Source organism: Aplidium turbinatum, chromosome 2, assembly GCF_918807975.1.
Source record: "Aplidium turbinatum chromosome 2, kaAplTurb1.1, whole genome shotgun sequence".
NCBI classification, from domain to species: domain Eukaryota; kingdom Metazoa; phylum Chordata; class Ascidiacea; order Aplousobranchia; family Polyclinidae; genus Aplidium; species Aplidium turbinatum.
The window spans coordinates 40,401,957-40,537,178 of record NC_137473.1 but is presented as its reverse complement, the minus strand read 5'-3'; the positions used below and the strand labels follow the sequence as shown (position 1 = coordinate 40,537,178).

Genomic DNA, 135,222 nt, shown 5'->3' with positions numbered 1-135,222 from the left:
CCATTGCTTTAATGATGGTGTTCACAAAGAAAACAAAAAAAAATTATCTGAAATTATCAGTAAATTACGATAATTATGTTATTGTTCTTAAACAAACACGACTAATTAGACAAGCTTGATGGATTTCACAGTATGCACATTTTTACTACCAATAACGCTTATGATTACTGATAAATTTTCAAGCATTTTGCGTTTTTGGGAATTTTTTCAATTATTGCTGACTTTGCTGTAAACAGCCCTTTAACTAAGCAGAAAACAAAATACAAAGTTTGGAATTTTTTATGGTATTTTCATTTGATTTAATTATTTTGCCTACTGCACGTAAGCGGCAGTGTAACTCAATTGATAAAAGCATCCAATTGTCATCTGAAGGTATAATTATAAGCACGGCGGTTACCTCAGTGGTTTGATTCTGGATCAAGAGGTTGAAGATTCGATGCCCACTGCCGCTATTGCGATTCTATTTATGCATAACTTACAAAAAGTTTTGTCCCTTTACAGTATATTATGTTCGATTTTTCGGCATGTTGATGAAAACAGTTCGTGCTGCATGGGATGGGGCAGCGCTAATCAAGAAAAAAAAAATTATCGTTATCGGACATTATCGGCGATAATTTATCGTTATCGCTTAACTTTTTTTTGATTTATCGTTTATCGTTATCGCTTTAGGCATTTTTCGTTTATCGATTATCGTTATCGCTTAACTGAAAAATGAGTTATCGCGCCCAACACTGGCGATATTATAACAGCAAAATCATTAAATGATGCAGCACGCTTAACGAACACAATTGAAACGAAGAAAAATAACAAATGTACCGTACACTGCATCTTTGAAGTAAGTAAACCACAACGGTAAGCTGCGAAGTGACCATGACGGTCTTCGAGTCAACCAGCCACCAGTGCCGGTCTTAGGGTATTTCGGGCCCTGTGCGGAAAATGCTTTGCGGGCCCCAATGACAATGACCCAATTCAAAGTAACGTAGCTAGGTAGCTTGAAAGGGGGTTAGTTTGACGGTCGGCGGGCAAAGCCTAGCGGTGCATTCGTCGAATACGACACCTAGCGGCGGAGGGGGTGTGGGGCTTCTCCCAGAAAATTTTGAAAAATTACTTTGAATTTGGGGCATTCTGAGAGCATGTTCAACAAAAATTTGGGTATGAATATTACTGTAACATGGTGCTGTCCGGTGACATAGCAAAAGGATAAGATCATGTTTTCTTTGGCATTTTTCGGAAATAAAGCTATGTCTCTATATATGTTGAGTCTGGATGCAACTTATTTCGTCCGTTTACCTCAAAATATGAAAAAAAACATGAACAAAGGCTTCAAATATTTCAGTAAAATGTGCAAAAAACACTTCTTCAATAATCAAGAGCTATAAAAACGACATCCACTACCTGACTATGTTAATTGTTATTATTGTTTGTAGTATCTGTTTTGTTTTTTTCTGTTCTTTCTTCCTTTTCTTTTTTTGTGTCAATTTGCAACAATATTAACAACGTAATACTTTCTTTTGTATAACTATTTGAATGAGAGAGTGCAGACTCGACGACCTCCTACGCCTTCAGGGCTACGGTCTTTCGCACTCTCTCATTGGATGCACACTGTCAGTTTTTGTTTTATGTATGTTTCTGCGTTTCGCATCCAAACAAAAATAAAATGACCATCCATCCATCCGTCCCCTGAACAATTCGCACCTCGATTTCGTACCCTAACCCTGGTATGAAATAGGTTGAATCTTTAAACATTTCTAACCCTGATGCGATTGCATAGCACGAACAATTGTTGATAAATATAATTTCCAGCACATTCTAGGACGCATCTAGAAAACGTCAATAGCCTACTGTAGCCTATACCTTAGCTTCCATTTAAGCAGAAAAGCTTTGGATTTTGAGGTTGCGTCAACGTTTGATGACATTGAATTAGCATAATAACGATTAATTCTTCGCCAAGAATGGATGAGAGTACCTACTTCTACACTAATCAGCGCAATTTAGTTCAAGTGTTACATCACAATGTCTGGCTTTGATATGCGAGTAATATTGATAAGGCAATTGGTTGGTTACAAAATTAAATTATACAAGTAGGCTAAGTTTTGGTATTACAATAAGAAAGAAAAGGCTCAGGAAAAATTCTATAAGTGAGAATGAATACGATGAACCTACAGTACTTGCTTTTCATCACTTTCGCTCACATGACACGCAAAAATAAATCTAAGGATAAAAGCCTAGTGAAACTTTGCACAGCAGAAGACAGTAACGTTAGTGCAGAAGTTGCTGCCTGCCCAGAGCATTGTGACGCAAGAAGCCACATGACCTTGTTCGGTGTAAGTTAATCATTTATGTTGTGCATTGGGTAGCTACAGGGCGCTTTGACTCTTCAATGGACTGGTCTGATGAAGGCCTTTCAAAGTGAAGAATTATCAACATAAAGTGATTAAGCATGACGATCGAAGTTAAATCTTGTGTGTCCACCGTGAGGCTTAATTTGTCCGCCGAGATAGCTGCTCAGACACGCTGATTTTGTTGACAGCGCGTCACTTCTGGAACGAAGAAGCTTCAAGATCAAGCGGCGCTGGTTCGACTCTCGGGGTGTGCGCTTGAGCAACGCACGTTAAGGACTGCTCTCCATTCAGCGGCATCTAATGGATGGAATAGTTCCCCGGCAACAAGACTTCAACAATCGGAAACTTCACTCTGTCAATCTCGGTGACCGGGCCTGCGTCAGTGATTCAAAGCCTCTACAAGTATGCGAAACTGCCAGGATTAAGCTCTGCAAGAAGCTTTCCCAGTCCGAGGATAAAGATTCAATCAATCAATCAGCGTGTCTGAGCAGCGGACAAAATCAGCGTGTCTGAGCAGCGGACACGGACAGCGGACACGTTTGTCCGCTGTCAACAAAATCAAATTTCGACCTATTTCGTCCCCTAAAGAGATCGAGAGAAATTTTGAAATGTTTGCGGCAACTCCGATCAGCGATTTCGGCTAAAAGTTATTGTTTTTCTCGATCTTTTCAGGGTACGAAATGTTCAGGGGGCGAAATAGGTTGTTCTCTTGTTGCTAATTTTTTTGTTGAATTTTTCCGTTGGAAATGACAAAAATTACTGCATTTTCTGAGTAAGTTGCGGGCCCTCTAATTTGCGGGCCCTGTGCAATCGCACGGTTTGCACACCCCAAAGACCGGCACTGCAGCCACACTCAGCCAAGTCGATGATAAACATTTAATAAACATTACACTAAAATATCTACACTTACAACAAAGAGTCAAGACAGAAACAAACTTGCATCCATGATATGTCAAAATTTCAAGTTCCAATATTAGGTGTTGATAGTCAACGATTAAAAGCTTAAAGAGTATCGGTCCACATTAGTAAATTACACTGCATTCAACTTTAATATTTTGCAATTACTGAATTAGATAGTTTTTGTAAAGTTTTTTAAATGAGTCAAAAGATTTTTTTTTAATGTCTAGTAGGATTGAGTTCCATATTTTTACTCCACTATACTTGATGCTTCGTTGAAGTTTTGTAGTAGGCAGAGGTGGGCACCCGCTACTTTTAAAGTAGCGCGCTACCCGCTACTTGGGCCAAAGTAGCGCGCGCTACCGCTACCCGCTACCAATTTACAAAAGTAGCGCGCTACCCACTACCGCTACTCGGGCCAAAGTAGCGCGCGCTACCGCTACTTTTGTCTAAAATTACACTAGGAAACACTCAAGTCCCTAGTGACGCAAAAATGACCTTGAAAACGAATGTTATCATTCGTTTACGCTGTCATTTTAACGTCGTTATAGAAAACACATTCTAAGGGAAATTTATTGTTACGCATCTTTCAACAACACGAGCATTTCAAAATGAGAGTCACTAAGTCCTGCCCGCTTTGGCTTAAGCATATCTTTTCCATCAGAGAAAAGTCTCTCCACCGCAGCACTGGAAGGAATGGGGGTGCTGTATATTTTAATGAGCAGATGTTTTAACTCGGTATTCGAAAAGCTCAAGGACTTGCTCTTGTCCGAAAAAAAGGCGTCTACAATATTGTTGCTTCCGTCTGTACCGACGCTTCACGGGATGGCACAAACACTCCAAAAAATACATCTTCGGAGTCATGACTGGTGTTGGTGTCACTCTTCTCGGTATCAATCTGGCTTGACGTCTCCCGCAACAGTCGAATTGCATCTGTCTTGACTTTTTCTCGCAGTGCATCAGCATCATCCGTGGAAACGTAGTGCAGAAATTGTAGCCACGACGTCTTGAAGGAGGGATGAAGACATGATGCCATAAAGCATTTTATGTTGTTAAAGCACTTGTTGAATCGTTTCTTCACCTTCAAGGACTTTTCTATTTCAACTCCTCACAGGTCACAAGATCACTGATCTCGGTCAACTTCTTCCGCAAATTGTGATGGTTGGAAGCAAGACTCCGTAATATGCTTTGGACTCGCTCTGGAGAATGTCTAAAGCGTGGCAGATAGGCTTCATCACACGGAGATATTCGCCGAAGAAGTTGACGTCAGCTAGAAAAGACCGAAAATTTGCAACCAAGTCGATTATATAGCTGTTTGAGTGTTTGACCACGCCAGTATTGCAAAAAAACAAGCATTTTTTTCAATTTAAATTAAAAAGTAGCGGGTAGCGGGAGTGCGACTGAAAAAAAGTAGCGCCTCTCCCGCTACTTTGGAATAAAAATAGCGCCGCTACTGCAGCCACTACTCCAACTAAAAAGTAGCGCCGCTAGTAGCGCCGCTACAAAAGTAGCGCGCTACTGCCCACCTCTGGTAGTAGGCAGAGATGGGCAAGATCACCAGTATTGGTGATCTTGAAGATCAAGATCACCAAGAATAGGTGATCTTGAAGATCAAGATCACCAAACTATGTGATCTTGAAGATCAAGATCGTGATCTTGAAGATCAAGATCACTTTTTGTGTACTTGAAAAAAAAAAGAAGTTTTTGATCAATGATGTTGCAAAAAATAATTACTATAAGCAACCTGGGTAAAAGTATATAGTTGGTAGCCTATTGCTAACTTTTACTTTTAACCACTCGATCGCTCGCCTAAGAATTGTAATAAGTTAGTGACTGTTGCTATTAGGCCTATCAATTGTTGACGTAGTTTGCGTAGAATCGCAACGTCACACCCAAGGCCGAGGTTAATTACAGTAGTACTGTAGTGAAAAAGTCGCAAAATTTGCAGTTAATTTTATACTTTTTATTTATATTAAATTAATAAACTTTGAACTGCATCATTTTTTACCAAATTTTTGTCTGGTTCATGTGGGAGTTTTTATTCTTGTTACTAAGTAGTTTTAACTTTTACTGTAGCCTATTATGTCAATGTTTATTGCACCATTTACCCATCTGGCAACCTTGATGCTGTTGTCTGCTATCTAAAAAGTTCAGAGGTTTGCGGTCAGACAAACCGCTGCATACTCAGACCCTAAACAAGTCTTGGTCTGGTTGATTTGTTGCAATAAACCACTTTACATGACCAAAGTCGGCTAGAGTCCAGATTTTTTAACACTGCCATTCTAGACTTTTGAAACATCTAAAATTGGGTCAAAGAAAGCAAACATTTCTTTAAAATTCACACATAGAAATTATGAACAAAGTTAAATCATTTTTTATTATACGTCAACATAAAGTACACGGAAGTTGACTTCTTTATTATGACCAACACAGAAAACTTTTTTAATTTTGAAATGGCAACACTGACCAGATTAGATGGAGCATGGCCACCTAGTAGAATAGGTGGCCGGTCGATTGGTCAAAAGACATTTGGTCGACAGTCAATTGGTCGACAGACATTTGGTCGACAGGACGTTTGGTCGACAGACAATTGGTCGACAGACATTTGGTCTACAGGACATTTGGTCGACAAGACATTTGGTCGACAAGACATTTGGCGACAGACATTTGGTCGACAAGACATTTGGTCGACAGACATTTGGTCGACAAGACATTTGGTCGACAAGACATTTGGTCGTTTGGTCGACCAAACGTCCTGTCGACCAAATGTCTGTCGACCAAATGACTGTCGACCAAATGTCTTTCGACCAATTGACCGGCCGGCTATGTCACATATAAAGGCCTTTTTACAACGGGCCGATAGAAAAGTACTTGAAATTTTGACTAACAAAGAAACTGCTCTTGCTGGCATGGGGTACAACAAAGGAGATATTTTTTAGACTTGTTAGGCGTTTTTAATGCATTTAACTGGTGCCTGACCTTACATTGTATTACCGAACTACATAATGAATGGTGCAAATTAATAATTTGTAAGTGAACAAACACCTCAAAATAAACAATAACAAACAGCACAGACTATTTTTTACAACAGAATAAGTGTAAGGACATGCGAAAATAATGATATATGTGTTATTCAATGAAGTGTGGGGAACTAGAAAGACGATAGTGATCATGGTGACGGAAAAAAGACATCCCATAACTACAACAGAACTACTTTTGCCTTTGCTTAAATGCTACAATGTCATCCTTTCTTTTTGACTCATTTATGATCTTTTGGTAATTATTATAATCACTAGGCATTTACGGATGCCTGGCAAATGCCTGGTGAACAGTCTCTCTCTGTTTTTACTATTATAATCACTATTAACAACAATTCGATGCAAAGTGGTTGCACCAGACCACATGTGTGATTGTGTGTCACATGTAAACTTTACACCGGAGAAAAGACAGTTTTTTAAAACATAGGCTACTGCATAGCTTTTCGACAAGGCAATCCACATTTGCGTACCTTTTCTTCAACAACATCTAAAACAGCAAAAGCACTACAAACAAAATCAGAAACAGGCTGAGAAGGCACATTGAAGCCCCCCTTGACAAAAGCTGAAAGTACAAAGAAGCTTTAGCTGCAGAATCAGCTTTAAGTAAACTTTTGCACATTGCACATTTGGAGCGTTTAACAAGTTTTTTGCTATATAACCGGCTATTGCAAAGCCAACTTCTGCATTATTAGAAGATAATGTTGCGTGAAACATTTCAATGGCAACTTCATCCACATCTTCCTGAAACTTTTCAAAGCTTGAAATGCTTGGATCACTTGCAGCAAGATCCCCTACCAAAATTGAATATCCCTTTTCAACAAATCTTTTTGCACATGCAAATTTCGATCTACTTTAACAGCTTCAGCAACCTTGGGAAAGCCAGACAACTTGTCAGAAATAATGTTGTAAAAAATCAAAAGTTTTCTTCCCGACAGTAGGCTACTGGAAACCATCAGAGCAGTGTGCCTCAGTTATGTCACTGAAATCAGATATTCTGTTTCTCTGCGAAAAGTCTACCAGTTCATCAGGGTGTTTTATACGAATTTTGGGTGCTTTTCGTAGAGGTGCTGCTGGAGTTGGTAACGCTGATGGGCGTTTTGATGCTTCAATTGAGTGAACTGTCGGAACTGGATTTAGATGCCACTTGAGGTTATTTTTTTTTTACCATAACTTATAAACTTCTCTTCAAAATGTTTCATACGCAAAACAGATTTGTTTGAAGGCTCCCAGTTAGATCGGTTAACAAATTTTATTCATTGCGGCAGCAACACTACACTATATCCAAAGGAAAATCAAACTTAGAAGTATTGGCAGCAGAAGTAAGTTAGCCTGATTTGCAACCAAATGCAACGCATTTATATATTAGGCATTTTGTCACTTAATTCCTATAAAATGCAATGAAACAACAAGTCCATCATCTACTTAAACATGTGAACTACAGATCATGACCGATTCATGGTCATCTATAATTGTATAGGCTATCCTATATCATATGCCAAGACTTGCATTACGATTCATACATTGGTCAAAGAGTTACAACATTTTGCTGACAGAAAACGATTGGTTTTTTACAAACATGAAGTTAACCTGCTTTCCTTTCGTCAACTGACTACAAAGTTAAAGTAGGCTACAGTAGCAATTAAAAAGTATGCTGAAGTGAAGATACAACTAGGCCTGTAGCCATTGCATATCAGAAGCTTGATTTGCTCAGTAATCAGCTGCATAATTTCGGTACCGTGCATTACTTTTCTGTGCTATGTTGCTTGAGAATATCACATGAAAACTATCTGCACATATTGTGCGACTAATATTGTTTTCCTTTTCACTCAGATAGCTGCTAGACTTGCCTATGCTGTGACTAACTGCGTATGAGTTTACTTCATGGTTCACTCCCATCAAGCAAAATGTCCAGCTGCGCAATATTTTAGCTCTCAATTTACAAACTTTCCTTAGGGGAAGGGAAGGTAATTTGATACGGAAGGTAATTTGATACACCCCCCCTACAGAAGTGTACAAATAATATTAGTCAAAAATATTGTTATTAGGTGGAAGATCTGTGAAAATAATGCCTACAAAAATTGCACCATGCAGCAAACTCGTGTTTTCATGGCATAAAATTGCAAAAATGTGTTTTTTGAGTATTTTCGTAAAATTTTTAACTCATGATTATTTTCGTCTGGAAAATTAAAGAAAAGTTTCTGAAAGATGAAACCAAACTCATTTGACAGTTCATTGATAAAGCTTCAAGGGCATGTCACGTTTTTTCTGCAATGTGCATGCGAGCATACAAAAATCAGAATTTGATAACTTTTTTTGAAAAAGGTAATTTGATACATGTGGAGAAGGTAAATTGATACAGTATATTAAATTCTTTTTTGTGACTGTAGTAAATGTTGTCATTGATCTAGTTGATTTTAATAAGTTATTCTTTATTAACAAGACCTGCTACTTTGAGAAACAACTATTATATAGGCTTTCGTAGGCCTACACGCTGTCTGCTGTCAAAAAATGAGAAAAGCGCAATGCTCTCCCCTTGAATAAGAACTCTAGCCAATGATCCTTCCCATGTCCATTTCGCTGCAGAAGCTTCGCCGCACACATGGGCCTCAACAGTCGTCCTTGCACCCAAGTACGCCAACCACATATTAAATTTTCATTTATTGCTTTGCTGTCAAAGGGGATTCCTTTATTAGCTTTACTGTATCAAATTACCTTCCGGGTGTATCAATTTACCTTCCATGGAAGGTAAATTGATACATTTGAGTGACGTTTTTAAAATTTCAATTAAAAAAAAAGTAACAAAAATAGAAAAGTGAAAATGTTTTTAAAAAGTGTGTAAGGGATCAGACTTTCATTTCAGCTTAAAATCAATAGTTTGTGTCACGTAATTTTCAGTTAACAGGCAAAAATGTTAAAAGTGTATCAAATTACTTTCCCTTCCCCTACATTGAGTCAACGTCTACAAACCTGCGATTCATGTCTACATACTCTTAAGGCAAAAGTAATGTGTTTTGTGAGCCGAACTGCTACGAAACAGTCGGCCCGGTATTTTAAGGCTTCAAAATGTGACATAGCCGGTCATCTCTACTAGTATGGTCAATTGGTCATGGATGGAGACATTAAATCGTCTTTTGTTGGGCACGTATCATATTAACAGTGGCTTAATGTTAGTAGTTGCCACTAGGCACTAACTACTTTGTACAGTACGAGTTCTAAAAAAAGGCCTTTATCTAGGAAGTAAAATTCAATTTTAAAGTGATCTTGATCTTATTGTTCTTCAAGATCAAGATCACACAAAAAAAGTGATCTTGAAGATCAAGATCACCCCCATCTCTGATTACAGTAGTACTGAAAAAGTCACAAAATTTGTAATTAGTTTTATACGTTTCATTTGTAATAAATAAATAAAAATAAACTTTGAACCGCAACATTTATTATCAAGTTTTTGTCTGGTTCATGTGGAATTTTTATTCGTGTTACCGGTACTAAGTAGTTTTAACTTTCACTGTATTATGTCAATGTTCATTGCATCATTTACCTATCTGGCAACCTTGATACTAAGTTCACAGGTTTGCGGTCAGACAAACCGCTGCATACTCAGATCTTAAACAAGTCTTGGCCTGGTTGATTTGCTACAATAAACCACTTTACATGACCAAAGTCGGCTAGAGTCCAGATTTTTAACACTGCCATTCTAGACTTTTGAAACATCTAAAATTGAGTCAAAGAAAGCAAACATTTCTTTAAAATTCACACATGGAAATTGTGAACAAAGTTAAATCATTTTTTTTATTATACGTCAACATAAAGTACACGGAAGTTGACTTCTTTATTATGACCAACACAGAAAAACAAAAACTTTTTCAATTTTGAAATGGCAACACTGACCAGATTAGATGGAGACTTTTAAATCGTCTTTTGTTGGACACATACAGTGTTGTCAGATTGGGCGATTTATCTGCAATTGGGCTACTTTTAGTTGGGCTTGGCGCCAAAAAATGTTGGTTTGCGACTTGCGCTTTTTTGGGCTACTTTCAGTCTCTGATTTGGCGCGAGACGGCGCTTAAATTTGGCAGAATTTTAAGTTGTTTGACAGTGAATTTTGAGTTGGCAGAACTGAATAATTGGTAGAATCCGACCAGCCTTTGAAAATGTTGGTAAAGTTTCGGTTTATTACAGAAAAAATGACGTTATTTTTTTGATTCGGCATGAGGATTAATTTTACTGCTGACGATTAGCAGCTTTGACTGTTGTTACAGCAATGCTGTATTCATTTTCATCCGGGAGAATGGAAGGGCTGACTGGCGAGTGGCGAAAGCGAAATTGCACTTGTATCGAATATCGGAAATTATAGGGTAGTTATGATCTTGGTTTAGTACCGTACCATAATTTTTGAAGCTTTTATTGGTGTCTAAGTTATAAATTAAAGTGGGAAAAATTGAATGTCAGTGGAGAAACTTACTGAATGTAAACTGGTCTTCCTTGTATGATTAAAAAGGGAAATGGTAGATTCTTGTATTTTTTGTACCAAGGTGTACGAGTTTAGAAATGCTGCAGGGGAGTATAAATTTAGAGAAGTTGCTCAATTGGCACTAACAATGTAGCCTATACCAATCAGCAATGCATTACGGTAGTTGAGCGAGCCTTTTCGAGAGTTTCTGCAATCAAAACCAAACTACGAAATCGTATCGGACTTCAACTTTTGTCAGCGATTGTGAGGATCAGAACTTTGCTGCAACAATTGAAAAAATGCTGTTTGATCCCCGGTCATCAATGCGGAAGCATGACAGCTCTATATATGAAAATGAAGCTTTAGCAGTTGATGATAGAATTTTGTTGGGTGTTGGTTCTTGGTAGTTCATCTGAGTTGACGGGCTTATGCTATGCATTAGCATCTACTATGGAACCATTTGTATCTTGAATTTGAAAATAGGAATTTGTATGAAGTCTGTATAGCATTGGCTCGTCTAAGTTTTTTTCTATTGAACAATGCTTGATTCAATATTGAACATTGTACTTATTGTATGTTGTATTAATGTATGTATTTTGTATCTACACAATCAGCATGATGGACAAAGATGTTGCTTTGTCCATGACTCTTGAGGGCATGCCCAAAAACCCCCCTAGAAAGCCTGCGCCTTCGTTGCTCAACCGTCGACGTCGCGACGGCAAATTGGGCTACTTTTAAGTTGCTTTGGCGCATTTTTGGGCTCTTTTTTTTTAAAAAATCTGGCAACACTGGACACATATCATATTAACAGTGGCTCAATGTTCGTAGTTGCCACTAACTACCGTACTTTGTACAGCACGAGTAAGATCACACAAAAAAAAGTGATCTTAGATCAAGATCAAGATCACCAAATAAAAAGTGATCTTGAAGATTAAGATCACTTGTGATCTTCAAGATCAAGATTACGCCCATCTCTGGTAGTAGCATACAGAGGAACAAAGTAATTATCATTTTTGATTGAACATCTAGTTGAGCGATTATGAACGTTTGATGTTTTTTTGAAGTAATTCGAAAAAGTACAGGGTAAAAAGTTATGGTTATATTTAAACTTTAATTTAGCAATCTCTAGTTTGTAAATGTCTTTTATTTTTAGAACTTTTACCTGGTTGAAGGAGTAGCCTAGTGATGCAAGGGACTGGGGAGTAGTGATGCAAGCCGCGCCGCGTACGCGGCCGCTTTTGACTTTTTCGAAATGACAAAGCCGCGCCGCTTGCCGCGTAAACTTTCAAGAAATTAAACTTTTGCAAACTTTCAACTTTTCAAGAAAATCAGTTATGAAACTTCAAATTTAAATTGGAAACACGCATCAGTTTTTTTTTCTTTCGGAAACTCTGAGCTGGAAAGCCAGGGTTGCCAAGTCTGCGGTTTTCCCGCGGAATTGGGCTAGTTTAATTGAAGAGTTGCGGGAAAAATTGAGCAGTCGCGGGTTGCGGGTTTTTGGGCTTATTTTTGTTTTTTACTGCGGGTATTTGGGCTTGTTTTTGGAGCAATATTAAGCATAAAATAGCAAAAAATCACAACAGTTTTCATTAAAAATCTATAAATTTCGCTTTACAGTGAATGAATCAGAGTGAATTTAAAAAATAAATTTCACTTTACAGTGTGAATTTTAAAGAGTGAATTTTGAAAAGTGAATTTAATCGGAGTGAATTTTAAAGAATAAAAATAAACAAAGAAGTCGAATGCAACAGCAACTTCTGAATAACGTACTACGTATACGGGGTTAAATGGCTCGTTGTGGTGTTTGTTGCAACAAATTTCAACCTACACGAGCCATGTATTGTTTGTTTACCTCGGATATATGCACTGTTGATAACGACTCCCAAACTAACACTAGTGATGTAGAAACTAATGCAGACACTGTTTTTGAACTGCTGATGTGATTTCTAAAGTGTAACAATTCAATCTGTAGGCTAAGTTTGAGTGTAAATCGTTGCATTTATGTGTAGCCTACTTTTACAGTATTTAACAAAGGTTGAAAACTCGAAGGTAGCATCAAACAACATAATATTCCAGAAACTAATCTGTTGAACAATCATTTAGTGGTACAAGCAATAAGGCAGAAGTAAGCAGAATGAAAAAATAGTTTCAATGTTCCATTCATCATTGTTTTTTGTGGGCAACGTTTTTGTTGTTTCTTGATTCAATTAATTTTAAATCCTTATTGTATCTTGCATTATTCATCATTTAGGACAGGCCCGGATTTAGGAGGGGGGCAGAGGGTGCAGGTGCCCGGGCCCCCCGACTTTTGAAGGGCCCCCTACGTTGAAAAAATGTGATTTTGTGTTATTTTTTTCCTTTTAGCCTTTAAAGTTTCTGCAAAATGCTGTGCAGTGCTGGATTAATGCTACTGTAGACGTAGAGGTGGTTTTTCGCACCGCAGGCTTGAAAAAAATTTTTGCAGGGGGGGCCCCCGATCTAAAAGTGCCCCGGGCCCCCCATCATCTAAATCCGGCCCTGATTTAGAACTGTGCCTTGCTGTTTTTAAGTGTTTTTTTTTACAGTATTATATAAGAAATAAAATCTTTGATGATTGATTGTGTTTCGTCAATTTGGACTGATTTTTTGAACGAATTCTTCTAAATTTGGGCTAGTTTGGAATTGCTTTTGGGCTGGAAATTTTGAAAATATCTGGCAACCCTGTGGAAAGCTATGAAGCTATGCAAATGGCTTGCAGTTGGCAGGGCTTTGGGGCTGGCTTGTGAGGGAAACTGCACGAGTGTTTTTGGTTAATAGCCTAGCTGATAAGCTCAATTACCAGGGTATAGGCCCAGCGCAACTACCGCATTAGTTACTGTAACAGTTGGCCCAGTGAGTTCAGGCTATAAGTTTTACTCTTGTGTGTGTAGTTCATTCAGCCACTAACATTAAAATTGCATTATTGCTTACAAAAAGTGTTCAAAAGTCCTGATACTGGATCCAGGAACATTCTATTTCAAAAAGCATGATGTCTTAGAACTTAGATGCATTGCTGATAAGACAATATGATCTGGTTAGCCTCTGAGTCAATTAGTGCACAACTGTACTGGTGGGTTACGGTACCCGTACTAGTTACTATATGCCATGGGTGGTTTTTGCCACAATTGACTTTCTAAAAATTAACGCATTAAAAGATTTTTTGAAAATTTTGTAATTTGCGGTGCAGTGTCAAAGTTCCAGCTAAATTGCGGTGTGCGGATAGATGATTCAGTTGCGGTGCGGTGTGCAGATAAAATTTTTGAGTTTGCTGCATCTCTATTGGGGAGCCTGAGAGCTGAAAGTAAAACTAGAGAATAGAGATGCTATAACCAAGGATGCCAGAGCTTGGTTTTTCCACCTAGATCTGGGTTTTTTTGACCACATCTGGGTTTTAAGTTTTTTTTTCAAATTTAGGTAAATCTAGGTTTTTTGGTTTTTAACTTTGTACAGAGCTTGCACGGTATTAAGGCACTGGGATCCTCGATAAATGGTCCACACTGCAATACAAAAATGATAAGGTAATGTTTTTTTTGCATCAGGTACAGCAGTCAGTGAGGTACAGGATGCTGAAGAAATGATCCAACTTTATGAAAATGTGGATGACTAAAAATACCACCGTCATTCTGGCAGAATAATTTTTCCGCTTTCCGCCTAAAAAAGTTATCCGTGAACAAGTGCGAGGCATAAAATGCGACCACACACACATTCGAAAAATCTTAAATAAAACTATAATCCGCAATACGTGCCACTTAAATTTTACATGCATCGGATTCAGTATTAAATTACCTTTCCAGGGATGTGCACCAATAGGTGCGCATTTGGAAGGAACTCCCAGCGGAACGCTTCAAAGATGGAAGATATATTTACGATAAACATTAAAATAATACGATTTTTGCATAATTGACACCTCTTCAAACATCTTGGAATAAAACTATAATCCGCAATACGTGCCACTTAAATTTTACATGCATCGGATTCAGTATTCAATTACCTTTCCAGGGATGTGCACCAATCCAATAGGTGCGCATTTGGAAGGAACTCCCAGCAGAACGCTTCAAAGATGGAAGATATATTTACGATAAACATTAAAATAAGACGTTTTTTGCATAATTGACACCACTCAAACATCTTGGAATAAAACTATAATTCGCAACATGTGCCACTTAAATTTTACATGCATCGGATTCAGTATTAAATTACCTTTCCAGGGATGTGCACCAATAGGTGCGCATTTGGAAGAAACTCCCAGCAGAACGCTTCAAAGATGGAGGATATATTTATGATAAACATTAAAATAATAAGATTTTTGCATAATAGACACCACTCAAACATCTTGGAATAAAACTATAATCTGCAACACGTGCCACTTAAATTTTACATACATCGGATTCAGTATTAAATTACCTTTCCAAGGATGTGCACCAATAGGTGCGCATTTGGAAGGAACTCCCAGCAGAACGCTTCAAACATGGAGGATATATTTACGATAAACATTAAAATAATACGATTTTTGCATAATTGACACATCTTTAAACATCTTGGAATAAAACTATAATCCGCAATACGTGCCACTTAAATTTTACATGCATCGGATTCAGTATTAAATTACCTTTCCAGAGATGTGCACCAATAGGTGCGCATTTAGAAGGAACTCCCAGCAGAACGCTTCAAAGATGGAAGATATATTTACGATAAACATTAAAATAATACGATTTTTGCATAATTGACATCTCTTCAAACATCTTGGAATAAAACTATAATCCGCAATACGTGCCACTTAAATTTTACATGCATCGGATTCAGTATTAAATTACCTTTCCAGAGATGTGCATCAATAGGTGCGCATTTAGAAGGAACTCCCAGCAGAACGCTTCAAAGATGCTGGAGGATATATTTACGATAAACATTAAAATAAGACGTTTTTTGCATAATTGACACCACTCAAACATCTTGGAATAAAACTATAATCCGCAACATGTGCCACTTAAATTTTACATGCATCGGATTCAGTATTAAATTACCTTTCCAGGGATGTGCACCAATAGGTGCGCATTTGGAAGGAACTCCCAGCAGAACGCTTCAAAGATGGAGGATATATTTACGATAAACAATAAAATAATGAGATTTTTGCATAATTGACACCACTCAAACATCTTGGAATAAAACTATAATCCGCAACACGTGACACTTAAATTTTACATGCATCGGATTCAGTATTAAATTACCTTTCCAGGGATGTGCACCAATAGGTGCGCATTTGGAAGGAACTCCCAGCAGAACGCTTCAAAGATGCTGGAGGATATATTTACGATAAACATTAAAATAATACGATTTTTGCATAATTGACACATCTTCAAACCTCTTGGAATAAAACTATAATCCGCAATACGTGCCACTTAAATTTTACATACATCGGATTCAGTATTAAATAACCTTTCCAGGGATGTGCACCAATAGGTGCGCATTTAGAAGGAACTCCCAGCAGAACGCTTCAAAGATGGAGGATATATTTACGATAAACATTAAAATAATACGATTTTTGCATAATTGACACCACTCAAACATCTTGGAATAAAACTATGATCCGCAACACGTGCCACTTAAATTTTACATGCATCGGATTCAGTATTAAATTACCTTTCCAGGGATGTGCACCAATAGGTGCGCATTTAGAAGGAACTCCCAGCAGAACGCTTAAAAGATGGAGGATATATTTACGATAAACATTAAAATAATACAATTTTTGCATAATAGACACCACTCAAACATCTTGGAATAAAACTATAATTCGCAACACGTGCCACTTAAATTTTACATGCATCGGATTCAGTATTAAATTACCTTTCCAGGGATGTGCACCAATAGGTGCGCATTTGGAAGGAACTCCCAGCAGAACGCTTCAAAGATGGAGGATATATTTACGATAAACATTAAAATAATACGATTTTTGCATAATTGACACTACTCTTCTAACATCTTGGAATAAAACTATAATCCGCAATACGTGCCACTTAAATTTTACATGCATCGGATTCAGTATTAAATTACCTTTCCTGGGATGTGCACCAATAGGTGCGCATTTGGAAGGAACTCCGAGCAGAACGCTTCAAAGATGATGGAGGATATTGTTACGATAAACATTAAAATATTGAGATTTTTGCATAATTGACACCACTCAAACATCTTGGAATATAACTATAATCCGCAATACGTGCCACTTAAATTTTACATGCATCGGATTCAGTATTAAATTACCTTTCCAGAGATGTGCATCAATAGGTGCGCATTTGGAAGGAACTCCCAGCAGAACGCTTCAAAGATGCTGGAAGATATATTTACGATAAACATTAAAATAATGAGATTTTTGCATATTAGACACCACTCAAACATCTTGGAATAAAACCATAATCCGCAATACGTGCCACTTAAATTTTACATGCATCGGATTCAGTATTAAATTACCTTTCCAGGGATGTGCACCAATAGGTGCGCATTTAGAAGGAACTCCCAGCAGAACGCTTCAAAGATGCTGGAGGATATATTTACGATAAACATTAAAATAATAAGATTTTTGCATAATAGACACCACTCAAACATCTTGGAATAAAACTATAATCCGCAACACGTGCCACTTAAATTTTACATGCATCGGATTCAGTATTAAATTACCTTTCCAGGGATGTGCACCAATAGGTGCGCATTTGGAAGGAACTCCCAGCAGAACGCTTCAAAGATGGAGGATATATTTACGATAAACATTAAAATAATACGATTTTTGCATAATTGACATCTCTTCAAACATCTTGGAATAAAACTATAATCCGCAATACGTGCCACTTAAAATTTACATGCATCGGATTCGGTATTAAATTACCTTTCCAGAGATGTGCATCAATAGGTGCGCATTTGGAAGGAACTCCTAGCAGAACGCTTCAAAGATGGAGGATATATTTACGACAAACATTAAAATAATACGATTTTTGCATAATTTACACCTCGTAAATATATCCTCCATCTTTGAAGCGTTCTGCTGGGAGTTCCTTCTAAATGCGCACCTATTGGTGCACATCCCTGGAAAGGTAATTTAATACCGAATCCGATGCATGTAAAATTTAAGTGGCACGTATTGCGGATTATAGTTTTATTCCAAGATGTTTGAGTGGTGTCTATTATGCAAAAATCTCATTATTTTAATGTTTATCGTAAATATATCTTCCATCTTTGAAGCGTTCTGCTGGGAGTTCCTTCCAAATGCGCACCTATTGGTGCACATCTCTGGAAAGGTAATTTAATACCGAATCCGATGCATGTAAAATTTAAGTGGCACGTATTGCGGATTATAGTTTTATTCCAAGATGTTTGAAGAGATGTCAATTATGCAAAAATCTCATTATTTTAGTGTTATCGTAAATATATCCTCCATCTTTGAAGCGTTCTGCTGGGAGTTCCTTCCAAATGCGCACCTATTGGTGCACATCCCTGGAAAGGTAATTTAATACTGAATCCGATGCATGTAAAATTTAAGTGGCACGTGTTGCGGATTATAGTTTTATTCCAAGATGTTTGAGTGGTGTCAATTATGCAAAAAACGTCTTATTTTAATGTTTATCGTAAATTTATCTTCCATCTTTGAAGCGTTCTGCTGGGAGTTCCTTCCAAATGCGCACCTATTGGTGCACATCCCTGGAAAGGTAATTTAATACTGAATCCGATGCATGTAAATTTTAAGTGGCACGTATTTTGGATTATAGTTTTATTCCAAGATGTTTGAAGAGGTGTCAATTATGCAAAAATCGTATTATTTTAATGTTTATCGTAAATATATCTTCCATCTTTGAAGCGTTCTGCTGGGAGTTCCTTCCAAATGCGCACCTATTGATGCACATCCCTGGAAAGGTAATTTAATACTGAATCCGATGCATGTAAAATTTAAGTGGCACGTATTGCGGATTATAGTTTGATTTAAGATTTTTCGAATTTGTGTCTGGTCGCATTTTATGCCTCGCACTTATTCACGGATAACATTTTTAGGCGGAAAGCGAAAAAATATTCTGCCAGAATGACGGTGGTCTAAAAATTGGAGTAGTAGGCCTACAGCTATTTGTGTCACTGAACATTTTTTTTATTGTAAATTTGAGTTATTCTTTTCAACGTTGTTGAAATGAAAAAGGCTAAGCAGGGTTTATTGCTAAGAACCAAGTTAGTTGTACACCAAACTGTAAGCAGGCATGATGATTCTCCTCAGCCGCAGTCTACAACTCACACAGCAAAAAGTTTAGTTCAAAAGTCAAAACTAACCTTAATGGCTAGCCTATAGGCCTACACTCATACATCTAGTCAGTTTTAGAAATTTTGGTTAAACACACACTGAACCTTGCTAGCTAGACGCTTTACCATACAGGCGATTTTGAGCCAAAATCTTTGCTGTGAGCCCATATAGGCCTACCAAGCTCTTGTTTTTGTATATAGGCCTAGTTATATTCCATATTATATATACTAGAAAGTGGCTGTTTTTCCGCACTTAATGCCATGGTTACAATCAGGTGTTGCCAGAGTTAGGATTAAAGTTAGGAAGGGTTAAAGTAAACGTTAAAGTTAGGAATAAGATTAGGGTCTTGATCTTTGCCCAGGACTAAAAAGAAATTCCAAAATACAAGTTTTTATTTTCAACAGCTTTAAACTTTTCTCAAATTAGGGCAGAATTCCTTATCTGACAACACTATTGAGGCTATTATTACACTATATAGTGTAAATATAGCTACAGCCTATATATTAACTACCATATCAACATAAGCATGTATATTGTGTAATTATATATACGTGTTACTATTTGCAGCTTTCTGAGGCTTTTGTGTAATGATTTAAAATGGTGCTAAAAGCACACGCAGGTTTTTTTAACCGCTTTACTACATATTTTCTGGACCTGGGTTTTTTTTGCCTCATCTGGTTTTTTTTTAGCACACAATCTAAGTTTATTGGAAATTTGTCGCTGGCATCCCTGGCTATAACCATCTCTGCCAAAAGTTTCATGTGGACCAAGTTTAGTGGATTTTTAAAGATTTTTTTTGTCACTCAAACAGTGCTTTTATTACCTGGCCAATTGGCGCATTGATAATGTGGTTGTCAAGAATTCATTATCAGATGGGGTGATTTCTGTCAATGCAGGCAGTTTTTTGGACTATAGTTAAGCAAATTATTTACGAAGCAGGACATTAAGGCATGAACAAAACGGCGCAGAAAAAACGGCGCATACAAAACGGCGCCAAAGTCATTGGGAAGCACGAAATAACATTATTGTAAAGAGAAACTACCGTGCAATAATATCTAATTTGTGATAATTAAATGAGTAATTATCCAGCTGGCAAAAGTGCGACCACAGTGCTTAGACGTGAACATTGTTTGTTTTGAAAGGTGCGAAGATCGGAAACAACTGTTTGCTTGAGATGTAGGCAGATTTGGCTACAAGCCGCAACAAATATATTCTTACACAGCTAACAATTCCATTGTTTTTGCATTGATGTTGTTGTACAGAATTAGCGCACGTGACAGTTCAGAGAGATGGGTGTCAAACCAGACAGGTGTCAAACCAGGTGTCAAACCAGACGAGTTTTATTTTTTCTGTTCGATTCAGTTTGGCTAATGGTATAAATACGGACCGGCATATGTCATTTATTGAAAGCTAGACACAAGGGGTTGAGATTCAAGATGTCATTGCAAATCTCGCAATCGCAAAAAAACGTGACAAATTAATTGACAGCGGATTTATGTATGTGTTCGATCGGTTCAGCTCAGACAAGTCTAAAAAATTTTGGCGATGCTACCTCAAAAATTATGAATGCAAGGCGAGGATTCATACAAACGTTCAAAACAATCAGGTTAGTGACAGCACAAGATGTTGATCATAAAAATTTAGTTTATACAGAATGCAAAGTGTGATGCGGGAATATTAATCGCGCCGTATTTTGTCTTGAAAATGATGCGACATAACCTTTAAACTTATTGCAAACAAATTTACGCTGTTTCAAATTGCTCCCCGACCAAATGTGGTCTTTACTTCCCGAATGAACTTGACTTCGAATATAAGGAGCAACGCATTTGAATTAAGAATGTCATTGAATGTTATTGAACTCATTTAATTATCACAAATTAGATATTATTGCACGGTAGTTTCTCTTTACAATAATGTTATTTCGTGCTTCCCAAATGAACTTGCAGTGAGCTACGCGTTTGAATCAAAACTATTATTGATCAACTATAGCGCTTTCAGAGTTAAGTATTTTCAAAAGAAAAAAATTGTTACGTTGACTTTGGCGCCGTTTTGCCTCTGCGCCATTTTGTCTCTGCGCCGTTTTGTTTGCGCCTTAATGTCGTGGACCGAATTATTTATTAGCATCCAGCTTATAGCGATAGTCTTTTGAAGCATAAGATACTGCTAGTGCAGGTCTGCTGAGACCTGTGCTTGTCTGCCTCGATACCGTTAGCTCAGTTGGTTAGACTTCATGACAAAGAAGCTTTAATATCAAGCGGCACTGGTTCGACTCTCGGGATGTGTGCTTGAGCAACACATTCTAAAGGACGGCTCTCCATTCAGCGGCACCTAATGGATGGAATAATTCTCTGGCAACAAGACTTCAACAATCAGAAATTTCACTTTGTCAATCTTCGTAACCGGCCCTGCATCAAAAGCCTCTACATCAGTGGTTCTTAACCAGGGGGGCGCGCCCCCCCAGGGGTCGTGAAGCCTCTCTCAGGGGGGGCGCAAGCTCTACAACAATTTCAATTTTTTTTAATTACTTTAATGTCCTAGGACTTATGCTGTTTGTCATATTTTGTATTTTATTGTATTTATTTGTATTTATCTGCAAAGCATTGAATACTCTCAACCTTTAGCATCAAGGGAAAAACATCATTAAGCATCATGACATCATTCGAACTTTTATAGCTAAACTTGACCTCTGGAAGAGTCGAATTGAACAAGGAAATCCAGCGAGCTTCAGTAAATTGGATTCTGCTCTCAAAGATGGTAACTTTAAGTCTGAATTGAAGAAACAAATAGAAATCCACTTTAATGAATTGAAAGCGGAGTTCATCAAATACTTTCCAGATCTGGATGAGAAGCGTGAAACCTGGAAGTTCATCAGAAACCCGTTTCAATGCGAAGTAGTTGATATTTTCGAAGAAGGACAAGGGGAGTTTCTTGAGATGAAGTTCAACTCCACAGCTAAAAAAGACTTCAAAGAACTGAAACTTGAGACGTTCTCGGCCAATTACTTTCCTGTTTACCCTCTTATCGCAACTCGGGCTCTTCGAATTCTAACAATGTTTGGATCCACATATCTTTGTGAAGCTGCATTTTCTGCTCTCGTTGCTACCAAGACCAAGTACAGAAACAGGCTGAGAGTTGAAGGAGACTTACGTTGTTCACTCTTTGGAGTTAAACCTCGCATTAAAAATCTAGTTGCTAAGAAGCAGTGTCAAGTAGGGTGGGGTGGGGGAAAGTGGGTAGAATTTGCAATGTAATGATCTATAAAAAATTTCTGCTACCAAGATTTTTTCTTTTTTTTTATGGATTATAACATTAAGGCATTCACCTACACAACCAACAAAAAAATATTAAAAAAAATGTTTCACAGAAGTTACAATGACAATTTTTTTTTTCCTTTTTTGTATACCCATTTTACCCCAGTTTGTGGGGTAATGTGGGTGTACCAACTATTTTTCCTTCTAAGTAACCAACATAAACTCATATCCTCCATTTGGCCTTTCAATGTGGTAAAGTGGGTATACAACAATGTATAAAAAAAAAATCAACAAACTGTGACAACACAGAACCATGCTCTTGTTTGATCAAATATGTCTATCAAATTGTATTTTGCGAATTTTTCAAAAATCCTTTTGAAACCAAGGAACAACAACTCCATCTGAATTTATGACTCGTGCATTTAAAATAAACAACCACTGCCAAAGTACAGTACATAGTCCCCAAACCCAAAAATGTTCTTCAAGCGAAGAGAAGCAACAAAATGCAAGCCGGCTTAAATTAAACAGTTTTTTCATTCGGTCTAAAGTAAATCACCAGTCACCACAAGTGAGCATTCAAATTAAATTTTAGTTCTCCCCCTTCTAGTTGGAGTTGGTGGCTGAACAACACCAAAAACATTTTGTCTATTATTTCCACAACTTTGTGCTGTGTAAATGTGAAGAGACCACTGGGAGTTTTTTTCAATCTTCTTATGACGAAGAAAGTTGATCTTAAGCAAGTCCTCCTCAGCAACTTCCTCAACTTCTCCTAAAAAATTTCGATCTTCATAGGTAACTACCACCCAGTCCAGAATCTTCAACTTGGTACTGGTGTGATACCTTCCATTTTTGTTTGTAGTCGTAGTTTATTTCTGTTTTGTTCATTATGTATAATATGCATCACACATCCGTCGTTTTTTTCCCCAAAACCTGACTCATCATTTAAAAAAAGATCTATTCTTGATTATGGAGCACTTTCTTTTGACGGCTTTCCTTTGACCTTTTGGACTTTCTTTTGACCTCTTTTTATTCTTGGCTTGTTTCTGCACCTTTCTGCGAAACTCTTCAGTCTTTAACCTGTGTAAACTTTGAGGCAACCTTAAAACTTCTCCAACTTTAGCCTGCACACTTTGTTTGAGAAAAGTTAGAGATATAAATGCTTCTAAATGCAATAGCTAACTTATCACTCCATCACAAGAGTGCACTCAGAGACAGAGAGTGAAATGTCTTTGTCACTCTGTAACACGATTTATAGTACTAAAATCATGTATACCCCATTTACCCCATATCAAAATTCACTTCTACTCACTTTACCCCAAATTTTTTCACTTCTTGTAAAACAATATAAACAATACTAAAATAAATGATACCAATGGTAAATGGTGGTTTCAGTCATTGACAACAACCTGACATCACAACTTTCACAAAATATTCCAAAAACATTAAAGTTTTAGGAAGTTCAAAATATGCACTTATTTTTACTTTCTCACCACAAGAAAATGTGAACTTAAAAACACCCTGAAGCACCCAAGAATATGCACTGAGATTTCAGTCACACATAGTCTTGGACATGACTTAAATATTTACCAAAACTTTAAAAAATATATTTTCAAAGTATACGGCTATTTAAGTTTTTTTAAATTATACCCACTTTTCCCTAGACCCCACATTACCCCACCCCACCCTATCTCACTGATGGGGTCTGCTACTATTCGGTGAGTCCGATTCGGTGAGTACGATTCGGTGAGAGCCTTTTTCGGTGAGAGCCCTATTCGGTGATTTTTTTGAATTTTTTTTTTAAAATTATCGGGTACCGTAGCCTAATTAAAACCCCAAACCCCCAAAAAAACCCCAAAAAAACCCAAAAACCCAAACCCCCCAAAAAACCCCAAACCCCAAAAAAACCCGAAACCCCCTAACCCCAAAACCGCAACCCCCAAAACCCCCCAACCCCCGAAAACCCCCAACCCCTAACCCCTATCCCCTAACCCTATAACAGCAATGATAATTAGGCTACGGTACGGCGCGCAATAATTTAAAAAAAAACTCACCGAATAGGGCTCTCACCGAAAAAGGCTCTCACCGAATAGGGAACTCACTGAATCGGACTCACCGAATCGGGCCATTCCGCACTGATGTGTACAATAAACAGACAAAAATGCAATTTTTTTGGTATGATACTTATTTAAAATCTAGGGGGGGCGCGAGGCTCATGACCATTATTGAAGGGGAGCTTGATAGAAAAAAGGTTAAGAACCACTGCTCTACATGTATGCAAAACTACCAGGATTAACCTATCAAGCCTTTGTCAGTCCGAGGATAAAGATTCAAAACCAAACCAACCGTATAGTGTGTGTTGCAGTTTACTTTGGTGTTGTAGGCCTATGGTTAGGGTGTTGCATTTTTTTTAAAAATTTTGATTTTAACTTTGGAAATATAAATGGGAGGTGGGAAATGGCCAAAATATGAGGTAGAAAAAAATTTTCAAAAAAATATTAAAGTTTAGGGGTCCCACGCTCATCCCAAAATTTTGGGGGGGGCTTGCGACTAGTGAAATCTGGATATTTTAGTTAAATACGTATTTTTTGGATTAAATAGGGTATGCAACATATTGCTGCAATCAGAATTTTATGAGGAATAAACTGATGTAAAAATAACATTCACTTTCAAACGTTTAAAAAAAAATTCTTTACACATGCCACAATTTTAGGTTATAAAAGCGCAACAACAATGACTTTGAAAGTCGGCTATTCAAAGTTTGTTAGATGAGCAACCAGCAGTCAAGCATTATAGTTAAAAGATCACAGTTATCAATTCCTAAAGCAGTGGTTCCCAACCTGGGGTCCGTGAGAAAGCATTTGGGGGTCCGTGATTACCTTGATGAATTTTGGAGAAAAAAAAACGAAAAACGATCTTTTTAGTTTCATTTCATCATCATCATAATCCATCGTCGGTTTGTTCCCCACTAGTGGGGGTGGCCGATTGTTTCCTCGCAGCAATTGTTTTAATCCCTTTTCTCCATTTCACTCTGTCCCTTGCATCTTCCTCCTTCAGTCCGACTTTTTTAAATTCATCCTTCACTTGTTGTTTCCACGTTCTTCTTGGACGACCGCGTTTCCTCTTCCCATCCACCTTTAGATCTAGTGCCTTTCTAAGAAAACTTCCTTCCTCCCTCCTTATCACATGTCCATACCATCTTACTCCATTTGCCCTTGCGAGTTGGTCTATGGTCTCTCTCATCTCTAGCATATCCAACAATTCTTCAGTCCTTTTTTCCCTTCTCGTTTTCACCCCACACATTGCTCTCACCATTGACCTTTCCGTTCTTCTCAGGATTGCCAGTTCACTCTCTCTCAATATCCATGTCTCGCTACCATATAGCATTGCAAGCCGCACACAGCTCCGATATATTTTCCCTTTCATCCTTAGTGAAAATTTTCTGCCATACAACATTTCCCCACATTCCCTGAACTTTGCCCAGCCCAATCTTGCCCTTGTTGTCACTGCTGCTTCACATCCACCACTTCCATTTATCCGATCACCCAGATAACAGAAGTCTCGTTTTTAGCACTAGTTGCTACGTTCATCTGATGAAATTGAAAGTAAAATTAACAACAAACAAGATGGTTTATTGCTTCACTGACGTTTGTTAATTTTACTTTCAATTTCATCAGATGAACGTAGCAACTAGTGCTAGAAACGATAATTGTCCTGATGAACACCCAAACTTTTCAGTAACAGAAGTCTGTCACTGTTTCGATGCCATGGCAGAACTCATCATCATGGCTTTCCACTTCATTCCTTCCTTTACTGCATTTCCCACAAACAAAACACTTCGCCAATCTTGTTGCAGCTCTCTTGACATTAGCACATCTTGCATGTACCTTGCATGTTCATTTCTCTCATTAAATTTGCTTACATTGAAAAAGTTTTGGCATGCCACTTTGGGTCACCTTAATATTCAAATACCGGTACTGCTGACATTTCTTGAACAATTCATTCATTTTCTGATTTGATCAACTGTTTAACCTGATATTTGCCGCGGGAGTCATAGCCGCAATGCAATATGACACAGTACAGTAGTTGAGAAGCATAATTATTACAATAGTCAATAGTATGTTAATTGAGTTTCAGGCAAAATTAAGGTAGGGGTCCGCAGAATTAATAATTTGTCTAAAGCAGGGTTGAGAAAAACCCGGGTTTTTTTAAAAAAGCCCAACCCGCCCGGGTTTTTTTAAAAAAACCCGGGTTTTTTTGGGTTTTATTGGGTTTTTTAAAAAAGATGCAAAAAAAAGGTAGATTCATGCTTATTTCACCTCAAAACTACTTTTTACGAATGAAGTGCCTTTCACTCACAGTACATGCTTGCATAACTCAATAAAATAATGCACTAGGGCCTGTAGTTGCTTGAATGTTGCATCATCTATTAATTTCAAGATCAAGTTGGATGTTGCATCATCCACTGATTTCTATACCAAGTTGATGCTACCGTGGTAGAAATCACATTATTGCATCATTTGCTTTAGATTTGAAGGCAAGGAGCGTTTATGCCATCATATTTAAAATTTATTTTTATTTATTATTATTTTTATCATATTTATTTTTTATCATTTATATATATATTATATATAGTGATGGATGAGCAATTGAGCGATTACGTGGCCTACATATGGCCATTTAGGCAAATGCTCTGAAACAGCCATGCGTTAGAATCCAGAACTGTAATTGGTAAATAGCCTCCTAAATTGCATTTCACATCATATACAGACTACAGTAGAGTAGTACTTTCACCAGTTTAACTATAAGACCTTTTTGCATTTAAATGAGTTTTAGTGTAGTGTACACAAAGTGACATTACTTGATTTTTGTGTACTGTGTGTACAGTGTACAATATCCACTGCGTTTTCAGTTTATTCTTGGAAATTTACTTCACAATCACATCTAGGGGTGTTCAATTTCGATTTGATTTCGATTAAGGTGATATTCGAAATTCGTTTTCGTATCAGGCATATTCGAAATTATAGCTGTCCTTTCGGCTGAACGCGGTTGAAAGTAACGCGAGTGGCGCGAAATCTGTCTTGTCGCATTTTGCAAGCGAAAAAAGACTTGTGACTATCACTGTGACTATCACGTGACTATCACACGCTCTCGCGGGTCCAACGGCCAGTCCTGCACATGTGCATTGAGAAAAGTTGTGCGCAACGTCGTTGTCTTCCACGCGCGTGCAGCCAACGGGAGGTGTCAGTTCTTCCGATTCCGATAGCCCCGACGTTGAGCCAACACAGGCGATGAGCGAAGACGCCAGACCACTCTGACGGAACTCTTCTCCATGGGCAGGGTCCAGATGGAAGACTCCAACAACAGTGATGATGATGAAATCAGCTCAATCTCAAACGAGATTTTCTATTTTATGAAGCAGAAGCTTGCTTTTAGGCAAGCTGATCCGCTTTCCTGGTGGAAAGCAAACGAAGGCGAGCTACCGCTGCTGAAAAAGCTAGCCGAGAAGGTGTTTGTGACCCCAGCGACCTCGGCTCCAGCGGAGCGACGTTTTCAAAAGCTGGCCTGACCGTCACGAAGCTGAGATCCCGACTGACGGGTGACCATGTTGATCAGCTTGTGTTCTTAAACACCAACATGGGCCTGGAGCTGTAGACGTTATTTTGTGTTCTTTTTTCGCAAATTTTCATGGCGTTTTTTCGTGTTTTCTAGCGAATTTTCATAGCGTTTCTTTTAATAAAATCACATTTTGCAGTGTGGTGAATAGTTGTGATATTCGAAATCGAAATTCGGAAATCGAAAATAAATTGAATTTCGAATTCCGAATATTCAAATAATCGAAATTGAACACCCCTAAATTCACATCCTTAAGTCCTATTGTAAAGTTTGTTTTAAGTGCCTTGTAGTGTTTTTGTTCATTTTTTTAATTTTCTAATAAAAACTGGACAAATATGATGCTCTGGGTTTTTTTATGGGTTTTTTTAAGTGGGTTTTATCAAAAAAACCCACCCGGGTTTTTTTGGGTCGGGTAAAATACCAACAACCCTGGTCTAAAGGGGTCCGTGACAACAAAAAGGTTGGGAACCACTGTCCTAAAGGAAAGTGAATAGCTATGGCACAGTTGAGCCTTAGAAGAATATTCTTCACACAAATTATGTTACTTATTTGCTTTTCGAAAAGTAAAGTGACGACTCCAGAAGCTGTTAAAAACATTGTGACAGCATCGGTTAGCCTAATACAGAAAAACTACTTTCAACCAATCGTCCACTGTATGCATTCTTTGACATTACCAGTCAGTGCTCTCCTTGCCTTTCAGTTGGTTCACCAGGCGACTGGATGTCTTTCAAAGACAATCAAATGGCAACTGAAAGGTTGATAGGAAATTTGACCAGATGCATTCAAAACAGAAAGGTCAAAGACAGCGACGATAATATGACAGATGCTGAGATGAAAGTAACAGACAATAAAGTTAGAGCATAATGTTCTCACTATGACGTCAGAAGCAAGTCATTAATATTGTGAAGACTGGAGACACTTGATAAAATTTGTTTTTAAAACACCTTTCTTAGGACTCGCTTTGCATTGGATCGTGTATTTCGTTTGTTTAATGTAAGCTACAATTTTTACCATGGTTAGTTTTTACTTCATTTGTAATTTTCTAGTGCTAAAAAGTTTGCTTATTTCCAAATGGATTGTGGCCAAAATTCTGGTTAATATGATGTGTTACTTGACCTTTTAATATGGGGCCAAGCAGTCTACCAGTCGTGGGGCCCAGTCCAACAAAAGACTTGTAATAGAACCCTAAAAAGGGTTTCCAGTGTTGAAGTGGTCAGACAATACGTCTGAAGGACATACGTGCGGTCCCTCTGGTTCATATGCATAAATTAATATTAAAAAAAATGTATTGAATGCAAAGTTTTATGTTTTACTAATCGCTCGCTAATTTTCTTCAAATTTTGAGATTAGTCTGATTTTTGCTTTGTTGGTAAGATTAAAATTCAGAAGTTACGGTATTTCAGCGCATCATCAAATTGAAAGTAAGAGTGGTTGCATGTAGGGCTTGTAGGCTAACAATCACTCAAAATTTGTTTTTTATGTCTAAATTGGCCTTTTATTTTATGTTGTTTACGAGGCAGTCCATTATAATACAACAAATCAATGCAACCACTAGGTTGCAGAATAAGATGGTTCAAATATATGTTGTAGCCCAAGTCCATCAAAAATTTACTTTTCAAAATCAGGTCAGTGGATGCCGAGTTGGAGACTTGGGCCGTCACTAGGTGGTGCACTTCATCTGCATAACTAATTTTAATTTTAAACACTATACTCAAGGTAAAAAGTGTCTATTCCACCATTTTTGAGGATGCAGAATCTAAAAATGGCATTGTTTTTGGTTTAAACCAAGTATTTTAGGAGGTATTGGACTTTGGTAAAAATTAGTTGTATTAATGGAATGCCTCTAACCTATTCTGCAAAATAAGAAAAAATCTACTTTTAATCACTCGCCTAAAAATTTTCAAAGTCTTATAAATCTCATTTTTGTTTATTGCAGCTCATTCTACATTCAATTCTGACAAAAATGATATGTAACATGACATATCTATCATTTATAATGTAGATTTCCCAACAATTTAAAAATGTTGCTATTCGCGACCAAACATGAACTTTTCAGGGTAAGCGTGGGACCCCTAAATATCAATATTTTTAAATAAAAATTTTTTTGGTGTGGTTTTGGAAGATTTCCCACCTTACAACCATACTTCCAACATAGGTTGTAAAATTTGCAACACCCTACCTATGGGGGTCCACGTCTATTAGGCGCTGACAGTTAGGCGCTGGTCTAATAGGCGCGCACACTGTGGCGTCTGGATATTTAGGTGCGGAGCACTGTGGCGCCCGGTCATTTAGGTGCTATTCCTAGTAAAGTCTGCAAATTGTATCAGCTTGGCAGGTAGGGGCGTAGGGCAATGCTTTTCACACAAAATATTATATTGAACAGAAAAATATGTTGTTTTGTTAATGCGTGTGCGTTGTTGGTCATGGCTTCAGTGAGTGAAGTTGCTTAAACCGGCAATGCTTTTTCACACAAAATGTTAAATTGAACAGAAAAATATGTCATGGCTTCCGTGAGTGAAGCTGCTTAAACCGCCAATGCTTTTTCACACAAAATATTATATTAAACAGAAAAATATATGGGTGAAGCTGCTTGAACCGGCAATGATTTTCACACAAAATATTATATTATTACCGTAGCCAAAAAGGACAGGCAAAGACTATGGATCTGCCATGATTTACGACGTAGGGATACTTCCGTAGGATTACTTCCAATAATGTTCGGAAGCTTGAATAATTTATTGATAAAGCTTTCACCAACGCAAACCTGGACTAACAACAAATAAAACAATAATAATTCAATAAAACAACAATATATTTTTCTGTTCAATATAACATTTTATGTGAAAAGCATTGCCGGTTTAAGCAGCTTCACTCACGGAAGCCATGATATAATTTTCTGGCAAGCTGCCAAGCTGTTACAATCTACAGACTTTACTAGGAATAGCACCTAAATGACCGGGCGCCACAGTGCTCCGCACCTAAATATCCAGACGCCACAGTGTGCGCGCCTATTAGACCAGCGCCTAATTGTCAGCGCCTAAAAGACTTGCTCCCACCTATGGTACCTAATTAAACTGGGAAATGGTATATAGTTAGACAGCTTTTCATAAGAGCTTACTTTCAAGAAATAGTATTATCTTCCAAAAATTATCATTTTTCAATTATAAGGATAATTCTTAACAGGTGTGGTGTTGGCTGCATGATAAAAGCCCTGGAATGGCGCTTGAAAGGGCGTCAGTTCGACATCGTTCAAAAGCATTTGGCTGTGTCTTTAGACTTTTTAAAAAAATGCTTAAAGGCATATTTGAAAGTAGACACAAAGATTAACTTCCTTGCCTTCCCATCCACTTAATCCAAATCTTTAACTACCGGCACCAGTTGTAAGCCTGGATATGACAAAAAATTCAGACGTGGCTATTTTTTAGATTCTAGTTTTAATTGGACAACATCATCACTTGAGGCTACTGTGTTATGTTAACTACCATACTCCATTTTATGTTCTTCTTCCACTTCTCATTTAATGTGTGTTATCAACCTGTACAGTGCAACTACCTTGTTCTGACATCCATAAGGTTTCATATTATATTAGAAAAGTACTTTACAGAAATTTGTAACCATAGCCTATCGTTTTGTTGATTTAAAATATTGGTTGTTTTGTAAATTTATACAACAGGCTACTGGCCAAATATGTCTGAAGAGAATGATTTTGAAAAGGTTGATTTTCGGTAAGTAACCTTTCATTCACAGCTATATTTTTAGATGTTAAATTTTCATTTTTATCATACTGTAACTGGTGTGGCCAACACGTTCATCACAATCGACTGGTTGGTCACCACTCACCAAGGCTCATTTGGTTGAACACGTATTGATTTTGTGTTGACAAGATTCCTAAAAAGCGAGTTTTTCAAGTGTAAGCAAATAAAATACCTGTCATACATGCCTATTGAGGCTCATTATGATGTAACAAGTTTGAAGTAAAATTTAAAGTAGGCTAAATGTGCCTTGGCAAAGAAGTACCGGTAGTAGTAACTTTATAGTTTGATTGACTGCTTGAGTTAAAAGAAAAGGTTAATTATTTTTATAAGGATTGTTAACGTGCGTTAGTTACAGTTTTACCCTAGCGTACTAATACTACTAAATTAACTGGAACATATATAAATATGCTGCTTAGTGCTGACAATAGTAAATGTTGTGTGATATATGTAAATCCATTTACAGTGAAGGTGTGACAGGAAAAATGTTGCTTAGTGATTTCATCACTGGTCGTTCACCGTTCACCAGAAATGAAGAAATTTTCTAATCGATCCCAATCAATGAGAAGTTGGCCAGTGGCCACCCCTGTAGCATAACATTTATTTTCTGGTGTAACATGACAAATGATTCATTATTGCTTAGCTTTGTGTGCAAAGTAAAGTAATCTCTCTATGTTTCAAATTTGTAAGAAAAAAAGTTTGTCAACATAAATTAATAAAACATTTTTCTGTTGGTTTGTCTGAAATGATGTACTGGCAAGAGTGCAAGACTATTTCAAATCATTATCATATGTAAATAAGTATTGCAAGAAAGTGTAACTGTAGATTAAGCAAGTAGAAAAATGTGTAACTTTTTTGCAAGCAATTATTTTAAACAGTGAAATAGTAGTGTTTAAAAGCAATGTTTATATATGCGAATTTATGCACTGAAGGAAAAAGAAATGGTGAAAATTTAGTCAAAAAACGTGTTTCATGATTGAACAATGGAAACTATTAATACTGCAAATAGGGGAGCAAGTTTTTTAGGCGCAGACAGTTAGGCGCCGGTCAAATAGGCTCGCACATTGTGGCGTCTGGAATTCAGTGCTTCCACTTCTGACAATTGATAAATCCTCTTCAATTTCCTTTTTTGTCCTGAAAAATCCCTTTTTTCTCAGTCGGAAATCCTTCAAAATTTCCTTGATAGGCGATGTTATTTTTGACGTTATTTAAGTTAAAAAAGGTGCCAATAATACAACTTTAAAGTTTTTAATCTCACCTAAGTTACGTTTTAACCTGAAAGAACAGAAAATCAGTAAATTGAAGAAGTGGTACGGTAGGCTATTCAAATTGCTACAAAAAACAACACCTTGCAGGCAGTAGCATGGCTGATTTAGTTGACAAACCCAATCTAATACCATAAATTTGACATATTAATGTCCAGTGGCATTATGGCAGGAAATATAAATAATACACCACACAAGAAGTATCTCAACACATTCACACCTGCTGTAGTATAAACACCACATGATTACATCATAGGAGCACAGTAACACTCAGTTAATACTCTTAACACTCAGACTCAGTTATTAAAAACATTAGCCTACTAATTGTGAGCAGTGAACACTGGCACTGCATATGTAGCCTAAGTGGTGAAAAAAAAAGGCAAAATGAACCAAATTATACTTATTCAGGCTACAGAGGAACAATAGTCATTGGAACAGACTGAATAGGTGATAATCTTGATACAAAATTAAATTTCTAAGACTGACTCTGCATCAGCGTTGCCCTTGCTGTTCATGAAATTTATTACCGACTGGTACTTCAAAAGTATGACCTGAATAAAGGTTGTCATTTTAGTTATTACAAGAAATTGCACATATTTCATAAGTTTATGAATCAGAACATACTGTTGAGTAGGCCTACTATAGGATGGAATCTGAGCATCATTTTATTTCAATGTCATTAGATTTAGTGTCATTATTTCTTTCGAACATTGCCGAGACCCCTACAGTGTTTCTTGCCGAATTAAAGTTAGCTTGATGCTTTTCTGTAGCAGCGTACCGAATTAACCCTGTTTTGGTACAGTACACAAAAGTGCCACATACTTTGCAATATGGTTTGCTGTCTTTATTCAATATCCAGCCTGAAAACCGCTTGTCAGTTTGCCATCCTTTAACAAATTTATTTTTGTATGCAGTTTTGGTTTTATTTGATGCACTAACTTTATCAACTCTACATCTTTTTTCTCTGTCTTCATCAGTAACATATTCACAATCATCTGAAGCTGATGAAAATTCAGGCCTAGGTCTATTCATGCCTATTGTTTATAGCTCAATATGTCGAAGCAACGTTGTTTTACTAGAATAGTAGGCTACACATATTTTACAATAACATGGTTTACTCCCTTTGTTCACTGTCCAGCCAAAAAACTGCTTGTCAGTTAGTCGGTTCTGGGACATTTACCACCCGGAGTCCTGGACATCATTTACCAATTACAGTGCCGGTACCACTCTAATCTTTCCCACCCAGACTCCTAACTTTTCCCTAACACTGAAAATGTACAGGTGGTAAATGTCCAGTAACGAATTACCGTATCCAATATCCATCCATTAATAAATTTATTTTTTGTGTCTAGTTTGGTTTTCCTTGATGTGCTAACTTGTTCAACTCTATAGGCTAGGCTATCTCTTTTTTCTCCTTGTCAGTAACATCTTCACAATCATCTGAGACTGATGAAAAACTTTAAGATACTAGGCCTATTCATGATACTGACTCGGTCTGACTTTGTACACTATACATATCCTACACACAAAGCTAGCTCTAGTATTATCACGCCATAATAGATTAGCATAGGCTATAACTAACTTTTCTAAACCGGAAGGATACCACTAGCCTAAGCTTATCATGCCACTGTACGTCGAAGCTCACTAAACTTTGTCATTGCTATTCAAATTCAACCGTAAATCAACGGACTACCAAATTTTAACTAAAAGAATTAAAACTAACTCACTCACTGAACTTACGTCTAAACTCCAATTCCCAAAATGCCGAGAATAGAAATCAACTGAGAAGCGACGGAAAGGCGAGAATGGGTGAAAGAAGAGAGAATGAGAGGGTTTCCGGATGGCGAGTGGCGACGGAAACCAGCTGATCATCGTTATTCCAGTCGTTTTTAGAACTTTTGAAAGGGAATATGAATAAAATTTTCTTTAAAATTGCTAAAAAGAACAAATCCCTTTTTAAGACAAAATTTCCTTGTAAAATTGTTAAAAATCCCTAAAAAATCCTTCTTTTCTTCAAATCCCTTTTTTATCCTTCGAAGCGTTGAAAAATCCCGATTTCGGGATAAAATCCTTCAAAGTGGAAGCACTGGTCTGGATATTTAGGTGCGGAGCACTGTGGCGCCTGTTCATTTAGGTGTTATTCCTAGTAAAGTCTGCAGATTGTATCAGGTAGGGCAATGCTTTTCACACAAAATGTTATATTGAACAGAAAAACATATTGTATTTTAATGCGCGTGTTCGGCATTTATTTGTTGTTAGTCCAGATTTGCGTTGGCGAAAGCTTTATCAATAAATTATTCAAGTTTCCCAACATGACTGAGTTCACTTTTAGTGAGTCAAATAATAACTACACTAAACATCGGTAAAAATATACCGTAGCCTATATTCAAGCGGGTGGTAGGCTTGAGTGAAGACTCTGAAGAGTAACTTAGTTTTCCGTCAAAACCCCGACTAGGTTTAATAACGTGCAAAGTCGCACCATTATGCTTGCAACTTGTAGCCAGGGTTCATATGCCCTATAGTAGGAATGGGCTATACATGGGTCAAAAATACTTTTTTTGTTATTTTTCACTGGGACAGTTTTTTTCTATTCCATTTAACCTATCTCAAGATAAAATGACAAAGTTTTGATCTTGTATCCAAGAAAAAAGTGTGCAGAGCAAAAATCCAAAATGGTCGCTATTTTCCATGAAAAATCACATTTTTAGCCATACCTTCACTATTTTGGGGTTGTTTTCATTGATTCTGATGTCCAACCCTATGTTTATGGGATCAGGCAATCTGTTAGTGCATATCGAAAAAGTCACTGACAATTGGAGGTTGACTTAATACTAATTTATCGTTTTTTCACCTTTATTGGGTTATTTCTTTAAACAAAGTTTTAATTTCAGGGGCATTGTTTAAAATGTAACATGGTTTTCTCTGAGAAAAGACTGAAGTTCCTGAAACTGTCACATGGACAATCTGTCGCTCCATAGTGTCCTGAATGTCATCAGTACCAGGTGGTCGCTGCCAAGTTTCATCTCCTGTGCCAGCACACGTCAGAAGTTCCACCCCCATTATCGTCGAGGTAAAACCCAACGTACCATCTTTTGTTTTTGCTCCCACATCCTATATGACGGCAAGTGATTGGTTTGGCTGGAACACCAGACCTTCCATATCCTGACCCTCGGCCTCTTTAGCTCCTGTAAGTGATTGCACTATTTCCTCTTCACAAGGGAAGACCACTGCTTCCTCAACTTGGAAATCATCTCCAAGGAGTACAGTGAGATTCTCAATCATCTCCTCGTGGGATACCTTGTTGACCTGGTAAATATCTCTGCGGACATCTGCATCATGTTGGTAGGTGACTCTCTGATATTGGATTTCTTGCCTGAAGAATGTCTTTAGCTCAAGTGACTTTTTTAGAAACAAGAGTGTTTACTTCACGGACAGATGTAAAAGGCCCTCCATGTTTTTACATTTCACAAGGAGTTGGTCAATAAAATCACTGGCTGTCGCTTTTTTTTGTAAATTCTCTTTCAATCTTTGCTTTTTCTTCTCTTTCTGCTTGTTGCTTCAGGTCACCTCCATTAAATCTAGTTGTTTGAGAATAGTAGTGGTTGATCGCTCAACTTCAGTGATTTGTCTTTCTGATAGCATAAGGTCATCTTTGATCCTCTTTGTCTTGAACATTCTGTTAGAGTGTTTGGCCGATTGTGAAGCAAGATAACCAAACTTGGCCAAGTACCTCTCTGCATTCAAGTTGTTTGTCGGCAGGTTTTTTTGTTGGTCTAATACCAGTGTATGGAGAGGAGTTGCTCGAACAGCATTAAGATCAACATCTCAATACTCAAGCTTGCACTGCAGTTCCAGCCTGGATGCACATCTCTCCAAGAAGAAGATGATCAAGATGGCTTTGTGGAGCATTGTCTTCCATTTTCACATGTGTCCAATGTCCATTCTACATGGTAGTCCAGAAGAATGTGTGTCTTTTTTCAGCAAGGTCACTGCAGAGCTGAGGAAGGATGTCAATTACCAAATCCTGGTTTGCTTGTTCTACACGGTTAAGGAAGGGCATTGTCACTCGGCATGTAAAATTTGCAAGTGCTTTGAATCCAGGGGTCTGCTACTATTCGGTGAGTCCGATTCGGTGAGTCCGATTCGGTGAGTCTGATTCGGTGAGTTACTAACTTCTAACCCCTAACCCAATTCCTTAACCCCTAACCCTAAAACGGCAATGATAATTAGGCTATGGTACCCGATAATTTAAAAAAAAAATTGAAAAAATCCCCCGTTAAGGGATCGGACTCACCGAATCGGACTCACCGAATCGGACTAACCGAATCGGACTCACCGAATCGGACTCACCGAAACGGGCCATTCCGGAATCCAGCTATGATGAAATCATTTTCAAGGTAAATTTTACAAGCTTCAACAAGATTATTTAGCGGTGTCTTGGCAAGTAACTGCTTCATGTATGGAATGCAATCATAGACTGCATCTACCTGATATCCAAGTCGGGTAAAACGTCGCTCTTTGTAGAGGCTAAACGACTTATATACTCCAGCTTCCTCTAAAATCACATCAAACTTTTCTGCTGAAGATGCTGTCTTGCGCTTGCCATCACCTTCATGGGCTATGAATTTTAAAAGAACTGCCAGAGCAGTTTCAACCACAGATTTGTTTTGCCAGATGTAGGCCTGCAATGCTGGCTCTCTCTTTACAATGAGTTTACAAAGACCAATTTTGTTTTCAAGAGCAGCCATAGCTGTAAGATTGTCTGTATCAAACCGTTCATATGTATGGGACTTACAAAGAAAATCATATGGCACATGCTTTGATGCAAGTTGTTCTGCAACCCCTATCTCAATCTTGAGATTTTTGCTTGTGGCATCTGTCATGAGGGCATCAATCTGCTCCCATAGACGTACTGCAGTCCAGCGAGGGTCATTGGCAGCTACCTATAGTCTCTTCATCGTCTCAACATAAAAGGGCAACTATTTGGTTTCTATCTTCAAATGCAAAGAAGAGAGAATGTAGAGAGATCATCTTACATTAAGTGTAATCATCATCCCGAAACTTTAAGATCAGAGTAATCATCGTCACGAAAATTTAAGATGAGACAAGGCCAATCACCGTCTATCCTACGTCTCTGTGTAGTGTCAAAGTGTAGAGTTACTTTTGTTGTGGGCTTCTTATTTACAAAGGCATTTGCACCTGCTACTTCCTGACAGAGTGCCTTTTTATGTTTGAATTTGTTAATAGATTTACCTGAAAGCAGGACAATTTCATACAGTTTAAAGTCAGTTGATGATCGAATTAAAAACAACAAAATAAGATTTAAAAAGTGGGTAATTTTGTCAAACTATATCATAACTCTACACATAAAAGATATAGCATACTTATTATTGCTTGAACAGATTGCCTGACCCCACAAACATAGGGTAAGACACCACAACCAGGTAAAAATACCCCAAAATGACCAAGTTATAGCTAAAAACGTAATTTTTCGGGAAAATGGCGGGCATTTTGAATTTTTGCCCTGCACACTTTTTTCTTGGAACTCAGATCATAAATTTTGTCATTTTATGTTGAGATAGGCTAAATAGAACACAAAAAACTGTCCCTAAAGCAAAACAAAAAATTGCCGATTTATAGCCCACTGCTACCTATAGAAATGTTTCATGTAGTAGAGCGTTGTCTCATACGTACTCGCCACATGACCAATCCATCCCGAGTAGAAATAATTGCGAAAGATAACAGATTAAGTAAGGTTCTATCTGGCTGCAACCTGTGTTCAGGATGCATAGCAAATGTCCTGTGGAAATGTGCCTGGGTTTTTTTTTCGGTTATTGACCGATTTTTTAGCAAAATGTCCGAAAAAAATATAATCAATTCTGTCAAAATGTCCGAAAAAATATATAGTCAATTCGGTCAAAATGTCCTCATAGTCTAGTCAGGAAGTACAAATTTTGGTTTGTATTAGCTACCGTACTTGAAAGAAAATATTTTCATCAGAAAAAATGACAGAAATAAATAAAAAATGACAAATTTTCTTCAAGTCATTTCGGACAAATGACTAAAAAGTCTCAGCAAAAAAAAAACCCAGAGATGTGCGAATATCAAGAGTAGTAGAGCGTCGTCTCGCACCTCATTTCCACATGCGCATTAACAAACCAACATATTTGCTGTTCAATATAACATTTTGTGTGAAAAGCATTGCCCTACCTGCCAAGCTGATAAAATCTGCAGATTTTACTAGGAATAGCACCTAATTGAACAGGCGCCACAGTGCTCCGCACCTAAATATCCAGACGCCACAGTGTGCACTGTGCACGCCTATTTGACCGGCGCCTAACTGTCTGCGCCTAAAAGACGTGGACCCACAAATAACAAAGCAAAAAAAGCATATATTCTATTTGAATAAGGACCTTCTGATGATCCTCCTTTTAGGTGAAACAGGCTGTCAAGGTTTAATAGATAGTAATAACTATAGTTGATTTACTTTATGATTGTATTCACTTATTTTGTTGTAATTGTTGTTAAAGGTCAGGGTGCAGCATGGCCAATTTAAATGATCTTGTCAATATTTTTGATGATTATGATCGACATGAATTTGATGACCAAATGGCTATGGAGGTTCATGACATGAAAGAACATGTGTTTTATATTTTAGGTAATTTTATATATACCGTATACATAGACATAAATGTTTTGTGTTTGTTAAATGTTCGTATTTTGTCTGACTAGTTGAACAACAAAACATTAAATTTGATTGGGCATTATGCATTAATCTATCAATAATGAATAATTTAATATTAACCAGAGGAGTTCAAATGAAATGAATTGATTAGATTTTAAATATTGCACTTATTTGATTGTTAAATATACAGGTCATTGATAGTTTTACAAAATCTCATTTTGTGGCTATATTTTCACTTTCAAGTAGAATCATCTAGTTCCATCATCATCAATCATCAATGCAGATCTAGTTCCTACTCTATGCTATATTTAGGATCTTTTTGTTTAGTCATATTTCTAAAATATTGTTTGTTCTTTTTACATCACCAGATGTTGAAGCAATGACTGTGTGAAAAATAAATTAGCTATCTAAAAATAAAATGGAAGGCCTGTTCACTTGGACAGACCACAGTCCACAGATGGGAAGTGTTAGAAAAAGACAATCAGGATTGATTTCTTCAGTTCTTGCCACTTTATTGATCTGGCCTGTTTCTGCTATTGTAGGCATGAATTATGCTTCAAACATCTTCATACAGGCACCAAGTTTTCTGTATAAACTAACTGACGCAAAGTTGCACATATAGGTATCCTGGGAATGGTATCCTCCTCTTTTTTCAAGTATTGTGCAGAAAAAGCAGATCATTGACCATATTTCCAGTGTGTCACAGTCCTTTCTATCTCTTACCAGGAAGGAGACTTGGAAAAGATTAATGACTTAGTTTATTGGGATATCAACGTAAAACAGTCAAATAAATAGTCAAATACTTCTACTTGTAAGATGATAAATGAAAATTCTTAAAGGACTTCAACGAATGGTTCAGCACTTCCAACAAATAATCAAAATAACTGTGAACACTAATAGATTCCAACACCTGTACCTCTTATAATCGTGCTTTATTCACAGCTTCTCATACAACTCTAATCTCGATCACAACTTCTAATAGCACCAACTCATCTCATATTCAATAATTTAACTTCAATCTCCATCAATAATAATCTCAATAATTTATAGCCGGTTTGTTTTGACCAGTAACTTCCTGAAGGTACGATAATGCTATGTCATAAGAACTCAAGGTTCTGGCAAGTTTTACTATCCGTAAACATATTTGTAACATAAGAATGACAACCTACTACCTGACAAATTGCTCGATCTAGTTAGAGAACCTTCTAGTCTTGCATGTATGCCAATTCTTCCGATAATAACATTTCGTAAGAATTATACAATTAAAACAGTACGCTTGGTCAAGACACATAATGTACTGTAGCCTACCGCGTGAGCTATCCCTATTGATTATGACACGTGGTGGCATTATAAATAACAGCCTGTTGCAAGCATTGTCCTTTCTAAGGACAACCAGATTTCACCCTGCAATTGCAGCCAGACTGGGATGGTTTGTTGTTAGCCTGGAAAATTTGAAATTATATACAGGGTGGTCCACAAAAATGTGACACATTTCGTTTGTTCATAATTTCTACAAATCTGAAAATTTTTCAAAATCCTTTTAGCCGGAGATGGGTCATAGCTATAAGTTTTTGCCCTCAAAAGCACTTTTGAAAAAACGAACCGGTTTCTGAGTTATTTCAATATTTGATAATATGTTTGATCCATGCTCCTCGCTGCTGAATCATTGCTGCCACTCTCACATTGAAATTGTCCATTACTCTCCCTAACATGTCCCTTGGAATTCTTCTAATTTATCTTCTAATATTTTCCTTCAGTCTGTCAATGGTATCAGGATTGTCCTGGTAGACTCTATCCTTCAGATATCCCCAGAGGAAGTAGTCAGGAGGGTTAAAATCAGGTGAATATGGTGGTCAGGGGTTGTTGGTCCTCCTTGAAATCAATCGATCCCCAGGAAAGTACTGATGCAGATACTCAAGGGTACGATTGGAGCAATGCGGTGGGGCACCGTCTTGCTGGAATACAGCTGTATTCAAGTCGGTCCCCCTTCTCCTCCTTACTGCTGGAATGAATTGTCGTCTGAGCAATTTGATGTAACGTTCAGTGTTAACAGTTACCTGGCATCCCTCGTCGTCCTCAAAAAAGTAGGGATCAAAAATGCCATTACGTCCTATTGCACACCAAACTGTGACTTTTGTTACACTCAAGGGTGCTTGCACATGTGCATGAGGCTGTGCTTCTGCCCAAAATCTCATATTTTGTTTGTTCACATGGCCACTCAAATGGAAGTGGGCCTCGTCGCTAAAGAGAAGCGCATCCAAAAGACCGGGATTATTCTCAATCCGTTCACTGATTTGCTGACCAAATTCAAATCGTTCATCCTTGTTGGCTTGACTTTGAGTCTGAAGAAGCTGAATTTTGTATGGGAAAAGTTGCAAGTCAGCATGAATAATTCTATTGACAGAAGATCTTGAAATCCCCACTTCCTGAGAAAGTCTTCTGGTGGATTTCCGTGGAGACTTCTCCACACGAGTTCGAACATCGTGAACTTTTTCGGGGGTTCTTGCGGTGGAAGGTGGACCACTATGGTTCTTATTGTTGTTAGTCACACTGTCAGTGTCTCTGAACTTCTCCAACAAGCGTTTGATAGTATTCCAAGACGGTGTTTTCCTTTCAGAAAAGTCATGACGAAAATGTCTCCGGGTCAAGATTACAGATTTTGTCGAAAAGTAATGTTCAATGATTTTTGTCCGCTCAGCCACTGAAAATTGATATCCCGGCTCCATACTGCTACACATAAAACTTACAGCTGTACTCTATAACTAACCTGAAAATCAAGAGGTAGAATTAATTTTTATGGAAATGACAGATAAACAAAATATGTCACATTTTTGTGGACCACCTATGTGTATATACTACAGTAGTGCAGTGCTGTTAAAGGCAAGAGAAAAAAGTTAAAAAATACATTAGTTTATTTCGTTATTTATTATTATATTGGTTATTGGGTTATCTCGTTAGCAGATTTCTTTGGTTTTGGTTAATATGTACCGGTATTAAAAAGAATTTGCAGTGGATGGCACCATATACAAAAATTACTTTTTCAACAAACACTTTAACATTCAAAATATCTCAATTTGGCGGTTAATAAAATTTTAAATATTTAATTGTGGGTTTTCTCAAGAATATCATAATGTATGTACATTTTTTACCAGGTGAAGTGCAAAAACTGGATGAGAGGCTTCCTGCTGCTAATGAATATCTCCTTTTATCGGGTAATGCCAGAGATGGAACTGTTGACATTGATGTAGACAGCCCGAGTGAACTTGCCAGGTGTTGGTGATGTTTTCAATGTGATATTTACAAGTGATAGTATTGGCATGTTAATAATTTAATAAATGTTTTTTATTAGTTTTGAAAAATTGGTCAATTGGTTTAATCAAAGAACAAAAATTAAAGACACTGGTATATACTGTATTTTTTATATATTTTTTGCACTACTGTATATATATTTTTCATATTCAAGGCACAATCCTTTTTTGTTTATGAAGTATGGTCAGTATGTAACTATGTATTGTAATCAGAATTTGAAGATGATGCTCTGATGATCACCTTCAAACCCACTGATGCTTGCATTGCCTAAACACATACGCAATAAAGTGGTTTGATAAGATTACAATTTCATAGCAAGATAGTTTCACTGCGAATTTGCATTCATCACAATAGTTGCTATGCTGGCATTTTCACTAAACATCTAACCTACTCTCAGTCTGTACTATGTATTGCACGGGTCTGCTACTATTCGGTGAGTCCGATTCGGTGAGTCCGATTCGGTGAGAGCCTTTTTCGGTGAGAGCCCTATTCGGTGATTTTTTTGAATTTTTTTTTTAAAATTATCGGGTACCGTAGCCTAATTAAAACCCCTAACCCCAAACCCCCTAATCTCAAACCCAAAATCCAAAACCCCAAAAACCCAAACCCCCCAAAAAACCCCAAAACCCCCAAAAAACCCAAAAAAAACCAAAACCCCCAAAAACCCAAAACCCCCAAAAAAACCCAAAACCCCAAAAACCAAAACCCCCAAAAACCCAAACCCCCAAAAACCCAAACCCCCCAAAAACCCAAAACCCCAAAAACCACAAAACCCGAAAAACCCAAACCCCCCAAAAACCCAAACCCCCCAAAAACCCAAACCCCCAAAAACCCAAAACCCCCAAAAACCTCCCAAACCCCCCAAACCCCTAATCCCTATCCCCTAACCCCTATAACGGCAATAATAATTAGGCTACGGCGCGCAATAATTTAAAAAAAAAAACTCACCGAATAGGGCTCTCACCGAAAAAGGCTCTCACCGAATAGGGAACTCACCGAATCGGACTCACCGAATCGGGCCATTCCGGTATTGCACAACCACCGACTTTGCTGTGATAATAACATTTAGAAGCTTATTCAATTAGCATTTACAATGTGTTTTTTAGAGGAAATGATTACGATTTGGATTACACTTTGTATGTTCCTATCTTGAAATTACACGATAAAAAGCAACCAGTTGTTCTCGATATGAGGCACTCCATAGCATGTCATTCATGGCTCAGCTTAAAGTAAGTTTGTTAGATCTTTCTGGTAAACTTCTTTCGTGTTTTTAACAGTCTTTATCATAAACAAAAAAGTTTGTTGTGTATATATAACTTTAGACGTGTTCATTATCTTTGTCATTTATTGCAAGCTTTGCTTGTAACAATGCTGAACATTGAAAATATTTTGTCTAAATTTTGATGATTGTTTTTGTTTAATATTTTATTTTACACCCTTTTCTGTTTCACTTCGAGCGGAATGGCCCGTTTCGGTGAGTCCAATTTGGTGAGTCTGATTCGGTGAGCCCGATCCCTTAACGGGGAATTTTTCAATTTTTTTTTAAAGTTATTGGGTACCGTAGCCTAATTATCATTGCCGTTTTAGGGTTAGGGGTTTGAGGTGAGGGTTAGAGGTTAGGAACTCACCGAATCGAACTCACCGAATCGGACTCACCGAATAGTAGCAGACCCCACTTCGAGAATCTGCTGATAGATGTGCAGTTTTTAAGTAACTATTTTGCTCATAAACTGTACGTTTTATGCTTTTTAATCTGAAAAGATTTTTTGGTATGAGATTGCAACTAAATTAGCCAATGTTAGGTTTTTTGATGATGAAACTATACCTCGATGGGAATCCTGCTGTTCTGTAATAGAACAAGATGGTGAAACCAGTCATTACCTGTCTCCCCCAAAAGTTTGTGATTGGTTCTACGATGCTATAGAAACGGTAAATATTAAAATCACTGATTAATACCTTTCACGGAGGATTTAGTTCGTCATAAAAATCAAAACATGAAAATAGTGATAAGATGCTTATTTTATACTTTGATGCTTGATGATACTGCGCAGCATCGTACCATACTAAGTCTGCATAGTATTAGAGCTTGTTCAAAGCTGAAACAAACTGTAGTCTGAATCTTTCGATTATATGTCACCTGAAGGTTAGTTACCAGCTTACTGGGCCCCACAGTTATCCCAAGTTTTGTACTGTTCAGTGCTAAAGCTAATAACGAAACATTGGTATGTTAAGCAAGAAAATATTGTGATTTGACTGGAAAAACTTGGCTATAATAGCCAGGATTGAACATTGTCTAGCAATCCGGATGTCACATACAGTAAAACCACCCACCGAGACACCTGAAAGGAAATTTGAAAAACCATCGAGTTAAGCAGTCTTTTAAATTTTCCATCGAAATAAGGGACACTATCATGCTATGCAAATTTTTACTTTACAAGCAAGCACTAGCTGTCTGCACCAGTTAGAACGAGTTTGGAAATTTAGATGTAATCGTAAAATGAATATTGAACACACGCTGTAAAAAACAGACCGTTGCTCAAACTTTATGCTTCAAAATGCCTGATCATGTGGCACTGAATAAAACCGTATTTAATTATATTTTATTTCCCAAAACCGTATGTTTGGAACATCGCCTCTGGAAAGCGGTTAATGATCGTTTAGTTTTTGATTAATAAGCACTTTTATCCTGTTACTGATGACAACAACTGTTTGGATCAGACAAAGCGTAAGAAACTAGGTCAATAACCATAAAAAGACTTGCTGCAAAAAGCAAAATTAAAAATAAGGAAAAAAATGCTGTGTGATTTGACCTCCAATAAAAGCAATCAGTTAGACATGGCAATAATCCCTTTTCTTCACAAGGTACGGTACTGTTTTTATGGCTTCATAGTCTTCCAGGATTTCATCGGAGCTTTTGATTATTGCAATCAATGTTGTTCTTAGTAACCTATGTTTTATATTTTGCCGGTTTTATTCCTTGTGACAATGTGGTGCGTTTGTAGCAAAGTTAAACTCTTAAGCTGTAAAGATTTCCCTGACATTGTCAAAAATCGTAATAGCATCGGTCTTATTTGTTACTGTACAAAAAACGTAAACTGTCATTTGCAAATAAGCTAATTGAAACTTGCAACGCACAGTGTTGAATCGGAAAGGTTGGTAAACTGTGTGAAAACAAAGTGTGAAGAATTACCGCAAATCCATTACCAACTTGAAAATGCAGAAGGACGTTCAATCAGGCGCCAAAATCATTGATTTATATTGTACCGGGTATATAAAATTTCTTCTGTCTGGACCTTAAAAATGGTGTCGAGTTAGACAAAACGTGGAGCTGGTTATGTACAAAACTATAGACGCTCTGCCGAGACCAAGGAAAAGGTTTCAGCAGATTTTACTGTGTAGTTAGAAAGCATATCCCGTGTGCAATGTGTATGTCTACCTGTTTACAAGATTGCAAATACCTTTGCCTAATGCAGCAGTGGAGTTTCAATACAGTATTATGTTTTGTGTTGACAAGAAAATTTGCAGAATTTACGATCATAAAACACGAAAAAGGCATAAAACCTATTTGAATGTGCATGCATTTTACTATCTAGACAAGTTTTGTTTAGTATAATACACATATATACATAACGTAACTTACATTCCTGGTTTCTCACTTGCCGGCGGTGATCTGCACTTGTAAAACTGTGTAAAAGCGTTGCGCAAAAGCGTGTACCCAACTGTCCACGTAAGTTCATTTTCAAGATGGCAAAGCATATTTAACTGTATTTGTCCAAGGTCACTGAAAAGATGAAAGACAATCCACAGCGAGGGAGCCCAAATGCTGTAATGGTCAAACGTAGCGGGATCGTGACCACAGTCGTGCTTGCTAGAGGAGGCACTCGGATCATGTATGACATCGTGCCAGTTGTTTCATTCAGAGGTTGGCCAGCGGTTGCCATGGGATGGCTGTCAGAGAACCATTTCTACGAAGGCACTCCGCTCTCACAAGAAGAAGGTTTGTCAGTGTGATTTTCTTTATTGCTATTCTTACGGACCTTCATTTTGACTAAGATGGATCGTGAAGAATTATTTCAAGCCGCTCAGTTAGCAACATAGGAATCTACATACATACGGTACCCCATAATAAGAACTGGAATGCAAAAATACAATTGTTCAAATATTTGTGTGGCAATATTGTTGATGCAATTTTGGTAGAGAGGTGACTTTCTTCAATCATTGACAGATAAAACCAAGCAACCACACGGCATTTAACAATTAACATCATACATTAGAGTGAACATAAACTATAAACTACGAACGTTTTCGGTCATACTCAAGTTAGCCCTTCTCAAGTAACGAAAATAACTGATTTTACATAGAATAAATATCTGATCTACACAATAAATTGAAAAACGAAATGCACAAGAATGAAACTGCAAAGCAGAGGAGAAAGGCACATCACATGGCGGTTAATGACGCGAGGCAAAAAGTGCATCATACAACGAATTAAGAAAAAACGTTTAGGAGATAGGAAGCGCCTGCGGCAAACAACTGCGTATTGAGGCGAGGATTGTCGAATTTTATGAGCAAATCAAATTCGGTGGAACATTTACGCACAACTCTAAAAGACTCCAAGGATGGTTTGTTGTTTGAACATGTTTGGAAATCGAATATACGTATGGTCGTTAATGGCACTTTTTCAGTTCAAATTAGTTAAATCTAAGTGGTCCCTCACTCTCCTGGCCAAATGCCGCGTGGACAACTGGACATACCAATTACCAATGTATGTACAGTTCGCGTCATGCAAACAAGTGAACTTGTACACGGCATTTGAACACAAGCAGGAGGGAGTTCTAGATTTAAGCTGAAAATAATAACCAACTTTAAATGTTTTATACACCGGAATAATATCAACGTTGAACTTCATTTTAATAAAACTTGACATATTGCCAACAAAACCTTTCGAACTGTTAAAAAGTTTTTTAATTCACGCTCGTCCGCTTGAGAGTGCGCAGAACGTGAATCCAAAACCCCCCCTGAGCACCTTATTGGAAAACCATGTGGTGGGGTAGTTGTTCACATTAAAATAAGAGCGTAAACGATTGACTTTATTATTAAAACTATCAAAATTAGAGCAAATATCTTGTGCTCGCTTGAGCAGGCACTTAATTAATCTAGATTTGTAGGTAGAAGGATATACGCTATACAGCATTAAAATTGAGAAGCAGGTTGGTATTGGTTGGTTTTCGTCAAACCCAAGTGTCAATTTGTTGCTATTAATTTTAATTTCGACATTGAGAAAGGGAATGGTCTTACGTTAGTAATACGTTATATTGACGACATTTTTGCTATGTTTATTGATGATAATTCTTGTATGCAGTTTCTTAGCATTCTTAACTCACAACATCCTAATATAACTTTTACGGTAGAAAAAGCCAACCCGACCATGGTAGAAAAAGCGGTAGAAAAAGCCAACCCCCTCATGGAGGTTTTGGATTCACGTTCTACGCACTCTCAAGCGGACGAGCGTGAATTAAAAAACTTTTTAACAGTTCCCTTCATTGGTAAAGCATCGAAACGTTTGTAGGCAATATGTCAAGTTTTATTAAAATGAAGTTCAACGTTGATATTATTCCGGTGTATAAAACATTTAAAGTTGGTTATTATTTTCAGCTTAAAGGGCGGGGAAACCCAAATTAACTTTGCGAGTTTTTTGTTTCAGCGTGATATCATTGTGTACAACATGCGTTTTAGCAATAAAAAAAATCCAAATTTTGTTGCCCTCGTCTCGCTAGGGCCGCTTTTGTTTGATACCCGTTTACGAGGTCTCGTTGCGCATCAAGCTGTGATTCTGTTCGCTGTGACGTCACAAGGTACATATAGTTGTGGCCAAAACTTTAAGACCAGACTTGATTTATGACGATTTTTGCATTACTTCGAAATACTGCATCAGATATAAGATGATGCATAAAGATGATGCAACTGAAACAATATATGATGCAGTATTTTGAAGTAATGCAAAAATCGTCATAAATCAAGTCTGGTCTTAAAGTTTTGGTCACAACTATATGTACCTTATGACGTCACAGCGAACAGAATCACAGCTTGATGCGCGCGAGACCTCGCAAACGGGTATCAAACAAAAGCGGCCTTAGCGAGACGAGGGAAACAAAATTTGGATTTTTTTTTTTGCTAAAACGCATGTTGTACACAATGACATCACGCTGAAACAAAAAACTCGCAAAAAGTGAATTTGGGTTTCCCCGCCCTTTAAATCCAGGACTCCCTCCTGGTTGTGTTCAAATGTCGTGTACAAGTTCACTTGTTCGCATGACGCGAACTGTACATACATTGGTATGTCCACGCGGCATTTGGCCACGAGAGTGAGGGACCACTTAGATTTAACTAATTTAAACTGAAAAAGTGCCATTATTAGACTACATATTCGATTGCCAAACATGTTCAAACAACAAATCATCCTTGAAGTCTTTTAGAGTTGTGCGTAAATGTTCCACCGAATTTGATACGAAAATCCACGAGGCTTTGCTCATAAAATTCGACAATCCTCGCCTCAATACGCAGTTGTTTGCCGCAGGCGCTTCCGATCTCCTAAACGTTTTTTCTTAATTCGTTGCATGATGCGCTTTTTGCCTCGCGTTTAATTAACCGCCATGTAATGTGCCTTTCTCCTCTGCTTTGCAGTTTCATTCTTGTGCATTTCGTTTTTCAATTTATTGTGTAGATCAGTTATTTATTTTTCATGTAGATGTAAAGTCAGTTATTTTCATTACTTGAGAAGGGCTAACTTGAGTATGGCCGAAAACGTTCATACTTTATGTTCACTCTAATGTATGATGTTAAATGCCGTGTGGTTGCTTGGTTTTATCTGTCTAATATTGTAGATATAAACTATAGACGGTGGACTCTGTTTCGACTAAGTGTGCCCAAATTTAAAAGCGTGGTATTTTTCATTTGTCCTCCGTAAACAGCAACCTCATGTTAAATATTATCAGTTTATCGCAACAAGCTTATGTCACTTCTAAATTAAACTCCATTCAGACAAAATAATGCTCTGAAAAATCTAGATTTTTCTGTTGAGTGCTGTTCACCGTGTGATGAAGTGTATGTTATGGTTTTCTATGAATCAAATTATTATCGAGGTATGTCTTGCGAAAGACTCAAGTAAAATTTAGAGCTGCGCTTTGCGTTAAGTTCTGATTAACAAGTTTAACTTTATATGCGATTTAGTCATCACTGGTTTTCACTTGGTACCGTCAAGTAGCCTGGTGGGAAATAAAGACTTGGAATGGAGGTTATCGTTTGCTAGAAGTGAAGTTCAGTTGAAGAGATACATTCCTGTGCCTTTTATGAAGACGTTCTATGCTTATAAAGCGATCATGAACAGGGCGTTATGTAGATATGTGAAGGTAATTTATATATAAAGTTGTATAGGCTACCAGCTTTATGATAACTTTTGATGTCAGTGATGTTTTATTTAGAATCTAGATTTTATCATTTTTTATGTACTTTTTTTCTTGGCTTCTACCTACGGCCACGGATAAATTTAGGCTGCATAAAATTGCCTGCGTTTTTTTCTTATCAGCTTTTACAGAGTTCAGTTTGTTGTACAGTACCGGTACCACAAACACTTAAGCCAAATAAACATGTACAATAGAGTAAAACCTTTTTGTCCAGAGAACCTAGCCCAGGCAAACTGTCTGCTTGAAGCAGGTGCTTAACAGCCACCAATTTATTAACCACCCACAATTGTATTAACGAAAAGTGAATTTCGCTTTTAAAGTTTTCTCATTCTCAAGTACCGCTGGTTAAAATCATAATCGATAAACTATTAAAAGATACTTCCTTTCCGAAGTTTTATCACTTTTACGTTTGATGATGCTATAAAAGCGAAACGCCTTTTTTTATTAACACATCTGAAGCTGTTGAACTAATGCTGTTTTTGGTAACAGCACACTCATCACTCTCTCTCTGTAGGTATCATGGCTGATACAGCCCTCGATGTACAATGATATTCTAGTTTGATCGATCTCGTGCGTCTTGCACTCATCACTACCAGTGAATTATTTTAATTTGAAGTAAAAACTGAAGTTTTGACTTCCGTGAAAACAGACTACTTAGTTGTTAAACTTTTTTTTTTAAACTCAACCTGCCTTTATCAAATTTTGTTTCTGTTTATCAGGTCATAAAGCCGTACATACTACGCAGCTTATTATTTTGGGCGTGCGATCGTGTCAAGCTCTATTACCTCGCCACCGAAGAAACGATTGCTGAGTGCTTCCTGGGCCTGATCGACGACACTCTGCAATGTTTGTTGAGCAGGTCATGCCCGAATTGCTTCATTCCTCAGTACAATATGATCGGTCACCTTGACGACCAGACCGTGCTTAAGTTGTGCCAAGTAGTGCTGATGGTAAGTCGGAGGGTATGTTGAGGCAAGGTTCGGTCGAAGATATAATCTCAATTCTAACAAGATTTATCTTACAATTCTCATTTTACGCATCGCAGATTTAAAGTAATACCTGATGAGGATACAAGTACCTGTCAAAAACGTTTGGGTTTATTTTGATTATGTTTCTCGACAGTCGAGTGTAGCAAGAACTCAGCGATAGACACATGTTTCGCCCATGAGGCTGGGCTCATCAGTACCGCACCACTAGTTCTTGCCACATAGTTCTCAACCGCTGCTTTTGCTAGTCAATTGAATTCTTATTCTGTTCAATTATTTTAATTATGTTATATTTCTTTGTATAATTAAAATATGTTACACCGTTGAAGTTACTCTGTTTTGTCTGTCCGTGGTTTGACGTATTGTATACCATGATCTTTTGTATGAACAGTTATAATCTTTTGCCACTAGGTACGCAGCGATCCCGCTGAGCACATCCGAAACGCGGTTGATCAAGTACGCGCCGCCAGGGAACATACGAAAAAATATAAAGAAGCTGAAACCAAAAAATTTGTGACGAGGCAGGATCTTGTTAGGTGAGTTATGCTTTTAATATTCCGTGTCGGTTAAAACTGTTTAACGATTTAAATTTTTTTAAAAGTTCCGCACTTTTTTTTGTTTTCATATTAAAACGGCAGTTTCCATTCACGCTTTGTTTATTGCAGTCAAAATGGCAACACTATAAATGACGTCGGCAACGATTCGCGACAAGAGCTTGATTTAGCTGAAAAGGTGCGGCGGCTGGTTGACAGCAACCCTGGAAAGAGCATTTCGGTATTTTTGAATCCCGATGATGCATCCGATCCACACTTTCGGATTGACGGAAAGTTTTTTTGAGTTCTGCTTTTTCTTCTACACTACACTCAGAGAGGGTTGCATAAGACAGTTCTTATCCTTGGTTTTTCGTCTATAAGTTATCCAGAAGGAACAGTCAAAGCGCTAGCTGCAACATACCCCACACAAAGTTAATCTTGTTTGGATGGTAAAGCGCATCTGAAGTTCAATCTCAATGGTACCTGGTTATTTGGTCGACAGGACGTGAGGTCAACTGGACAATTGGTCGACAGGACGTTAGGTCGACAGAACGATTCATTTTAGGGTTAACTAACCCTAACCATGGCCACCTGCAGATGCGGCCTGATTTGTCACATTTTGCAGATTTTGATTATAGCTACTGCTAGTGCTTGACTGACATTTTTTGAGATGTTTTTACTTTTTGCGGTTTTCTAATGACAAAAAACTTTTTTGTTGCCTTGGGGAAGCAGTAGCAAATGAGAAAAAGTAAGTTGAAAAACGCAAAATCAGACTGTTATTGAAAATTAACAGTCTGACTAAAATCTACAAAATCAAATTTTCTTTGTTTTTCAACATGTGAGGATGTTAAAACCTATTGTGTCATCTGGGGAAAAGAATAAAGAAAGCGTAAAAATCTAATTTTTAGAAAAATTTATTTAAACGTTCGCCCAAAGTTAGAAAAACCTGGAAATTTCTGCAAAATGTGACAAATCAGGCCGTATCTTTAGGTGGCCATGCCCTAACCCAAATGTCCTGTTGACCAAACGACCGGCAACGATCTCAAAGTTCTATCAAGTTTTGAAAATTTCTTGGCGCTAGTGATACTCTGTAAGAACTGGAATTGCGTTAACGACGAAAACAGTCAGACAATATATTTTGTTTTCAGAAAAGTTCCACACTTGAAAAAATTAAAAACTAGATCAAATTTAATGTGCTGGTCGTTTAAAAAGCAAGCAAGGTTTTCTTCATGTAGGCTTGTGTGCGATAAAGTGCTTACTTGGTGCTCCTTCATTAGTCCAGAACCTTCCATTTTTTTACACTTTTCATTGATGAATATTGGGATGGGATGAATAAACGAGAGCTTTTTGTTCACCATCAAGGTGTCTTAGTGCATCTACAAAGGCAATCACTTGATCCAATGTAAAAACAACTTTGTAGACCGGGCCAAATAACTTTCCTTCAGCTGAGTGATGTAACATTACATCAGTAAATTCCACTGTTTTTATGAATTTATTCCTTTATGAAGCGGTTATCTCTGTTCTTACTCTGTGGTTTTGAAATAAAGCGAATCTTACCGAAGGGTACCATTGTCAGATTAGTGTCAGTATTTTTTTTTCAATCATTAAATGTCGCTGCTTTTTGGTCTTGTGCCCCCTTTTAGACCAGCTAGTAGGCTATATGCCATGATATAAAGTTATGATGAAAGACTGTCTTTCATCCTATATCCTGCTGAAAACGTAATTTAATTGTCATTTTTTTCTGAGAAACGTTTGCTCGTGCTATATTTTGAAAGTAGGTTGCGCCATGGCTACCTGAAGATACGGCCTGAATTGTCACATTCTCCAGAACTTATCAAATTTTGCCAACTTTCGGTAACTATCCGAATAAAATTTTCTAAAAATAATGTCTTTACTGTCTTCCCCGAGTGACAAAATGGGCTACAAAGACGATTTGATTCACAAAATTGCAGTGAGACTGTTAAACTTCTCGTTAACAGTCTGATTGGAGGTTTTTTTAGCTTACCTTTTCTATTGCTTTCCCAAGGCTACAAAAAGATTTTATAGCCTACCTTTCTGAGTCATTAAAAAGTTAAAAATCTTAGAAAATATCAGTTTCGATAATCTAATTGTGACAAATCGATCTGCAAATTGTGACAAATCAGGCCACACCTCCAAGTAGCCGTGGGCTATTCATCATGTATTGACGTGGTGTGCGGAATGTCAGCGAATAATGTTGCGCATATTGTCATTTTTATATTTCATTGTGCATCAATTAATATTGTTCAGTTGGAACTCATTCTCCAACTTGAGTTCATTGGTCGGTGCAGATTTGTTGGACAAGAAGCCGTTGTTTTCATTTACATTCTTCTGACAGACAAGTTTTTAGAAAATTGCTCTCACGAGCAGAATTTGCCAACGCAATATTTATTTCATCTGTCGCCATAAGACCAACTGCAGTGCCTCAAGAGAACTTTTGTTGCGTCGTGAGAAACTTCTACTTGAGCTTGAACTACTACGATAATTGTTATAATCTTATTTTATGAACTAGGTATGATACAAAACGTTTAGATTGCGAGATATAAATTTTGTCGAAAAACTCAGTAGGGTCCCCCTGAAATGGTTCAGTTTCTTATAAATGCTTGATTTTACCCACCTCAGTCTTAGAATACATCATTTTAGAAGTTGGTTGGTGTGTGAAATAACTTTGGGGGTGCTTTCGTATGGTATGGGCGAACATACTTTTTTTTTTTTTCGAATTTTCATCGGGGACCCTCTGGCATTGTTACAAATAAAAAGTTTTCAAACTTAATTTGAAATCCCTAAGTTTTTCCCATTACATATGGTGTTGGTAATAAAAGTTCACTCCTGACCTCGATTAATTGCTTTCAACGTAACTTACTAATATATACATGGTTTGCTTGGTACTTTGTTTCCTTAGTTTTAGCCAGCAAATTTTACATTGATTCAACGTCTATAGAAGTTAAATCAATATAATGAATGACTGATTACGTTACTTTAGGTGCCATGCGCCTTTATCTAGGTAGTTCCGTTTGATGTATACAGTTCATTTGATATACGGTACCGGTACTGATATATTTTGAAAGTATGTAAGGGAACGTTCAAATATTACGTAACGCTTTTTTTCCGAATTTTTGACCCCTCCCCCATGTAACGCTAACGTAACGCTTTTTTCAATCCCCCCCTATGTAACGCTTTTTCACTACGAATTCAGCACAAAAAACTACCATTCCGTACTCGAAAGCGTTATGTAACGTTTTTCTTGAACCCCCCCGATGTGACGCTAACGTAACGCTTTGCATAACCCCCCCTCCCCCTCGAAGTCGTTACGTAATATTTGAACGTTCCCTAACCTGAAAACGTCGGTTCCTGACTGACCAAAATACTAAGCGTTAGGTTTGAGCCTTTCAGCTATCAATGCAGTAAAAATTATTTTATCTGTTTTTTTGTCGATGGCGCCATACCTAGACAGTAAAATCCATCATTTTTACATTGATTCAACGTCTCATCTGTGAATCAATGTAAAAATGGCGGATTTTGCTGTCTGGGTAATTACTGCTAGGCACGCATGTTATTCAATTTCCATTAAAATATTCAAAGTTATTTCAAGACGTGTAACGTGTTGTTGAGTTGAGGCAGTATTTTCTTAAACAATGACACATCAGCTGTAACATGCTAAGTGCCCCGCAACTTTATAGAATAGGACATAACTGCACAAAGTTTCTCATTGAAATACGTCACAGGTTATTATTTTAGCTTTTTTTACAATTACCTGGTTGCCTAAATTTGAGAGCCAACATCGCCTCGCCATGTTTAAAGCAATCAGGATTCAGATAAAATAACAAAGCAAGGCAGAGGCGAAGACGAAATTCAAGTGATAAAAATCACTTCGGATGTTCAAATGGGGAAAGATCGTTGCATCTTACTACATTTTCAATGAGCATATTAGCAACTACTGATAAAAATACGGCACAGACATTCCAGCACAGTACTGTGTCCAATACATTTTATTACCGTACCGCGTGTACCCAAGCTATTAATATTTCAAATCAAATGTTAAACTTTACAACCTACAACAGTTAAAGTGATTTCTGCAATACTACAAATGTGAGCCATCAATGATTTGTTAAACACACGTTGGAAGTAGAGTCGCGGTTACATATCTTTGTTTCGCACAACCTTTGTAGTATCATCTGTGCAGTGCAGGGGTCGTCTATCTGCATTTCAAGTTTCACATAGACTAAAAAAAAATAAATGAAGTCAAGTCAAGCAAATGGAGTAGCTACAATCAGTGCAGACTTCAGTAACAATTCTTTCAAACTCAATTAAGTTTTTAAGCAATAAAGGTCTTTATTGGACTGTATCTTATTTAACAATACATCAATTTGATTTTTCATAACTGGCTGTCCTTTAGATGTTCTCGCAGAAAGTTTTCTGTGAATGTCACGTCTGTTTTCAAGCTTTTTCTGTTTTATTTTATCTTGTTTTTGTCTTTGTAACTGAAGCTCTTCTTTCTTTTCTTTAATCTTCTGATTTTTATAATAAGCAACCAAGACTTGATTGGTTTCTTTCTGTTTCTTGGTTTTTGTTTGCACCAAAGGTTTCATATTTTGAAGAATTTGTGAAGATACTGTTTTTCCTCCGCTGCCAAATGTTTGTTCTTTTCTTTTCATCTTCTTGTATTGATTGATCACTTTTAGTTTTTCTTTATCAAAGGTAAACTCTTTATCATTTCTTATTTTTCTCTTTTTCATGGTTGAAACTTTTTCTATCACTTAAACAATTAAGAATATGAGTCTTTTAAAATTGCTATGGTTCTTGAACCTAAAGTTATTCAAAAATCACAAACTCATTATAATGTGTGTTTGTTAGTAAAGCTAAGTTCAAAGACAAAGATACAAAATATATAGCCGCCTGAGATGGAAAATTTTGGCTGTAAATTGTTGTATGAGTCGATACTAAAAACTCATCACTTATTTATTTTTGCTCAATAATAGTGACGCAAAAATGGGTGGTTTTACCCCCAAACGAGGCAAGATCCAAGGGATAAAAAATATTGAACTACTGATCAAATGTATTCTATGCCAGCAAATCTTCACTGATAGTACCAGAAAAAGCTAAACTTATCATAATGCATTGCATTTGCTATATTATGAGAATGCTGTTCTGGAACTAGTGCGCATCTTCCACTACGGCTCCTGGTGTGAGATCATCCCATATGAGTATGTACAGTACCATAATTATAAAAATACTGTATCATTGTACATTTCAGTGCTTTTTGAGTCTGTTCACTAGGGTGCATTTGATCTCCCATGATTTTGTCAATTTCAATACTGTCTACTGACAAAATAATAAGAGTGTTCTATTTTATAGGCTAACAAAAACATTTTCCCAAAATTTTGAACAACATCTGCCAGGTCCATATCGGGAGTGTTGAACTAAAGATATCAAGAAATTTAAAAAATTAAAATATTTGACTATTAGGAAAGATAATTCACGTTGTTGATACATTTTCAACTCGACATCATATATATATACCATAGTTATTACTTTCTAGAATGTATTTGTAATATAAAAACTTTTGTTAGACCAGTTATTATCTTTTCACACTCGTAAGGGGTGAATTGGCCATTTTTTAAAAAAACAACAACAAAACTAATCTTTTATTTTACAGTTATGTAAATACTAAAGATTATATTTATAAAGAAAACCCATCTGCAAACAAAAACTCAAACCGATTAGCATACATCCATTGTGTAATAGATACCACTTTTGTACATTTAATCTTTCAAGTACTACTGTTTGACACCTAGTATCTGCTTAGCTTATTACAACTGTCAATGTCGTACATCTGCCATCACTACCTTAAACTGTTCAGTTTCAATAGGCTGCTATTAGATGCTAATATGTTACCAATGCAATACGCCTTTAATTAGCCGAACTACGTATAATATTAATATACAGGGTGTAAACGCCAAGTGTAGACAAACAAAAATTGTCATAAATAAGTCAATGTCGAATAGATTTCATTAAATGAGGGCTAAATAATAAAACAAAGACACACTGATTAATATCCATCGCCATTTATTCAAAATATCCACCTTTGGCATGAATTAAACGTCTGAGTCTATTTGGAACTTGGGCACATGTTGCACGCACAGTTTTAGCATCTATTTCATCCCAGCATTTGAGCAAAGCTCGTTTAAGTGCATCAGTATTTTTGTGGGAGATTACACAGGCCTTCTGCTCCAACAGTGACCAGACACCAAAGTCCATACGGTAGGATTCAAATCTGGCGAAGATGGGGGCCAGAGTTCCTTTGACCAGAATCCCTTGAAATTGTCCTTGCAGAAGCTCTGGACCAACTTCGCCGTATGAGAGGTTGCCCCATCTTGCTGTAGTGTCACCCCGCTGTCTCCTAGACTCCTATCAACCCAGGGGACCACTGAATCCTTCTTTTTATGACAAATTTTGTTTTTATTTATGACAATTTTTGTTTGTCTACACTTGGCGTTTACACCCTGTACTTGTTCACAGAACCTTATAACTCTCTGTTACTTTATTGTGTAAATTTATTTGGCAAGAATACTTCAACAATGAAGCTGTAAGCCTATCACTCTCCAGAAGTTTGGTTGGAAATTCATTTCAAGAAACTCCATCCCGCTCCGATACCGAAGTCACCCGCATGCCATCTAGACCATTTTCATAATTATCATCTTCACTACATTTTTCATCATTCATGATCATCAGTGTAATATCATGCTCAAATAATAAGTTAATTAATCTAAAATCCTGTACCCATCAGTTATCAATTCCTATTCAATATCACACCACTGTCGTTGCTGCGAACACTCCATTTTATTTAAAACGATGCACTGTACATAGTATTTTGTATATGTAATATGTTTAATATGTAATAATATGCCGTATGTTCATTGTTTATTCTTGAATGCTCGTGTTGTTGATTTTTCTTTTTTATATTGGTTGTAAGATTCAGTCGTCCCCGCATGGTTTCATCAACTGGCACACCTCCAGTTGCTTTAGGTATGTGGAGCCAACTGGTTCTTCCAACTAATTCATCTACTTTAAACTGTTAGGTTTGGTGGCCGTGCTTAATTTACTTTCGTGTACGTAACCTTTAAATTTGCATCGCATGCACGTAACACGTTTTAAACTTTTGTAGTTTTGCCACCTTTTCCTTTTGTTGGTTTTGTTCCTGTTCACTATTTGTAACTTTCTCATTGCTGTTGTTTTCCGACAAAGAAAAATAAATTACATTGAATTGAATTGAAAAGACTCAACAATTTTAGGTTAATTTGTGGGTGCTGCTATAGAATCCGCCACCCTGATTAACATGACGTCACAAAACGGACGCAACTATTATTGGGAGGGTGAAAAAAAGGAAGGTAAAAAGCGACGGAATGAAGGTGATAAGGCAAAATGGATTTGGATTTTTTGACAATTTTACTATATTTTTACAATAAAAACATTACACCAACGTCGAGTGTTCGATATAAGGCCCTAGGATGACATAAAATTTATCAATCTGCATCAATTCAACTAAAAATGTTTCTAATTAAAGTTTAACATCAAAAATATGAAACCATTGCCACTATGTGCTGTAGCTTTCTCATACTGCTCGGATTTTAACAATTTTGCCATCGTTGGAAATAGGGACGGTACATTACGGGACGCGCAACTCCGTTGTTCCTTCAACATTAGAAGGGTCAATTGCCAATTTGACATTTTTTTACGCTTTACTGCAGGCTTGCTTTCTACTAAAAACCTTAAATTACTTTAAAACCAACTTAACTCTTCTTATATCACCCATAAAAAGTAAAATATTTTGTAAATTAGAAAAAAACGTAACCCTTCTAGTGTTGCGGATAAGCCAAAAGCAGATGAAGTTTCGCATCCCTATGATCTACAATCCCTAGTTGGAAAGCACGATCATACATCTACCTGAATCAATTGGCTACAAATCCAAAACAAGTACTATTTTTATCTTGTGATCTTGTGAAACTTCACCAACTTGTACCAATTCTCAGCAATTTAATTTTTACAATAAAATTATTATTTTTTTGCAAACGAAAAGAGTATGTCTTGCTTTATGCACCTGAAAAGTGTCAGGTTTATGTCTTATCTACAAAACGAGCAATCGTCGTTCAAACTTAATCGCCTGGAGAAGCTTTTTTCCAATAGACCTACATTGTGAAGGCGAATCGATCATGCAGTGCCGGATTACGGGGGGGGGGCAGACTGGGATGAAGCCCAGGGCCCCCACTTTTGGGGGCCGCCACCTCAAAGAAAAAAATCTATTAATTTTTTTAGTTGCACAGCTGGAGATTGCTGCTTTAATTCGTATCTCAAACAAGCAGGGGCGGCTCGCCCATATGTGCTGCGGTGCTGCAGCACCCCTGCCCCGCCCAATTTTTTTTTAACAAAAAAATTTTTATTTGCTACTTTCATATCCGGAAATGGTAGGGATTTTTTTTGAAAAAAAAATTCAATATTGGAAACACTGCTTGCGCTGTTTTTTTTCTGGGTAACGCCTAGAACATCACATAACTAAGGCGAAAGAGAAAATTGAATTGAGTCCTGTCTTTGTCATGAGTTACCAAGGGGGGTGGGCAGAGATGGGCAAGATCACCAGTATTGGTGATCTTGAAGATCAAGATCACCAAGAATAGGTGATCTTGAAGATCAAGATCAAGATGACCAAACTAAGTGATCTTGAAGATCAAGATCAAGATCGTGATCTTGAAGATCAAGATCACTTTCAAAATCACTTTTTGTGTACTTGAAAAAAAATGAAGTTTTTGGTCAATGATGTTGCAAAAAATAGTTACTAGCCTATACTGTACATAAGCAACCCGGGTAAAGGTATATAGTTGGTATTGCTAACTTTTACTTTTAACTACTCGATCGCTGGCCTAAGAATTGTAATGAGTTAGTGACTGTTGCTATTAGGCCTATCAATTGTTGACGTAGTTTGCGTAGAATCGCAACGTCACCCCAAGGCCGAGGTTAATTACAATAGTAGCCTACTGAAAAAGCAATTAGTTTTATGCTTTTTATTTATAATAAATAAATAATAATAAAGTTTAACTGCATCATTTTTTACCAAATTTTTGTCTGGTTTATGTTGGAGTTTTTATTCGTGTTACTAAGTTGTTTTAACTTTCACTGTGTTATGTCAATGTTTATTGCACCATTTACCCATCTGGCAACCTTGATACTGTTGTCTGCTATCAAAAAAGTTCCAGAGCTTTGCGGTCAAACAAACCGCTCCATACTCAGACCGTAAACAAGTCTTGGTCTGGTTGATTTGCAGCAATAAACCACTTTACATGACCAAAGTCGGCTAGAGTCCAGATTTTTTAACACCGCCATTCTACACTTTTGAAACATCTAAAATTGGGTCAAAGAAAGCAAACATTTCTTTAAAATTCACACATGGAAATTGTGAACAAAGTTAAATCATTTTTTATTATACGTCAACATAAAGTACACGGAAGTTGACTTATTTATTATGACCAACACAGAAAACTTTTTCAATTTTGAAATGGCAACACTGACCAGATTAGATGGAGGTTTTAAATCGTCTTTTGTTCGACACATACCAGATTAGCAGTGGCTTAATGTTAGTAGTCGCCACTAACTACTTTGTACAGTACAAGTTTTAAAAAAATGCCTCTATCTAGGAAGTAAACTTTAATTTTAAAGTGATCTTGATCTTATTGTTCTTCAAGATCAAGATCACACCAAAAAAAGTGATCTTAGATCAAGATCAAGATCACCAAAAAAAGGTGATCTTGAAAATCAAGATCAAGATCACGATCTTGATCTTCAAGATCACTTGTGATCTTCAAGATCAAGATCACGCCCATCTCTGGGGGTGGGGAGGACTTGTATACCTGGGACTGGTATATAAGTCCCCCCACCCCCCTTGGTAACTCATGAAAAAGACAGGACTCAATTCAATTTTCTCTTTCGTCTTAGTTATGTGATGTTCTAGGTTTTTCCTTTTTTTTGGGTAGGCTTTATCAGATGGTCTTATCTACAAAACGAGCAATCGTCGTTCAAACTTAATCGCCTGGAGAAGCTTTTTTCCAATAGACCTACATTGTGAAGGCGAATCGATCATTCAGTGCCGGATTAAGAGAGGGGGGCAGACTGGGCTGAAGTCCAGGGCCCCCACTTTTGGGGGCCCCCACGCTAACGGCAAAAACACGAAAAAAGTTTCAAGCTGCAGAAATGTGGTTTTACCGAAGAATTCTCAAAATTCCATGGACAGCTTTTCGAACCAACAGAGCTCCAACAGATGGGCCAGGAGCAGCAGATAATGAGATCTATAGAAATGCGGCAACTGAAGTTCTTGGGTCACATCATAAGGAAAGGCGAACTTGAAGATTTATCTTTAAGTGGAAAAATACTAGGAAAACGGTCAAGAGGAGCTCAAAGATTTAAATTTTTGCGCAATTTTCAACCACATACCAAGAACCCTACTAAAATTTGGCAAGACGCACGAAATCGATCAAACTGGAACATCATTGTACATCGAGGGCTGTATCGGCCATGATACCTACAGAGAGAGATCAGATGGTCAGCTAGATTTGATGCAGTCAGTGCATTAAACAAAGGATACAGTGAGACGATTTTAGCGCTTGAAGGATTGGCCTCTGAGGATGCTCAATCTCGAGAGAGCAATGTCGAAGGATTTATAAAAAAAAGTTGAAACAACTGGAGACAGCTATTTTGCTTGAAATGTGATGTGCAATTTTGGAAAGGTTTCAAAAAACAAACCTGTCCCTTCAAAAAAGTAGATTGTGTTTGAATAATGCAGTAGGCTACAATTGTTACAAAGTCTCATGAGCTTTGTTAAAAGCGAAAGATCCAACTTTGAAACGTTTGAAGAAAAAGTTAAGAAGAAATGTGGATCCAACACCTACGCAGGTTCTTCAAAACGAATTCAAACCCAACGTTATAGGCATTTTGATAAGCCCTCTACAGAGCCAACGATTTTTCCCCAAGAGATAAATTTAGAGTTGAAGAGTATCTTGCCATAATTGACAAACTATCTGCAGAACTGGATAAGCGTTTGAAAGCATACCGTGACGTCGAAAGTAAATTTGGTTTCATTTTAAAACTGACGGATCTTAGCCCTAGCGAGGCTCATCAAGCTACTGTTGCATTGATGAAGAAATATCCCATGGTTTTCGAAGCCAATTGTCCAACTAAAACAGTTCATTTTGCAGAATTTTTCAAAGTGAAAACTGCTGATGGTGGAAAAGAAGCCTCAGAAAACCCTGATAAACACAAAGTGGAAGACAGTGTTGAGCTCAACATGTTTTTACTTCTAAGGGAAAACAGGTGCGTTGAAACCTTTCCCACTGTCTTCGTTGCTCTGCGAATGTATTTTTGTATGATGGTCTCCAACTGCAGCGGAGAAAGATCTTTTTCAAAATTAAAGACAATCAAAAACGAAGTTCGAAATTCTTCGCAGCAAGAGCGAGTTTCGAATCTTTCGCTTCTAAGCATTGAACACGATATTTTGGATTCATTGAATTTTGAAGAATCGATCAGCGATTTTGCCGCGAGAAAAGCAAGAAAGCGTCTTTTTTAGTTGATGTGAACAATTTTCTAAGGCAGCAAACAAAATGACAAACAATTCACAGTTCATACATAAAGATAAAGTTGCGGCCAAAAACCATAAGCGGAGCCAGGGGGGGGGGGGGGGGGGGCGAAAGGGACCATGGCCCCTCCCCCAAATTTTCCAGGTTTGAATTCCGAAGTTGAGCCCTTTGTTGAAAATGTAATAAAATTTGTAGAAATTTATAACGTTTTTCAAGACATCTGGCTATTAACACTTCCCAGGACTTGTTTTAGACACACAGAAACACACCAATAAATTTTGCAAATCGTAAATCGTGCAAAGTTTACGCGATTTACGTTTCTTTGAACTAATTTGTGTTTCCAGAAAGCGCTATAATCCATTATTTGAGTGTAATTTTTCAAAAATTTTCCGGAGGGCATGCCCTCGGACCCACCTAGAATACGCGTGCCTTCGGTACGCTCCAACCCCCCACCACTTTCATTGCTTCCCTTGCTCAACCCACCAGGATACGCCACTGCACATCAAATAGCGATGGCTTAAATCCAGTTCATGTTGTTGAAGGGAACACGTTGTTGTTCTCTTCAATTCATCAAATATTTGCTCCCCCCCAAAAAAAAATTTCTGGCTACGCCACTGCCAAAAACAAACGTTTAGTTTTTTGTGAAACGATTAAGCTTACTTTGATCGCTCTGTATCTCAACAGTTTTGTGTTTTAAGTAGTCGACACCATTCACACCAAGCACTAAAAGTTTATTGTAATTGCTAAATTTGCTTTTCAACCAGAAAACGAGTCTTTTCCGAAAAAATACTATTGAAAGTTAACCAGGTTTTCCCTCACAATTTTCTTGGGGCAAAATTGTTTGTTTTGAACAGTACAGTATTACACAAAATGAATGTGTTATCGTACAGTACAGTACATCAATAATCGCCTATAAGCAATTTGTATTGAAAGTGTTGCCACTAAAAATTGTGGAGAAAGGATCGAGTTCACTTTGAACAGTGATAGCCTATCTCACAAACGGATACGTTTGTTGATCTGCTCTAAAATGACTGGTTTTGTTTTCAAAAGAACAACTAGAGAACAGTGGCGTACCTAGAGAATAGTGGCGAGAGTTTGCGCTCCTCTAATAAACTCAGCATTAAACGAGTTATGTCATTTTGTTGTTCTAAAAATAATGTTCCTGTTTAACCGCTTTTTTCGATCCCAATCGCAGCAAAAGCACAGTACCAACTACACAATACACACAACTCGGGGTTTGGAAGCGGAGCCCCCAGCTGCTGAGAAATGCTTTTAGCGTCATTGATCGATAACCTTTTTAGCGAAAAATGTCACTTGATAAGGGCCCCCACTTTCAGCTCAGCCCAGAGCCACATAAACCCTTAATCCGGCCCAGCAATCATTCTTCAATATAAGCCACCCCTTGTTTGCTGTGATCGATAAATAGTCCTTCCACTGAAAGTGCTGTAGCTTTCTCATTTCGGGAAAAACCTAGAACATCACACAACTCAGGCGAAAGAGAAATTGAAAAAAGAAAACTAATCGGGAAAAAATGATGGTTTGCGAAAATGAAAGAATTGAAAGTAGTTACTTTTATACTTGTGATGAAAGGAAAAGCGAGATGTTTAATTTTGCATCTAGTTTTCTTTTTTCAATTTTCTCTTTCGCCTTAGTTGTGTGATGTTCTAGGCCAGTGGTCGGCGACCTGCGGCTCCGGAGCCGCATGCGGCTCTTTAGCTCCTCTGAAGCGGCTCCCCCCAGATTTGACATGATTTGGTATAGCCTATGCGTTCGACTGTGATAATGAAAAAAAAAAAAACGGCATCGAAACGTTGTTTACTAGTTGTGCAAGATGATGTAGCAATGAGCCAACTCTGATCGAATGATATTCTGTCAGAAAATAGTAGATTTTTTACAATTTTTGTTATTCAAGTTTTGACTTTATCAGGTCAGTTTACAGCTTTTGGCGTGAACAGCATACCCTTTTTTATCAGTAGCCATGCACAAATAAAAAATAAAAAAGTCTTAGGCAAAAACAAAGATGTTACTCAGCATGTTCGACTCCAGCCACCCGCACTTGCTGTTGTTTCTCTGGGCAAGAAACTTTACGATAATTGCCTCTACCTAGTGATCGATTTCGAGTAATGGGTAGTACCAAATTTAAGTCATAAGTACAGTAGACAATCGGAAACAGACATTGCCGTCGGCTGCAGCGTGGGTCAGGTGTATGTCGGAAGGCGTACACCGATGCATAGCGCTCAAGTCCGCTTTCCCGCAATGCAGGATAAAGATAAACAAACAAACAAACAAACAAAGATGGACAATTGGACATAAACATGAACTTTGCATTCAATGCAAATGATGTTAGCATATCTGCATGCTTAATTGCCTATGTGGGAAAACATCCCAAAATAAATGACTTCAAAAGGCACTGTCAGAACAGCCATAGAGCATTAATTTTGCTGCACATTATCCCATTTTGGAGATTAGGTAAAGTAGGCAGTGTTGGAACTTATGCAAAGATCGGAGCAGAGTAAGGAAGCTTTCTATAAATGGAAAACAGCCCCATGCCACACCAATGCTGCTAGTTTTGTGGTAGCTCAATAGATTGTAAGCGAGGAAAGCCGTACACAGATAGAGATGACGGCATAAAAAAGAATTGTTCGGTAGCAAAGAAACTGTGGTCTGATCTACTTGAAACACATATTTTTGTTTGTTTGTTTGTTTATCTTTATCCTGCATTGCGGGAAAGCGGACTTGAGCGCTATGCATCGGTGTACGCCTTCCGACATACACCTGACCCACGCTGCAGCCGACGGCAATGTCTGTTTCCGGTTGTCTACTCGACTTATGACTTAAATTTGGTACTACCCATTACTCGAAATCGATCACTAGGTAGAGGCAATTATCGTAAAGTTTCTTGCCCAGAGAAACAACAGCAAGTGCGGGTGGCTGGAGTCGAACATGCAGGCTCTCGACTGCGAGCCCAACGCGCTAACCACTCGGCTACGGCTGCCTATTACGTTTTGTGGCTCTCAGCTGGTCATTTCTGCCAAAATATGTAACAGAATCGCTCTTTTGTTAAAAAAAGGTTGCCGACCACTGTTCTAGGCGTTACCCCCATTTCGGGTCGGATTTTAACAATTTTGCCATCGTTGGAAAGCACGATTATATATTTACCCGAATCAATTAAACACAAGTACAAAGTAAATACCGGTAGGCCTACTAGCTTTATCTTGTGATAACTTAAACTTCACCAACTTGTACCGATTCTCAGCAATTTAATTTTTACAATAAAATCATTAATCCTTTGCAAACTAAAAGAGTATGTCTTGCTTTATGCACCCGAAAAGTTTCAGGTTTATATCTTATCTTCGAAACGGGCAATCGTCGTTCAAATGTAGCCCCTCGGCGACACTTTTTTTCCAATGCATTGTAAAGGCGAATCGATCCTTATTCAGTATCAGCCACCCCAGTTTGCTGTGATCGGTAAATAGTCCTTCTTACTCGGTAAATAATCCTTCTTGCTAGTACCACAGTGCTAGTACTTACTTTGTGCTTGTGTTTAATTGATTAGGGTAGATATATAATCGTGCTTTCCAACTATGGCAAAATTGTTAAAATCCGAGCTGAAATGAGAAAGCTACAATTTTTTGAAATTCTGTAACGAAATACAGTGCTTTTTTTTACAACACTTATGCCAATGCATTTTTTTTCAAATAACACTTGGTTTAATTTCATTATCTCCAGTAGTTTAGAAATAACGCGCAGTTTTTAAAGGTTACTCAAAACGTCCCATTGTTGAATCTGGCTCCACCATTGGGACAGGCAATTTCTAGCAATGGGACACAATTTATTATCTGTGTAAATGCATGTTATAAACTTGATATTCACTTTGTTATTGATTATATTTACTGTAGTGCATTTTTAAAGTTTTCTAAATTTTTCTCATCTTCATCATGCAAAATCTTTTTGACACCATAATAATGAGGTTGAAAACTTAGATTGCTTTTAAAGGGCGGGGAAACCCAAATTCACTTTTTGCGAGTTTTTTGTTTCAGCATGATGTCATTGTGTACAACATGCGGTTTAGCAAAAAAAAAATCCAAATTTTGTTTCCCTCGTCTCGCTAAGGCCGCTTTTGTTTGATACCCGTTTGCGAGGTCTCGCGCGCATCAAGCTGTGATTCTGTTCGCTGTGACGTCACAAGGTACATATAGTTGTGGCCAAAACTTTAAGACCAGACTTGATTTATGACGATTTTTGCATTACTTCAAAATACTGCATCATATATTGTTTCAGTTGCATCATCTTTATGCATCATCTTATATCTGATGCAGTATTTTGAAGTAATGCAAAAATCGTCATAAATCAAGTCTGGTCTTAAACTTTTGGCCACAACTATATGTACCTTGTGACGTCACAGAGAACAGAATCACAGCTTGATGCGCAACGAGACCTCGCAAACGGGTATCAAACAAAAGCGGCCCTAGCGAGACGAGGGCAACAAAATTTGGATTTTTTTATTGCTAAAACGCATGTTGTACACAATGACATCACGATGAAACAAAAAACTTGCAAAGTTAATTTGGGTTTCCCCGCCCTTTAAGATCATTATTTGCTTGGGCTCTTTTGTATGCGCCAACCCAGTTTTTCAATGTTTGGCTTGGTATGTCAAATTCTCTTGCTACAGGTCTATTTTTTCGGGTTGTATTGCTTTTTCAACAGCAGTTTTTATAGTTAAAGGATCTGTGTTTCCCTTTTTACGAATAAGTCGAGTTGATTTACAATGTCCCATTGATGGGCAAGACCTGCTGTCCCATTGTAAGATGCCATCCGCAAATGCAAAAAAATCAGCTAATTTCTTAAAGACTACGTCACTGACAACAACGTTTTGTCCTAAGAGCTGCCAGACATATAGTCTATGCCACCATGTTTTTTCAACCTGCTTCGCCAAGTATGTACAAAAATATCTTCAAGACAAGTGACTTGTCTTTTTTTACTTTGGGTATCAAAAAACACACTTTCTTTAACAAACCAGCCACAGCCATGCATGCAAATTGAAGGATCCCACTGTTGGTACAAGCTATAGACTACATGGCGAATTGAAATTCGTCATATACGTTGTGCTCGCTTGATCAACCAAGCGTGGAAGACCAAGTGTCCCATTGTAGAATCGTCCCAATGATGGAGGTTCTCCCCTATAGGCTACAGATTTTCCTATTGCCAAATAACACGACGCACTTTTTATAATTAATAAAACACCTTGACTTTTCGACAAAATATTACGTTTGGGTCTGAAATCGACAAAATATTATGTTTTGGTAATTCAAGGAAGAATACTGTACCTTCTACAAATAAGCAATTTCGATAGGCCAAAATTTCATAAAAATGAAGTCAAAAAAAATTTTTTTAGGTCAAAATAAAAATGGCCCTAATTACGGTATTAGGCCTATATACGTGTTCTTTCTCGACTCTAATTTGAAAGGCAAATAAACAAACATCTCACTTTCTCTCACCTCTAAATTACTGGCAGTATGTTCAATTTTACATTTTGTTTTCCAAATTACCCCCACACTATTTGTTGCAAAAACCAAATTTTCACTAACTGCTAATAAAGTACGACTCTCTTAGTTTATTTTCTTTCAGAACCCAGTCTGGTCGTGAATACTTGGAAAGCCATTCAAAATTCAACAAAAGCTTCTTTTTTAGGGCTCTTGCTTGCACAAAACAATAATTTTTAGCCTACCTTTAACTTTGGTAATAATAAGTTTTGATAAGACTCTTAACACGATACGAAATCAGCTTTACGAAAAAATGTAGCTGACATAATAATAGACTACACAGTGGCGTAGCCAGATAGGATGGCAAATATTTGGCTTTTATTATGGCAAAAAATGGGGGGGGGGCAAATATTTGATAAGTTCAAGGGAACTACATGTGTTTGTTTTAAGACACCGCCTTCTGATATAGGCTAGAAGCCTATGGACACAAAAGCACCCCGATGGGAGCCTCTCCCAGAAATTTTTGAAAGAAATATGTCCGACTTTGTTGGCCAAGAAACGGCTAAATCAATTAACAGTGGTGCAATTCTCGGGGCGTCGGACAATACATTTTAAGACAGCGATTGAACAAAAATATACAAGCAACGACAAAAGCGGAAACTTAGCCTTGACAATTTCGGCCACAGGACAAGCCTGCATGAGGTAAAAGCCTCCAATGCAACTACAAAGCAGGCTATGCTAAAGAAGGCTTTTTTGTGCAATTATAAATGTAGACTACCGTGGAGTTGCGGGGGAGCGTCGCTAGTCCTCACACCCGTTGGTTGACATTGCCTATTTTTTTTCCTTGTGTTCTATCAGAAACAACTTAGGTTTGTGGTACCGAAATAGAGCAAAATCCCGAAAGCGAATTAAGCTGTTTCGTGCCACGGAGTAATTTCACGTTAGCCTACAACAGAAATTTTTCAAGGTGGTGTCGGCATTCACCATGCAGCAGCAAGATTGATCAAATGACTTGGACGTGCTTCACTGCAACCTGTGGTTGTGATTCAATAGTGAGATTTATTCAGCTGTAAGCAATAATTGACACGTTTGGTTGTTGCAAACAAATGGGTTGTGGAGAAACACTGATTATTTTATCACTAACAGTCTACCTATTTCCAATAGGAAATATGGACGGAGAAAATACAATTGTAGTATTAATAGGCTAAAGACTTTAAACAATTTTAACTTTTAGTAGAATTTTTATTCAGTACTGGGCTATCAAATCATTACTAGGTGCGTCGAAAAGTTAGTAGGCTACGGTAGTTTGACATGGAGGTGTATCAAAAACTCAATGCCGCCAGTTACCGTAAGAATTTGTTTGCCCACAATGTTTTTCGAGACTCCGAGAAACAGCAAACCGCAGAGAGAAGCGCTGAGATCCACATTTGATTTTGAAAAAGTTCGACACTTTTTTTGTTCTCGCCAGACGTGGAATCAATGTAAAAAACGACTGATTTGCTGTCTGGGTCTCAAAGCAGTAACCTCAGCGAGATGTACAATTCCAACACTGATGTGATAAATAACGGAATGAGACAAGCCACACAATATTTTCTTTTATTCCCAACCTAATTCTCGGTATCATGTCTGCTTCATATGTAGACGGTGATCACAAAGCGATACACGTTTTTATAAAATGGAGTTCATTTTGCTTCATTTTTGAACATTAATTTTTAGATGATGTCGACAGAAGTGCCGTGATTCCACTTGCTCCTAACATTGTGATGACGTAGTTGATCATCGGAGCATAGTTCTTAAAAAAGAAGAAAGACATCAAGACCAACAAAATTAAGAAGAGCGAGTTGCTGTAAAACACAGAAAATTGCATCGATTCCGCTTCTGCAACTTCGTTCTTTTTCCACAAGATCCTGCAAAGCAAGAGAGTTTTACACTCAAGTATATTCAGTTGTCAGCAGACCAAGGATTTTTGGGAGTACCGGATGCCAAACTACCTTCTCAAGAGTAGGGTGTCAAATAAAAGTTGCCAGGTGTGTTTTTTAGCAAAGAAACGCCTGTAATGACATTCTCAGATATATAGCCTAGCAATGTTTGTTCAATAAATCTATTCCAAAATCCCATAACTTTACTTATCAACTCCTCATTGCAACATTATCTAAAAACGGAAACTGTTCAAAGCAATTAGGCTACAAACTAAAACATAAAAATTTGGCAAATACGCTTCTGCTGCCTAAACCAATCCATTCATCTATGGGTAACACTAGTGTACAAGACAAGTTTATGTTGTAATGTCTCTGCATGTATGGGTTTTTTTTTCAAGTTGGACTTTCTCAAGGGCTAAATGCCTAAGTCAATATTCGACCTAGATTGTTCAATGTTCAAGCATCAATCTTTCCTTTTAACTTACCTATCATCCTTCTCTTTCTTGGATATCTTTTTGTCCGTTTGTGCAAACTTGCTGTAAACTTCAGCAGCAACACCTTCGCCACGCTTCTGCGCAATCCTGAAAAGCAAGAAAATGGAATTTTGTGTAGGCTTAAAGGTGAAGGAATTCTAATATTAACACAAGCCACCGAAAATGCACACAAGAATGCAGGTGAATAGTTTCAAGGCACTGCTGGTCATATGGCGCCAGTTGTCGAGACCCTGAAAGTGTTTCCATGAAAGTAGGTGACTGAGGTTTTAACACTTTTGTAACCCAAACGAATATTACAGTAAGTCACGTTGGTCAACAGCAAATTGTATTCAGAGATGACCGTTACGTTAAGTGTATTGACACTGATTTCAAATATTGCCTTACTTTATTTTTAACACATTACAATTTTACATTTAGAAGACATTTAGGTTTTCTGTTTGGCCCATAAAGGCTTGAGCAATGTGCATTTCACCATTATTTTTTGTTTGTTTCAAAACATTATTACAGTATACATGACAAGTGTCGTGAAACTTTAAAATGATAAATTATAGGATATTTTAAAACAAAGGTAGATTAGTTTATAAATGTTGCTAAGTTTTTAAAATATCTTAGTGGGTAAATTTAAAAAAATTGATGTTCTAAACCAGGCCTCGAAACAACTTTTTTTTCCGGCGGCCAAATGTGTCCGACTGAAGCAAGCTATTCGGCGGCCAATCGCAAGCACATGGCGGCCATCGGAACTTCGACACGCATCAACATACAGTCTTCAAAATTAACACGTTTTTACTTCGGCAGAAGAGTTGCCGAGGCCAAACGACAAAAGTTGAAATTGCATCGGCAATTGCTGTGAACGTTTATTACGAAACAATTGTACCAAAACATGTAAAATGGAAAGCGAAAAATATACTAGAGTAGTCTATCACGACCGCACTTGTTTGATTTGTTGTGATGTAATAATACCAAAAGTAGCGATAAAGCGAGCAGCAAGATGCTCACGTCGCAGGCTGTTACAGTAATTCACGTTAAATAACTCACGGGTGGGGGGAAAGTAAGTTAATTTTGGGTTGATTCAACGTTCGAGTCAGCACAAATCGATTTAATTTTCCCGGCGGGTTATATTGCGTAATGCCCAGTAAGAAATTTACGTTTGTTTTACATTAATTCGACATCTAGCAACGTTGAATTATCATAAAATAACGTTAATTGCTCAACCAGGTACCTGTAACAAATTAATAGCTCCCTGCGAGAAGATTGCCTCGATTTACGTAAACACTAACATAATTTCGGCACAATTGGGATACTGCGAACAACACAGTCTGTTTGATAAAGAACTAGCTGTCAGAATCGGAATCATCAGATGCTGTATCGGAGCACGAGGTTGTCGCGTCATCAGAAACATCAAGAGGCTCATAGCTTAGCTGTAAATCTACAGTCTTTGCAGTTCGCAATGAAGCGTCCACGTTTTGCGACTTTCGGGCTTTGATACCTATCCACACGCCTCTTTCGCAGAGCTCCATCAGGGTGTTGACTGAGGAACAAATCTATTGCTGTGGCGTAACGACTGGGAGGAATGTCTAACCCCAACCTTATAAGCGCTCGTGTGGCCAAGGCATTTTTATTTCCGACGCTAATGCGCCATTTATGCATTTGCCGACGTTAATTTCGAAGACTGAATATATCGCAACAATAAAGTGTGTGTGATGTCACTTGCATCCTGCTTATGTCAGACATCAGCTGCTTGGTCAATCAATAATGTTAACAATTTAAGCATAGACAGGGTGTATTGTGATTTATCGAGTACTTTGACTGCTTTTTAACCCTTTGTGATTATAAGTGGCAAAGTACTTTATTCACAAGGCCGCTTGCGTAAAATTTTCTCGGAACTTCATGGCGGACAAAATGTCGGTTTTTGTAGGTTAATCGCGGCCATGGCCACCTTCAGTTTCGAGGCCTGTTAAAACACACGAGCACAGATACGGATTCATCGCAAAAAAAATGGTAAAAGTTGGTTGACAAGTGCAACCAATCAAGTTTATTTCATTGTAGTCCCATGTCCTACATGAGTTTCAATGTAGTAGCAGAAAAAAAATTATGACACATTCAGAGTCTTGAAAAACTTTTAATTCCCTATTTAGTTTAAGCCAATGATTCAAATACAAATACAAGTTGAACAAAACATTTTACTTGGAAATGTTTTGTTCAACTTGTATTTGAATCGAAAAGGCAAAATACTTGGGAAAAAGTTGCATTTAAAAAATAAAACAGTTGCATCATAAAATTCCTGAAATAACTCAAAATATCTTGTCTATTTTGGAAGCTGTAAACAAAGGTTGCAAAAACTGGCTCTACTGAATATTAACATAATCAATTATCATGAAAGCTTTCAAACAGTACTTTTTCATTTTAACCTTTATTAGTATAGCCTACTTTAATGAAAAAGATTGAGTTTCGCTTTTAGCAGCATGATTGTTGCTTATTTAGCCTGATGTCAGCATCAGGTTAAAACAGATTCTTAGTGTCTACTCTACATAGTGAAGTACTTTACTGAACACTAACATGTGGAAACAAAAATCATCATGCACAATGTAAGGAGATAAACCATAAGCATTAACAAGCTTACTTATGTTTCAGCTGAAATTTGTTGTTCTTGTATGCCAATGATACCAGGTAAGTACTAACCAAAGTACCAACAACAAATAATATCGCATTTTCTGTCAACTCCATCTGATGAATTCGATTGAAAAGCCCTGATTATGAAGCAGAAATTAGAACCAAAGAAAAAGACCATATGGGTCATAGTATAACAACAACCTAACTACTGCAAAACTCTATATTTTGCAATAATCTTTTTGTTTTATCTAACTAAGTGCAACCACAATTGGTTTATTAATAAATAAAAAAAATGTGAAAGCTTTGAAATGATGTATATCATATATATAGTCCTGGGCATGACGTTAAAAACTGCAACCGGTGGGAAAGGCTCCAGTGTGGGAACTCTGGAGTTATGGGGAATATGGAGTTACCCCTTAGTTTTCCATTACTCCCAGGTCTGCTCTGGCCCGTAGCAGTAGCACCTGTCAGGGCCCCAGCTATGGGTCAAATAACACCACTCCGGCTTGTCACCTTATTCAAACCTGGATGTGTGGCAGACTGTGCGGAAGAAGCTCATCACTGGACATAGCTCAACGGACAGGAAGGCACCATCCAGTATCACAGTTGCAGGACGTGCCCACTGCCCAAGAGCATGACGTGACACATAGACGTTATGGTCATCGTTACGACCCATTACGTTCGTTACGTTACGTTCGTTACGACCCATCCTGCTGCATCTCATGCTTCACCCAATCGTCTTGACCATGTCTTGCCATTGGACCCTGAAACCTGAGACAAGAGAGTGAGGTTGGAGTCCCGCGCAGCCCTTCCTCACTTAAAACAAAATCACGCGCAAGTCATGATCCTGGATCAAGAAGCCCTGTGGCGATGGAGGAACGGCGAACCAGATGATGCGGATACACCCAAGCTGTAGCCATGATCCCACACACAGGCGGCTCAGGCCATATGGTCGTTCTCCACTGAATCCGAGCAGCAGTGGAATCCGGCAGCCCCCTGAGCGACCGAGCAGCCCTATCTAGGAATGCTCTGCTCGCCTCTGTAGTCTGAGGACAGGGTTAGAAAAGGTGCCCTAAAAATCGCCTGCTCCATCGTACCCTGGCCAGCCTGCCGCAGCTGGTGGGGATCCCTTCACGCGGTCAAAAAAACAAAAGAAAATTCTATAGTCTCAAAATAGCTTCATGGAATGTCAGAACACTGCTCGATAACCCAAACTCCAACAGACCTGCTCGCAGAACTGCTCTTGTGGCCAGAGAACTAGCCCGCTACAACATCGACATTGCTGCCCTAAGTGAAACTCGCTTTGCTGATTCAGGACATCTGTCTGAAATAGGAGGTGGCTACACCATCTTTTGGAGTGGCCGCAGCATAAACGAACGCCGAGAGTCTGGTGTTGGATTTGCCATCAAGTCTCTTCATGTGAAGAAACTAACTAAGTTACTTAATGAGGTAAACGACCGTCTAATGTCAATGCAGCTTCCTCTGGGCAAAAACAATGCCACTTTGATTAGTGCTTATGCCCCCACCATGACCAACAATACCGATGCAAAGGCAAAATTCTATGAAGAATTAGACTATCTTATTGCTTCCATCCCCAAATCGGAGAAGTTATTCATTCTTGGCGATTTCAATGCCCGTGTTGGTTGTGAACACCAGGTCTGGAATGGCATTATTGGAAAACATGGTATAGGAAAGTGCAATAGCAATGGTCTTCTTCTGCTAAAAACCTGTACCACCCATGGCCTAGCTATCACAAACACTATGTTCCGTCTTCCTACCCGTAACATATCATGGATGCACCCCCGCTCTAAACACTGGCATCTCATTGATTATGTCATAACCAGAGCCAAAGACAAACATGACGTACGTGTGACCAAAGCCATGTGAGGTGCTGACTGCTGGACTGATCACCGCTTAATAGTCTCCAACCTATCGCTTCACATCAAGCCCAAGAGAAGACCTCAAGGCCAAACAGTCACAAAACGGCTCAATATCGACCGGCTGAAGTCCCTTGACACTGTGAAGGAGTTTCAATGTGCCCTGAGAAACAATCTCTCAACCACAACCAGTAGTGATAACAACATTGAAAGTCAATGGACCACTCTACGAGACACAGTACACTCTACCGCATCTGAGGTGCTAGGCCCCGCAGTCAGAAACCATCAAGACTGGTTTGATGAAAACGATGCAGAGATCATGGAAATGCTGGAAGCCAAGCGACTTCTACTTAGAGATCACCAGCGTAACCCCTTGGATGTTTCCAAGAAAACTGCCTTTACCAATATACGCAGCAAGATTCAAGCCAAGTTGCGAAACATGCAAGACTCTTGGCTCAGTGCTAAAGCTGATGAGATCCAAAGCTATGCAGATAGGCACGACACTAAGCGCTTTTACACCGCCTTAAAAACTGTGTATGGTCCGTCCACCTCTAAACTACGCCCTCTCTTTAACATCGATAGATCAACTCTGCTCACTACCAAGAGCCAAATCTTACTAAGGTGGGCCGAACACTTCCATGACGTTCTCAACCGGCCTTCAGAGATAAACGACGAAGCCATTGATCACCTCACTCAGGTAACCAACCACCAATCGTGAACTCGACGCCCTCCCAACAGTTGATGAAGTTCAGAAAGCCATCGACCTCTTACCCTTGGGAAAAGCCCCTGGACCTGACTCTATACCAGCAGAGATCTACAAATCAGGTGGCAAGGGCCTTGTTGACAGTCTTATTGAATTATTCCAGTCAATGTGGATTACAGGTGTAATTCCCCAGGACTTCAAAGATGCATCTATAGTGCACATTTACAAACGCAAGGGAAATCACCAATTGTGCGACAACCATTGAGGAATCTCCCTCCTGTCAATTGCTGGAAAAATTCTCGCTCGTGTCTTACTGAACCGCCTCTTGAACCATCTCGAGCAAGGCCTTCTCCCTGAAAGCCAGTGTGGATTTTGCCAGGGCCGAGGAACTGTAGATATGATCTTTGCGGCCAGACAGCTTCAAGAAAAGTGCATGGAGCAACACCAAGACCTTTACACTGTCTTTGTGGATTTGACAAAAGCTTTTGATACAGTGAGCAGGGAAGGGTTGTGGAAGATCATGCACAAATACGGATGCCCAAGCACATACATCTCCATTGTAAGACAATTTCATGATGGCCTATGTTGCTGATGACAATGAATTCTCTGAAGCCTTCCCAGTTACAAACGGCGTTAAACAGGGCTGTGTCCTGGCACCTACCTTATTTAGCATGATGTTTTCAGCAATGCTGACAGATGCTTTCAGAGATGAAGACCGCAATGGTATTCCAATTCGCTATCGTTGTGACGGAAAACTTTTTAACCTGAGATGCTTCAAAGCAATCACCAAAGTTACCAAAACTGTCATTAAAGAACTTCTGTACGCGGATGACTGTGCCCTGAACGCCTGTTCCAAAAGCGAAATCCAACAACAAATGAATAAGTTCTCCTCTGCTTGCGATAATTTTGGACTAACAATCAGCACTAAGAAAACAGAGGCAATGTATCAACTAGCCCCTGGAAAATCCTATAGCAAACCACTCATCACTGTAAACGACCAGAAACTACATGCATGTCAAAGTTTCAAGTATCTCGGTAGTACTCTTTCTAACACAGCCACCATTGACCTGGAAATCAACAACAGAATCGCCAAAGCATCTATCGCCTTCGGTAGATCGAGGTCTAACGTATGGAAGAGGCGGGGAATCAAGCTGCCCACAAAGCTAAAAGTTTACAAAGCAGTTATTCTGACGACCCTTCTGTATATATGCAATATGCATGTGAGGCCTCGACTCTTTATAGGAGACACGAAAGGCAGGTGAACCACTTCCACCTCTCCTGCCTCCGAAAGCTCCTCAAGATTCGATGGCAGGACAAAGTCCCAGACACCGAAGTTCTCAGTAAAGCAAACATGCCCAGCACTCTTACCCTCGTAAAAAAGGCACAAATAAGATGGGCTGGTCATGTCCACCGGATGCCGAGCCATCGCATTCCTAAACAACTGCTCTACGGAGAACTGACTAACGGCAAACGTCATGTAGGTGGTCAAAGAAAACGCTTTAAGGACACTTTAAGCTTCCATGAAAGAATTCGCCATCGACGTAGATTCGTGGGAAGACTTAGCCGCAGAACGACCAACATGGCGCAGTCTTATTTATAAAGGCGCAGAATAAGCTGAGAAACACCATACACTATCTGCTGTCAGAAAACGAGAACATTGCAAGGCCCGAGCCTCAAACAACCCTGGCCCTAGCCAACCATCCTTCCAATGTCCATCCTGCAGCAGAAGTTTCACCGCACAGATAGGCCTCATCAGCCATCTCCGCACTCATGTAGCCTACACTGACCAAAGTCAACACTAAAAAAAGAAAAAAGAAGCTTTATCTCAGTCTCATTGGCCATCTTCGGAAACGAAGGGTGAACATCATCATTATCATCATATATATACACAATACACATAGATGAGAAAGCTTAATGTGATGAACCTTAGAGTTGAACATAAATAATTTTAACAGTCGTCAGTAGATGTATGTTATGTAAAAAAGTATTTTTAGACCACTCTGCAATGTTCATTCTCAAGAGTGAAAAATCTTATAGCAATGCCAATAATAATGAAACAACCTCCAACCAAACTACAGTTTTTTTTAACTCCAGCACGAAGGTGTGTGTGTGCCTGTGATCAAGTTTACGACCTTGTGTAACAAATCTAATCTTTTGAATCATTGAGGTATTCTGATGATGATGATGTTCGCCCTTCGTTTCCGAAGATGGCCAATGAGACTGAGATCAAGCTTCTTTTTTTAGTGTGGGCTTTGGTCAGTGTAGGCTGCATGAGTGCGGAGTGAGTTTCCGCAAACATTTTAAAATTTCTGGTAACTAATGATCCTAAGAGTTTTTGTTTGTTTGCGGAAACTGCGATCAGCGACTTTTTTTAATTTTTTCTTTCAATCTTTTCAAGGTACGAACTGACGGTACAAATTGTTCATGGTACGAATTAGGTTGCATCCGTCTATTAACAGGCAATGTTTTCAGATTAAAGCATAAATTGAACCTCTGTGAAAGTTTAATATCGAATGTAATTTATTACAATACTTCAAACAAAAATTATCGCTCTCTAACATATATATATAACCTAACGAAACAGAAGGCCTATGCTACAGGGCCGTGCGAACACCATCTTTCCCCTGTCTCCCTCTCCGAAATTCACTGGTGGGCCTCGTTTTTAGTAAAGTTGCCTAAAATGCTTTTCAAACTGTAGGTTGTGAATTTGATTGAAAAACATCAGACTGATTCCACAATCACAAGCACATTTTTCCAGAAAGCAAGAACATAGTATTATTTATTTGTAAATTCAAACAAAAAAGCATACACCACTGAATATAGTCCATGTGTGTATTTGCAACCATTTATTTCAAGGACGTCTGAAAATCGTACTTGTTAACTTAAACAGTTACTCTATTGTTTACTAAAAAATGCTTCAAATACATGAATATTGTTCACTATGGTGTAAATATAGTCACAGCCTAATTAATAAGCTTCAGAGGAAGTTTTCTCAGTCTGAAGAGAACATTCCATCAAACAAGCTAAAAACAAAAACCGGAACTTATTATTGCTGCAAAGAAAAAATGAAAAATAAGTACAGCTGATTCTATTTTATCAAAGGTGTATTGTACCGTAACCTACCGTATGATTGATAACTTACATATTGGAATTGCTGAAATGAACAAGGCATGAATATAGAAAATTACAACAGATTTTCGGGACAAGTCTCTTCCAAAATCTTGCAATAACAACTCTTCTTCCTTGCTAAAACTAGCTGATGCTTTTGCAGGCATAGTGATACTTTGATTTCGCTTGAGATAACTATCAGAAAAATCAAACTGACAATAACCTATTTTTCTGCGCACAGCCTTTCCAAACACTTGGCTAATCACAAACACTAGATTATCAAGTGAAGAAAGTGGTGACGTGTTTGCTATTTCAGAAAAACTCACAAGCGGCAAACATACTAATTTCACACCTACTCAATCAATTGCAGTAACACTGACACTAATACTTCAAAATAAAACAATTAGTTGTCTAAATCATCAATAGTGTTTATAAATGGAATTTATCGTGTAATTTGGTTTCTAGTTTTTCACTTTTTATTAAAAAAAAGCTTAGTTTGTTATTTGTCAAATTTTGAATAAATGTGAAAATGTGTTCTGTTGATGTGTCAAAACAGCGACACCATATGACCATGATATGACTGAATTGATATATACAGTTCCACTATAGACTTTATATCAGGGGTCACCAAATGGCGGCCGCGGGCCGCATGCGGCCCGCCACGGTGTATCGCTGCGGCCCGCGGAAGGTATCAGCGTACAAGTGTAACCAAAACTACTTTTCTTGAGGAGTCAATGAGCATGAAGGTAAAAAATACTTTCCGGGAAGCATATTTTCGCTTTGCATACGATTCCACCGACCGACCATTCAGATTGTAGTTCTAGGTGGGGGTCGCTTAACGTTATTCCAATGCGACGTCCAGCCACACTGTCCCAGTGGTTGATTAAAACGTCTGTTTTCGAATTTCGAAATTGTCTGTGAGCATAGGGTTGCTTATTTTAAGTTTGTAAGTGTCATGTAAACACTAGTGTGCGTTTCACCGTCATTGTGTTTCACGAGCAGTGTTCCCTTTAAGCAAGTTTTTGTTAGCAAAATAGGCCGGTGTGCCAACTCAATTTATAATAAAGTGGCAAAATATTATATATAAATTTAAAGACATTTTCTGGTTGTATCAAGAAAATGAAATATCTTCTGACAGGTGTTGGTTATATTTTCATAAGACAACTTCTGGTTGTATTATGAAAATATTTAGTTTGGTAGCCTACTGCAAAATGTTGTTAATCAACAATTCTTGCCATGCTGATAAGCACCGCAAGTGACAGTTGTCTAATAATCGAGAAATACGGTTTTATAGACTCTCACGAAAAGATGAAAAACCAACTCATTGCTGTTTTAGAGGGAACACCGTTCATGAGTTGCGATAGAAACGTTTTTTTAGGTGATTTCTACAAGCGTTTGTTTCATGGTGCCTAGCTTCTTTCTCCCTGTTATTGGAGCCTATTTTTCGCTGGTATGTTAGCAGCATAGCAGGTCACTGTTGTTGCCTGTATTGCGACGTGTCAAACATTTCTTTGGTTACTGAAACTGTTAATTGCAAGATATCTTTTGCGAAGCGAAGTGACAACATCACTCTTGCTTGGCGATGAATATTCTAATGAAACCGTTCGCCTCGCTACAAGTGCGCAAAACAAGTGGTCTCGTTTATTAGACATTGTTAAAGAAGTCAAAAGTGTTGTTAAAGGAGCTCTGCCAGGCAGTAGCGTTGTTCGACTAATTTTGTTGCTGCGGTATTCTAAGATAAATAGTAACAACATGTAACGCTGAATAACTTACTGGGTACGAAATGCGTTCATTTCTAGCATTAGAGTCAACCTACCTAAAATTTTATTAGTGCGGCCCGCCACAGCTCTCCTTAGTGCCAAAGTGGCCCGCATGCAAAAAAGGTTGGTGACCCCTGCTTTATATCAAAGAAAGACTTTATAAATAATGACCATATATAAGACTTTATAAATAATGAAAGGTCTATAGTATCACAGGTGATATTTTAGTTTAGTTTGTGTTTGCTTTTGGCCATCCAAGTCAAAACAACACATGTCAACTCATGGCTTATGTTCAGAAAAAATGGAAGTGACAAAACGCGTGGAAGCGTGTTTTGAATCCAAAGTAGTAAAAATACAAAAATAGGCAAGACTTTGAAACAACACACTTGATGTACGTGTTTAATACGTTGCTAAATTAAGTATCTTAGTTTATAGATGATATAACGTTGTTCAATGTAAATGTTCGTATTTTATTGAAACAATAACACAAAAAATTACAAGTTCAACAATTTTTCAAGACATTTATCGTATTCAAAACCATAAGACCTTTGGCGACTTCGGGTCTCAATTGCAGGGTCTCAACTTTCTCAGTGGAGGACCGACCATTCGTATAAACAGTTACAGTGTGTAGAGAAGCACGGTCAGATGTCAGTATGAGGTTCATTTGTTAAATCGGCGCTTACACGCGCTCAATGAAATTGGAATGGATTTTAGTGACGTTATCAAATTTTGAAGACTCTTAGCTGGGATATTTTTTTCGTAGTTACATATTCACGAAGTCCCCTCACAGCTTTGCATTCATCTAAGCGCAATCTCTTTGCCACTTCAATGATTTAGTTTTCTCTGTGTGTCATTAGCCTACTGTGTCTTTTTGCCAAGTAGTTGGATCAAGTATTTTGCAGACGTAAATAAATGACAAGTCTGTTGAATTCAACAAGCGATCTTGGATGGAATTTTCTAAGTGATGATAGAAGATGCGGAGATTGATTGGCGGGATATTTCTGCAATTGATACCACGAGTGCTCAGACATAGCCTAGGCTACAAGGCTACTCTGAACAGGGCAAGGGATACTAAAAGTCGTGCTAAGCAGCAGAAAACAGTCAGTACGGTAATAAAAGTGGAACAATACAGGAAAAACATTGTGACGTAATAAGGTTGCTCAATAAAATATCGGAGTGTAAACGTCAGGGTGTGGCGCTAGGCCAGTCAAGCTGCCTTACGGTCAGGGGCGCCGGAACGATTTTTGACTAGGGGGGGACAGGATTATGAAAAAGGGGCACTTTTGTGGCTGAAAGACCAATTTTTTTAAGTTTTAGGATAAGATATAGCGATAATGTTCATCTATCAGCTTATTATCGAGTTATGATACAAGTATCCGGTATACAAAGAACAATGGCACGGAAGGGCACCATGTTATGTTAGAATGATGTAAATTTTTGTGGTGAATATTAACTTATTTTGAGGCAACAATGAAAGATTATAACTAGGTTAAAAGCGAATAGCAGAAATTGTTGTATTGCAAAATGTGCAGAAGCTTACATGACTTCAAAAGGGTGCCATTGCCCCCCTGTTCTCCATCTATAGAAAGGTTGAGGAAAAGGGGGGATTTTGCCCTCTTGTCCCCCGCTTCTGGCGCCCCTGCTCACGGTTGCACAATAACGGCTGCATAGCCAAGTGGTGAGAACACTGGAACGGCAATCGAAAGGGCGCCGGTTCGACACCGCTCAAGAGCATGCGGCTGTGTCTATGGCAGGACACTTAAAGGCATGTCTTAAGGTGGACACGAAGATTGGCTTCCTTGCCTTCCCGACCACTTAATCTAAATCTTCAACCACGGGTGTAAACCTGATGGAAACGACAAACAAATGTGATGAAACGACACACCATGAGAGGTGACTAGTAGAAGCTAATAGCTATATGTCATGTTTTTGAAGCGTTGTTTTACTGAGCAGATTGTTTCGTCACAGATCAACTATCAAAATCAAACATAGCATAGCCTACCGTAGCCTACATAGCCTCATACTGTAGGCTAAATTAAACGTATATAAATCTTAGATCAACAAAAAGTACGGATAAATTCCACTACTTGGTAGTGAAATTGGGAGTAGCTAGGCATTTCGTGTAGTGGGTGTGAAGTAATGCACAGTTAGCTTAGTTACAGGAAACTATAGATAAGCCTTAGTAGCTAGCTAGAGCATGAAAAAAAAAAATGAGCATGAATTGAAAGTGAAGTTGCAAGATCTGAGAAGTTTTGATATGAAGTAGCCTACCGTATAGAATTTTGGCGCAAATTCTACGTTAGAGAATATCTTTCTCACTGGCAATACATCTAACATTGTAGCGACAGCAGGTGGTAAACTGAGGCTATATGGAGCGGAGAGTCGGGGCGACTCTCTCCTGAAAAATTTGAAAAGATGTATTTAATTTAGTGCATTTTGAGCGTATTTTCAGCTCTAATGAAAGGTTTCCAATTCCAAAACAGAAACCTCATAAGGTTACCAGTAAGCAGAGGTGGGCACCCGCTACTTTTAAAGTAGCGCGCTACCCGCTACCGCTACTTGGACCAAAATAGCGCGCGCTACCGCTACCCGCTACCAATTTACAAAAGTAGCGCGCTACCCGCTACCGCTACTCGGACCAAAGTAGCGCGCGCTACCGCTACTTCCTCCGGTACTTTTGTCTAAAATGACACTAGGAAACACTTTTCAAGTCCCTAGTGACCCAAAAATGACTTTGAAAACGAATGTTATCATTCGCTTACACTGTCATTTTAACGTCGTTACGTCTAAGGGAAATTTATTGTTACGCATCTTTTAAAAACACGAGCATTTCAAAATGAGCGTCACTAAGTCCTACCCGCTTTGGCTTAAGCACACCTTTTCCAACAGAGAAGAGTCTTTCCACCGCAGCACTGGAAGGAATGGGGGTGTTGTATTCAATGAACAGATGTTTTCACTCGGTATTTGAAAAGCTCAAGGACTTGCTCCTGTTCGAAAAAAAGGCGTCCACAATTGCTGTTTCCTTCTCCACCGACGTTTCACGGGATGGCGCCAACACACCAAAAAATTCATCCACAGAGTCGTCACTGGTGTTGGTGTCACTCTTCTCGGTATCAACCTGGCTTGATGTCTCCAGCAACAGTCAAATTACATTTTTCGTGAGTTTTTCACGCAGTGCGTCAGCATCATCTGTGGAAACGTAGTGCAGAAATTGTATAGCCACGACGTCTGGAAGGAGGGATGAAGACATGATGCCATAACGCATTTCATGTCGTTGAAGCACTTGTTGAATCGTTTCTTCACCCCTTCAAGGACTTTCACTCTCAACTCCTCACAGGTCACACGATCACTGATCTCGGTCAACTTCTTCGCGCAAATTGTAATGGTTGGAAGCAAAACTCCGTAGCCGTAATACGCCTTGGACTCGCCCTGCGTATTGCCCTAGCCCTGACCCTGATTTCATACCTTGATCGCAGGATCGCAGCTCCACACCAGAAAACGAGATTTCCAAAGGACCAAAACTTTGCAACCAAACCGATTATATAGCTGCTTGAGTGCTTGACCATGCCAGTGTTGCCAAAAAACGAGTATTTTTTCACTTTACATTAAAAAAGTAGCGGGTAGCGGGAGTGCGACTGAAAAAAAGTAGCGCCTCTCCCGCTGCCGCTACTTTGGAAAAAATAGCGCCCGACTGCAGCCGCAGTACTGTTGGAGTACTAGTTGGAGTACTGCAGTACTCCAACTAAAAAGTAGCGCTGCTAGTAGCGCCGCTACAAAAGTAGCGCGCTACTGCCCAGTGCCCACCTCTGCCAGTAGGCTACCCAAAGGCATTCAAAATTGTACCTATGAGGAAATGTAGGCATGTATCGTAATGAATATCCAGTAATAAGCCTACATTTGTTCATCATGTCCGCACAGTTACCGGTACCGGTAGCTCAGTAGTTACGCACCCGGCTCAAGATCATGCGGCGCTGGTTCGACTCGTTGGGTGTGCGCATGAGCAACGCATTTCAGGACTGCTCTCCATTCAGCGGCACCTAGTGAATGAAATAATTCCCCGGCAACAGATTTCCATCATCATTTTCAGCCCGCCCACTGCTGAGGCCATTTCTTACCAATGTAGTCGATCATGTGTTTACCATTTTGTTGTTCCACTTTCCACAAAAACTAGGCAATAGAATGACGCAGTGTTTGTCGAACAAAAAAACTTGATTGAATACCAAAATGCCTAACAGCCCACTTCAACAACGTAGGCTAGTTACAAAAACTTCGGCGATGTGGAGTTTCCTTCTGAATGCAAGCTCCCCCCTCCTAAGAAGTTTTTAAAAAAATTATCACGAATACAAAAGTATACGCTGGATCATAGCCGTAGAAGATGGTCGGAGAGCAAGGGGGGCGGTCGCTTTCCCGCTGAAAGAAATGTGGCGAATTTAGATCTTTTTTCTAGTGCTCAGTCTATTTTTATTTTTTTTTATTTGTATCAGAAAATGTTGTCCATATTTTAATGCCAAAAAAAAAAAAAAAAAAAAAACAAGACGTAAGGAGTCACTTGGATGACATGTGCAACATATCATTGTAGTGCTTAAAATATGTCGTAGGCCTATTTGTTTACTGCAGAGCAGTAGCTCATGGGCTTAACTACCGCAGGCACAGCGCTATAGCCTACACCACCGGGCAAAAGGTCTTGCATTGAGAAATTTTTATTTGAAATATTTCAGTTAACAACTAAAGTAGGTAGCCTAAACTTGTTATTATTTCATTTAGAATCTACCCTTAGGCTATAATTTTTTCGTGTTGCATTTTCGTTCAAGCCTATTACTTGGCCTATGCTTAAGGTCACTCCAGATTTCTAGCCACTTAATGTTTGTGTTTAATTTGGCTTCTTTTGCTCTGATGGAACTAAATGTAAGCTATTGACAGAATCAGGGATGGAGGAACCATTTTAAAAGTAGGTGGGCCCAGAGGCGCAGCAGTCAAAGTCAATCCAACTTGGCGAAGCCCCCCAGACCCCCTTAGCATTGTTGCATTACAAATACTTTATATTCAGTTCAGTTCAGTTGTTTTTATTTCTGACCATCATATCAAAACAATACACGTCAGAATAGCAAAGGTCGAGAAAAGGGTAGAAGCGACAAAACGCGAACGTTAAAACGTGCTTGAGACCGAAGTAAGTTATTGAGTTGAAAGAAATTTGGCACGGTCGCAACACCTTCAGAAAAATTTAAGATATTAAGGGAAAATAAAAAAAGAAAATGTTACAAAAACAGCATATATTTAGGCTATAGCTTTATTAGCCCACATAGCTTTAGCTGATATATTTAAGATTTGTATGGACAGTTGCTATGAAGATCGGCCATGGTGCGTTATCAAGAGTGCTGATGGTCGTAAGGGGAACACGTCTTGATGCGTTTAGCTCATAGCAAAGAAGAGCAAGGCAGGCAAAGAAAACCCCACAAAGAAATCCTACCACGGGCAAAGCCATTTCAAGCGCAACGCACCATAGGCCTTGCACGACTCACAAAATAGATAGGCTATAAATTGACGACATGAAAACAATGACAAAAACAAATAAAACAAACTAGCAAAAACAACATCATCATCTTGCGGAAATTCAATGTTACCCAGGGAAGTTATGTCTTGAAGATATCAAGCGTGCTTTGATAAAAGTTGCGTTGATAAAGCGATAATTTTAGACCCCAGTCAGCTAAACTCGTCACCTCCACACTGATCCAACGTTAGCAAACGTTGAATTAATGCAAAAACGACAGGCATCGCCAGCTGGGATGTAGTAGTGGCATGTCACAGTAATATGATAAATTTGGGTTGCCGTATGTTTTACACGTTAAACCATAACAAAAGTGAAAAAAAAATCCAATTCGGCATGTTAGAAAAATAGATAAACAATCAGACAATAGCTTGACGATCCAGTCCAAGATATTGATATAGCCTACGGTAAAACAACTGGTTGGAGCACATGGCCACCGCTTCACCGAAAGATGGCGATTGGTCGAAGAGGATGGAAAAACTTCTGCAGACTCTGTCGAACTTCTGTGGACTAAAAAACACAGGAACCAGAAGGCCAGTAGAAGTACTTACAACGTTACAATTTTGCTAATAAATTTACACATGGCCTATCATTTCTGGGCAAAAAAAAAGTGTATATATTAGTAAGTTTGGTGCATGTAATCCTTAGATAGGATTATTTCAAGAAAGATTTAGCTTGTTCATTTTTGATTTAAAGCCTTTTACAGTTTTTCATTCATTTCTTATAGTAGGGGGAAGCTTGTTCCAAACTGTTGGCCCCATGTAGGCCTACCGTATTGATTGTTTGCAAGTGTTAATTCTGCAATATATCGGAATATAAGGAGAATTACTTCTTGTTGTCAGGCTACTTGATTGTTTACACATAATTATATCATTGAATGTTGTGGGAAGTAGCTTTTTTGAATATTTAAACATGAAAGTTGCAATCTCTGTATTTTTCATGTGGTTAATTGATTTCAAATTATTGAGTTCCATTACACCTTTTATGCTTTCTCTGCGGTCAATGTAAAATACAATACGAAGAAAGTTATTGCATGTACGTTGCAGCTTTTGCAATGTAGGTTTGTTTTCATGACACCATGTTGAGATACAATATAATATCTGACTCTCAACTAGAGAATGGTAAATGGAGAGAAGTGCTTGTTTGTTTAGGAAAGGCTTAATTTTTTTTGTCACGCAGAGTGTTGATCTTATTTTTTGAAGCAAGATTTCCATATGAGATTTCCATGACAAATGCTCGTTTACAATTATTCCCAGAAACTTTATTGAGGTAACTTGTTCTATGTTGTTTTTTCGAATATTTAAGGGTGGGTTGCATGATAGTGTCTTGCTTCCTTCACTTGAAAATAATATATGTTTGGTTTTGGTGACATTTAGAGACAATCGATTTGTTGATAGCCATTGATCTATGCATACAAGCTCTTGATTTGCTATATCATATACAGTAGAAACGGTTTTATTTTTATATATAATGGTGGTGTCATCTGCAAACATAATTGCAGTTCCGTGTTGAAGGCAGTTAGGAAAGTCATTTACATAAATCAGGAATAGAAGAGGGCCTAAGATAGACCCTTGTGGGACACCCAAAGATATGTTGTTAACATTAGAAGATAGTGTGCCATTGAAAACCACTCTTTGTTTTCTATTACTCAGGTAACTCATGAACCAGTCATAGGCCACGCCTCTTATTCCGAAATGATTTAATTTAGCTAGCAATATTTTATGGTCAATGGTGTCAAATGCTTTAGATAAATCAAGAAAGATTCCTAATGCAAGATGGTTGTCATTGAGTATACTGGTGATACTTTCTATTAGCATTAAAGCAGCATGGCTTGTGGAATGATTTTTTCTGAAACCAAATTGATTGTTATAGAAAAATTTATGTCTAATTAAAAACGAGTATAGCCTATTCTGTTGTACATGATTCTTTCTAATATCTTTGAAAAAACAGGTAGTAGGCTGACTGGTCTGTAGTTGTTTGAATCTTTGCAGCTACCCTTTTTAAAGATAGGTATCACCTTCCCCAATTTAAATGAATTTATGAATTTTCCACTCGATAAAAATAATTAGTTAAATATATGAGTTAAAGCATGCAGTATACTGTTTGGGGTTGACTTTACAACTATGGATGGTATTTCATCGATGCCACTGCTAGTTTTTGCTGGCATAGCATGAATAATATTGTTAATTTCATTCAAAGTAGTTTGATAACTATAAATTGTCTCAGAGCATGGAGAATCAAGATATGTTGAAAATATTGTATTTGATTTGGGAATTTTTTTTGTAAGGGAATGGGCAGCACAGGAAAAGTGATCATTGCAGTGATTTGCAATAGTTAATCTGTCAATGACTGTACTATCATTTATTTTGATGCCATGGTTAGTCTTAGACTGTGATTTACCTAATAGATTGTTGATTGTTTGCCAAGTAGCTTTCATATTAAACTTTTGCTTTTCAAATTTAGATTTATAAAATTCCTTCTTTTTTTGTTGAACTGTATGGAAGTATAAGTTTCTTGCAGAGGTGTAGTTCTTTTTGGAGTGAATAGTTTTATTTACTATGTACTTTTTAAACAAACGCTCTTTTCTTCGTAATAGATGTAGTAGTTCTCTATCAAACCAAAAATTATTCTTTTTTAAAGGTGTTTTTTGTAAAGGAAAATGCTTATTAAATTGACTAGTATATTCTCCTATGAATGACTCATAAGCTTCATCAGCATCAGTTTGATTTAAGCAACACGTGATGTCCATATTTTCCAGAGCATTTGAGAAATTTTGTATGTTTGAGAGATTAAATGATCTGGTATATTGATGACATGTAACTGAGGGTTTTCCAATATTTGTACAATACATAACTGGAAAGTGGTCTGAGATTGCATTAATTAGAATTCCACACCGACTTTCATTACCTGTTTGCACATTGGACCATATTTGATCTAAGACTGTTGCACTGGTGTCAGTTATTCTAGTAAGTTTATTAATTAGTGGGTAAAAAGAATTTGAGAACATCAAGTTTGTAAAATTGCCTACATTGATGTTTTCATAATCCAAAGCTGACGAAAGTGATGATGATAGTAACATTGATATAGTTGTGAATAATGACCAACCAAACTGGAGTACAGAAGTTTCATCTTATTTTTCATCTCTACCGAGTTTTAATGAACCGACTGCACCTGAAGTTTGCCATTCATTTCGCAATTGTGCTCTTCCAGGAGAATTTTTTCAACGTTTTTTTGACATCAATCTTTTGCAGTTTATTACAGATGAAACCAATAAATATGCTCAGCAGAAACAAATAAAAAATTAGACTCAAACTACTGTCGAGGAGATCAAAGCATTTCTGGGAGTTTTAGTTGTTATGGGCATTATTGGCCTGAAACAAATAGACTTGTATTGGTCTTCTGATCCTTTCTATACAACTGGCACAGTGAAAAATGTCATACATTATACATTGAGTTTTCATTCAATAAATTATACATTTAATAAATTGTAATAATTCAATAAATTCAATAAATTATACATTGAGTTTTCATGATTGCCTTTCGTACCAACAAGCGAAAAGTTTCCATTTTTGGGCCCAACTTGGCCAAAAAAAATTGTTAAATTGCTTTATATTGATAAAGCTTTGGTAGAGAGTGTGCTTTGTTGAACCATAGAGAAATAAAACATAGTAGGGGAGATGTGCCACCTATGGGACAAAAATGACATTATTACTGATAAAATGCTTTTTTAATTCAAATTGTAAAATAAAGGAATTGTGTTGTGAAGTTTAGTCATTGTTTCATAACATGAAGTCAAAACAGTAACAAATTTAATATTAGTTTGTTGCTTTTTATCTCATTAAAAAATGTCACTCAAGTGTCCCATAGGTTGGTTGCATAACTGACCAATGGGACAAGAGGGTACGTCCTTTGGCACACTTAGTTAGATATAGCAACGCGGTGTCTGACGTATCGCAATGATAAACAATGTTGTAAAACTTAATGCTTACGAAAAAGTACTTTGCAGCACTACATAAAGAAAGTCACATCACATGTTTATTAGACATTCAAATGCACAAATATTTAGCAAAACAAAAGATGAAATTTGCAGGACAAATTCTGAAAAATTTACCTCCCGGATAGCCTACAACAACTGATCATTGAAGGTATGGTGGAAAGAAAGAGATGCTTGAGAAGTCGGGGAAATAGTGAAAACTGACTGGTTGAGTATAGAATGGGACATGTCCCAAAGGTAATCGATTGTATTGTCCTATAGCTCAACCAACCACCATTTTGTGTTCAACTTGCCAGAAAATCTGTCACAGTTGGACATGTAGTTTTCTGTTGCTATAGTTTTAAAGCTAATCGTATGACTCAAACTTTATTGCCAGGCCCCAGTTGTTATAACCCTGCTTTAGTATAGAAACGATTAACAACAGTCAACCATTCAAATTTACTCTGACAGCTAAAAAAACAATTAACTGATCTCACCACTTGAGTACACAATACACCAGGAAGTAAATCACGCTGTAATGATGTAATGTTAATCTCGATTCCATGATAAAAATCTCAGTTCTTATGTTCACACATATTCAAAAATAATGAACTGTCCCACAAGTGATAGTGTCCCATCGATAGCACATCTCCTCTGACCTTAGCGGGTTTAACATACTTTATTACACACAAAAATATAACATGATTAAAATAAACTCAAACGTTTTCGACACGTAGGCTACTTGTGTTCTCATCAGGAAACAACACATACATTGGTATGTCAACCAGACATTACAAGGGCCAGGGAGCATTTAAACTCAAACCTAACAACTAAAAGTGCAATTAAAGAGCACATCGCCTCTTGTGAAACGTGCACTGACAATGTCTCGTTCGGCCAATTTAAAATCATCTTTCGTTTTATCATTTTTTCCTAGAAAAGTTAATAATACGATCATTGAAAGCAATAAATTCTTGGCAAATTGAGGTGAGATCAACCAGATCGATCAAGTTTTTATGAATGTGTTCAACTGTTCATCCTATGGTTCAAGTGCTCTTGGGTTAATCTGCTTTTTAAGTAATTTTTTACCAGTCTGTGGCGCGAAAAAGACCTTTTTGCAGTAGCATTAAACATAGGGCTTTTTAGGTAAAACTGTATCAGTTTTGATAGATTTATGTAAATGTTTTATCTATTTTAACAGCTTGAGTTCGTTTTCGAGAGAATTAACATCAATATCCCCACCTAGCCTGGTTTAAGTGCCTTCTTTTAGAAACAAAGTTGCTGCATCCTCTACCCTTGCTGGAGCTAAAATTACTTTCTCTATATCACAAAAACCTGCAGGTTATCTTGGTCAAATCTTTCGCTACTTTTTCAAAAATATTTGGCTATCAAAAGTGGGTGGGCCAGGCCCACCCAGAAAATAAAGTAGGTGGGCCAAGACTCACGAAGCCAACGTGGTTCCTCCATCTCTGGACAGAATCAAACAGCGTTTGTATTGTTTGCAATTATTGCTTTCTGACAAAATAAGAATAATCACATCACAAGTATGCAACACACACGTTTTCATTTTGATTTTGACAGTGCATGTGGAAGCATCCAATGCCATACTTTTTGGTTAGGCTACTACTACAACTTTATTAAATTATTATTAGCCTAGCCTACTAACTGTTGTCTAAATGTTTAGTAAACTTTTTATTATCATAAAATTACAAAAAAATTATAGTAGGCTAATACTAATTGGTCACAGCGGTAAACCATAATCTCTTCTTGGGAAAATTTTAACATAAAGTTCCCTAATCCGTTCGTCTGTATATAATGACCGAAGAAACACACACTTGAACTTCTTTTCAAAAAGTGTATTCCTGTAAAATTAGCCCGAGGCTACCGAAAACGAGGGGGTGCAACGCCTACACCACTTAAACTGTCACTACACAACAGATTACTTGGATAAAAGACGGAACTTTTGTCCAGCTAGCAAGCACTAAGCCAACAGTTAAATGTGCGGCCAACTTTCAAACAATCATTTTACGAATGACCAGAATAGATATCAATATCTCAAATTCACGTAGAAAGTAACTGTGACGCAATAAATGAAAGACAATTATGAAGTCATTCCAACAGGTGTTTAAAGCTGATGTAATATTTCCTGTTTAAACAGGCCCAAACAAGTCCAAACAAGTTTGACACAAGTCTATGAACGATGGTGCAATTTTGGCACATTTTCTAGCAACTTCCATGACGTAATATTCAGTAGACTTGAACGGTTTTATATGACGTTTGATTTGTACAGAGATTGGCCGTAACACTAATATAACGGCTGCATGGTTGAGTGGTGAGAACGTTTGCGCGACGTTCGCAAAGGGCGTCGGTTCCACACCGCTCCGGAGTTTGCAGCTATCTCGGCGAAGACATTTAAAGGCATGCTATAATATGGGTAGCAGCTGATTCGACGACTAGGCTGTATAGGTTACCTCTTCGATGCTTCCTGTTGTGTTGCATTTGTGATTGCAAAAGAACGTGATTAAGCTAGCCTATTGGCTATTACTGGACTCTCATGTCAACTTTACTAGGTAGCTTATATGAAACTGGATAGGCTAAACAAACAAATTATTGAAATCCTTTTGCGGTCAGAAAAAATTAAAACATAGCTTCGATTTCAAACCTAAAGTAATTGCCAAACTTCTTCGGAAATCCAGTTTTTATTTGATAAGTTTGGCCAAATACAAAGTGTAACTTATGCCCATACCTCTTCATAAATCGCCTACTGTAGGTTAACCCGTTAGGCCATTGAACCCAAAAAGCGGCCAAAACAAGCTATATGGTAACAATAAAATTTATAAGTTAATTGTAATACTCAGTAGAGAGAACGGGGTAAGTTGAACCGGAGATAAGTTGAACCACCCCTTATTTTGTCTAAATAAATTCGTAAAGAAATTCTTGTGCGTCACCTACTGGTTAAGTCAGTTCAGAACGCTATTTTATTCTAGGAATCATGAAGAAAGCTGCAGTGGTTTGGTAGTGACTGAGCAGTACTGAATTTGTTGAGGTAAAAGTGAAAAATTAAAAAAAGTATTTTCGGTTTCATAAGTTCTAATGTTGAATGTATATTTATATGATATTGTAGCTAATGTATGAGGTGGTACCACTGTAATATTTTGCCTAAAGCTTGTACACCTAGGTTTTATTGTTTCGATGAGAATTTACTTTAAAGTTGCAACACAGGTTTGGGGAAAGTTGAACCATTCAGATAAAGGTAAGTTGAACCATGGTTCAACTTACCTTACCGGCCAAATGTGACATCTGAGCATGGCACCAATGATACAGACCATGAAGAAAGTAGCCTACAACAAAGTTAAAGTGCCCCTGACAGGTTGGATCCAAGTATAGTAACTTTTTAAAGCATTTCCTAGCGCAGAATTACACTTAGCGAACTTTTTAATCTTAACCTCGTAGCTCGATTGGTTAGGGCGTAATTTAATCAAACGACTGCTCCGCAGCGCCACCACAGGCGAAACTCCATATTTCACTGCTCTGGGACGACTTTGGTGGTATTACGTCATCCTAAGTGGACGTCGTTAGCAACGGATGAAACAAACGCTTCCTAGATGTAATTGGTGGATCACAGTTTGGTCGGAGTTGGTACAAGCGGTTGCTTTTTTCGAAGATTTATTGTTTTTTTGCAGTTTAATAAAACTGTACTGGATACGTTTCTACAAAACCTAAAATATACTTGAAATGAAAAATGAAGAAATCGTACGAATCATCATTCATATTTAATTCATCATCACTATTCAAAAATAAATAAAAGTTCTCTCTCTCTCTCATAATGTGCCTTCAGTTGGCCATTGAAATCCTGTGTAACGGCCATCTGGATCTGGAAAATTGTTTCGGATTCGCCAAACAATGCATGACGGCATCACAATCCGATTTTTGCTTCCGAGAGCATCACCTTGTAGCAGTGGCGTAGCCAAGGGGGGGGGGTTTTGGGGGTTACAACCCCCCCCCCTTTGGCACGCGTGTGACGTCACGATATTGAGAATGATGCTTTCAGTCTAAAAAAAATTGCCTAATTTTAAACAAAATTGCATTAAAAGAGCGAGTTTTGCCAATACCAAACATTCAAACATCTCAGCCAGGAATTAGCAACAAGAAAATACAGAGACTTAGCTTTTTTTCCGAAAAATGCCGAAGAAAACATGATCTTATCATTTTGCTATGCTACCGGACAGCACCATTTTACAGGAATATTCGTACCCACATTTTTGTTGAAAATGCTCTCAGAATGCACCAATTTCAAAGTAAATTTTCAAAATTTTCTGGGGGAGGCCCCCCAGACCTCCCGCCGTTGGGTGGTCAAAACCCCCCCCCCCCCTTTCAAAATTCCTGGCTACGCTACTGCCTTGTAGTATACACTCCAACACATGCCTGTAGGCATTTTTACTTGAGTGGTATTAACAAAATCATCTTCAGTGAAGTGAACATATACGACTAGTTTTGTATGGCCCATCCCATTTTCGAACACTTGAAGAAAACTAGTCTTTGACCATTTTCTTCTCAGTACCTTGTTTTGTGGGAAAGTGGGAAAAGAAAGCACACGGTCTTTGTCACTGACAATGTCACATAAACAGCAATTTGTAGGCATTGCCTCAACCATAAATTAAAGGTACTGTTTGTGAGATACTGTTGTCACACTGCAAATGGCTATAGCCAGATTAGGACAAATAAAAAAGTATGAAAATTGTAGCCCTATGAAACTGCAATTTCAATTGAATTGAGATGCTGTTTGATAAAAGTAAACTCAACCTATTTGATCGAAACCTGATAGTAATAATAAGTTCACTTTTTCATTTCGGTAATTCTTAATTTGCACATGCTTTAGTAGACCAACAGAGCCCCACACATTCACGTTTAGCAGTAGCCGTACCATACTTTACCAAGTCATCACAAAGAAAGAATGTATCCTTCCCGCTTACTGTGACGTCATAGCGGTGTTGCCGTTTTTATTTTCGCAATTGAATGAGTGCCAGATTCGCCGATGTCAACGAAAGTTTGCAAGCGTGTAACTTAGTAGCCTGTTGATATTTTTTACGATTTGCTGGTCAGGGAAGTTTGTTAGTGTCATCTTTTTGGTATCTTAGGTAAATTTAGCGAATTTATTTACCTGTCAGAGGCACTTTAAGTGGAGCAGAGAGTCTTATAACTAGCAATGATTTTGATCATTTGACCACAAGCAGCTTTCATAATAATGGAAACTATGTGTCACCCGCACAGATCGTTCCCCTGCCAATTGCAGGCCCAAGAAAACAAACACGAAAAGGTCGTAAAAGATCTAAAACTCGAATTCTTACAGACACGCCAGAAAAAGAAAAATTAGAATCTTTACATGCAGCAAAATTAGCAAAAAAAGCACCAAAGAAAAGATTAATTCCAGACGAAGAAACCGATACTGAAAGCGATAATTCAACTGAACTACAAGCTATCTGTGATGAAAACAGTGATGATGATATGCCTATTGTTGAACCATCAGAAGGAGATTATTGTTCCCGACAATTTTCACCAAATCAAACGTCATATAAAAACCGTTCAAGTCTACTGAATATTACGTCATGGAAATTCCTAAAGCATGTGCCAAAATTGCACCATCGTTCATAAGACCTGTTTGGACCTGTTTGGGCCTGTTTAAACAGGAAATATTACATCAGCTTAAACACCTGTTGGAATGACTTCATAATTGTCTTTCATTTATTGCGTCACAGTTACTTTCTACGTGAATTTGAGATATTGATATCTATTCTGGTCATTCGTAAAATGATTGTTTGAAAGTTGGCCGCACATTTAACTGTTGGCTTAGTGCTTGCTAGCTGGACAAAAGTTCCGTCTTTTATCCAAGTAATCTGTTCTGTAGTGACAGTTTTCAGTGGTGTACGCGTTGCACCCCCTCGTTTTCGGTAGCCGTGGGCTAATTTTTACAGAAATACACTTTTTGAAAAGAAGTTCAAGTGTGTGTTCCTTCGGTCATTATATGCAGACGAAAGGATTAGGGAACTTTAAGTTACAATTTTCCCACGAAGAAATTATGGTTTACCGCTGTGACCATAAAAAATAAAAGACGAAGTTAGTTAGTTGGTAGGCCAAGAAGCACTTAGAAGCAAAGAAATAATAAAAGAAGATCTTATTGGTTGGTAGTCTAAAGAAGCAAAGAAAATTAAAGACATTTCTTCTCGGTAAGCAACTGAAGAACTTTAAGCTAAAAAGTAAAGACATTTCTTCTCAGTTTGGTACAGAAGAAAAATAACTTTGACATTCATTGGCAAGAAAGAAGATTAAAGGCAATCCATCTGTGCTTGAAGATTCAAGTGGAAGAATCCAAGCAAGTTTTGTGGACGTTTGGACTTCACATACTCGTACAGCTACGGTATCGTGCATTTAAATTCTTTTTTGTATTTTTTACGGTCTTGGCAGTTAAGTTTTTTATAACTACTGTAGCCTAATAATTTTGTGTGTTTGTGTAACTTAATTTTTTTAATTGTTAATTTAGCCCCAACATTTAATATGTCTACACTCGGTGGCGACAAGGACTCGACCGCCGTAGACTCGACTGAGTTTAAGCCTGATGATGTTCTTTGCGGTCGGGCAGGCCATTCTGGGGAGGGACCCAATAACGATGAGGCTAAGTCAGTTCGAGAGGCCCGGCATCTTAGACGGGATATTTTGACTCAAATTGGGAAACTTTCTGTGGCCCTAGGTTCTTTGAGTGATAAGCAGGAACTGTTAATTTTTCGATCTAACTTATCTACTTTAGAAAAGGAATTACGGCATTTCCATGCTCTCTTGAGTAAAATTTTTAACTCTGCAATCTTAGCAGAACTTCGTGATAGGGTAGATCCCGAATTTAACTCGTTAAAAAATAACTTCCAACAAAAAGAAAGTGAGTTCTCAGATAGGTTGGATGCTGACATACATCCTGAAGATAGCGCCTCAAATGTAAGCACTAGGATGTCTGAGAGCTCGTCACGGATAGTGGCACAAATTAACTTACAGCTAAGACGAGAGGAGCTCCAGATACAAGCCGAAGCCGAAGCGAGAGCTGCTGAGGCTGCCATGAGAGCTGAGGCCATACGAACTGAAGCTGCCATGAGAGCTGAGGCCATACGAGCTGAGGCTGCCGCGAGAGCTGAGGCTGAAGCGAGAGCTGCTGAGGCCGCCGCGAGAGCTGAGGCCGTACGAACTGAGGCTGCCGCGAAAGCCGAAGCGAGAGCTGCTGAGTTCGCACTCAAAGACGCTCAGTTGAGGGCTGAACAACGTAAGGAAGTGGCATTAGCTGAATATCGATCAGAGGTGGGCTCCCGGCGTAGCTCTAAGAAGGGATCTTCTAGGCATTCCAGAAGTGAACATCAATCACAGTTTAATTTACATAACCTTTTCCAGACGCCTGTTCAATCTGTAAGTGGACCAGTACAATCCACATCTTTTCAAGCTGTTTCAGGAGGTCTCAGGGCCGCGGCTAAGGGTCTTCCGAAGGCTGTAGAGCCAAGGTCTGCAAATTACAACCGAACTCCTCCCCCAGAGCGTACAGGTCACGGGGCCGCCATTAGCAGTAATGCTTTGCCCCCTTCACAGTTTTCAGCGCCGCTAGTTTTTGATCGCCCAGCTACACGTAATTTGGGTGGTTGTGAGAGGCGTATCGTGTCTCCTGATTTTAACGTATGTGAGGATCGTGATCGGGCTGTGCATGTGACTGAGCCCACTCAGCCCATTAAGGGATATAGCTTGTCTTCTCCCGCTAAATCGAGTTCTCAACAGCAGGATTGCTTTTTTGAATACCAAAATAGTAGGACGTTCTTCGATAAGGCGGCCTTGATTGGTTACGATGGTAATAATATGCCATTTGTCTTCTTTAAAAATCGTGTTATGGCCTTGATGGCAGCTTCGCCCTTTAAGGGAACTCGTTTGACTTTGTTGCAAGCAGCTTGTGTTAGAACAGCTGCACAAACGATTGCTAATTTGGTTTCTGACACTCCTGGCTTGTCAGAGGAAGACAGGATAGAAATGTCGTTAGCTCGCTTGTCCCAACGTTTTGGGGTTCGTGGAGGTCTTTTCGCAGAACCAGAAATTAGAAAGTATCGCTATGGTAGCAAATTGACTTCTATCTCTTCCAGTGATTTGAAAGAGTTTAAAGATGAATTGTCGCAGTGTTTGCTTTACGCGAAAGCTTATGGTCAGCGTGATAAATTAGAAGGACGTTTTGTTTTGGATTTGGCTAAGCGACTCCCGTTTGACGCTAAGCAGCGTTATCTTGACTTTTTAGGTGATCAGTATGGTAGCACTGAGGCCCCTACCTTTCAGAGTTTGTTTGATTTTGTAGTACGGGAGGAAACGCGCAAGTCGACTGATTTTAGCATTATGCTAATGGGCGATTCTGGTGAGTCGCAGCATTTTAAAAAGTTTGGCAAAGGAAAATTGCCTTCATGTCCGGTTAGGCAGACGTCGGTAAAGCCCCATGATAATGTGATTTCAGGGAGTTCGCAGTACTCGACTGCTGTTGGCGCACCGCGCGGCGGTGTGGCCAGACATAGTGACATACCGGCGTGTTTTTGTTGTTCGTCACGTGGTCAAGTTGAATATCATTTTTTGTCTAATTGTAAAGAATTTTTGCGCTTGACACCTAAAGATCGGAGAGATGTCATTGTGAAAGCTGGCAAATGCTTGAATTGTTTGCGCCAGCATATGGTTAGAGACTGTAATCATGCAAATAACTGTCGTAAGTGTGGACCTACCAACGATAGGAAACACTATTTTCTTCTGCATGATTTTTATGTGACGTCACGTGATTCTCTGGATTCGGTCGGTAAAGATGATGCTGGTGCCAGAGTTCCTGTGCGTAATGTTAAGATTGGAAATGTTAAAGCAGCCTTTAACCGCGTTACTGCTGCTCGTGTTTTGAATCCAATGACTGGCAAATCGAAGTTGGTGTATTGTCAGCATGATCCTGGTTCGCAGTTGACCTTTGTTTCGAGTGACTTGGTGTGCGAACTTGGTCTTAAACCGTATGATAAAGCGTCGTTTAAAATGGATACTCTGGCTGGTCAGAAACCTACTTGTGCTGAACTTGTTAAACTCAACATTCAGTCGTTAGAGACGAATGAACTGTTTTGTGATATAACTTCGGTGGTTAACCCAGCTTGGGCTGACGATGTTAAGACTTTACCACATAAGCAGGATTTAAGTAGTTTCCGTCATTTTCATGACGTGAATATGTTTCATTTGAATGATTGTAGTACTGTAGATGTACTGATTGGAAACGACAACGCTTATTTGATGTGGGCAAAAGAAGAACGTGTTGGTGAAAATCGCAGTGAACCGCATGCTTTACTCACTCCTCTCGGTTGGTTGGCTTGTGGTGGTAAGTCACCCTTAGTTGAAAGCGTTGCTAAAGTGTGCAGAGTGCAGACGTCTTCAGAGTCGGATGTCATCTCTGGCTTTCAGCGTAAAATTGAGTCTCGTGATATGGAAATAGCAGACCTGAATAAAGTCATTCAGGATTTGACTTTGCAAAATGAAACCTGTGAATTGTCTCGCAATGATATTTTGGCTAGAGAACTTGTCGAGCCGAATGATTGTTTGAAAGTTGGCCGCACATTTAACTGTTGGCTTAGTGCTTGCTAGCTGGACAAAAGTTCCGTCTTTTATTTTTTATGGTCACAGCGGTAAACCATAATTTCTTCGTGGGAAAATTGTAACTTAAAGTTCCCGGATCCTTTCGTCTGCATATAATGACCGAAGAAACACACACTTGAATTTCTTTTCAAACAGTGTATTTCTGTAAAAATTAGCCCACGGCTACCAAAAACGAGGGGGTGCAACGCGTACACCAAGTAATCTGTTGTGTAGTGACAGTTTAAGTGGTGTACGCGTTGCACCCCCTCGTTTTTGGTAGCCGTGGGCTAATTTTTACAGAAATACACTGTTTGAAAAGAAGTTCAAGTGTGTGTTTCTTCGGTCATTATATGCAGACGAAAGGATCCGGGAACTTTAAGTTACAATTTTCCCACGAAGAAATTATGGTTTACCGCTGTGACCAATTATGTGCTGGTGCAGTTTACAGGGAAAAAAATAATTCTTCATTACGTGGGACTTGTCGAGTGGTAGATGATAGCCTACAACTGGAGAATGTGAAGGCAAGTTTTTAAAGAAGGGAAGGAATGATCCAGCAACTGACCAACCAACATTCACATTCAAAGATGGAGATAAATGCTCCTTTCCCAAAAAGGACATTGTCATGACTCTTCCATTTCCTGAAATCAGTGGAACCACAAAGAGGCAAAACAAGTTTGTTTTCCCAGCAGACTTGAATAATTGGATGAATTTGCTTGAGTAGTTGTTGCATTTTATTCTGCTTGATCTTGCAAAAACAATTTTTGTCATACCCTGTAGTAGCCTAATGTGTCTATTTACGTTAAATACTGTATATTGTAGGATAGCTGAAAATGTTGAATGTCAAGCTCCGGTAGCATTTAAATCAGCACATTAATCCATGATAATGGAGAAGTTGTATAATCATCTCGGCAGTGTTAAATCTCAATTTACCTGAAAACATCTCAATGATGGTTTTCAGCTGCAGTATATACAATTAGGCATATATTGATAGTGGTTCAACTAACCCTATTGTCCGGTTCAACTTACCCCATGAGCAGGGTAAGTTGAACCACAAGACTGATCATTTTAGGATTATATTTATGTACATAATAAAAGCTGCTACTGCAAATAATCTACTCGTAAACATGCATGATAGGTGTCACAAACTTGTGTCCAAGTATCAGGTTCTTAGTGCCAGTATTTTACGATCTGTGGCGATAATCGCAATAAACGGTTCAACTTACCCCGTTCTCTCCCTACTCAGTCAAACATTTAATGTTTGTCAGCATCTGGTTGTAGCAAGAATTGACAGCGATAGACACCGTGTTTCTTGTAGCTCCTGCGAGCTTTAACATACGTCATTTGTACGTACTATATAATATGCACAGAAACAAACGTATAAGCCCCATAATTGCATCGGTGCCCCAACTGACGAAGTTAGGCTACAGCCCTGATTGAATGGCAGTCCAGCTCAATAAAACCACGGAAAACGCTTCCTCTGCAGCTGTCATAGTCTACTACGTATCTCAAATATAATTTTTAGCCATTATTTGTATTGTTATTCCAACTTTGTTCAATTTGGCTAAATAAACGAGCTTGGTGAATGGCATAATAAACGAGCTTGGTCTTAAAGTTATGCCCCTTTAACAAAGGCTTAGGCCTACCAGACTACTCCTGGTTGATTCGTATTCGATGCAAGTAGGCTAGCCTATGAGTGATACAATATTTTCACAACTAAAGAAGCAAAAAGGCCACAAACGGAAACTTACTTAGCCTACTTATTGGTAGCAAATAAGACAGTAGCCTAGGCTAAGATTCACATTTATTGTTAAGCTATAGAGACACAGCAACGCAGGAAGAAAGTTCAAGTCTATCAGAATTGCAGACCAACAAAATTTTGCTTTCACACCGACACAGTAGCCTAACACACTACCAGCAGTTCTTTAAAGCCCCATATAGTGCAGTCGTGGAAGGTTTTTTGTGGGAAAATATTTTTATTAAGCTGATACTTTTCTCAGACCTTCCCCATACTATGCAAATGACTCAGAAAAAAATCCCCATCAATCGGATGATGGGAAACCTCCTTTTGGGCTCATTTTCCAAATGACGTCACAATCCCTTTATGAAAATTTTAAGTTTTTCAAAATAGGACATATTATACATCATTTTTTAGCTTTTTTCAAGGGGAATAACTTTTTCTATTAACAAGAACCCTGAAAATGTACAGAAAAAGAGTTATTACCGATTAAGCAAAAGGATAAATTTATGAATTCCAAGCAAATTTGAAATTATTTGTCACTGTTGGACTTATTCTTCTACATTCGTTAACAAGAATTAAACAAAGTAAGCGAAACAAAAATTGAAGCTATCATCATCATCAAAAACGTCAAAGATGTTGCTTTCCTTCTCGTTTTGTCCCGTTTCATCTTCATTGTAAGAGCACTCCTCTTCGGTACCAACATCGACGTTATGCAAAAGTGAAAAAAAAAACTTCATTCTTAAGTTTTTCGTCTAGTCTCTGGAGTATGTCGTTTATACTTATTAAGTTATTATACTTAGATACGAAAAAGATGTAAAACTATCTTTGTATTTGAATCATACTTAGGCTACTATACTATTACATTCAACACCATGACTCCAGATATTGCTGATAATTGTAGAATTCTCTTTTCATCTATGGTTGTAGGCCTACGATCAACTTCTAACCGAGCAGCACACAGTAAAGAGGACAGCAAAAAGCTTCACCGGAATTTGGAAAGATCTTGCGATCGAGTAAGCTCTTATGCGCTCAATTAAGTCGCGTGGAGGATTGACGGAAGGAAAAGTATGCAGAAAGTGTTCGACATCTTTGGGTTTTTGGTGTGAGTCACTCGGCAAGTATTCATGAAGCAATGACGCAACTAAACAAGGCTCAGTTTCTATTCTTCGTCGTATGAGCTGTTCTTTCGGACTATATGTTTGGGCATGATGTCATCAGCCACTCGACAGTTTCGTCATCCAGGGCCTTCAGTCCAAGCGTTCCATGTGGTGGTTGATGGATTGGGCAGTCATGGACGACATGATCTACTGTTTGGTCTGTGGCGCCACACTCGCATCGCGGTGAGGGAGCCAGACCCCATCTGCACATGTCTGAACGAAAGCGACCGACGCCGGTTCGTAGGCGGTTAAGCCGGACCCACGCAAGTCTTGCGAGGGACATTCCCGGAGGGTGGGGATCGACGTCGGGTAGGAAATCACGGAGTCGGGAGGTGTTATTTTGCCACTCCATGTTCCATGTGTAGTTCGTCCAGTGTGCCGCACTTATTCCAAGATCTTCAACGTTGTTCAGAAGCTGTCGTGCGGCGGGCACAAATGGGCGTCTTGATTTCAGTCGCTGCTGTCTTCCAGGTAGGCGCTGGAGTGTACTGTGGAGGAGGTGGTCGGGGTCCAGTGCGCGACGAGCAAGGGAAATCATGGCTCCTTTACGGCGAAGCTCAGCAGGTTGGATGCCTGCAAGGATGGGAAGGCAGTCCGTTGGAGTGGGACGCAGGCATCCAGTCACAGTGCGTAGTGCGTCATTGATGGCGGTGTCAATGTGGCGGGTGTGAGAGCTGCGGCACCACACTGGTGCGCAGTACTCAGCGGTAGAATGGACGAGGGCCAAGGTAGCTGTGCGAAGGGTTTTCGCATCAGCTCCCCAGCCGGAACCCGCCAGCCGCCTCAAAAGTGCAACGCGCGCAGATAGTTTTTTGCGCAGTGACTCCAGGTGTCGTCGGTACGTGAGTGACCTGTCCAGGGTTACGCCGAGGTAGGTAGGTTCGGCGCAGTAGGGGAGGTGTTCGTCGTCGGTGGTAACGTTGATCTCACGTTTTGCTTCCTTGTTGTTTAAATGGAAGGCCGCCGACACTGTCTTTGCCTTGCTGAGCTGTAGCTTCCATTTCTGGAGATATGTTGATATAGTTGACATGTCCTGGCTTAGGTTCCTCTCCATTGACTGCCAATCTCCGGCTGGATGCAGGAGAGCCAGATCGTCTGCATAAGCATACTTCCTGGAGATGGTGTCAGGCAGGTCGTAGATGTAAGTGTTAAAGAGGAGGGGAGCCAGGACAGAGCCCTGTGGGACGCCGTTCCTGAGTCGACGAAGTCTACTTCGTCGGCCGCTACCGGTGGAAAGGGTAGAACTGCGGTTTTGCACAAGTTCCATAATCATATGGACCATGTGCCTGTCAGGAAGGAGACGGAGTAGTTTGCAGGTAAGGCCGCTGTGCCATACAGTGTCGTAGGCAGCCGTGAGATCGACAAACACGGCGCCAGCCTTCTTTTTTGCCGAGAAGCTGTCCTCGATGTCTTGGGTCATCAAAGTGACCTGGTCTACGGTTGATCTTCCGTGGCGAAAGCCGGCTTGTTCCCGAGGGAGCTGAGGGTCTATTATCGGTTCGACACGGGCGTAGATAAGTCTCTCGAGTATCTTGAAGGGGATACAGAGCAGAGAGATGGGGCGGTAGCTCTTCGGATCCCCTGGGGGCTTCTTCGGCTTTGGGACTGCAACCACTAGGGCTCTTCTCCAGATTCTTGGGATGCGCAGGTGACGCAAGCAGCAGGAAAGGAAGTCTTTTAACCAGGACCTCATAGAGGGGGCAGCTTGGAGTATTAGTTCCGGGCATAGGTGGTCAAGGCCCGGGGATTTGCCTGGCTTTAGGTGCTGGAGGGCGGAGGCAAATTCTTCTGGGGTGAACTCACCAGAGATGTTGCCCTCGACAGGTGTTGGGACCTTCCAGAGGTCCGTCATTTCCTTGAGGACGGACTTGTCTAATTCACGGTCTCTCGTTCTGTGCACTCCATTTTTCACAAGTTGTGAGGCGATGGAATTTGCTGAGATGGGGCATTGGCGACGAGAGACACGTGATCTGCCAGTGAGGTTGTTGAGTGTACTCCATGCTGTGCGGCTGGAGTGCGTGAAGTCGATTGAGTCTATGGCTTCTGTCCAGCGCTTCTTCCTCTTTGAATCCAGTCTTGCCAGCAGGGCTGTTGCTGAGTTGGTGGTGGCGGTGCCCTGGGGGGAACGGAGGAAGTCGTGGTAGAGCCTGTCGCACTCCACATCCCAGCAAGGTATGTAGTTTTTCCGTCGACCTCGCGGGATGGAGTCTTTTGCCGCAGATATGATTGCATCACAGAAGTCCTGGTAGGCTTCATCCACTTTGATGGTGTGTGGGGATGGGAGGTACTGCGTAGCTTCGTTTGTGAGGAAGCTGTAGTATTCCCAATCGGCCTTTCTGAAGTTCCATCGCTTGACAGGCTTGCTCGGAATAGGTGTGGCGAGCAAGGGGGCCGTGATTAGCGAGGGTCGGTGTTGAGACCTTGGGAACTTCTCTAGCACACGTCTGTCCGGCTGGCGATCATCGGGGTCATCACTTGCGAAAGCCAGGTCTGGGTTCGTGCCAGTGTTCCAACGACCGGAGTGGAAGCTCGGTGTGCCCTTGGGATCGTATAAGAGGGCGAGGTTGTTGTTGGTTGCCCAAGCGGCCAGACTTTCTCCGTCGTTGTTGATGGAGTTGTAGCCCCAGTCAGTGTGGTGGCAGTTAAAATCGCCAGCGTAGAGGCTGGGGTGGGGGAACACTGGGATGGCTGTTGATGTTATCCGCGAAGGTGGGGGCTTGTAGACATTGACGATGTTGTAGCCTGCTACATCTACACAAAGCCACTCGATCTCCGATTGAGCTTGGGATTGGTCAACCAAGGACCAGCTCAGCCGGTCATGGACAAACGTGGCGAGGCCGTGTTTCCTGCTGCATGTTGCGCCTGCGAGTGTGAAGTTGGTTATTACCAACTTATCCACAGATGTACAGTGAGTCTCCTGGAGGAGGATGATGAGGGCTTGATGCTTGGTGGCCAGGTGCTCGATGATGTTGAGCTTGCTGGCCGTGATGCCCTCGGTGTTCAGCTGCAGTACGGTGGGTCGTCGGTACTTTTCGACAGTGCGAGCACTGCCGTGCCTTGAAAAGGGCATTTCCCTACCCACCCTGCGCTGAACAGTCTCATTAGCTCTTGTTTGACAAGCTTCGTTTCGCATACGTATTTTGTATAATTTCGTATGTTACTGACGGGGGGGACCACGTGAAGGTGCTTGTTTCTATGAAGTAGGCTAACCAGCATGAAGAGTTGGGTGCTTCAAGAAAAAAGAGGGATTACGAATATTGTAAAAGTTTCTGGCCTGGTTAACAACGAAAAACCCATTCTTAGTACCAGATGTAAACCTATCTTCTCCTTCAAACGGTCTAGTGTCCATCGCCGGAAAAGATGACATCAATTGTGAACAAGCGGAGCAAATTGGTCAAAATATCCAAAAAGGTTTAGATGGGGTAGCAATTACTATCGCATCAATCAATTGTTCAAACCATTAGAATCCTTAATGGTGGTCACAGCGGTAAACCATAATTCTTCGTGGGAAAATTGTAACATAAAGTTCCCGGATCCGTTTGTCTGTACGTAATGACCGAAAAATAAACACACCTTCGAAACGTCTATTCAAAGTGTATTCCAGTAAAATTAGCCCGTGGCTATCGAAATGGTGCAACGCCGTACACCTAAAAACTGTCACTACAATACAAATTACTTGGATAAAAGACGGAGAGTTTGTCCAGCTAGCAAGCACCAAATAAACCAGTTAAATGTGCGACCGACTTCCAACAAACAACTTCAAGAATGAATCAGAAAAATTTGTGATAACTCAAAGGCACGCCAGCAGTAGCGCGACGCAACAACATGTCCAAACAGGTTTAAACCGGTCTGACACGAGTCTTACGGACGATGGTGCAATTTTGGCTCATGTTTTAGGAATTTCCATGACGTAATATTCAGTAGACCCGAACGGTTTCTACATGACGTTTGACCAGGCGAACAACCGTCTGTAACAAATGGAAGTAAACAAAACAGAAAGTAGTGCAAGTGGTATTGGTTCGAAAGTCATGTTCAATAGGATGTTTGCTGTTGCTGAAAGCGAGGAAAGCCTTGAGCAATTTTTCGAATTCGAGACAAAACCAGGCTCAAACCCTAACACTTAGGTGTTCTTTACGGGGGCGAGGCACGAAATATCCCTCAACACATAGTCTACTTTCACTTTCCCCGTACTCTCATCATAGTCGCAGACGGCAACTTTAGCTCTACGAACCACAGGCTTCCCTTTCCTAATTTGTGGAACTACCTCGTGCACCCTCCCAAGTTGATACTTCCCACGTTTACCAATGTCCTGGAGAGAACCTACCACTACAAGTTGACCAGGCTCCAAATTCTCGGCCATTTTTAGCCATTTTTTCCGGCCCTGAAGACCTGGCAAGTAAAAATCGATCCATTTACTCCAAAACTGCTGAGAAAGTGACAAATTGAACCGATAATCCCTTCTTAATTGGTCACGATCATGTGGTTGCCCAACAGCACAGTATGGGTCTAAGTATGGAGTCAAAAGTGAGGCAGGGGTGATGACAGTAAAATCCCTAGGGTCGTCACTCAAAGGTACCAAAGGGCGTTCGTTCACGATCCGAACGGCACTGCCTGTGTACGTAAGCAGTTCAATAAAACTGGGCTTACGTATTGAAGAGTCCAAAATGTGAAAAAACGCGATTTTAAATTGTTTAACCATTGCCTCCCAGGCGCCACCTTGCGCCGGAGCATACGGAGGTATAAATTCCCAGTTTATCTCTCTCTGTCTCAGGGCGTTGTGAAATTCAGCTGATTCTATCAACTCGGGTAACTTTATTTGAAAGAAGCATTTAGTCACATCAGCCATGAGACCAAATCTACCAAGCCGAAATCTAGCCAAGACATCTACCAGAGGGTTTAACAAGTCAGGACCCGAAAACATTACATCATTAACACAAGTTCCTCGAAATTCAGACTTGCCATCGTAAACAATGCGCTTTTTTAATTGTGACGTAACAAAGTATGGTAAATACCATTCAAATCCCTTGACATTTCCTGCTTCACCAGTACGCTCAATATAGCCATTTGATTTAAGATCTTTCATGGTGTCAGTAAGGAAATCACGAAGTTCAGGTTGTTTTAAAGCTTTCTTCCTTAAAGCAGCAGCTCTATCTGACGCCAACACAAAATTGTTAGGTAGATCAATATCTTCCTTCAACGGAACAAGTATCTCAAATCGACCATCTTTCAACTCAATATTCGGTTCAACAAGTTCTCTAGCCAACTTATCATTGCGAGACAATTCACAGGTTTCATTTTGCAACGTCAAATCCTGAATGACTTTATTCAGGTCTGCTATTTCCATATCACGAGACTCAATTTTACGCTGAAAGCCAGAGATGACATCCGACTCTGAAGACGTCTGCACTCTGCACACTTTAGCAACGCTTTCATCTAAGGGTGACTTACCACTACAAGCCAACCAACCGAGAGGAGTGAGCAAAGCATGTGGTTCACTACGATTTTCACCAACACGCTCTTTTTTTGCACACATCAAACAAGCGTTGTCGTTGCCAATCAGTACATCTACAGTACTACAATCATTCAAATGAAACATATTCACGTCATGAAAATGACGGAAACCATTTTAATCTTGTTTATGCGGTAAAGTTTTAACATCATCAGCCCAAGCTGGGTTAACCACCGAAGTTATATCACAAAACAGTTCATCTGTCTCTAACGACTGGATGTTGAGTTTGACAAGGTCAGCACAAGTAGGTTTCTGACCAGCCAGGGTATCCATTTTAAACGACGCTTTATCGTACGGTTTAAGATCAAGTTCACACACCAAGTCACTCGAAACAAACGTCAACTGCGAACCAGGATCATGCTGACAATACACCAACTTCGATTTGCCAGTCATTGGATTCAAAACACGAGCAGCAGTAACGCGGTTAAAGGCTGCTTTAACATTTCCAATCTTAACATTACGCACAGGAACTCTGGCACGAGCATCATCTTTCCCAACCGAATCCAGAGAATCACGTGACGTCACATAAAAATCATGCAGAAGAAAATAGTGTTTCCTATCGTTGTTAAGCCCACACTTACGACAGTTATTTGCATGAACGCAATCCCTAACCATATGCTGGCGCAAACAATTTAAGCATTTGCCAGCTTTCACAATGACATCTCTCCGATCTTTAGGTGTCAAGCGCAAAAATTCTTTACAATTAGACAAAAAATGATATTCAACTTGACCACGTGACGAACAACAAATGCATGCCGGTAGGTTTTTACGTCTGGCTTCACCACCGCGCGGTGCGCCAACAACAGTCGAGTACTGCGAACTCCCTGACATCACATCATCATGGGGTTTTACGGACGTCTGCCTAACCGGACATGAAGGCAATTTTCCTTTGCCAAACTTTTTAAATTGCTGCGACTCACCAGAATCGCCCATTAGCATAATGCTAAAATCAGTCGACTTACGCGTTTCCTCCCGTACTACAAAATCGAACAAACTCTGAAAAGTAGGCTCATTAGTGCCACCATACTGATCACCTAAAAAGTCAAGATAACGCTGCTTAGCGTCAAACGGGAGTCGCTTAGACAAATCCAAAACAAAACGTCCTTCCAATTTATCACGCTGACCATAAGCTTGCGCGTAAAGCAAACACTGCGATAATTCATCTTTAAACTCTTTCAGATCACTGGAAGAGGTCGAAGTCAATTTGCTACCATAGCGATACTTTCTAATTTCTGGTTCTGCGAAAAGACCTCCACGAACCCCAAAACGCTGGGACAAGCGAGCTAACGACATTTCTATCCTGTCTTCCTCTGACAAGCCAGGGGTGTCAGAAACCAAATTAGCAATCGTTTGCGCAGCTGTTCTAACACAAGCTGCTTGTAGCAAAGTCAAACAAGTCCCCTTAAAGGGCGAAGCTGCCATTAAGGCCGTAACACGATTTTTAAAGAAGATAAATGGCATATTATTACCATCGTAACCAATCAAGGCCGCCTTATCGAAAAACGTCCTACTATTTTGGTATTCAAAAAAGCAATCCTGCTGTTGAGAACTCGATTTAGCGGGAGAAGACAAGCTATATCCCTTAAGGGGCTGAGTGGGCTCAGTCACATGCACAGCCCGACCACGATCCTCACACACGTTAAAATCAGGAGACGCGATACGCCTCTCACAACCACCCAAATTACGTGTAGCTGGGCGATCAAAACCTAGCGGCGCAGAAAACTGTAAAGGGGGCAAAGCATTACTACTAATGGCGGCCCCGTGACCTGTACGCTCTGGGGGAGGAGTTCGGTTGTAATTCGCAGACCTTGGCTCTACAGCATTCGGAAGACCCTTAGCCGCGGCCCCGAGACCTCCTGAAACAGCTGGAAAACGTGTGGATTGCCCTGGTCCACTCACAGGTTGAACGGGCGTTTGGAAAAGGTTATGTAAATTAAACTGCGATTGATGTTCATTTCTGGAATGCCTAGAAGAGCCCTTCTTAGAGCTACGCCGAGAGCCCACCTCTGATCGATATTCAGCTAAAACTACCTCTTTACGTTGTTCAGCCCTCAACTGAGCGTCTTTGAGTGCGAACTCAGCAGCTCTCGCGGCTGCCTCAGCTCGAATGGCCTCAGCTCTCGCGGCAGCTTTCGCGGCGGCTTCAGCAGCTCTCGCTTCGGCCTCCGCTCTCGCGGCAGCCTCAGCTCGAATGGCCTCAGCTCTCGCGGCAGCCTCAGCAGCTCTCGCTTCGGCCTCAGCTCTCGCGGCAGCCTCAGCTCGAATGGCCTCAGCTTGTATCTGGAGCTCCTCTCGTCTTAGCTGCAGGTTAATTTGTGCCACTATCCGAGACGAAGTCCTAGACATCCCAGTGCTTACATTTGAGGCGCTATCCTCAGGATGTATGTCAGCATCCAACATATCTGAGAACTCACTTTCTTTTTGTTCAAAGTTATTTTTTAACGAGTTAAATTCGGGATCTACCCTATCACGAAGTTCTGCCAAGATTGCAGAGTTAAAGATTTTAGTCAAAAGAGCATGGAAATGCCGTAATTCCTCTTCTAAAGTAGATAACTTAGATCTAAAAATTAACAGTTCCTGCTTATCACTCAAAGAACCTAGGGCTACAGAAAGTTTCCCAATTTGAGTCAAAATATCCCGTCTAAGATGCCGGGCCTCTCGAACTGACTTAGCCTCATCGTTAATGGGTCCCTCCCCAGAATGGCCTGCCCGACCGCAAAGAACATCATCAGGCTTAAACTCAGTCGAGTCTACGGCGGTCGAGTCCTTGTCGCCACCGAGTGTAGACATATTAAATGTTGGGGCTAAATTTAACAATTAAAAAAATTAAGTTACACAAACACACAAAATTATTAGGCTACAGTAGTTATAAAAAACTTAACTGCAAAGACAGTAAAAATACAAAAAAGAATTTAAATGCACGATACCGTAGCTGTACGAGTATGAAGTCCTAAAGTCCACAAAACTTGCTTGGATTCTTCCACTTGAATCTACAAGCACAGATGGATTGTCTTTTAATCTTCTTTCTTGCCAATGATTGTCAAAGTTATTTTTCTTCAGTACCAAACTGAGAAGAAATGTCTTTACTTTTCTTTGCTTCTGTAAGAGTGTAGACTACCAACCAACAAATCTTCTTTTATTATTTCTTGTACTTCTAATCAGTTCTTCTGCACTAGCTGACAACAAACACGTCGTTTATTTTTATGCCTTCAAGTGCTTCTTGGCCCACCAGCTAACAAAAATCGTCGTTTATTTTTCTTGCTTTAATTTCTTCTTGACCTACCAACTGACAAGAACTCGTCTTTTATTTTTCTTGCTTTAATTTCTTCTTGACCTACCAACTGACAAGAACTCGTCTTTTATTTTTTATGTTTTAATTTCTTCTTGACCTACCAACTGACAAGAATTCGTCTTTTATTTTTTTTGCTTTAATTTCTTCTTGACCTACCAACTGACAAGAACTCGTCTTTTATTTTTTATGGTCACAGCGGTAAACCATAATTCTTCGTGGGAAAATTGTAACATAAAGTTCCCGGATCCGTTTGTCTGTACGTAATGACCGAAAAATAAACACACCTTCGAAACGTCTATTCAAAGTGTATTCCAGTAAAATTAGCCCGTGGCTATCGAAATGGTGCAACGCCGTACACCTAAAAACTGTCACTACAATACAAATTACTTGGATAAAAGACGGAGAGTTTGTCCAGCTAGCAAGCACCAAATAAACCAGTTAAATGTGCGACCGACTTCCAACAAACAACTTCAAGAATGAATCAGAAAAATTTGTGATAACTCAAAGGCACGCCAGCAGTAGCGCGACGCAACAACATGTCCAAACAGGTTTAAACCGGTCTGACACGAGTCTTACGGACGATGGTGCAATTTTGGCTCATGTTTTAGGAATTTCCATGACGTAATATTCAGTAGACCCGAACGGTTTCTACATGACGTTTGACCAGGCGAACAACCGTCTGTAACAAATGGAAGTAAACAAAACAGAAAGTAGTGCAAGTGGTATTGGTTCGAAAGTCATGTTCAATAGGATGTTTGCTGTTGCTGAAAGCGAGGAAAGCCTTGAGCAATTTTTCGAATTCGAGTTGACTTCAGAGCCAATGTCGATGTTCAAGGAAGGCATGATGAGAAAGCCTGACAAACCCTCTCTTCGAAAAATTCTTTTGCCTGGTTCTTCGTCGCATGCTTTAGAGGAAATCAACAAGCAACTTCTATTATATCGACGGTGGTGCATTAGGCCTACTACATAAAGTTCGCTGGAAAAAAGGAATGAAGTTTTCGGAAGTTTGAAATTCGTATGTGAAATATATCCAAAAACATTATACCCATGCTGTAGTTGTATTTGATGTCTATCATGACGAAAGTACTAAAAGTCACGAGCACTTGCGCCGAAATTCCGTTCTACAGAGCACGTTTGTGAAAATTGATCCGAGCAATTCACTTCCTTTTACTCAAGATCGCTACCTCAGCTGCATCGAAACCAAGGCTGAATTCATCAAATTTGTTTCTACCCTTCTGAGACAATCCGAAGTTGAAGTTCACAACTGCTGTGATGATTTTACAATAACATCTACATTGAAAATAACTGATCTACACAATGAATATTGAAAAACGAAATGCACAAGAATAAAACTGCAAAGCAGAGGAGAAAGGCACATCGCATGGCGGTTAATTACGCGAGGCAAAATGCTCTGATGATGCTGACGGTTCCATTGTAGCGAAATCCCTTGATTATGCTCTTCTTCGAAAAGGTCCAGTAAATGTCATTGCTGATGATACTGATGTAGTTACTATGTTACTGCATCATTGGAAGACTGACGCTCATGATGATATTTACTTCGACCAAGGAGCGCTTCAACAAAGCCTGGAGAATCAAAGAAGCCAACCCAAGTATTAAAGATATTAAAGAAGATCTTCTTTTCCTCCATGCATGGTCAGGATGCGACACAACGTCATCGATATTTGAAAAAGGGAAAAAAAGTTTGCGAAAATCAGAAACGCTGAAACAGAATTCTGCAATTATCAGCAATGTCTGGAGTTCCCAAAACGAGGTCGGAGAAGCCTCTATAACTGCATTCAAGATCTGGTATTGTGGCAATGAAGATTCAACGCTTACTAAACTCAGGTAGCCTATGTATTTTTACATAGGGATTATATAATAATGTTTACACTTTCAAAATTTTGTCCAATTCTAGATACCCTGTATGTAATATTTATCTTTGTTTACTTTTAGACATGACAATTACATGTATATGGCATGCGAAGGGATAATTGCACCGAAAAGCTACCACCGAGCCAAAGAGCAGCCTGCTTCCATGGGTTACGTCTTTAGAATTTAAATTCAATGTTTGTGAATGGGGATGGAGAAACAATAGCAACAACGAACTTGTCCCAAATGTCCCAATAATGACGGATATGCCTATAGCACCAGAAGCATTGACCAAAGTAATTAGATGCAGATGTAAGAAATCAACGAAAAATCCATGTGGAACGAAAACTTGCACCTGTCGCAATTATGGAATGGCATGTGTTTCTTCGTGTGGTGAATGTCATGGTGTGGAATGTAATAGTATAGTAGCCTAAGCATGCTTGAAATACAAAGATAGTTTCACATCTTTTTCATATCTAAGTAATAATTTGTATGAACGACATATTCCAGAGACTAGACGAAAAACTTAAGAATGAAGACTTTTTTTCACTTCTGCGTAACGTCGATGTTGGTACCGAAGAAAAAGAATTCTCGTACAATGAAGATATGAAACGGGACAAGACGAGGAGGAAAGCAACATCTTTGTCGTTTTTGATGATAGCTTCAATTTACATTTCGCTTACTTTGTTTAATTTTTGTTATACAATATAGAAGAATAAGTCCAACAGTGACGAATAATTTCAAATTTGCCTGAAATTGACAGATTTATCCTTTTGCTTAATCGGTAATAACTCTTTTTCTGTACATTTTCAGGGTTCTTGTTAATAGAAAAAGTTGTTCCCCTTGAAAAAAGCTAAAAAATGATGTATAATATGTCCTATTTTGAAAAACTTAAAATTTTCATAAAGGGATTGTGACGTCATTTGGAAAATGGGTCCAAAAGGGGGGTTCCCATCATCCGATTGATGGGGATTTTTTTCTGAGCCATCTGCATAATATGGGGAAGGTCTGAGAAAAGTATCAGCTTGATAAAAAAAATTTCCCACAAACACCACTTTTTAAGCTCCCACGACTGCACTAATAGTTTATGCGCAGTTAGTCCAGCTACTAGAACCCATTAATAAGTGGCTTGTTGTTGTATCACTTATTGGCTTGTTTTTCTTATAAAAGTAACTTGAATAAAATATAACAGTCAAAAGTTCTTTGTTTTTAACGTTGATTCCACGTTTTCACAAAGATTCCTTTAACTGCTGATTGCTGAACCAATTATTAAGTATGGCTGCTTCATTAGTAGGCTAAGCACCAACTTGATTGTGAATAGGCTTCATTGCATAGAGCTGCAAGAAAAGTCCATTATCTGCGCTGATGTCAAATTCAAAATGAAAGCTTGTGTGTTGCAAACTTGTGATGTGATTGTCAGGGTATGGGATGGAATGGAAGACGTTTTTTCCATCTTCCATCCTGAGATTTTCTTCCATTCCATCTCAATTCCATCTTAGAAATCTTCCATTCCATCTCAAAAATCTCTTCCATCTTCACATTTTGTAATCTCCGCGTGTTCCAGCCAATTGTTCACCAAATCAAACGTCATATAAAACCGTTATGGTCTACTTAACCTACCTGGCATCTTACGTCATGGAAATTGCTAGAAAATGTCCAAATATTGCACCATCGTTCGTAAGACCTGATGAAACATTGCATCATCACCTTTGAACACCTGTTTGAATTGCTTCACAATTCCTTTCATTATTGCGTCACTGGTCACAGCGGTAAACCATAATCTTTTCGTGGGAAAATTGTAACATAAGATTCCCAGATCCGTTCGTCTGTATGTAATGACCGAAAAGAAACACTCTTCAGGAAACGTCTATTCGAGAATTGTATTTCTGTAAAATTAGCCACCTGGCTGTCGAAATTGAGCTGCAACACCGTACACCACTAAAAACTTGTCAATACAACAAACTACTTAGATAAAAGACGAAAATTTTCGTCCAGCTGACAAGCACTAAGCAAACCAGTTAAACATGCGACCAACCTCTTCAAGCAACAATTTTAAAAATGACTAGAATAATTTGCGATATCTCAAACTCACGTAAACAGTAACTGTGACGCAATAATGAAAGACATTGTCACGCAATTCTAACAGGTGTTCAAAGGTGGTGATCCAATGTTTCATGTTTAAACAGGTTTGACACAAGTCTTACGAACGATGGTGCAATTTTGGCTCATTTTTAGGAAAAATTCCATGACGTAATACGCTAAGATTCAGTAGACCTGAACGGTTTTTATATGACGTTTGATTAGGTGAAAAATTGTCTGGAACATAGCGGCCCCTAGTTATGACAGTCTGACATGGCATAACTAAAAAAGAATTGACGACAATTGTGAGCCAATGAATAAAAACACGTGATACACAAATTGTTTGAGTCACTCACGTTTAAGTTAATACGCAAATACAAAGGGCATGCAAAGAATGAACAGCAATACGAATAATACACGACGATACATGAAATTGGTACCATAGGTACACGCTAAAATGACGCTATGTACAATGGTTGCGATAATAACCGACTGTTCTGGGCTCAGACAAGTGTCGGCCACCGCAGACAAAACCAGGCTCAAACCCTAACACTTAGGTGTTCTTTACGGGGGCGAGGCACGAAATATCCCTCAACACGTAGTCTACTTTCACTTTCCCTGTACTCTCATCATAGTTGCAGACGGCAACTTTAGCTCTACGAACCACAGGCTTCCCTTTCCTAATTTGTGGAACTACCTCATGCACCCTCCCAAGTTGATACTTCCCACGTTTACCAATGTCTTGGAGAGAACCCACCACTACAAGTTGACCAGGCTCCAAATTCTCGGCCATTTTTAGCCATTTTTTCAGGCCCTGAAGACCTGACAAGTAAAAATCGATCCATTTACTCCAAAACTGCTGAGAAAGTGACAAATTGAACCGATAATCCCTTCTTAGTTGGTCACGATCATGTGGTTTCCCAACAGCACAGTATGGGTCTAAGTATGGGGTCAAAAGTGAGGCAGGGGTGATGACAGTAAAATCCCTAGGGTCGTCACTCAAAGGTACCAACCCAGGTAGCAATAGTCGGCGTGCAGCTGGCGTCATCAGGGCGGCGAGCGCTCACATTGGCGACATCGAAAATCGTTAGCTGTAGGACAGCGCCTCACTGGCGAATATCGTCATGATTTTTTTTTCTTTAAAGTCATGACGATATTCGCCACTCAGGCGCTGTCCTACAGCTAACGATTTTCGATGTCGCCAATGTGAGCGTTTTCTGCTAGCTTCGCGCCGTCGACTTTCGAGCGAGAGACGCGCTTTCGATTTTCGCTCGCTTTCCGCTGGCAACGCGCCGTCGAGTTTCGTCAGATGGTGTTGGTTTCGTACGAAAGGCCGAGCTTCGCGCTTGATTAGAAAAAATTCGTCATCATACCGTTTAGTTGCGCTTGATTGAAGTCACGTGCCATTTCAAACACGCGGTTGATTTGAGTTGAAAAGCCTGTTTGTCTGATTAATTGTCTTTTGCGCTTGCTCAGTTATTGAGTAGACTGCTGTACAATAAAGCTTACTTTGCACTTAGCTATTTTGCTGTGCCCGGTTACGCCTACAGCATGTAAGAAAGTGTCGAAAGAGGGAACTGTGTCCTAGTTTATTGTGTTTTAACCTTAATTACATGAAGATTTAAGCTACCAATTTTAAGCAAGCTAACTAACGCTCTCTTTTTGATCTGGAAGAAAAGTTAGAAGAAGATGCGGATGTTTTGGCACCTATAGTAAGTCACTGTACTCATTTGTTATACACTTTTATGCCACAAGCTACACGTGTGGTAGGCCATGTCGGAATAGGTAGCCTACATGCAATCCTATTTCCGACATGGCTACACCAGCCTGATGTCATGCAACAACCGATCAGTTAAATTCTAACATGACGTGTTGACAAAATATTTGTTATTGCACCTATAAAGTAACTGTTGTCATATTAGTTACATGTTTGTTTTCGCTTTGCAGGTTGTACTTACAGACTACAGTAAATCATACTCAAAAAAGATTAGAACCTCCCAGACAGCAAAATCCGTCATTTTTACATTGATGTGACGTCTGCGGACATTGAACCAATGTAAAAATGACAGATTTTGCTGTCTGGGCTTTTAATTAGTCAACTGCTCAGTTTCAATTTTTAAAACTTGTTTGTTTTGCTCTAAACGCTTCCACATACATTTTGTGTGCAGAAATAATTTAGTTTGTAAAATAGAATCATGTTTATTAAACTAATTTATGATGATTTTTAAAGAATAACCTAACAATTAATCAATATATAGAACATGTAGTTGTTTGGTTTGAGTTCACGATCTAGACTTCGCTTGTTCCTTTGTTCAGTTTTAATAGTTTTAAACTGACTATTGAGTAACGTGTAGATGTTCATTTAACAGCGATGGAAAATAACAACGGTTGGAGAAAATGATTGTACGGAAACTGTGTGAAGAGTTATGCGACTTTTAATGAATGACGATCTGGCCGCTCAGTTTAATTGGAGTGGAAAAAACGAAAAAACTGCCTTTCTTGATCTGAAAATAAAAAAAGTGTTATTTGGTAAGTTTGTATGTATATAATTGTATATTTAAGTAGTTTTACGAGCTACCGTCAGCAATAAGTGCTGCAATGCTAATTGCCAACACCATGCATACTACAGTACGATGGTGGAAAATGCCAGGCTTCTTTGTTTTAATGAATGGAAGTTAAATATAAATCAAATCAACTGAGGATTGACAAATTAGAAGATTTATCAAGGAATGGAACATTTTTCTGTAATGTAAACGTTAAAATGTGACAACGTCCTGTAATAGATCAGTTTCTACTATTTAGCCATGCCTTCCCAATATCACATGCGTGGTTGTTGTTGCAGGATAAAACACGGGTTTCAGCAGCACCTTATCACAAAAGATGTTTCAATAATGCTGAGTATTATCACTGATGAATTATATTAAACCCCTCCCCCACCGATGTGACGCTAACGTAACGCTTTACATAACCCCCCCCCCCCCCCCGTCGAAGGCGTTACGTAATATTTGAACGTTTCCTAATTACAATTTTTTTTTTTTACTACCCGTCTTGCTACGTCATAGGGGGGTTTATACAGTACATTTCATTGTAGTGAACCCCGCTCATGTCCTCATGCAGGTGAAGGATACTTGCCATCGGTTCGATCCCTAATAATGAGTTAGTAGTGTAATTAAGTTGTTGTTGTGAGCGAAATTGTTTTCACAGAGAGAGCATATTGTATTATTACAGATGTGATTCGAAGGCAAGCCAAGGCGACGGACAAAGTTATCGACTCTGCAGTGAAGCGGTATTTGAAGGCGGCTGGTGACAGAAATGAAAAAAAAAAAAGAACCGGGCAAACAAAACTTCCGGCGCAGATAAAAATTCCGACGATACATGAACGCTATCTGTTTTTTGATTGTTTGTTGACCTTTTAGTGTTCTCTTTTAACATCTTGCTGCGAATTATTATTTTTGCGTGCCTCTTAATTCGGTTTGCTTCCTTCGTACAGTAGTTGTATTTGGGGACAAGCTTATCCCGACAAGCTATTGCCAAACACTGTTGTGCCGTCTATTCACTAACATTAATTCTTGTAATGAAGTCGGGTTTAATGTTATTCTCGTATATGTTCAATGTTGTTAAACAAACGTATTTACGGAGGGGTGTTTTGCCGCCAGTCCTAATCCCTAACATTACCCCGAACCCAAGCTCTTTGGCGTCAAAACGACCTGTTCCCATTTTTTTTTATATTCACCTAATGGATGTCGGAACGCAATAATCACTCATGATTGTTGGTATACTGCATGTATCCTACGTGGATTTACATTTTTTTTCATGCAATGGTATGTTATGAGGGTTTGAATTTTCTGTTATCTGGCTTTGAAGGTTGCCAGCATGACAGCCACAACAGATGTGCAAACGAAAATGCGTTAAGGTCGTCGTTCAGGCGGCCCTTTCCTATAATTGTGGTTAGCGTGCTGGCAACCCTCAAAGCCAGATAGTACAAAAAACTCATTAATTTCAATTTCTCTGCTGGCTACGTATTAATCTTTATTACATCATAGAGTACAGTGGAAGCAATAGTACGGTAGTGTTCTTGATGTTGCTGTGTATTTTCTTCCAGTGCTGTGATTTTGACGTATTGCAATACCTACCATATATGCTTATAGTTATGATACTGTCGTATGTAGTACACAATTGGTTTCTAACCGGGAGTAAATTTTACTTACCCCTACCCTAGGCCTAGGGTAAATCTTGCAAGCAAAAATTTTAATCAAACTCATTATAGTTTAGAAAACCAAGAAAGTTTTTTTAATAGAATTTTTTTCTTAAAAATTATTGCTTTGCGAAAACTGTCAAAATTCACTTAACAGCTCATATTTATAGTCTTTAGCTTTGCTCTCACATGGATTGGACTTGTAAATTGTTTTGTTATTTGTATTACAAATGATCAGAAAAACCGCCATTCATTAATTACGGAAACACATTTTTTAGCATTGTGTTACGAAAATGGACAGTGTATTAAAAATCGTCATTGTTTTCGTTGTTTTACATTTTTGAATTGCGTCTCGCTTTAACCACAAAAAGACAATTAATACACAAAATGCTTCAAAAAGTTTTAGTGTTTTGTTTTGATAATTTCGCAAACAACAGCTGCTGATGGTGGCCGAAAAAAAGGGATTCAGCAGGGCGACATTCGTCAGTCCAGCGACAGCGCGCGCAGCCGCAAAAACGTGCCAGTAAGTTTAGCGAAATTCGTTGGCGTACAGACAGCGCGCCGTTAACTGACTTGAGCGACTTTCGCGATCGAGGCGCTTACGCACAGCCGACTTTATTGTCGAATTTCGCCAGCGTTACGCCGGCTATACGATGAGCAGATCGGTGGCGGCTGGATGGCGATTATCGCTGGCGCGTCGCCAATAACTTCGCTAGCGTGGAGCTGGCTAGACGCCAATCTTTGCTACTTGGGAAAGGGCGTTCGTTCACGATCCGAACAGCACTGCCTGTGTACGTAAGCAGTTCAATAAAATTGGGTTACGTATTGAAGAGTCCAAAATGTGAAAAAAGTACTTAGTCATATCGGCCACGAAACCAAATCTACCAAGCCGAAATCTAGCCAAGACATCTACCAGAGGGTTTAACAAGTCAGGACCCGAAAACATTACATCATTAACACAAGTTCCTCGAAATTCAGACTTGCCATCGTAAACAATGCGCTTTTTTAATTGTGACCTCACAAAGTATGGTAAATACCATTCAAATCCCTTTACATTTTCTGCTTCACCAGCACGCTCAATATAGCCATTAGATTTAAGATCCTTCATGGTGTCAGTAAGGAAATCACAAAGTTCAGGTTGTTTTAAAGCCTTCTTCCTTAAAGCAGCAGCTCTATCTGACGCCAACACAAAATTGTTAGGTAGATCAATATCTTCCTTCAACGGAACAGGTATCTCAAATCGACCATCTTTCAACTCAATATTCGGTTCAACAAGTTCTCTAGCCAAAATGTCATTGCGAGACAATTCACAAGGTTCATTTTGCAACGTCAAATCCTGAATGACTTTGTTCAGGTCTGCTATTTCCATATCACGAGACTCAATTTTACGCTGAAAGCCAGAGATGACATCCGACTCTGAAGACGTCTGCACTCTGCACACATTAGCAACGCTTTCAACTAAGGGTGACTTACCACCACAAGCCAACCAACCGAGGGGAGTGAGTAAAGCATGCGGTTCACTACGATTTTCACCAACACGTTCTTTTTTTGCCCACATCAAATAAGCGTTGTCGTTGCCAATCAGTACATCTACAGTACTACAATCATTCAAATGAAACATATTCACGTCATGAAAATGACGGAAACCACTTAAATCTTGTTTATGCGGTAAAGTTTTAACATCCTCAGCCTAAGCTGGGTTAACCACCGAGGTTATATCACAAAACAGTTCATTCGTCTCTAACGACTGGATGTTGAGTTTAACAAGGTTAGCACAAGTAGGTTTCTGACCAGCCAGAGTATCCATTTTAAACGACGCTTTATCATACGGTTTAACGCCAAGTTCGCAGACCAAATCACTCGAAACAAATGTCAACTGCGAACCAGGATCATGCTGACAATACATCAACTTCGATTTACCAGTTATTGGATTCAAAACACGAGCAGCAGTAACGCGGTTAAAAGCTGCTTTAACATTTCCAATCTTAACATTACGCACAGGAACTCTGGCACCAGCATCATCTTTGCCAATCGAATCCAGAGAATCACGTGACGTCACATAAAAATCATGCAGAAGAAAATAGTGTTTCCTATCGTTGTTAGGGCCACACTTACGACAGTTGTTTGCATGAACGCAATCCCTAACCATATGCTGGCGCAAACAATTTAAGCATTTGCCAGCTTTCACAATGACATCTCTCCGATCTTTAGGTGTCAAGCGCAAAAATTCTTTACAATTAGACAAAAAATGATATTCAACTTGACCATGTGACGAACAACAAATGCATGCCGGTAGGTTTTTACGTCTGGCAACACCACCGCGCGGTGCGCCAACAGCAGTCGAGTACTGCGAACTCTCTGAAATCACATTATGATGGGGTTTTACCGACGTCTGCCTAACCGGACAAGAAGGCAATTTTCCTTTGCCAAACTTTTTAAATTGCTGCGACTCACCAGAATCGCCCATTAGCATAATGCTAAAATCAGTCAACTTGCGCGTTTCCTCCCGTACTACAAATTCAAACAAACTCTGAAAAGTAGGCTCCTCAGTGCCACCATACTGATCACCTAAAAAGTCAAAATAACGCTGCTTAGCGTCAAACGGGAGTCGCTTAGCCAAATCCAAAACAAAACGTCCTTCTAATTTATCACGCTGACCATAAGCTTGCGCGTAAAGCAAACACTGCGACAATTCATCTTTAAACTCTTTCAAATCACTGGAAGAGATTGAATTCAATTTGCTACCATAGCGATACTTTCAAATTTCCTGTTCGGCGAAAAGACCTCCACGAACTCCAAAACGTTGGGACAAGCGAGCTAACGACATTTCTATCCTGTCTTCCTCTGACAAGCCAGGAGTGTCGGAAACCAAATTAGCAATCGTTTGCGCAGCTGTTCTAACACAAGCTGCTTGTAACAAAGTCAAACGAGTCCCCTTAAAGGGAGAAGCTGCCATCAAGGCCGTAATACGATTTTTAAAGAAGACAAATGGCATATTATTACCATCGTAACCAATCAAGGCCGCCTTATCGAAAAACGTCCTACTATTTTGGTATTCAAAAAAGCAATCCTGCTGTTGAGAACTCGATTTAGCGGGAGAAGACAAGCTATATCCCTTAAGGGGCTGAGGGAGCTCAGTCACATGCACAGCCCGATCACGATCCTCACACACGTTAAAATCAGGAGACGCGATACGCCTCTCACAGCCATCCAAATTACGTGTAGCTGGGCGATCAAAAACTAGCGGCGCAGAAAACTGTGAAGGGGGCAAAGCATTACTGCTATCAGCGGCCCCGTGACCTGTACGCTCTGGGGGAAGAGTTCGGCTAAAATTCGCAGGCTTTGGCTTTAGATCCTTCGGAAGATCCTTAGCTGCGGCCCCGAGACCTCCTGAAAAAGTTTGAAAACATGTGGATTGTACTGGTCCACTTACAGATTGAACAGGCGTCTGGAAAAGGTTATGTAAATTAAACTGCGATTGATGTTCATTTCTGGAATGCCTAGAAGAGCCCTTCTTAGAACTACGCCGGGAGCCCAACTCTGATCGATATTCAGCTAAAGCTACCTCTTTACGTTGTTCAGCCCTCAACTGTGCGTCTTTGAGTGCGAACTCAGCAGCTCTCGTTTCGGCTTTCGCGACAGCCTCAGCTCTCGCGGCGGCCTCAGCAGCTCTCGTGGCGGCCTCAGCAGCTCTCGCTTCGGCCTCGGCTTGTATCTGGAGCTCCTCTCGTCTTAACTGCAGGTTAATTTGTGCAACTATCCGTGACGAGCTTTTAGACATCCTAGTGCTTACATTTGAGGCGCTATCCTCAGGATGTTTGTCAGCATCCAACATATCTGAGAACTCACTTACTTTTTGTTCGAAGTTATTTTTTAACGAGTTAAATTCGGGATCTACCCTATCACGAAGTTCTGCCAAGATTGCAGAGTTAAAAATTTTACTCAAAAGAGCATGGAAATGCCGTAATTCCTCTTCTAAAGTAGATAAGTTAGATCTAAAAATTAACAGTTCCTGCTTATCACTCAAAGAACCTAGGGCTACAGAAAGTTCCCCAATTTGAGTTAAAATATCCCTTCTAAGATGCCGGGCCTCTCGAACTGACTTAGCCTCATCGTTATTGGGTCCCTTCCCAGAATGGCCTGCCCGACCGCAAAGAACATCATCAGGCTTAAACTCAGTCGAGTCGACGGCGGTCGAGTCCCTGTCGCCACCGAGTGTAGACATATTAAATGTTGGGGCTAAATTTAACAATTAAAAAATTAAGTTACACAAACACACAAAATATTAAGTTATAAAAATCTTAACTGCTGTTATAGTCGTCATTTTATTTACGTTGAATATATGTAACTCGTGACCAGCGTCACTACATAATCACAGTTCAGCGTTTTCTGGTACAGACGTTGGAATTGATTACTACCGCACTGCGCGTGTAATCAATTGAGCGTTCTGTACCACGTTCCTTAGTTGATTGTTTTGCGTTTCTTTCTTACTATATATTGCGTTGCTTTTATACACTGAATCAGTAAGTAACAAGAGGTAAATGGTTTTCTCACTTGGTTGGCTATCGCTACAATTATTATTGTTTATTTTATATTAAACGTCTGGAAATACAACAACTGCAAAGACCTTAAAAATACAAAAAAAATTTAAATGCACAATACCGTAATTGTACGGGTAATTGAAGTCCTAAAGTTCCACAAAACTTGCTTGGATTCGTTCACTTGAATCTTCAAGCACAGGTGGATTGTCTTTAATCTTCTTTCTTGCCAATGAATGTCAAAGTTGTTTTCCTTCAGAACCAACAAAGAAACGCCTTTAATTTTTAGCTTGAAGTTCATCAGTACCAACTGAAAAGAAATGTCTTTAATTTTCTTTTGCTTCTGCACCAAACACTAGACAGAGTAACGTCTTTTATTTTTTATGGTCACAGCGGTAAACCATAATCTCTTCGTGGGAAAATTGTAACATAAGATTCCCAGATCCGTTCGTCTATGTAATGACCGAAAAGAAACACTCTTCAGGAAACGTCTATTCGAGAATTGTATTTCTGTAAAATTAGCCACCTGGCTGTCGAAATTGGGATGCAACACCGTACACCACTAAAAACTTGTCAATACAACAAACTACTTAGATAAAAGACGGAAATTTTCGTCCAGCTGACAAGCACTAAGCAAACCAGTTAAACATGCGACCAACCTCTTCAAGCAACAATTTTAAAAATGACTAGAATAATTTGCGATATCTCAAACTCACGTAAACATTAACTGTGACGCAATAATGAAAGACATTGTCACGCAATTCTATCAGGTGTTCAAAGGTGGTGATCCAATGTTTCATGTTTAAACAGGTTTGACACAAGTCTTACGAACGATGGTGCAATTTTGGCTCATTTTTAGGAAAAATTCCATGACGTAATACGCTAAGATTCAGTAGACCTGAACGGTTTTTATATGACGTTTGATTAGGTGAACAATTGTCTGGAACAGTCACATAACTGCGTACGTGAGTTTGAGATATTGAAATGTATTCTGACCATTCGTAAAATTGTTACTTGGAAGTTGGTCGCAAATTTAACTGTTTTCTTAGTGCTTGCTAGCTGGACGAAAGTTCCGTTTTTATCTAAGTAGTTTGTTGTAGTGACAAGTTTTTAGTGGTGTATTGCGTTGCACCCCATTTTCGATAGCCGCGGGCTAATTTTACAGAAATACACTTTTTGAATAGACGTTTCAAAGGAGTGTTTCTTTTTCGGTCATTACATAGACGAACGGATCCTGAAATCTTATGTTACAATTTTCCCACGAAGAGATTATGATTTACCGCTGTGACCACCGCGTTGAATATGCCACAAATAAATCTAAAAACCATAAGCTAAATTTAAGCTAAAAATTTAACAGCACTATTTTCCTAAGGATTAGCTTACGTACCGTTCGAATTATTTCAGCAAGCAACGTAGGCCTAATATTTTGCATGTCTTGATAAAGCATTAGAAAGTTAATGATGGAATTGAGATGGAAGGATGAAAGATTGTCTTCCATCCCATCATCAAGATCTTCCATTCCTTTCCATCCTTGACATTTTCCATCCCCAAATCTGTCTTCCATTCCATTCCATCTTCCATTCCATTCCATCCCATCCCATTCCCTAGCAGTGATGTGCGCGCATACAAAAAGTGTTGACGCCGTCCGCGTTAACGCAAACGTTCGAAAAACCATACGCCGTATGCGTCAACACAACTTGTAAAAAAACTTGGCGGCGTCAGCGCATACACTAGCGTAAACTAATTTTGTTTGCTAGGTGCCAAACATTCACACGGTATAAACCACTCGAAACAAACAAGTTTTATTTTGAATTTCCACAAAAAAACACAAGTATCTGAAAGTGTTCATCTGACATTTTGCTGCGTTTTGGTTCCAATAAGTCTTTGCCAATTGAAAACATTCTTTCAACTGCAGCGCTAGAAGGTATTGGTGTGTTGTAGCGAAAAAAATACATTAAAAAGTATGCGTTGACGCTATGCGCTAAAAAACCACGAAAACTTTACGGCGTAACCTCAAGCGCAAACTATCCAAAAAAATGTGGCCGCAAGCGTTAGCGTAAACAAAATGTCTACGCCGCATACTTGCGGCGTATACGTACATCTCTGTTCCCTAATCCCTAGTGACTGTTCCTATTTCAACAAAAAGTAATAATTTCAAAAAATACAAATGTTGTTTGATTTGGTATCAAGATATTAGTTCCATAGGTGCAAAAGAAGCCAAACCAAATACTGTAGCCTACAAGCATTTAGTGGCTATAAAACTGGAGTAATCCTAAGCATAGGCCAAGGTAGGCCAAAAACATTAAGTAATAAACGGAAATGCTGCACGAAAATATTATAGGCCTAAGTGTTGATTCCGAAATAATAACAAGTTCAGGCTACCGACTTTAGTTGTTAACTGAAATATTTGAAAATAAAATTTCTCCATGCGAGGTCCTTTTGTTCAGTGGGCCCGTGCAGTAGGGTATAGCAATGTGCCGGCGGCAATTAAGCCCATGGGCTAAGGCCCTGCAGTAATTTCAAATTTTTCTGAAAACTAGATAACTTAATTGTAATACTCAGTCAATAAAGTAGGCTACTTTTAGTACAAAATGTACGACTAAAAAGAGCGATTGATCAAAATAACAATCAAAACGTTCAAAAACTGTGCTTCACTACTATGATTTCAGTTCATGGAGTGGTTTGTTTTCCACGTCACGCGTCATTGGGAGGCTGTAAGGAAGGTCTCTTGGTGTAATGTTGCAATATCAATCAAAATCATAAAAAAACATACTTTTTTATTTGAAATGCGGAAAAAACGTAGGATTTTCACTACAATTGTCACATTAAGAACAGGGAAACAGCTGACTTGATGAGTGATGACTGATCTAGTCTTTCACTGCTTCCTGTCTGTTGTGGTATCTAGATTGCTATGGTGCTATTTATTCATATTGTGTATAATTGTACCGTGTTATTTTCGTAACAGACGAAATAAAAGTTTTCTCTCTCTTTCTCTGTTATTCAGAGGTGGGCAGTAGTGTGCTATTTTTTTGTTAGCGGTAGTGACGCTAAATTCTTGTTAGAGTAGTAGCTGCAGTAGTAAACTACTTTTTTCTCAATGTGGCGGAGAGAAACTTTAGTTGTACTTCCTCCACCCGCTACTTTTCAATTTGAAGTGGAAAAATGTATCATTTTAAAAAAAAATTGTTTGGCCCCTTGGCCCTTTGTTTTCAATATTTGGCTCTTTTTGGAAGCAGTTGGCACCAGGCCCGCAACCAGCAAATATTTTCGGGGGTGGGCATTTAATTTTTATCAAAGAACAAACATTAAAATGATGTATTGTGACATTTTTATGTTAATGTCCACGCCCATTGACAGAGTGTGTGGCACTACCATGTTACGGTTCAGTGGTCATAACTTATGTCAATCACGATTTTGTTTAGTACAGCATTAAAGGAAACTAGCCTTTGTATCCTTTTCTCATTTAGCTATGACTACCCAAGGAAGAAAATTACGATAATACAGTAATGTGTTCAGTCGATTACAAATAAAATACAACATCTGTAGGCTAAGAACTGCATTGGCACGACTGGAGTCATAAATTAATCAATAACATATATTTACATCAACATAAACAAACAGATACATATGAATAAACTCAACACGGTAATTACAAATTGCAATCCTGAAACATTTTGTTGGCTCAACAAGTTTTTATGTTTGTAAGCCCACAGAAGTTGACTTTGCAAATGCAAAATGACATTTTAATTTAGAGCATAATGTCTAACTTTCTACTTGATTTGGCAAGTTCGTTTAACCCTTTGCTTTTCAACGTTTTTTTGGAAGTTAACTGCTCAAGGGGGGGCCGTTTTTGGATCAAATTCAATCAGCTGTTACGTGTTATCCGCTGATGCTTCTTCAACAGAAGTTGCACTGGTGTGAAAGCAAATCATTTGTCTATAAGTTTGAAAAGTCATTATTTTAAAATTTTATATGTTAAACTTGATATTTCAATTTTTGCAAAGGTACCCAAAAACGACAATTTTGATTTAACTTGCCGCTATTTAATTACCGTGCTAATCCGATTTCATGCAAACTTCTAAATAACAAAGAGCTCGATCGAACGCACGAAGTGTGTGTGCGGTGTGCCGAATCATTGCATTGATTAGAATTTACGACTTGCGACCAAATCTTATTGTAAGCTACTCACTGATTCTAAAATAGTTACAATCAGAGTAACATTGTTACACGAATTTGAAAAAAAATCAAAACTGCGTTTGTTGTCTTACATTTTTATCCTAAACTAATGCATTCCGAAACTCATGGCTAGCTTCTAGTTTTATGGAACCAAATTTTTCATAAGTAACAGCTTAGCCTGCTTGAATAGCTGTTTACATCTTCGTTTGTGTATTTTAGGTCTACAATTGAGTTTGTAGTATGAATATTTTTAGTAGAGAGAAGACAATTGAACATGTTGTTGAAATTATCTGAAATTTCTAAGTTCAAATTAGGTGCTTTTGAAATTGTGGATTTGTGTCAAGTCGCATCACCAATATCATGCAGGCCACATCATAAGTCATTTCGCTTACGGGTGTTTATAAACATGACTCATAAATTACATCAACAAAAAATACAGCATTTACATCAACAAAGCTAAGTTCGAAGCTCACTTTTTATTGAAGATTGTGTCAATCAATTTGAAAATACATTTTTAGTCCGCCAGCGTCGAAATAATGCAACAGCGAATTGAGGAACATGCGTAAACAAAGGAAATGTGAAATTACCCACAGTCAGCAAATCTACATAAATTTAACGTTTACAAATGTTGAATCAATGTAAAAGGACTGGATTGCTGACTGGGTCCTTATTGTTTGAAGCACTAAAAATACGCGTAAAAGCGACAACATCAGCAAGGCAGTGATTATGTTTCTGGCCAAAAAAAAAAAAATAACTTTTGACTTCAAAGATAAAAATGATTATAATGAAGCTTCAAAGTTTGTCGTAAAAAATTTTACAGAGATACAATAAACATAATCATTTTGTGCCAGATTGTGAGAAAATTTCCTAGATTCTTTCCAACCATTTGCAGGATTGCAAATTATTTTCCATAACTTTATATTACTAAAAAATGGCTTCTTTGTTGAAACGACCGGCTACAATTCTATAAAAAATTCTTAGGCCTACTACATTGAAGTAATGAAATTTTTTTTGTGATTTTGCTGATGACGTTTTACAATATCCGAGAAGTAAAAAATAATAATGATGAATGATTTTACAAAACCGTGGTTTGCAAGTGCTTCACAAAAAATTGTTGGGGGAAAATTTACTATTAGACGTAAAACGTTTGTAAAAGAAAATTGTCGATTTACGTATTTATAATGTTTATTGCGCTGTTATCGAATTATAAACTGCCTGTAGGCTATTGTCTACCTTTGCAGTTGCCGGCCAGCTTAGAGCAGCATGCAAACTAAGCGTTTATGGTATTTGCATCGTGTTATGATTCTCGAAAATTTCCCACAAGGTCTTTATTTTTATCGTGATATTTTCTGCCTCTTCTGTCCTAAACTTGAAGTTATTGTGCAGCACAATCCACATCGGTTTTTAGACTCAGTCTTCATTGAAAATCTTTTGTGTGGTGCATCATTTCAAGTAGTGTCTTCCCCTAAACTGTTACACAAATTGCCCAGAACCAGGTTGATTATTATGTATCTTACAGCAGTTGAGAGCCCGTTTATTGTATGTGTGGAATTATTACTGTAGATGTCTGACTAAATTCATGCCAAAGTCGAGCAAATTCTGCTTTCGGGATCCTTGCCGTTATTTACGGTATTTTTTGTTGATAAGTTTAGGCAGCATTTTTCCAAGATAAATGAAGACATCGGTATTGTTCGTCACTTAGATTTAGTTTTCTCAGCATTGTTTATTCATTCTTTGATCCACTAGTTTCTCCCACTTTTGGTATAATTGGATCGTTTATAAATGGCGGGTCTTCACAATAGCCGGCCTCTTATACATTGGCGCAACGTATTCAGATGTTGAATCAATGATGAAGAAAGCTGATTTGTTGTTTGTCTTATGTGACGCCTAACTTTATGCCTCGTCTACAGTACAAAATATTTTGTAATGTACGTTGTGTACATTGTACATTTTGTTTGTAGGCCTACATTACAAAATATTTTGTAATGTAGATGAGGCATTATCATCTTTATTTTGCGCTTTTTGGAACAAAACACAGTGCACTGTGAAACAAAAATACAGGACATAACAACAAGTAGGCGACATAAAGCATTGAAGGGACGCCATCGAGTTAGCTGATATGTGTAAATGGAGCCTATCTCATACTTTTGAGTGTATCTCACAATTACTGTTTGCAAAAACGCCATTTCTCCGGCTTCTCCCAAAAGCATTTGCAGTGATACATTTCCTCAATTGCAAGTTTTGTCAATGAGAGCATTTCCATAGAACGTTTATTTCGAAACCAGGTTTTCGTGTCTTTATCCAAGAGAAGATTTCTTATTGTAACGTTTTTTATTCGTCAATGAATATTATCTGCTTGAAACAACTGTTTTGAATAGTTTGTGGCCTCCATAGCCTACTATTTTGATCGTGGATTGCTATTCTTCTTTGTAGAGCTGATAACGCAAAAAACGTTTGCTATTATTGTTTCTAATTAACAGCTTTGCGATCACTGGCTTTTCTTTGTAGCATAAGAAATAACGCGCTTTGTATTATTGAGGTCAAACCAAACAAAAGAAAGCAAGAGGATGCTTCTCTCTGCTCGCGCATATCGATGCACGAAGCAATTATGAGCTTATGGCTTGTCATCGCAATGTAATCCATTTCACGCTTTGCTGGAAGTGAGCTAGAAATAGCAAAAATTCACCAAAATCTTGAATTTACAAGAAAACTACACAACTTTTAGCATCAAATTTAATATCATCAGATCCGCCTGGCAATTTTAGGAAAAGTCAAGAAAAACCAAGTGCATGGCGTTACTGTGCTTCAAATAATTAAAGGAAATATGAGGGGGGGGCCAAATCTGGCCTCCCTTTGAGGAGCAAAGTGACAAGTTTTTATGTTTGTAAGCCCACAGAAGTTGACTTTGCAAATGCAAAATGACATTTTAATTTAGAGCATAATGTCTAACTTTCTACTTGATTTGGCAAGTTCGTTTAACACCAATTCCGCGCTTGGAATTTGAGTACGATGGATTTGCATGAGAGCTAGTCCAGAAAGCCTGTCCTGCCCCATAGTGCTTCTAAGGTAACTTTTCAAGCGTCGTAGACAGCTAAATGTTCTTTCTGCAGAAGCAGTTGTGACTGGAAGTGTAGCCAAAATTATCAAGAGTTTGTAAATGTTTGGATAAAACTCTTTTTGGGATTCTATTGCTGACACCGCATTAATCGCACTTGCTGGCCTTTCACTTTCAAGAATTCGTTCCCACTTAGTTTTCCACCTGGCAACTTCATCTATCATGGCTTCGCAGTCAATGTCTCCTTTGTAAAATTGTACTGTATTGTCAATGTCACTATACCTTGTTGAAGCGACATTTCTAGGCACAATGAGTTGAATTTGGGCAGCTGTTTTAAAATGCTCATGAAATCTTCCTTGCAATTCTTGTAGAAGGCCATCTACATGCGGTATGTATACAGATTGACAATAGAAATCTTCCGGATTATTTGTCTCGTAGTTTGCTCTCATTGATTGGCGACCAGCTTTCCTAAGTATTGTTATTGCATCTAGAGACTATCTGAGTTATCGATTTTTCGACTGAGTTATCAATTTTTCTTCGTTTTGGAAAAAAACTCAATATAGAATTCTGTTTATTTGCCATGCCGCTTGTTACTGTAACAGTTTAACTTCAAAATGCGCTTCAGCCTTCGATCTGCTCAATCATAGAGCAAGGCAATTTTTTGTGAAATTGTGATACAAATGTTTCTATGTGACGTATTTACAAATGCCTAAGCCCAACTGAGTAGCTTATTTACCACGCTATCGCAGCTGCTTTTGATCTCGAATTATTTAGTTGTTCTTAAATGCTTTTTATGGTGATAATGGATGCTGACATTATGTATAAGCTACGCTAACGAAACAGATAATGAAGATGCCAGCCTAATTTATCGAACAAATTCGTTAGCATGGCTTCCAACCAGCGTAGCCTACTTTCGGTTTCGATAGTCTACACTCTACAGTATGGCTGTACGCAGGGCCGGATTTAGACCATGAGAGGCCCTAGGCTATTCCATTTGTGAGGCCCCTCCCTATTTTTGAGCTCAGAATTTCTCTCTAAACAACATCACATGTCATTGCTTAATGTTAAAAATATGAGTGCATTAAACTCTTCGTTCTTTTCATTTTCCACATTCATGAGTACAAATTTTTAATTAAAAGAATAAAAATTTAGTTAAGGCAGTTTTGCTTTTAATTTCTTTGATCAAACAACCGTTATTGTACAGTTTATTTACGAGGACATAAGAAATAGTTACAGCCATCAAATAGAGTAAGACTAGGCTACCAATTTTTTTTTCTAGCTTTCGTCAAAGCAAAATCATGCAAAAGTTCATCAAAATTTATCTGTTTAAGTTTGTCACTCTTATTGCTCAGTGCGGACAACCTTTCTTGAGACATTGTCGATCTCAGTTTATTTTTTATGCTTTTGAGCCTTGAGAAAGATCTCTCTCCTGAGCAGTTAGTGACCATTAAGCTTAGAAACAGTCTTAATATTGCTTCCACATTAGGAAAGGCAGTGTTAATTTTTTCCTTGCACATAACTTCATAAAGGTCTCCATGAGACAAGGAAATTATAGATTGCTCTTGGTTTTGTGTTTGTCTCACGTACAAATGAAAATGTAGAAGTTCATCAGTAAGTTTCGGGTCAACATCTTCTAGATAGGGGAACTTGGGAAGGTCGGGTTAGTTGAGCCACTTTTTGCATTTTTTTTTTTATGAGTTGCTTTTATTTCTTCATTCACAGTGCTCTACCTTCTAGGTATATTAAACAATATTTGTAGGAAATACAAGCCTTATCGAACGACGACAACCGGGTCCACAGGTGTTTAAAAACTAGTAGTCAAATGGCTCAACTAACACCACAGACTGGGGTTAGTTGAGCCTCATTTATTATTTTTGAAAACACAAATTTAACCACGTTTCTTTTCCAAGCCTTAGTTTATATTTAAAGTGATAATATCAATGTATGAAAACAGGTTAACAATATTATTGTTCCAAGAGTCGCTCGTAACTCAACGTATACATCAAATAATTAAGGTATTGCTACGGCATCCAAATAACACCATTTCATTAAAGCTTTTCAATAATCCAAATAATTTTAACGTGTGCTAGTTTGCACTAAAGGTCCTTCTTTAACAGAGACCACAAATAATGTCTCCTTCTCTTCAAATTAACACGTACTTTAAAGGGTAGACGTTAATATCTTAAAATTGATTCAAATATTTTTTCACTATATTTAGATGCTTTAAGTATCTGCTTTACGTGGATCCCTTGTGGACTTTACGCCCATTTAAGGTTAAAAAGTGTCGCAAACCCCCTCTTTTTTAATTTCATTAAAGCTTGACCGAGTTTATGTGCCTTTGTTGAGTTTTATGTAGTTCAAAGAGATTTATTGGACCGTAAACAGACTTATCCAACGGCTGCAATCTATGTAAGGTGTGTGGAGGTATCGTAAGCATTATAACGCCCTTTTTACACTGGCTCAACTATAACACCGAAAGCAGTGGCTCAACTAACACCTTAACTATACCGCCATGAAAATGTTAAAATTACAGCAAAACTTCATGGCACACTATGCCGGTTTTTATTCAGTAAGTAGCTTGTTTGGTAAGCTACCAAACAAATTAAATGAAACTGTCTCAGTAACTAAGTATAAAAAAATATTATTGGACATACATCTATTTTAAAAATCTACTTTCCGAGGTCAAAACACAACTTTTTAACTTCAGCACCACATATAATATCAATCGTCCACTCAAACCAGACGGGAGACCACGCATTGTGAAACTTTAAGATCACGTGATGATAAAATGTGGTTACCACACCACATTTAAGAATTAAAAGGGGTGGATCAACTAACCCAGTGGCTCAACTAACCCGACCTTCCCCTACGCTTCCTTTAAAAGTTCTACGCCTCGTACTATTTCTACCTTAGTTGCTTTCAGATTAGCAAGAAAGAGGAACATTTCTGCAATGTCACTATACACATTAGCTATTCTTCTT

At 38.8% G+C, this 135,222-nt stretch overlaps 2 protein-coding genes across 2 annotated transcripts; one reads left to right on the top strand and one right to left on the bottom strand.

The window, feature by feature from the left end:
- Nucleotides 1-31,426: 31,426 nt before the first annotated feature.
- On the top strand, nucleotides 31,427-55,563 carry LOC145764679 (nucleotidyltransferase MB21D2-like). The gene is made up of 10 exons (XM_082576327.1): nucleotides 31,427-31,603; nucleotides 39,426-39,553; nucleotides 42,733-42,850; nucleotides 43,996-44,118; nucleotides 44,692-44,818; nucleotides 46,667-46,886; nucleotides 50,120-50,298; nucleotides 51,072-51,302; nucleotides 51,750-51,874; nucleotides 52,004-55,563. The coding sequence occupies exons 1-10, from the start codon at nucleotides 31,566-31,568 to the stop codon at nucleotides 52,173-52,175; spliced, it is 1,461 nt and encodes a 486-aa protein (XP_082432453.1). The 5' UTR covers nucleotides 31,427-31,565; the 3' UTR covers nucleotides 52,176-55,563.
- Nucleotides 55,564-70,572: 15,009 nt separating this feature from the next.
- On the bottom strand, nucleotides 70,573-80,002 carry LOC145764691 (translocon-associated protein subunit gamma-like). The gene is made up of 4 exons (XM_082576342.1): nucleotides 79,736-80,002; nucleotides 74,024-74,150; nucleotides 71,395-71,490; nucleotides 70,573-70,897 (listed from the first exon to the last, which is right to left on the bottom strand). Exons 1-4 carry the CDS (start codon nucleotides 79,866-79,868, stop codon nucleotides 70,696-70,698), a joined length of 558 nt encoding a protein of 185 aa, XP_082432468.1. The 5' UTR covers nucleotides 79,869-80,002; the 3' UTR covers nucleotides 70,573-70,695.
- Between the last annotated feature and the right edge of the window lie 55,220 nt (nucleotides 80,003-135,222).

What these genes read in the sequence shown, in the direction of transcription:
- LOC145764679 (XM_082576327.1), top strand. Translation starts at nt 31,566, where the DNA reads ATGTCTGAAGAGAATGATTTTGAAAAGGTTGATTTTCG. An exon ending in TTTGAAAAGGTTGATTTTCG is followed by an intron (nt 31,604 to 39,425) that starts GTAAGTAACCTT and finishes TTGTTGTTAAAG; the next exon opens with GTCAGGGTGCAGCATGGCCA. An exon ending in ACATGTGTTTTATATTTTAG is followed by an intron (nt 39,554 to 42,732) that starts GTAATTTTATAT and finishes ATTTTTTACCAG; the next exon opens with GTGAAGTGCAAAAACTGGAT.
- LOC145764691 (XM_082576342.1), bottom strand. Translation starts at nt 79,868, where the DNA reads ATGCCTGCAAAAGCATCAGCTAGTTTTAGCAAGGAAGAAGAGTTGTTA. An exon ending in CATTTCAGCAATTCCAATAT is followed by an intron (nt 74,151 to 79,735) that starts GTAAGTTATCAA and finishes CTTCATAATCAG; the next exon opens with GGCTTTTCAATCGAATTCAT. An exon ending in AAGAAAGAGAAGGATGATAG is followed by an intron (nt 70,898 to 71,394) that starts GTAAGTTAAAAG and finishes CTTGCTTTGCAG; the next exon opens with GATCTTGTGGAAAAAGAACG.